Consider the following 144,179-nt stretch of genomic DNA (forward strand, 5'->3'; position numbering starts at 1 on the left):
ATATTTTTTTGTAACTTTCTCTTCTAGCTTTCAAGAAGAAAGTTTCTATCTAACTTTTTCCATCCTTCTCCATCCTCCATTTTGTTTTAGGCACTAATTAACTTAGACAACTAATTGTTTCTGTAGTAAGCTTAAGTGGCCCTGTTTAACTCAAGTTAACCTTCTCTAGCCTCTAAGAAAGAGAATTTCTGGATTAATTGGGGCTTAAAGATATTAGTTTTAACTTAAGCACCTTATTTAAGGTTTTCTAAGTCACCTAAGTGTTCAATTCTCAAGTGCAAAATGATGAATTTGAATTCCTTTTCATTTTCTTCCAATTTCTCTTCCTTTTATCTAACTTTCTCTTCCAGCTCTCATGAAGAATGTTTCTCTCTAACCTTCTCCGTCATTCTCCATCCTTCTCTATTTTGTACAAAGAACTAATTAACTTTGGTCACCAACTGATTCATTAGCTTAAGTGGGATGTTTAACTCAAACTAACCTTGAAAAGCCTCTCGGAAAGAGAATTTTCTATGTAATTGTAGCGTCACGATTTTAGTTTAACTTATGAACCAGATTCAAGGTTTCTTAATCACCTAAGTGTTGAATTCTTATTCACCCAAAAAAGTGTTAAATTCTTAAGTCCACAAGCATGAATTTGAATTCCCTCGATTTTATTCCTAATTCTCTTTTGTTTCTATAACTGTCTTTTTTAGCTCAGAAAACGAAAGTTTCTCTCTTACTTTCTTCGTCCTTCTACATCCTTCCCCATTTTATTCTGGGAACTAATTAGCATAGGCCACTAATGGTTTCATTAGCTTAAGTGGCCAAGTTTAGCTCAAACTAACCATCTTTTTTTTTTGGGTGAATAAACTAACCACCTTTACACTCTAAGAAGGAGAATTTTCAATGTAATATAAGCTTAACGATCTTAGTATAGCTTAAACACCTTATTTAAGGTTTTCGAAACCACCAAGTGTTCAATTCTCAAGTCCAAACGAATAAATATTATTTCCCTTTAATTTTCTTCGTATTTCTCTTTTGTTTCTCTAACTTTCTCTTGTTGCTGTCAAGAAGAACGTTTCTCTCTAACTTTCTTCGTCCTTCTTCATCATTCTCTATTTTGTTCTAGGAACTAATTAGCCTAGGCCACTAATTGTTTCATTAGCTTAAGTGGCAAAGTTTAACTGAAGCTAGCCTTGCAAAGCCACTAGGAATGAGAATTTTATGAGTAATCGTAGCTCAATGATATTAGCTTAACCTAAGCACCTTATTTAAGGTTTTCTTAAACACCCAAGTGTTCAATTCTAAATTCCAAAAGGATGAACTTCAGTTCCCTTTGATTTTTTTCCTATATCTCTTTCCTTTTCCCAAGTTTCTCTTCTTGCTCTCAAGAAGAATGTTAATCTCTAACTTTCTCCATACTTCTCCATCCATCCCTATTTTGTTCTAGGAACTAATTACGTAGGCCACTAATTGTTTCATTAGCTTAGGTGGCTAAGTTTAACTCAAAACAACCTTGCTTTTCCTCTAAGAACGAGAATTTTTGGATTAACTGGAGCTTAATGATATTAGTTTAACTTAAGCAGCTTGTTTAAGGTGTTCTAAATCACCAAAGTGTTCAATTCTCAAATCAAAAATGAGGAATTTGAATTCCCTTTGATTTTCTTCCTATTTCACTTTCTTTTCTCGAACTTTCTTTTCTAGCTCTCTTGAAGAATGTTTCACGATAACCTTCTCTGTCCTTGTCCATACTCCTCTATTTTGTTCTATGAAGTAATTAGCTTAGGCCACTAAATGATTCATTAGCATAAGTGGGAAGTTTGAGTCAAACTACCCTTGCTCAGCGTTTACGAAAAATAATTTTCTCAGCAACTGTAGCCTAACGATATTAGTTTAACATAAGCACCTCATTTAAGGTTTTCTCAATTACTTAAGTGTTCAAATATCAGGCACAAAAGGATGAATTTGAATTCCCTTTGATTTCTTTCCTATTTCTCCTTCTTTTCTCTAACTTTCTCTTCAAGATCTCAAGAAGAAAGTTTCTCTCTAGCTTTCTCTCTCCTTCTACATCTTTCTCTATTTAATATAACCACATCATTTAAGGTTTTCTAAATCACCAAAGTGTTCAATTCTCAGGTCCAAAAGGGAGAATTTGAATTCCCTTTGATTTTCTTCCTATTTCTCTTTCTTTTCTCTAACTTTCTCTTCTAGCTCTCATGAAGAATGTTTCTATCTAACCTTCTTCGTCTATGTCCGTACTTCTCTCTCTTGTTCTAGGAACTAACTAGACTAGGTCAGCAACTGATTCATTAGCTTAGTTGGGAAGTTTAACTCAAACTAACCTTGAATAGCTTCTAGGAAAGAGAATTTTCTGAGTAATTGTAGCTCAACGATATTAGTTTAACTTAAGCACCTCATTCACGGTTTCTCACTCACCTAAGTGTCGAACTCTCCAGTCTATAAGGATGAATTTGAATTCCATTTGATTTTCAACACTTTATTTATTTATTTTATAGTTTTTCGTAACTTTCTCTTCTAGCTCTCAAGAAGAAAATTTCTATCTAACTTTTTCCATCCTTCTCCATCCTCCATTTTGTTTTAGGCACTAATTTACTTAGACAACTAATTGTTTCTGTAGTAAACTTAAGTGGCCCGGTTTAACTCAAGCTAACCTTCTTCAGCCTCTAAGAACGAGAATTTCTGGATTAATTGGGGCTTAAAGATATTAGTTTTAACTTAAGCACCTTATTTAAGGTTTTCTAAGCCACCTAAGTGTTCAATTCTCAAGTGCAAAATGATGAATTTGACTTCCTTTTGATTTTCTTGCAATTTCTATTTCTTTTACCTAACTTTCTCTTCAGCTCTCATGAAGAATGTTTCTCTCTAACCTTCTCCGTCATTCTCCATCCTTCTCTATTTTGTACAAGGAACTAATTAACTTAGGTCACCAACTGATTCATTAGCTTAAGTGGGAAGTTTAACTCAAACTAACATTGAACAACCTCTAGGAAAGAGAATTTTCTGTGTAATTGTAGCTTAACGATTTTAGTTTAACTTATGAACCAGATTCAAGGTTTCTTAATCACCCAAGTGTTGAATTCTTATTCACCCAAAAAAATGTTGAATTCTTAAGTCCACAAGCATGAATTTGAATTCCCTTCGATTTTATTCCTAATTCTCTTTTATTTCTATAACTGTCTTTTTTAGCTCTGAAGAAGAATGTTTCTCTCTTACTTTCTTCGTCCTTCTACATCCTTCTCTATTTTATTCTAGGAACTAATTAACATAGGCCACTAACGGTTTCATTAGCTTAAGTGGCCAAGTTTAGCACAAACTAACCATCTTTTTTTTTTGGGTGAATAAATTAACCGTCTTTACACTCAAAGAAGGAGAATTTTCAATGTAATATAAGCTTAACGATCTTAGTTTAGCTTAAACACCTTATTTAAGGTTTTCGAAACCACCAAGTGTTCAATTCTCAAGTCCAAACGAATGAATTTGATTTCCCTTTAATTTTCTTCCTATTTCTCTTTTGTTTCTCTTTCTCTTGCTGCTCTCAAGAAGGATGTTTCTCTCTAACTTTCTTCGTGCTTCTTCATCATTCTCTATTTTGTTCTAGGAACTAATTAGCCTAGGCCACTAATTGTTTCATTAGCTTAAGTGGCAAAGTTTAACTGAAGCTAGCCTGGCATATCCACTAGGAACGAGAATTTTATGAGTAATCGTAGCTTAATGATATTAGTTTAACCTAAGCACCTTATTTAAGGTTTTCTTAAACACCCAAGTGTTCAATTCTAAATTCCAAAAGGATGAACTTCAATTCCCTTTGATTTTTTTCCTATATCTCTTTTCTGTCCCCAAGTTTCTCTTCTTGCTCTTAAGAAGAATGTTTCTCTCTAACTTTCTCCATACTTCTCCATCCTTCCCTATTTTGTTCTAGGAACTAATTAGCTTAGGCCACTAATTGTTTCATTAGCTTAGGTGGTCAAGTTTAACTCAAAACAACCCTGCTTTTCCTCTAAGAACGAGAATTTTTGGATTAACTGGAGCTTAATGTTATTAGTTTAACTTAAGCAGATTGTTTAAGGTGTTCTAAATCACCAAAGTGTTCAATTCTCAAGTCAAAAATGATGAATTTGAATTCCCTTTGATTTTCATCCTATTTTCTTCCTTTTCTCGAACTTGTTTTTCTAGCTCTTATGAAGAATGTTTCACGATAACCTTCTTTGTCCTTGTCCATCCTTCTCTGTTTTGTTCTATGAAGTAATTAGCTTAGGCCACTAAATGATTGATTAGCTTAAATGGGAAGTTTAAGTCAAACTACTCTTGCCCAACGTTTAGGAAAAAAAAAATTCTCAGTAACTGTAGCTTAACGATATTAGTTTAACATAAGCACCTCATTTATGGTTTTCTAAATTACTTAATTGTTCAAATCTCAGGCACAAAATGATGAATTTGAATTCCCTTTGATTTCCTTCCTATTTCTCCTTCTTTTCTCTAACTTTCTCTTCAAGATCTCAAGAAGAAATGTTCTCCCTAGCTTTCTCTGCCCTTCTACATCTTTCCCTATTTAATATAACCACATCATTTAAGGTTTTCTAATTCACCAAAGTGTTCAATTGTCAATTCCAAAAGGATGAATTTGAATTCCCTTTGATTTTCTTCCTATTTTGTTCTAGGAACTAACTAGATTAGCTCAGCAACTGAGTCATTAGCTTAGTTGGGAAGTTTAACTCAAACTAACCTTGAATAGATTCTAGGAAAGTGAATTTTCTGAGTAATTGTAGCTTAACGATATTAGTTTAACTTAAGCTCCTCGTTCACGGTTTCTCACTCACCTAAGTGTTGAACTCTCAAGTCCATAAGGATGAATTTGAATTCCATTTGATTTTATACTCTTTATTTATTTATTTATTTATTTTATATTTTTTTGTAACTTTCTCTTCTAGCTCTCAAGAAGAAAGTTTCTATCTAACTTTTTCCATCCTTCTCCATCCTCCATTTTGTTTTAGGCACTAATTAACTTAGACAACTAATTGTTTCTGTAGTAAGCTTAAGTGGCCTTGTTTAACTCAAGCTAACCTTCTTTAGCCTCTAAGAGCGAGAATTTCTTGATTAATTGGGGCTTAAAGATATTAGTTTTAACTTAAGCACCTTATTTAAGGTTTTCTAAGTCACCTAAGTTTCAATTCTCAAGTGCAAAAGGATGAATTTGAATTCCTTTTGATTTTCATCCAATTTCTCTTTCTTTTATCTAACTTTCTCTTCTAGCTCTCATGAAGAATGTTTCTCTCTAACCCTCTTCGTCATTCTCCATCCTTCTCTGTTTTGTACAAGGAACTAATTAACTTAGGTCACCAACTGATTCGTTAGCTTAAGTGGGAAGTTTAACTGAAACGAACCTTGAACAGCCTCTAGGAAGGAGAATTTTCTTTTTATGAACCAGAATTTTCTAATTAACTTATGAACCAGATTCAACGTTTCTGAATCACCCAAGTGTTGAATTCTTATTCACCCAAAAAAGTGTTGAATTCTTAAGTCCACAAGCATGAATTTCAATTCCCTTCGATTTTATTCCTAATTCCCTTTTATTTCTATAACTGTCTTTCTTAGCTCTGAAGAAGAAAGTTTCTCTCTTACTTTCTTCGTCCTTTTACATCCTTCTCTATTTTATTCTAGGAACTAGTTAGCATAGGCCACTAATGGTTTCATTAGTTTAAGTGGCCAAGTTTAGCTCAAACTACCCATCTTTTTTTTTTGGGTGAATAAACTAACCATCTGTACACTCTAAGAAGGAGAATTTTCAATGTAATATAAGCTTAACGATCTTAGTTTAGTTTAAACACCTTATTTAAGGTTTTCGAAACCACCAAGTGTTCAATTCTCAAGTCCAAACGAATGAATTTGATTTCCCTTTAATTTTCTTCCTATTTCTCTTTTGTTTCTCTATCTTTCTCCTGTTGCTCTCAAGAAGAATGTCTCTCTCTAACTTTCTTCGTCCTTCTTTATCATTCGCTATTTTGTTCTAGGAACTAATTAGCCTAGGCCACTAATTGTTTCATTAGCTTAGGTGGCCAAGTTTAACTGAAAACAACCTCGCTTTTCCTCTAAGAACGAGAATTTTCGGATTAACTGGAGCTTAATGATATTAGTTTAACTAAAGCACATTGTTTAAGGTGTTCTAAATTACCAAAGTGTTCGATTCTCAAGTAAAAAATGATGAATTTGAATTCCCTTTGATTTTAATCCTATTTCTCTTTCTTTTCTCGAACTTTCTTTTCTAGCTGTCATGAAGAATGTTTCACGATAACCTTTTCTGTCCTTGTCCATCCTTCTCTATTTTGTTCTATGAAGTAATTAGCTTTGGCCACTAAATGATTCATTAGCTTAAGTGAGAAGTTTAACTCAAACTACCCTTGCTCAGCGTTTAGGAAAAATAATTTTCTCAGTAACTGTAGCTTAACGATATTATTTTAACATAAGCACCTCATTTAAGGTTTTTTAAATTACTTAAGTGTTCAAATCTCAGGCACAAAAGGATGAATTTGAATTACCTTTAATTTCCTTCCTATTTCTCCTTCTTTTCTCGAACTTTCTCTTCAAGATCTCAAGAAGAAAGTTTCTCTCTAGCTTTCTCGGTCCTTCTACATCTTTCTCAATTTAATATAACCACATCATTTAAGGTTTTCTGAATCACCAAAGTGTTCAATTCTCAAGTCCAAAAGGATGAATTTGAATTTCCTTTGATTTTCTTCCTATTTCTCTTTCTTTTCTCTAACTTTCCCTTCTAGCTCTCATGAAGAATGTTTCTATCTAACCTTCTTTATCCATGTCCGTACTTCCTCATTTTGTTCTAGGAACTAACTAGATTAGGTTAGCAACTGATTCATTAGCTTAGTTGGGAAGTTTAACTCAAACTAACCTTGAATAGCTTCTAGGAAAGAGAATTGTCTGAGTAATTGTGGCTTAACGATATTAGTTTAACTTAAGCACCTCATTCACGGTTTCTCACTCACCTAAGTGTTGAACTCTCAAGTCCATAAGGATGAATTTGAATTCCATTTGATTTTCTACTCTTTATTTATTTATTTTATATTTTTTCGTAACTTTCTTTCCTAGCTCTCAAGAAGAAAGTTTCTATCTAACTTTTTCCATTCTCCATTTTGTTTTAGGCACTAATTAACTTAGACAACTAATTGTTTCTGTAGTAAACTTAAGTGGCCCTGTTTTACTCAAGCTAACCTTCTTTAGCCTCTAAGAACGAGAATTTCTAGATTAATTGGGGCTTAAAGATATTAGTTTTAACTTAAGCACCTTATTTAAGGTTTTCTAAGTCACCTAAGTGTTCAATTCTCAAGTGCAAAAGGATGAAGTTGAATTCCTTTTGATTTTCTTCCAATTTCTCTTTCTTTTATCTAACTTTCTCTTCTAGCTCTCATGAAGAATGTCTCTCTCTAACCTTCTCCGTCATTCTCCATCCTTCTCTATTTTGTACAAGGAACTAATTAACTTAGGTCACCAACTGATTCATTAGCTTAAGTGGGAAGTTTAACTCAAACGAACCTTGAACAACCTCTAGGAAGGAGAATTTTCTGTGTAATTGTAGCTTAACGATTTTAGTTTAACTTATGAACCAGATTCAAGGTTTCTTAATCACCCAAGTGTTGAATTCTTATTCACCCAAAAAAGTGTTGAATTCTTAAGTCCACAAGCATGAATTTGAATTCCCTTCGATTTTATTCATAATTCTCTTTTATTTCTATAACTGTCTTTTTTAGCTCTGAAGAAGAAAGTTTCTCTCTTACTTTCTTCGTCCTTCAACATCCTTCTCTATTTTATTCTAGGAACTAATTAACATAGGTCACTAATGGTTTCATTTGCTTAAGTGGCAAAGTTTAGCACAAACTAACCATCTTTTTTTTTTTTTTGGGTGAATAAATTAACCATCTTTACACTCTAAGAAGGAGAATTTTCAATGTAATATAAGCTTAACGTTCTTAGTTTAGTTTAAACACCTTATTTAAGGTTTTCGAAACCACCAAGTGTTCAATTCTCAAGTCCAAACGAATAAATTTGATCTCCCTTTAATTTTCTTCCTATTTCTCTTTTGTTTCTCTAACTTTCTCCTATTGCTCTCAAGAAGAATGTTTCTCTCTAACTTTCTTCTTCCTTCTTCATTATTCTCTATTTTGTTCTAGGAACTAATTAGCCTAGGCCACTAATTGTTTCATTAGCTTAAGTGGCAAAGTTTAACTCAAGCTAGCCTTGCATAGCCACTAGGAACGAGAATTTTATGAGTAATCGTAGCTTAATGATATTAGTTTAACCTAAGCACCTTATTTAAGGTTTTCTTAAACACCCAAGTGTTCAATTCTAAATTCCGAAAGGATGAACTTCAATTCCCTTTGATTTTTTTCCTATATCTCTTTCCTTTCCTCAAGTTTCTCTTCTTGCTCTCAAGAAGAATGTTTCTCTCTAACTTTCTCCATACTTCTCCATCCTTCCCTATTTTGTTCGAGGAACTAATTAGCTTAGGCTACTAATTGTTTCATTAGCTTAGGTGGCCAAGTTTAACTCAAAATAACCTTGCTTTTCCTCTAAGAACGAGAATTTTCGGATTAACTGAAGCTGAATGATATTAGTTTAACTAAAGCACATTGTTTCAGGTGTTCTAAATTACCAAAGTGTTCGATTCTGAAGTCAAAAATTATGAATTTGAATTCCCTTTGATTTTCATCCTATTTCTCTTTCTTTTCTCGAACTTTCTTTTCTAGCCCTCATGAAGAATGTTTCACGATAACCTTCTCTGTCCTTGTCCATCCTTCTCTATTTTGTTCTATGAAGTAATTAGCTTACGCCACTAAATGATTCATTAGCTTAAGTGGGAAGTTTAACTCAAACTACCCTTGCTCAGCGTTTAGGAAAAATAATTTTCTCAGTAACTGTAGCTTAAAGATATTAGTTTAACATAAGCACCTCATTTAAGGTTTTCAAAATTACTTAAGTGTTCAAATCTCTGGCACAAAAGGATGAATTTGAATTACCTTTAATTTTCTTCCTATTTCTCCTTCTTTTCTCTACCTTTCTCTTCAGGATCTCAAGAAGAAAGTTTCTCTCTAGCTTTCTCTGTCCTTGTCACGACCCCAAACCGCCCCTAGTAGTTTGATGCCGTGATGGCCAATAATCCGAGATTACTGAAGGCGAACTTACAAAATTCACACACAATCAGAGTATAAATATACGGGGCTCAAAAGTGCGGAAGCAAAAACAAGTACAAATACAAGTGGTCCATAAGAGCGGTGCATAAGTTAGATGGAATGGCATACAACTTTTCAGCCTTACAACTTGAATACAAATAAAACGAAGTACCAAAAATACATATTACAAGAGGGCTTCACAAGCCGACATAAACAACATACACGGAATACAACCGAAAGCATAATCTTCAGGATTGCCGACATCCTTACTGCCGACATAACAAACATACAAGCACACATCCTGATCAAAAGGCTTCTCGAGCCGACGTACGTAACATACAACTTTTACAAATCGAGAAGCATAATTTTTGAGGCTGTCGACGTAAGTACAGGTTAAGCCGACATGAAAAAATCCAAAATAAGCTCCAGAATCATATCTAGGCATCACCGCCTTCTTGTTCATCACCTACATATATATAGAGATGGTGAGCTTGGATACTCAGTGAATGATATAAATAATAAAGGGGTTTTGCATGAATATAAACAATACAAGTCAAAACTGTAGATAACAATGGATGGACCTCGTCCATCCAACAAATCTTCAAAGCTTCAAGGAATACTGCCTAGCATCACATATTACAATGGTAACATTCCGGAAAACATATCCACGAGGTAAACTGTCAGTGGCAAAACAAGACAAAGCAAGAGAGGCATCTCAACCAAGGGTGCTACAAAAGTTTAGAGTCCTCTAGCACAAGGGACCTATCTTACAAAGGCCCGTAGCCTTTTAACATGAGAGTGCTGCGAAAGTTTAGAGTCCTCTAGCACGAGGGACTTTCAAGACAAGATGTGCTGCGAAAGGTTAGAGTCCTCCAGCACAAGGGACTTTCAAGACGAGATGTGCTGCGAAAGTTTAGAGTCCTCCAGCACAAGGGACTTCCAAAACGAGATGTGCTGCGAAAGTTTAGAGTCCTCCAGCACAAGGGACTTCCAAAATGAGATGTGCTGAGAAAGTTTAGAGTCCTCCAGCACAAGGGACTTTCAAGACAAGATGTGCTGCGAAAGTTTAGAGTCCTCCAGCACAAGGGACTTCCAAAACTAGATGTGATGTGAAAGTTTAGAGTCCTCCAGCACAAGGGACTTTCCGAGAAGGTCATCAAAACAAGATCATGCTTAATATACAAAATAGGGACAATTATTCATGCTTATCAAATACTTTCAAAACAAAGCAAAACGAAGTCTTTATCAAAACGTATAACATAGCTTTATTAAAAATACCACTCACCTAGTTCGTCAAACGTCGGGGTCAAGCAAATCCCAGTCCTATGAACACATGGCAAGGTCTATTCAATGTACTACTCAAAACAAGTCTAGCATGCACGTAAATGACCTCGGCATTCTCCAAAAACTAAGCCAAATCAAATCAAAACACCGTTTCTCATTTCTGAAAAACAAGCTGGGCAACTACCAGGTCTAGGCTGAGGTCCCATGCCTCCTTGCCGAGTTGTGGCCCCGACGGCCACATTCAAAAGCGAAGTCGGGAAAATCTGGATTTCCCTCTTGATAAACATGAAGAACATGAATCATGAGGAAGACAAGGGCGAAGATCAAAACTGGCTATTACGAAAGCTGGGATTTCATGCTATGAATTCAAAAACATGGACCTGGGTACCCATATTCAAGGATCTTATCAAAACAAACACAAAAACACGGTTCTAGATGCAAACTTTCGGATCAAACGAGGCTTTTCCTCAAGAACACAAGAAAACCATTTTCTCTTTCCAAAACCAACTTTAAATCAATGCATGACGTGTAGAACGAGTTCGATCGTGCAATGCAGCTAGATGATCAGTAAGAACAACAAGAGCAGGTTAAGATTCTAACCTCAAAACTCGAATCTAACGGTTCAAGCTCCAACGATCAAGCTTGGAAGTTCACTCTCTCTAGCTTAAGCTTCCCTTCCTTCTTCCTAGAGTTTCTCTCTTTAAAAGGCAAGATTTGATACAAATGATATATTTCTCACGACAATCACTGACTTAATCCCTCTGTTGGGACACGTGGCATCGGCTGATTGGCTCTACATGAAAAGGTGACTGACTTGACAAGACAAGACCAAGACAAAGTGTATTCAGCAGGCTAAACAGCAAGAGTACTCCGGCAAGTGATGATCTCGGCTAAGGGAAAAGCATCGGCAAGCAGGGTAACAATGACATCGGCTTGGAAGGACAACACTTTGACTAAGCTGTGCCACACCTTGGCCTAGATGTGCCACACCTCGGTCTAGGTCATTTCGTTCTAGGAACAAAATCACTCATGCGAGGATCAAGGATCTAGAACGCCTAGGTATTAGCATCTCGGCCCAGATGATGCACCTCTCGGCCTAGGCGACGTGCACCTCAGCCTAGATGGTGACATCTCGGCCAATATGCCAGGGTGAAGGTGGAGGTCAATCAAGGGGTTCCAAGATAGTCCTAAGTGATAGAGGTCTCGAAGGTGTCTAGGCTTAAGATGACCTCGCCAACACACCTGACAAGAACAAAGCATGCAAGCAATCATTTAAGTAAAACAAGACAAGATTTGCAAATGCATATATTAAAACAAGATCATCCATAAATGTGTGCAAGTATGACTAATGTTAAAATGAGGGTTGTTACATCCTACCCCCCTTAAAGAAGTTTGGTCCCCAAACTTGAGTTACCTTGTTCCAAAAACAATTCTGGATGTCGGACTTTCATTTCGTCTTCCATTTCCCATGTAGCATCCTCTCTGTAGTGCTCCTTCCATTCAACTTTCACCATTGGTATCGACTTGCTTCTTAACTGTTTCACCTGCCTATCGACAATCCGTATCGGCTTCTCTTTGTAGCTTAAATCTTCATTAATTACGATTTCGAAATAGTCGATCACATGTAGCGGGTCTCGAATATACTTCCTCAACATCGAAACATGAAATACATTATGGACTTGGCTCAATACTGGCGACAAGGCAAGTCTGTATGCAGCGAGCTTAATCTTCTCAAGAATTTCAAAAGGCCCGATGTAACGGGGTGCTAACTTACCCTTCTTCCCAAACCTTGTAACTCCTTTCATCGGCGAAATCATTAGGAACACGTGGTCCCCAACTTCAAATTCCAACTCTCTTCTTCTTTGGTCGGCATAACTCTTCTGTCGACTTTGTGCGGTTTTGATTCTTTGCTGGACGAGCTTAATCTTCTCGATTGTTACTTGAATTAAGTCGGGACCAAGCAGAGCTTTGTCTCCTACCTCGGTCCAATATATCGGTGACCTGCACTTCCTTCCATACAGTGCCTCATATGGCGCCATGCCAATGCTAGCTTGATAGCTGTTATTGTAGGTAAATTCTACCAAAGGCAAATGTACTCCCCAACTTCCTTGGAGGTCCAATACACATAGTCTAAGCATGTCTTCAAGTGTCTGACAATCTCATTCACATACAACAAAGCAAGTTTATCGTCATTGAAGGTGGTCTTAACAGGCAAGAAGTGTGCTGACTTTGTTAGTCTATCCACAACAACCCAAATCGAATCCATACCCTTTTGTGTCTTCGGCAAACCAACCACAAAGTCTATGGAGATGTGCTCCCATTTCCACTCGGGAATTGGTAAAGGTTGAAGAAGTCCTGCTGGCCTTTGATGTTCTGCTTTCACTTGTTGACAGTACAGACACTGCGACACGAACTCGGCTATCTCTCCTTTCATGTTCGGCCACCAAAACGTCTGCTTCACATCCTGATACATCTTGGTGTTCCCGGGGTGAACAGCAAACTTGGAACCATGAGTTTCCTGCATAATTTTTCTTTTCAACTCTGGGATGTCGGCTACACACAACCTCCCTTCAAACTTGCGCACTTGATTCTCTATGGTGTACCCTGATCTCGGCTTTGTGATAAACTCATCGGCCACTTTCTTGAAGAATTCATCCTCCATTTGTCTCGTCTTTACTTCCTCAACAATAGTCGGCTCCACTGAGATCGCGGTTAGGCATGCCAAATTTCCAACCACCTTTCTGCTCAAAGCATCGGCTACGGTGTTAGCTTTTCCTAGGTGATATTGAATCCGCATATCGTAATCTTTCAACATCTCAAGCCATCTTCTCTGCCTCAAATTCAATTCCTTCTGAGTGAACAAGTACTTTATGCTTTTATGATATGTAAAAACCTAACAAGAAGCTCCATACAAGTAGTGGCGCCAAATCTTCAAAGCAAATACCATGGCTGCTAATTCTAAATCATGGGTGGGATAGTTCTTTTCATGTGGCTTCAACTGACGAGAGGCATATGCTATAACCCTACCTGTTTGCATTAATACACAACCCAGACCCTTATGCGAAGCATCACTGTAGACATGAAACTCTTCATTACCTGATGGTAGTACAAGAATTGGTGCTGCGACCAATCTCGTCTTCAACTCCTGGAAAGCTGCTTCTCTATCCTTAGTCCATTCATAAGCCACTCCCTTCTTAGTCAGTTGTGTCAATGGAATTGCAATCCTTGAGAAATCCTTTACGAATTTTCTGTAATAACCAGCCAATCCCAGAAAGCTACGAACCTCGGACACATTAACCGGCCTTGGCCAATTCACAACGGCTTCAATTTAACTAGGATCGACCGAAATACCCTTTTCATCAATTACATGACCCAAAAATGAAATAGTGGAAAGCCAAAACTCACACTTGTTAAATTTAGCATACAATTTCCGATCCCTCAAAGTCTGTAAGGTAAGTCTCAAATGCTCCTCGTGTTCGGCTTTACTTCTAGAGTAAATCAATATATCATCGATGAAGACAACCACAAACTCGTCTAGATATGGCTTAAAGACTCTGTTCATCAAATCCATAAATGCTGCAGGGGCATTGGTCACTCCAAAAGGCATTACTAAAAACTCGTAGTGGCCATACCTCGTCCGAAAAGCAGTCTTCTGAACATCCTCGGCTTTAACCTTAAGATGATGATAACCCGACCAAAGGTCAATTTTGGAAAAGATTCTTGCTCCTTGTGTGACGCTCCAAATTTTTTTTGAACAACAAAGGAAATTAAATAAACAGAATGACTTAATAAACTAAAAAGTTGACATCTTAATAGGGTAATCCAATTCTCGTACATAACCAAACGCCCAAATAACAATAGATAAAAACTTAGAATTATCCAAATACAACATCAAATGAAATTACAAAGTCCTTAATATCTATTATATAACATAATATAATTTACTCGGCTCTACTCGGGGTTTCAGGTCAGCCAAGGCTCTACGTTAGCGTCGACTCCATTTCAGCTTCAATTACTTTCTCGCCAAGACCTGGCATAAAACGCCAGGGCAACAAAAATATATGCCATGAGTTTTGCAACACAGTAAGAAAACATAACCAACCTACCATTCCTTTTAAGAGAAAAATTAATGAGATTATAAACATGAGATGACAATATAATTGTAAGCATAAATTACAACCATTAAAATAATTTCAATAATTTTAATAAATTAAGAGACACTCGAAATCTCACCAAAGAGATTTAACTTACCAACCACTAAGCATGGCAACGGTTAATTTGAAACCCTCCCTTGGTCAAATATTCAAGTGTTACCAACCGTAACTACCAGGGATGCCCACGTCCGGAGTTATATACCCAAGTAGTGGCATCCGTGGTCTGCCCCAAGGAAACGGTCTGCCAGGGGTACGTAACCTCCCTGTGTGCCACCAGCACATCCATCCTTATTCCAAAACCAAATACCGAAAAGGGTTCAAATAAGTCCCGCGCCATCTTAGAGTTTCGCAACACAATTTACATGAGAATTCTCAAAACCAGGGCTCACCCTGAACAACCGATGTTAACCGTCAACCCTTAATTCCGTACAGTCTTTAAACCAAGACTCACTCCGAACAACTGGTATTAACCGTCAATTGTTAACTTTGTATATGCCGTTAATCATTTCAGTTAATTTTGATATTACTCACAAATAATTCCAAATTTTAATCACAATTGATGTTATATCAACTGATTAAAATTCCTAACATAAAATATTGCACATGTCACACAATAATAAATAAATGTACAGCATTTAAATAAACAATTTATTTAAACCATGGTATGAATTAATAATTTAGATACAGAGAAAATAAACCAAAGTCACACACGTGCATGGATCTTTAATTTACAAGATTAGACTACCACAATATTAAATAAACCACAATACACCCATACATGGATTACTAATTTACTATATTTGATGAATTGGACCAACACAATAACTGATTTTTATCCAAATAAATAATTAAAGTCATGATCTTAAACCTGTCTAGAAGTTTTCAGGTTATACCGTAGGTAATAAAAATTATAAATAAATTATTTATACAGTTTTAAAATTCGTGAAAATGTACAGAATATTCAATAAATATGTTTGGGTCATTTTTCAGAAATAAATTCCCAAAAATAAGTTGTAAATAATTCTGTAAAATTCCCAGAAATTTTTATGACACCGATTTATCACATTTTCTTAAATTAATTCCATACTTAAATTTATAGATCAGATCCACAATCTAAAAATTTAGTATGAAATTAGACTTCTCAAATTTCATATTTTAGTTAGAAATTACCAGATTTGGCTTAATATAGAATTTTTAATAAGCTTTTAAACATATACTAAAATCTGTCTTACAGTAGCAGATTTAATTATAAATTTGTATAAATTCGTACCAGGCTCAATAATTGTTAAGAAAATTCCTGGATGAACTAGACATCATTCTCAACAATTTTGTAGAAGAAATCATTTCAAAATTTTGAGCATAAAATTGTCTAAAAATTCGTACAAGTTTCTAGCAGATTGAAGAGTTATATAATCAAACCAAATAAAATCTTTAATCATCTTTTTAATGGCACAAATTACACATGCAAGTCTAAATCCAAGATTATATCATGATTTTAAGGCTACTAATAAAGAAATGACCTTCAAATATTTAACATACCAATCACAAATTCACATACTACTATAAACAAAATTTTATCTAAAGTTTTAACTATGTTAACATATGAACACAAATCTAAATATTTAACAATTAAAAAGAATGAGACGGTTATGAGAGTTTTCTTACTATGTTAGGTTGTTAACGATTTATCGTCCGAATTTGATTTATGATTCTGATCATAAGATATGATTGTCCTGGCTCCATGATCGTCTTGCTAAAATTTCACATCAATCGGACGCGATCTCACCGTTGATCTGCCATTGGATTCTCTTAAAACTTTTAGTTGTTGATCATCGTCTTAGACTCAGAATTTGCAAGATCTAACCCCAAAAATGGATTCTACACGTCGAAAAACCTAAGGGTGGTCATCCCCAGAGTCATAGGACCACTCGATTAACCTAAAGGTACTAGGGTGCACCGTAGCAGCATGGGCCGAGAAACATAGGATAAAATTTAAGCTCATCTTCTCCAAAGCCGTAGCATGCACGAACAGAAGAGACCCAGAAATTTGGTTTCAATGTCCCCAGTTCAAATACTTGTATCTTCTTCATCGTAACTCCGTTTTATCTTATTTTTCTGTCATTGGATTCACCTCACGGCCTAGTTTTTGGTTCACTACTCACACGCCTCGTTCCGTCTCTTTTTGCATGCCGTCGGACCTCCAAAATTTGACCAAAAATAAGATTATTTTCCTACCGTCTCGGACATTTCTTCGAACCATCTTTCGGACTCCATAACTTTCTTAATTCTTAACGGTTTTACTTCATTCTTTCGCCAATCTCTTCAACTTACTCCGTACTTCATCTTACATGATCCATTTTTCTCAATTCTTCCCGGAATGGATGGTTTTGGCATGCCGAAAGTAAGCCGAAAACCAACTTTTGAAATTCAAAATAAATTTCTCTAACTTTGCTTCTTTCTCCTCCATCTTCTTTCTTCTTCTCTTTCTTCACCTACAACACTTTGTGGATGGTGGTTCTAGATGATAATAGAAATAGGTGATGGTGGTGGTGCCGGTCCGACGGTGCGCCAATGGTGGTGAAATTCGCGGGTTGGCGATAGTGTGGGTTGAGGCCATGGCTATGGAGGTTGGGGAAGGAGGAAAAACATAGATAAAGGAGAAAGAGAGTTTTGAGAATGAGAGGTAGAGGGAGAGGGAGAACCGAGAGAAAGAGAGATATCAAATTAGAAGAGAAGCAAAGTGAGGAAGATGAAAAGAAATAAAATAAAAAAAAAAGGAGAGAAATAGAACACTTGGTGGCATGGCATCAGCATGCTCACCACGTTGCAGGTGGAATGCAAGAAAACCTGGGGTAGCAACCCATGGTTTTTGATTGGGTTTTAGTACAGCAAATATATGGTTTCAGTGTAATTTGATTACCAAAAAAATATAGAGAAAAATATAATAAAATTATCATACGGTTCAGAAATTAATATTGAGTAATAATATAAAGTCAAAAATATTTTATTTTATTTTGTTTTGAATAAATTTTCAGTATAAAAATATACAGACTATTAAATTCAAAATATTGTGAATAATTATTTAAGAAAATTAAAAATATACATATTATTTTTATTATATAAAAATACGGGGTTTCACAATCTATCCCCCTTAAACAAATTTCGTCCTCGAAATTTAAGCCGTTCTTGGTTTTTGAAAAGTTGTGGATAATCAATTTGTGAACTTTATCATTATGTTATCAGTTTCCAGTCTTAACTCGTTCACATCCTCTCTCATCTTCCATTCAATGCTTTTGCCTCATGTTTAGGTCCTCTAACACACATGGTTGTACCAAGATCTTGTGATTCGCAAAACGTTCAAACTGCTCATCATAATGACCCCATTGCTTCAATGTGAAGCCCTCTGCTCGAGAAAACATTCGCATACTTGTTAAGGATTAGTCATGTTGACTGTCCTGTAGGTTGCTGGTGTCATTCGTCAACTCGTTGTGGTCAGAAGGCTAGTCTATCCTCCTTAAACAATTACAACGTTCCATCGAATGTATAAGTCATTTCCTTCTTCTGGTGGCCACTAATTACGACTTGGCGTATGGACAATCAATCTGTGTCCAAGATGATGTCGGTGTCGAACATTTTCATGTTTCGAGGTTCGAGAATTCAAGTACACACAATTCGTAAGGGTTTGCATACCAATTCTAGTGATCTAACACACTGCAAATGTGAAGGAATAAGATGAAAAACATATAACCAAGAGTTTTAAGACTGGTTTGATAGAAATTTTCGTCGTGTAGGCTTTGATTACAAACGAGTCACACCAAAAGAGTTTTAACTGGTAACTCTAAGCCCAAGGTTGGTACAAAAGTAATAAGGATAACAGAATACAAAGTGGCTATAACAACAATATCAATTAACATAAGGATCGGATGAATGACATTATAGTTTTGGACTTTCATGTAATCAAGATCATGGAGGAAGTGACTAAACTAGATATCTAACCTGAGACTATGTTGGCCCTACGTGTGTCAAAATAAATATCTAAGATTTGTTACTGAGTAAAGAAATTGCGACTGTTTACAAAATTCTAGTACTAGATAGGATAATCAAGGCAAAAAGGTTGTCAATTTTAACGATAGTGGAATTGAAAATAAGATGGTAATGACTTAATCTTGAATATGAACGACATCAACCAAAGGTTATACATATGAGATAGGAAAATGAAGATCAACACAAAACTCGTAAGAATAATAGTGACCCTCCCTTTTTATATATATATATATAAGTATATATATCTAATGCGCAATACTTCTCGTTCAGGATTAAACCCACTCCCCTACGTAGGTGATCGTTAAATCTTTTGGAGTTGAAACACTTGACGCGACGATTATAAATCTGAAATATGTTCTCCTGAGTCAATGTTATTATGCCAGAAATTCGAATAACGTCCTAAGGTTGGCGAAGAAAAGTTCATTTTTGATGTCTTTTAATTAGCAAAACAGATAGCATTATCATAATATAACCTAGTCAGGGCAAAGTTATTTCTAACCATAGGCCGAAACACGTGGGTAATGTAGATCACGTAAGTCTATTCTCTTAAGCGTGACGCTTAACTCAAATTCAGATTAATCCTCTTCAGATAATCCTTAAGGATTCTATACTAATGCTCTCGGGTGCGAAAAAGTTGGAGTGACTACACCAATCATCACTTTTACAACAGACTCCTCAAAACTTTTAATTTAATTTAATTTAATTTTATTATTATTATTATTATTTTTTTTTTTGGTAAGGGAAACTTGAACCAACAGTCTTAGATCATCTAGAGTCGTAGACAAGTTAAACGCAAACTTGAGACTCCTAGTTCACATGATTTGCATACGAGATCTACTCGAGTTTGACCTTCTAGCAATGAAGCTACACTCATAGGTATTTCTAATCGTTCAAGCTCTAATCCCAAGATTCACACTATCATAGTAGAGAAGAAAGAGTATGACGTGGCTACGGCAACTGCATAACTAGCATAAGAATTCAAATGGAATTTGAACAGACGGTACAATCGGATGACATGATGGTTTTGAACTTTTAATAGGGTTAAGATTATGGAGCTGGTGACCAAACTAGATATTTGAATTGAAATTGTGTTTGGCCATACACATTTCAAACCAAACACCTAAGATTCTTCACCCTGTAAGGATTGAAAGAGTGCAACCGGTTTTAAAGAGAACAACATACAAGATACAATAAACATAGGTCAAAAATTTCCAATTGATCATCTTAAGGCAATACTTTGTCGAATTAGAAAGGTTCAATGAAGATAGAGAAGTGATGATTTTACATCCGACAAATTTGGCGTCAAGCTAGTTAGGATCAAACAAGGATAGTCACTATGATTAGCATAAATCCCTCATAAACTATGAGTTACATAATTCTATTCCTTCTAACACATGACACTACTCCTCAATTGAGGTTAAACCTCTTCCCACCGTCCCTTGGTATTCTAACCTAGAGCTCTGATACCATGTTGTGACGCTCCAAATTTTTTTTGAACAACAAAGGAAATTAAATAAACAGAATGACTTAATAAACTAAAAAGTTGACATCTTAATAGGGTAATCCAATTCTCGTACATAACCAAACGCCCAAATAACAATAGATAAAAACTTAGAATTATCCAAATACAACATCAAATGAAATTACAAAGTCCTTAATATCTATTATATAACATAATATAATTTACTCGGCTCTACTCGGGGTTTCAGGTCAGCCAAGGCTCTACGTTAGCGTCGACTCCATTTCAGCTTCAATTATTTTCTCGCCAAGACCTGGCATAAAACGCCAGGGCAACAAAAATATATGCCATGAGTTTTGCAACACAGTAAGAAAACATAACCAACCTACCATTCCTTTTAAGAGAAAAATTAATGAGATTATAAACATGAGATGACAATATAATTGTAAGCATAAATTACAACCATTAAAATAATTTCAATAATTTTAATAAATTAAGAGACACTCGAAATCTCACCAAAGAGATTTAACTTACCAACCACTAAGCATGGCAACGGTTAATTTGAAACCCTCCCTTGGTCAAATATTCAAGTGTTACCAACCGTAACTACCAGGGATGCCCACGTCCGGAGTTATATACCCAAGTAGTGGCATCCGTGGTCTGCCCCAAGGAAACGGTCTGCCAGGGGTACGTAACCTCCCTGTGTGCCACCAGCACATCCATCCTTATTCCAAAACCAAATACCGAAAAGGGTTCAAATAAGTCCCGCGCCATCTTAGAGTTTCGCAACACAATTTACGTGAGAATTCTCAAAACCAGGGCTCACCCTGAACAACCGGTGTTAACCGTCAACCCTTAATTCCGTACAGTCTTTAAACCAAGACTCACTCCGAACAACTGGTATTAACCGTCAATTGTTAACTTTGTATATGCCGTTAATCATTTCAGTTAATTTTGATATTACTCACAAATAATTCCAAATTTTAATCACAATTGATGTTATATCAACTCATTAAAATTCCTAACATAAAATATTGCACATGTCACACAATAATAAATAAATGTACAGCATTTAAATAAACAATTTATTTAAACCATGGTATGAATTAATAATTTAGATACAGAGAAAATAAACCAAAGTCACACACGTGCATGGATCTTTAATTTACAAGATTAGACTACCACAATATTAAATAAACCACAATACACCCATACATGGATTACTAATTTACTATATTTGATGAATTGGACCAACACAATAACTGATTTTTATCCGAATAAATAATTAAAGTCATGATCTTAAACCTGTCTAGAAGTTTTCAGGTTATACCGTAGGTAATAAAAATTATAAATAAATTATTTATACAGTTCTAAAATTCGTGAAAATGTACAGAATATTCAATAAATATGTTTGGGTCATTTTTCAGAAATAAATTCCCAAAAATAAGTTGTAAATAATTCTGTAAAATTCCCAGAAATTTTTATGACACCGATTTATCACATTTTCTTAAATTAATTCCATACTTAAATTTATAGATCAGATCCACAATCTAAAAATTTAGTATGAAATTAGACTTCTCAAATTTCATATTTTAGTTAGAAATTACCAGATTTGGCTTAATATAGAATTTTTAATAAGCTTTTAAACATATACTAAAATCTGTCTTACAGTAGCAGATTTAATTATAAATTTGTATAAATTCGTACCAGGCTCAATAATTGTTAAGAAAATTCCTGGATGAACTAGACATCATTCTCAACAATTTTGTAGAAGAAATCATTTCAAAATTTTGAGCATAAAATTGTCTAAAAATTCGTACAAGTTTCTAGCAGATTGAAGAGTTATATAATCAAACCAAATAAAATCTTTAATCATCTTTTTAATGGCACAAATTACACATGCAAGTCTAAATCCAAGATTATATCATGATTTTAAGGCTACTAATAAAGAAATGACCTTCAAATATTTAACATACCAATCACAAATTCACATACTACTATAAACAAAATTTTATCTAAAGTTTTAACTATGTTAACATATGAACACAAATCTAAATATTTAACAATTAAAAAGAATGAGACGGTTATGAGAGTTTTCTTACTATGTTAGGTTGTTAACGATTTATCGTCCGAATTTGATTTATGATTCTGATCATAAGATATGATTGTCCTGGCTCCATGATCGTCTTGCTAAAATTTCACATCAATCGGACGCGATCTCACCGTTGATCTGCCATTGGATTCTCTTAAAACTTTTAGTTGTTGATCATCGTCTTAGACTCAGAATTTGCAAGATCTAACCCCAAAAATGGATTCTACACGTCGAAAAACCTAAGGGTGGTCATCCCCAGAGTCATAGGACCACTCGATTAACCTAAAGGTACTAGGGTGCACCGTAGCAGCATGGGCCGAGAAACATAGGATAAAATTTAAGCTCATCTTCTCCAAAGCCGTAGCATGCACGAACAGAAGAGACCCAGAAATTTGGTTTCAATGTCCCCAGTTCAAATACTTGTATCTTCTTCATCGTAACTCCGTTTTATCTTATTTTTCTGTCATTGGATTCACCTCACGGCCTAGTTTTTGGTTCACTACTCACACGCCTCGTTCCGTCTCTTTTTTCATGCCGTCGGACCTCCAAAATTTGACCAAAAATAAGATTATTTTCCTACCGTCTCGGACATTTCTTCGAACCATCTTTCGGACTCCATAACTTTCTTAATTCTTAACGGTTTTACTTCATTCTTTCGCCAATCTCTTCAACTTACTCCGTACTTCATCTTACATGATCCATTTTTCTCAATTCTTCCCGGAATGGATGGTTTTGGCATGCCGAAAGTAAGCCGAAAACCAACTTTTGAAATTCAAAATAAATTTCTCTAACTTTGCTTCTTTCTCCTCCATCTTCTTTCTTCTTCTCTTTCTTCACCTACAACACTTTGTGGATGGTGGTTCTAGATGATAATAGAAATAGGTGATGGTGGTGGTGCCGGTCCGACGGTGCGCCAATGGTGGTGAAATTCGCGGGTTGGCGATAGTGTGGGTTGAGGCCATGGCTATGGAGGTTGGGGAAGGAGGAAAAACATAGATAAAGGAGAAAGAGAGTTTTGAGAATGAGAGGTAGAGGGAGAGGGAGAACCGAGAGAAAGAGAGATATCAAATTAGAAGAGAAGCAAAGTGAGGAAGATGAAAAGAAATAAAATAAAAAAAAAAGGAGAGAAATAGAACACTTGGTGGCATGGCATCAGCATGCTCACCACGTTGCAGGTGGAATGCAAGAAAACCTGGGGTAGCAACCCATGGTTTTTGATTGGGTTTTAGTACAGCAAATATATGGTTTCAGTGTAATTTGATTACCAAAAAAATATAGAGAAAAATATAATAAAATTATCATACGGTTCAGAAATTAATATTGAGTAATAATATAAAGTCAAAAATATTTTATTTTATTTTGTTTTGAATAAATTTTCAGTATAAAAATATACAGACTATTAAATTCAAAATATTGTGAATAATTATTTAAGAAAATTAAAAATATACATATTATTTTTATTATATAAAAATACGGGGTTTCACACCTTGCAACTAGTCAAACAAATCGTCTATCCTCGGCAACGGGTACTTATTCCTGATGGTTACCTTATTCAGTTCCCGGTAATCAATACATAGACGAAGCGTACCATCCTTCTTCTTAACAAACAAGACGGGTGCTCCCCAGGGTGAAGTGCTCAGCCTAATAAAACCCTTATCTAGTAACTCTTGTAGTTGAAGTTTCAATTCCTTAAGCTCGGCGAGGGCCATCCTATAGGGTGCTTTAGAGATGGGCTGGGTTCCCGACATGATGTCAACAGTAAACTCTACCTCTCTATCAACTAAGTGACCAGGCAAATCATTTGGGAAGACGTCGGGGAATTCATTAACCACAGGGACGTCGGCTAACTCAACACTTCCATTCAAATTACTTAATATGCTACACAGGTAACCCTGACACCCTTTTTGGATTAACCTATAGGCCTTCATGGATGAAATTAAGTAAGGTGGGGATATCACACCTTTTCCCTGAAATGTGACCTCGGCTAGGTTCAGGGGTTTTAACGTGACACTCTTAGAAACACAATTTATGGACGCGTGATTTGCCACTAACCAATCCATCCCCAATATAACATCAAAATGAGTTATGTCCAATGGCATTAAATCAGCTAACAGTTCAACATTCCCAATCACAACAACACATGCTCGATAGATGGATGCAACATTCATAGATCTCCCAGATGGAGTAGATACAGATAATACATAATCAAGGGGTTCTAGTTTCCTATTAATCTTCTCGGCAAACTTAGCAGAAATGAATGAATGCGTAGAACCCGAATCAATCAATACATATGCACTTTGAGAGCAAATTGAAAGTATACCTGACACCACTGCCTCAGCATTTTGAGTGTCCCCTGGTACCAGTGCAAAAACTCTGCCTTGTCTCATCGGTCCTTTCCCAGTGTTACCTTTCTACACGGAGCCCGAAGTATTCTCATCTTTCTTACCTTCACCGGCCTTCATTTTGGGACAGTCCCTCACAAAATGACCTACTTCGCCACATTCGTAACAAGCTCCAGACGCCCGATGACAGACCCCGAAATGTGGCTTCCCACAACTGGAACTTGTCGGCTTAGTACCACTCTCTTGTCTTGGGTTGCTTGAACTGCCGACGTTCGATTTCTTCTTGGTACCAAACGATGCTCGGCGATTGTCATAACTCTGCCTCTTCCTCTGGCTCTCTCCCGAACCCTGGTATCTGTTCAAGTTAGCTTCGGCCAGAATAGCTTTGTCCAACACTCCGACATAAGTCGACATGTTGAGCATGTTAACCCGGTCTTGTATCGATCCACGGAGTCCACTTTCGAACTTCCTAGCCTTCATATATTCATCATTGACCATGTGGGGTGCGTACCTTGCCAACTCGGTAAAGGCACGGTCATATTCAGCTACTGGTCTACTGCCTTGCGTCAAAGTCTGAAACTCGGTAGCTTTGCGATTCCGAACACTTAAGGGAAAATGCTTAATGTAGAAAAATTCTAAAAATTGGGTCCAGGTCAAGTCTGGATTGCTTTCTCGAACCATCATCCACCATCTGCGGGCGTCGTCATCTAGTGTAAAAGCTGCTAAGGTCACCTTCTGGGTGTTGGTGATGGGAAAGATCTCGAACAGTTTTTCCATTTCCAAAACCCAAGCTTCGGCCTTCATTGGTTCTATACCCCCTTGGAATCTGGGTGGCTTCATTTTCTTGAACTCCCTGATCAGAGCTATCGTGTCGTCCCCATATAAAGCTGGCTGTGGGGGCACTTGTGGTACTGGAGGAGGTGGAGGTGGAACTACATTTCGACCGTTTGTCTTCTCAGCCTGAGTCGATGTATCACTAGCATACTGCTGTCTTGTCTGCCTTAACTCGCGGGCCAAACCTTCAACTAACCTCTCCAGTCTGTCCAATCTGTCCTCGGACTAATCTCAGCCAACTGGAGGTCTACATCTCCTCATGATGCTATGAGTATGCAAAATGTGACTTTTAAACAAGACGAACAAGTAATCACGTAGGCAAGTAGCAATTAAGCACGCCGAGATTATGCACACCTTGACCACATAGCAAGCAATATGATGCAATCCTAGCATCCTTCTAAGGGGAAATCATATACTCTTTAGGACTCAAAGTGTGTGAATAAGTATACCAAGGAACTTGTGCTCTGATACCATTCTGTTACGACCCCAAACCGCCCCTAGTAGCTTGATGCCGTGATGGCCAGTAATCCGAGATTACCGAAGGCCAACTTACAAAATTCACACACAATCAGAGTATAAATATACGGGGCTCAAAAGTGGGGAAGCAAAAACAAGTACAAATACAAGTGGTCCATAAGAGCGGTGTATAAGTTAGATGGAATGGCATACAACTTTACGGCCTTACAACTTAAATACAAATAAAACGAAGTACCAAAAATACATATTACAAGAGGGCTTCACAAGCCGACATAAACAAAATACACGAAATACAACCGAAAGCATAATCTTCAGGATTGCCGACATCCTCACTACCGACATAACAAACATACAAGCACACATCCTAATCAAAAGGCTTCTCGAGCCGACGTATGTAACATACAAGTTTTACAAATCGAGAAGCATAATTTTCGAGACTACCGACGTGAGTACAGGTTAAGCCGACATAAAAAAATCCACAATAAGCTCCAGAATCACATCTAGGCGTCACCGCCTTCTTGTTCATCACCTACATATATATAGAGCGGGTGAGCTTGGATACTCAGTGAATGATATAAATAATGAAGGGGTTTTGCATGAATAATAGCCGAAGTCCTTTAAAACAATACAAGTCAAAACTCTAGATAACAAGGGATGGACCTCGTCCATCCAACAAATCTTCAAAGCTTCAAGGAATACTGCCTAGCATCACATATTACAATGGTAACATTCCGAAAAACATATCCACGAGGTAAACCGTCAGGGGCAAAACAAGACAAAGCAAGAGAGGCATCTCAACCAAGGGTGCTACAAAAGTTTAGAGTCCTCTAGGACAAGGGACCTATGTTACAATGGCCCGTAGCCTTTTAACACGAGAGTGCTGCGAAAGTTTAGAGTCCTCTAGCACGAGGGACTTTCAAGACAAGATGTGCTGCGAAAGTTTAGAATCCTCCAACACAAGGGACTTTCAAAATGAGATGTGCTGCGAAAGTTTAGAGTCCTCCAGCACAAGGGACTTTCAAGACAAGATGTGCTGCGAAAGTTTAGAGTCCACCAGCACAAGGGACTTCCAAAACGAGATGTGCTACGAAAGTTTAGAGTCCTCCAGCACAAGGGACTTCCAAGACAAGATGTGCTGCGAAAGTTTAGAGTCCACCAGCACAAGGGACTTCTAAAACGAGATGTGCTACGAAAGTTTAGAGTCCTCCAGCACAAGGGACTTTCAAGACAAGATGTGCTGCGAAAGTTTAGAGTCCTCCAGCACAAGGGACTTCCAAAACGAGATGTGCTGCGAAAGTTTAGTGTCCTCCAGCACAAGGGACTTTTAATACCAGATGTGCTGCGAAAGTTTAGAGTCCTCCAACGCAAGGGACTTCCAAAACGAGATGTGCTACAAATGTTGAGAGTCCTCCAGCACAAGGGACTTTCAAGACAAGATGTGCTGCGAAAGTTTAGAGTCCTCCAGCACAAGGGACTTCCAAAACGAGATGTGCTGCGAAAGTTTAGAGTCCTCCAGCACAACGGACTTTCCGAGAAGGTCATCAAAACAAGATCATGCTTGATATACAAAATAGGGACAATTATTCATGCTTATCAAATACTTTCAAAACAAAGCAAAATGAAGTCTTTATCAAAACGTATAACATAGCTTTATTAAAAATACCACTCACCTAGTTCGTCAAACGTCGGGGTCAAGCAAATCCCAGTCCTACAAACACATGGCAAGGTCTATTCAATGTACTACTCAAAACAAGTCTAGCATGCACGTAAATGACCTCGGCATTCTCCAAAAACTAAGCCAAATCAAATCAAAACACCGTTTCTCATTTCTGAAAAACAAGCTGGGCAACTACCAGGTCTAGGCCGAGGTCCCATGACTCCTTGCCGAGGTGTGGCCCCGACGGCCACATTCAAAAGCGAAGTCGGGAAAATCTGGATTTCCCTCTTGATAAACATGAAGAACATGAAGAACATGATTCATGAGGAAGACAAGTGCGAAGATCAAAACTGGCTATTACGAAAGCTGGGATTTCATGCTATGAATTCAAAAACATGGACCTGGGTACCCATATTCAAGGATCTTATCAAAAAACACAAAAACATGGTTCTAGATGCACAATTTCGGATCAAACGAGGCTTTTCCTCAAAAACACAAGAAAACCATTTTCTCTTTCCAAAACCAACCTTAAATCAATGCATGACGTGTAGAACGAGTTCGATCGTGCAATGCAGCTAGATGATCAGTAAGAACAACAAGAGCAGGTTAAGATTCTAACCTCAAAACTCGAATCTAACGGTTCAAGCTCCAACGATCAAGCTTGGAAGTTCACTCTCTCTAGCTTAAGCTTCCCTTCCTTCTTCCTAGAGTTTCTCTCTTTAAAAGGCAAGATTTGATACAAATGATATATTTCTCACGACAATCACTGACTTAATCCCTCTGCTGGGACACGTGGCATCGGCTGATTGGCTCTACTCGAAAAGTTGACTGACTTGACAAGACAAGACCAAGACAAAGTGTATTCAGCAGGCTAAACAGCAAGAGTACTCCGGCAAGTGATGATCTCAGCTAAGGGCAAAGCTTCTGCAAGCAGGGTAACAATGACATCAGCTTGGAAGGACAACACTTTGACTAAGCTGTGTCGCACCTTGGCCTAGATGTGCCACACCTCGGTCTAGGTCATTTCATTCTAGGAACAAAATCACTAATGCGAGGATCAACGATCTACAACGCCTAGGTATTAACATCTCGGCCCAGATGATGCACATCTCGGCCTAGGCGACGCGCAGCTCGGCCTAGATGGTGACATCTCGGCCAATATGCCAGGGTGAAGGTGGAGGTCAATCAAGGGGTTCCAAGATAGTCCTAAGTGATAAAGGTCTCGAAGGCGTCTAGGTATAAGATGACCTCGGCAACACACCAGACAAGAACAAAGCATCCAAGCAATCATTCAAGCAAAACAAGACAAGATTTGCAAATGCATATATTAAAACAAGATCATCCATAAATGGGTGCAAGTATGACTAATGTTAAAATGAGGGTTGTTACAGTCCTTCTACATCTTTCTCTATTTAATATAACCACATCATTTAAGGTTTTCTGAATCTCCAAAGTGTTCAATTCTCAAGTCCAAAAGGATGAATTTGAATTCCCTTTGATTTTCTTCCTATTTCTCTTTCTTTTCTCTAACTTCCTCTTCTAGCTCTCATGAAGAATGTTTCTATCTAACCTTCTTCATCCATGTCCATACTTCTCTATTTTGTTCTAAGAACTAAGTAGATTAGGTCAGCAACTGATTCATTAACTTAGTTGGGAAGTTTAACTCAAACTAACCTTGAATAGCTTCTAGGAAAGAGAATTTTCTGAGTAATTGTAGCTTAAACATATTAGTTTAACTTAAACACCTCATTCACGGTTTCTCACTCACCTAAGTGTTGAACTCTCAAGTCCATAAGGATGAATTTGAATTCCATTTGATTTTTTACTCTTTTTTATTTATTTATTTATTTTATATTTTTTTGTAACTTTCTCTTCTAGCTCTCAAGAAGAAAGTTTCTATCTAACTTTTTCCATTCTCCATTTTGTTTTAGGCACTAATTAACTTAGACAACTAATTGTTTCTGTAGTAAGCTTAAGTGGCCCTGTTTAACTCAAGCTAACCTTCTTTAGCCTCTAAGAACGAGAATTGCTAGATTAATTGGGGCTTAAGGATATTAGTTTTAACTTAAGCACCTTATTTAAGGTTTTCTAAGTCACCTAAGTGTTCAATTCTCAAGTGCAAAAGGATGAATTTGAATTCCTTTTGATTTTCTTCCAATTTCTCTTTCTTTTATCTAACTTTCTCTTCTATCTCTCATGAAGAATGTTTCCCTCTAACCTTCTCTGTCATTCTCCATCCTTCTCTATTTTGTACAAGGAACTAATTAACTTAGGTCACCAACTGATTCATTTGCTTAAGTGGGAAGTTTAGCTCAAACGAACCTTGAACAGCCTCTAGGAAGGAGAATTTTCTGTGTAATTGTAGCTTAACGATTTTAGTTTAACTTATGAACCAGATTCAAGGTTTCTTAATCACCCAAGTGTTGAATTCTTATTCACCCAAAAAAGTGTTGAATTCTTAAGTCCACAAGCATGAATTTGAATTCCCTTCAATTTTATTCCTAATTCTCTTTTATTTCTATAACTGTATTTTTTTAGCTCTGAAGAAGAAGGTTTCTCTCTTACTTTCTTCGTCCTTCTACATCCTTCTCTATTTTATTCTAGGAACTAATTAGCACAGGCCACTAATGGTTTCAATAGCTTAAGTGGCCAAGTTTAGCTCAAACTAACCATCTTTTTTTTTTGGGTGAATAAACTAACCCTCTTTACACTCTAAGAAGGAGATTTTTCAATGTAATATAAGCTTAACGATCTTAGTTTAGCTTAAACACCTTATTTAAGGTTTTCGAAACCACCAAGTGTTCAATTCTCAAGTCCAAACGAATGAATTTGATTTCCCTTTAATTTTCTTCCTATTTCTCTTTTGTTTCTCTAACTTTCTCATGTTGCTCTCAAGAAGAATGTTTCTCTCTAACTTTCTTCGTCCTTCTTCATCATTCTCTATTTTGTTCTAGGAACTAATTAGCCTAGGCCACTAATTGTTTCATTAGCTTAAGTGGCAAAGTTTAACTCAAGCTAGCCTTGCATAGCCACTAGGAACGAGAATTTTATGAGTAATCGCAGCTTAATGATATTAGTTTAACCTAAGCACCTTATTTATGGTTTTCTTAAACACCCAAGTGTTCAATTCTAAATTCCAAAAGGATGAACTTCAATTCCCTTTGATTTTTTTCCTATATCTCTTTCCTTTCCCCAAGTTTCTCTTCTTGCTCTCAAGAAGAATGTTTCTCTATAACTTTCTCCATACTTCTCCATCCTTCCCTATTTTGTTCTAGGAACTAATTAGCTTAGGCCACTAATTGTTTCATTAGCTTAGGTGGCCAAGTTTAACTCAAAACAACCTTGCTTTTCCTCTAAGAACGAGAATTTTCGGATTAACTGGAGCTTAATGATATTAGTTTAACTAAAGCACATTGTTTAAGGTGTTCAAAATTACCAAAGTGTTCAATTCTCAAGTCAAAAATGATGAATTTGAATTCCCTTTGATTTTCATCCTATTTCTCTTTCTTTTCTCGAACTTTCTTTTCTAGCTGTAACGCCCCAATAAAAGTAAACATTTAAACCCATCAATTTAGACATGCATTGATATAGGAAACAGTCATCGTTCTATTCCACAAAGTAATTCTTTACCGGAAGCATTACATGTTAATAATAGAATCAAATGCCCTATGGGCTTACAAATTTCCAAGCTAACACTTGGTTGCAAAGAGGAGAGTACTAACTCAAATACACATTTAAGCCCTTGGCTTGAAATTACATATAATACAACAAAGATAACAAACCACAAACGTCTGCCTGCCTCTAGCCTCCCGAGCGATGTCCTTGGAGGTGGCATGCTTCATGTACCTGAAAATGGTATCCCATATAGGGTGAGCCACAGCCCAGTAGAAATATACTAAACCAACTATGAACAATGACTAAAAGATTAACAGTTGATAAATGGTCAACACTTATACTTCCATTTACATCTTATTACAGTTCCATGACGGTCAAGTCTAGGTTACAATTCACCTTCCATTTCTTATTCAACTTTGAGTTTGAAAACAAGGTTCAGTACTCTGGCCAAAACATTTGATGAGATTATAGTTCATCACGAGAACATCTTCGAAATTCAAGGTGGATACACATTTTGGTGTTGTATCAATAACACAAACTACTTCCATGCTTCACAAACGATGATGATATACATTTTAGTGCTACATCAAATCAAACAAACTTTTCAATAGATAAGCATATGAGCCATATCACTACTACAACAGATAAGCATATGAGCTACATCAACACTTCAACAGATAAGCATATGAGCTATATCACCACTGCAACAGATAAGCACATGAGCAGTATCAACACTTCAACAGATAAGCATATGAGTTGTATCAACACTTCAACAGATAAGCATATGAGCTGTATCATCACTACAATGGGCGAGCATATGAGCTGCATCCCTGGGTCCATCCCCCATCTTCCCTTAACAATTAACCAGTTTAGAGGTACATCCCCCATCTTCCCCTAAACCGTGGAGTACATCCCCCATCTCCTCCCATACACAAGTAATGCATATAAACACAGAATCACATACGCAATCAATCAATACATAAAGTTAATGTATTCTATCAACTGTCTACACATAATGCATATAAACACATTGGCCATATGCACAATCAACCAACACATAAAGTTAATGCGTTCTATCAACCGTCATGCTCTATGACACATCCAATTGATTAGTTTTAGTTTGCCTAATCATCATGCATTGTTTACAACAATCAACACTACCCTCCACCGGTAGCCCAAAGCAATTATTTCTAAGTAGGAAATAAATGCACAAGTGGATAATATATCAACATTTCAACTAGATGAGCAATAAAAGATTCGACTACACTCTTTAGTCCCATACATTTCCTATTCCAACATTCTTAATTCAATTCCTCGTTTTCTTCGATTAATTATGTGCATTAATTAATTAAACTAATTAGGGCAAATTACTATAATTCACAAAACAACCCTAAGGTTCCATTTCCATCAATGTCACAACATTGTTCTCATTTCTCTATGCCTAACATGCGTACAGGTTTATATATTTAAAACCCAACTTTTGTAAAATTACACAAAGGCCCAAACTTTCTCAAAATTACCCAACAACCCCCAACATATCAAAATCCTAAAATTCAAGGACAAAGTTCATAAGATGGAGTAGGTTATCCCTACCTCGAATGATGGGACCCAACGAAGGAGATGAAGAAACGGAAATGCCCCAAATCCCAAAATTTTCAGATTAAAAGATAGCCCTTGATGATCAACACAACTTTTGTAAAGGCCCAAGGTGAGAAAACAACTCCTACTAGATCAATCCTAAGAGAGAAGTTAGGGTTTTAGTGAGAGGAGCTCTCAAAATGGCTTTTTGGAAAAGTAAGAGAGAGAAAGGATGTAAAAAGTGAATTTAAAACGCCCAGCTGCTAACTGATATACGACATTCCCGCTCGAGCGGAGAACACAACACTCGAGCGTCAAGAACAAACACTAGGTCCGCTCGAGCACAAAAAGGCCCGCTCGAGCGCCAAGACACAAGAATAAAGCACATCCGCTCAAGCGTGAAAATCACACCTGCAGAAGTTTTGCAAGGACACAAAAATATTGGGAGTGCGCAATATCCGCTCGAGCGCTCAAAGACCCGCTCGAGCGGAACAACCAAAACACAGAAACAAGGTTTTAGACCAAGGCTCAACCCACCCGCTCGAAACAAGCCCAACACATCCTAAAATTCACGTAATGGAATCAAAGGATGACAATAAGATGAATACAACTACCAACTCCATGGAACCAAGGTCCGGAATACAACAAATACAGCAAGGGAATACCGGGATCGCCATACTAGCTCTCATGAAGAATGTTTCACGATAACCTTCTCTGTCCTTGTCCATCCTTCTCTATTTTGTTCTATGAATTAATTAGCTTAGGCCACTAAATGATTCATTAGCTTAAGTGGGAAGTTTAACTCAAACTACCCTTGCTCAGCATTTAGGAAAAATAATTTTCTCAGTAACTGTAGCTTAACGATATTAGTTTAACATAAGCACCTCATTTAAGGTTTTCTAAATTACTTAAGTGTTCAAATCTCAGGCACAAAAGGATGAATTTGAATTACCTTTAATTTCCTTCCTATTTCTCCTTCTTTTCTCTAACTTTCTCTTCATGATCCCAAGAAGAAAGTCTCTCTAGCTTTCTCTATTTAATATAACCATAACATTTAAGGTTTTCTGTATCACCAAAGTGTTCAATTCTCAACCCCAAAGGGATGAATTTGAATTCCCTTTGATTTTCTTCCTATTTCTCTTCTTTTCTCTAACTTTCTCTTCTAGCTCTCATGAAGAATGTTTCTATCTAACCTTGTTTGTCCATGTCTGTACTTCTCTATTTTGTTCTAGGAACTAACTAGATTAGGTCAGGAACTGATTCATTAGCTTAGTTGGGAAGTTTAACTCAAACTAACCTTGAATAGCTTCTTGGAAAGAGAATTTTCTGAGTAATTGTAGCTTAACGATATTAGTTTAACTTAAGCACCTCATTCACAGTTTCTCACTCACCTAAGTGTTGAACTCTCAAGTCCATAAGGATGAATTTGAATTCCATTTGATTTTCTACTCTTTTTTTATTTATTTATTTATTTTATATTTTTTTGTAACTTTCCCTTCTAGCTCTCAAGAAGAAAGTTTCTATCTAACTTTTTCCATCCTTCTCCATCCTCCATTTTGTTTTAGGCACTAATTAACTTAGACAACTAATTGTTTCTGTAGTAAGCTTAAGTGGCCCTGTTTAACTCAAGCTAACCTTCTTTAGCCTCTAAGAATGAGAATTTCTGGATTAATTGGGGCTTAAAGATATTAGTTTTAACCTAAGCACCTTATTTAAGGTTTTCTAAGTCACCTAAGTGTTCAATTCACAAGTGCAAAAGGATGAATTTGAATTCCTTTTGATTTTCTTCCAATTTCTCTCTTTTTTATCTAACTTTCTCTTCTATCTCTCATGAAGAATGTTTCTCTCTAACCTTCTCTGTCATTCTCCATCCTTCTCTATTTTGTACAAGAAACTAATTAACTTAGGTCACCAACTAATTCATTAGCTTAAGTGGGAAGTTTAGCTCAAACGAACCTTGAACAGCCTCTAGGAAGGAGAATTTTCTGTGTAATTGTAGCTTAACGATTTTAGTTTAACTTATGAACCAGATTCAAGGTTTCTTAATCACCCAAGTGTTGAATTCTTAATCACCCAAAAAAGCGTTGAATTCTTAAGTCCACAAGCATGAATTTGAATTCCCTTCGATTTTATTCCTAATTCTCTTTTATTTCTATAACTGTCTTTTTTAGCTCTGAAGAAGAAAGTTTCTCTCTCACTTTCTTCGTCCTTCTACATCCTTCTCTATTTTATTCTAGGAACTAATTAGCACAGGCCACTAATGATTTCATTAACTTAAGTGGCCAAGTTTAGCACAAACTAACCATCTTTTTTTTTTTGGGTGAATAAACTAACCATCTTTACACTCTAAGAAGGAGAATTTTCAATGTAATATAAACTTAACGATCTTAGTTTAGCTTAAACACCTTATTTAAGGTTTTCGAAACCACCAAGTGTTCAATTCTACAGTCCAAACGAATGAATTTGATTTCCTTTTAATTTTCTTCCTATTTCTCTTTTGTTTCTCTAACTTTCTCCTGTTGCTCTCAAGAAGGATGTTTCTCTCTAACTTTCTTCGTCCTTCATCATTCTCTATTCTGTTCTAGGAACTAATTAGCCTAGGCCACTAATTGTTTCATTAGCTTAAGTGGCAAAGTTTAACTCAAGCTAGCCTTGCCTAGCCACTAGGAACGAGAATGTTATGAGTAATCGTAGCTTAATGATATTAGTTTAACCTAAGCACCTTATTTAAGGTTTTCTTAAACACCCAAGTGTTCAATTCTAAATTCCAAAAGGATGAACTTCAATTCCCTTTGATTTTTTTCCTATATCTCTTTCCTTTCCCCAAGTTTCTTTTCTTGCTCTCAAGAAGAATGTTGCTCTCTAACTTTCTCCATACTTCTCCATCCTTCCGTATTTTGTTCTAGGAACTAATTAGCTTAGGCCACCAATTGTTTCATTAGCTTAGGTGGCCAAGTTTAACTCAAAACAACCTTGCTTTTCCTCTAAGAACGAGAATTTTCGGATTAACTGGAGCTTAATGATATTAGCTTAACTAAAGCACATTGTTTAAGGTGTTCAAAATTACCAAAGTGTTCGATTCTCAAGTCAAAAATGATGAATTTGAATTCCCTTTGATTTTCATCCTATTTCTCTTTCTTTTTCTTTTTTTTTTGGGTGAATAAGAAATAAATAAAACAAGAAAATTTACACGATTACAAGGGGCAAACCCCAGGACCTAACACAACTAAACATGATACCAAAAAAAAAAAAAAAACAAAACAAAACAAAAGCCCAAAACCTGTTCACCATCCATATGTTCTAGCAATAGGGAAAGTGAACAGGACATATAAACAACTGTAGCAGCCTAGATGAATTAGGAAAAAAATAAATCGAAACATTGATCCAAGAGGCTACGCCCATGACAAAAGAAGCCCCAGCTACTATAGCACCTACCAAGATAGATGAACCTGGATTCTGTATCCGCAGGTGCAGGAGCCAAACAAGTAAACCCAAAGAAAAGTATAGAATTCCCTACACAACCCATAGGGATAGGAGATAAGACCCAAAGAAAAACCAACCAGTTAACATCTGTGCAAACCGAAACATGGTTGCTCAAAAACCTATTAAATACACAAAGATGCACAAAAGTCCTCCTACACAACCCGTAGGGATAGGCGAAATACACAATAAAACTATGTAACTAATACAAAGAAAAACAACTGATTTTCTCTCTCATGTAGCACAGCAAGGCGCTTCAAGCAGCCATCACCACAGTACAAACACACCCTACCAACTGCCTCCTGAACCTGTGCAGCAAGCAGCAATCACCGCTCCACACCATAAAACAAATACACTAGCAGCAGCCTGCTGTAACTGCACCATAGAAAACACCACACGTCCGCACCATCAAGTAAGCCTATTGAAAATCATAAAGGAGAAGAAATAACAAACACACTGTATAGGACCTCCCCACACTCAGCCCACAGCACAGCATGTCCCTCCACTCCATATATAACCTCACATCACTTGGCCCACAACTCACATGATTCCTCAAAAGAACCAGAAAGACAGTATACTTGAAAGCTCCAAAAACCTGCACAAACCATATATAAAATATAATAAAAATTAGAGCAAAACATGTATACTGTCTCTCATCACTCAACCGCCAATGTCTAGATATACTTTGCTTGCTCACAACACTCAACCCTCCATTCGGCCACTTCAATTTGGGAGATGATTTAGGATTCATCATAACCTGCAAAAGAACACCCAATTAGTAAACCCCACAAGAGATACTCACCATCACTCGACCCTCAATGAAGGTAATCTCACACCACTCATTCTCCTGCCATCTGCAATAGCATGGTGCGGCTGCATGATTTTGTAAGGTAGATTCCATTCCTTCAAAAGCCAATTATCACCTGCAGAAATTTTAACATTTTCCATTGAAAGAAGCCTACCCCTAACCATTTGGATAATAGAGTTAGTAACAACCTCTTCAGGCTTAAGGGCCTTACTGAAGATTCTACTATTCCTCTCCATCCAAATGTGGTAGACAGTGCAAATAAATGTCAATTTCAGAATCACCACTTTCAAGGAAGTACCACTGGTGGATCTAACAGCAAAATCAACAGTTTCCAACCAAGGCAAAGTAGGCCAATTGGAATTGCACTTGGCAAGAATACCACCCCAAATCCTAGAAGAAAAAATACAGCTAAAAAAAAGATGGGTATGATTCTCCTCAGGATCTTGACAGAAAGGGCAGCAAAGAGTAGGAACAAGACCAAATGCTTGAAGTCTATCACCAGTATTAAGTCTCTCATTTGTGGCCAACCAAGCAATAAAGCTAACCCTAGGGATTGAAGGGGGACCCCAGATAAGTTTGGACCAAGAGACTTGAGGGCCCTTATCCCTCCAACAATCCCAGGCAGACTGGATAGAAAAGTTACCATCAGTAGTCAAACTCCACACTGGAGTATCAGAAGAGCCAGGGGAAGGTAGAAGAGATAAAGGGGTGGAAGAGATCCACTCCTTTATCTCCCAAGAGTTAGAAACAGGCCACTTCCAAGAACTATTAGAGACTATAGAGCTAACCTTGGTGCTATCAGGAAGATTAGTATCATATAGAATTCTAGGCCCAAACCTATGCCACAGCGAACCAAGAGGGTGCCAATTGTCATACCAAAGGAACACATTTTCCCCATTACCAATTTTGAATTAAATGTGAGGATAGATTAAATGCCTGAGTGACAGGATTTTCCTCCAAACCCATGAGGGATCACTAGGAATCTTAACGGACCAAAAGCTCCTACCTTTGAGCAAGTAAGACTTAATCCATTGGCACCACATAGAACAATCCCCACCAGAAAACAAGGACCAAACATGTTTGGCTATAGCAGCCTTGTTCCAGATTGCCAAGTCCTTAAAGCCAAGGCCACCCTCATTTTTTATGTCAGCAAATATATTTCCAAGCAATCTTAGCACTATGTTTTTTCAACTCAACCCCAAACCAAAGAAAAGATCTAAGGATACTCTCAATGTCACCAATGATTTTCTTAGGGAGGATAAAAAGAGAGGACCAATACACTAGCATTGAAAACAGGATAGACCGGATGAGTTGGGCTCTACCAGCATAAGAAAGCAGTTTATTGGTCCAACTTTTAATCCTCATGGTAATTCTCTCAACCAGAATATGGCAATCAGACACTTTAAGCTTGGTAGTGATTAGAGGCACACCAAGGTATTTCACCGGGAGGGAGCCCTCAGTAAAATTGGCAATCTGGAGAATATCCTCTTTAAGCTCTCTACTACACCCCGAGAAAAAAATATTACTCTTACTAGGATTAGGGGTAAGTCCCGATAGATCCCTAAACTCCTCCAATCCCTGCATGATAAGAGTAACAGCACCAGGATCCCCTTTGCTGAAGATCATCAAATCATCAGCAAAACAAAGGTTGACAATTTTAGTTTTCTCACACCTCCAGTGGAATTTGAACAAAGGGCTCCTAGATTTCTCAGCCAAAATCCTAGCAAGAATTTCCATAGCCAACACAAAGAGATACGGGGGCATAGGGTTCCCTTGTCTTAATCCCCTAGCCCCTTTAAAATACTCCTGAAGGCTCCCATTAATACAAATTGAGAAAGAAGGGCTCGTGATACAAGCCTTTATCCAGGTAATCATACAAGGAGGGAAAGCCATAGCTTTAAGAATATCAATGATAAAGTCCCATCTCACAGTATCATAAGCCTTCATAATATCCACTTTCATGGCACACTTAGGAGAATGAGAACTCCTATGGTAACCTCTCATAATCTCTTGGGACAGGAAAATGTTGTCCAAGATCCTTCTACCTTGGACAAAAGCAGACTGCACAGGATCAATCAGATCAGGAAGAGCCAATTTAAGTCTATTAGCTATGATCTTAGCAATGCATTGTAGATGGTATTACAACAAGAGATGGGTCTATAGTCACCAACATGAGTAGGATTAGGAACTTTAGGAATAAGAGCTATGATGGTACTATTGACCTCAAAAAGAAGTTTACCCGAGTCAAAGAATGATTTAATGGCTAAGGTGACATCCTTACCAACAATATCCCAAGAGCTTTTAAAGAAACCAGCGGAATACTGTAGACGTCCCCGAACGCCCCGGGAGGGTGAGTCCCATTCTGTTCATATTCGGGCTCACTACAGTTCAGGACTCTCAAATTGTCACGGTTCTTAATCTGAACCAAAGAGTCCAAATCCGGCAAATTGTTTTGAGAAACATATTTTTAGAAAAAAGTGCCAAACATGGACTGCTTTGCCAGATACAGAGTCGCCACCTAAATATTTTTATGGAGGGATTTAGGAAACCCTGACTCGGTGCCAATGGCCATGTGTCCGTCATCACCAAAGTAGCCTCGGCTCGGGAGCTTGGGTACAATTGGGGAAGGTCAGCTATGAGCACCCCCTCCCGCCCGATCTAAAGATCGGCCTCAACTAACCGTGATATCGAGTTTTGAAAACATTATGCGTTCTTATTCCGGTTATTAGCCTAGAATTACTATGTTATGCGCACAACAAACAAGTATAGACCAAATCGCCTAAATTGGAACAAAACATTTCATGTTTGTTTTGAAAATAGTTTGCTACACGCAAGTAGACTAAAATGCAGATTTTGCCACCCTCAAGTGGGCTTTAGAAAAGATGGTTTTGCCACTATCTAGTGGGCTTAAAACTCACAGTTTTAGTGCATTATTCCAATTTAGGTAATTAAACCTCCACCCATAGGCATTCAAGCAGTTATATCACATGAGCAAGTAGCCTCATGGTAAGCATGCTGTCATGGCAACACTCACACGCATGCAAGGATGCTAAAACATAAATGCTCACCGAGTACTCCAAGCCAAAACAGAAACTAGTTAGTAATCATATGCATGATCCTAGTTCATGTTAAGATGGCTAATGCAACACATGCAAAATGCAACTAAGATAGGCTCGGCTAATCTACAATGACATGTGAGATGCTACAACTAGCACGTATTCAACTTGGAATTGAAATACAATGCAGTTAGTATGATGCGCCGAGCCCGGTGCATGCAAGACAAATGTATGGATGCACGCATGCATAGCATAAGGTATGCTAATTTAAATATGCCCTAATACTAACCATCAAAAGCATGTAAGTAAAAGGGAGAAAGAAGTGGGGGTTGGAAGACATGCACACACGCACCCACACTTATTACAAATTCGCCCTCGCTTGGAGGGACCAAAAGAATATACAAATTAATTATTACAGACCACTTAATTAATTAACAAATTAAATAAACTATGGAAAGCAGTAAAGGCCTCGGGAAGAGGAACCAATGCGCGCGTGCTCGGGTTTGCTCGGAAATCCAACGCCATGCACAAGTTTGCCTCTGTTTTCCCTGCTCTGCTCCTCTGGAAATTGCACAAGTCCCAAGGAGCACTCTATGGACATTGTGGAACACCACCAGCCATGTCCGGATGGTCATCGACCATTTGTAAAGCCATCGGCCAACAACGGATAGCCGGTCGACAGTATAGATGGCTGGCCGGCCAAAGCTTCCTGCAGAACCTGTTTTGACAGCAACAGAAGGAAAAACAAGGCATGGCAATGCATTTCAAGGAAATGTATGCACCACCACATCCCTTATCATATGTATGACTCAAAGGGGTACCGTGCTCGATTCTCGGACCACCAATCGCGCATTTCAATGCGTGATGGCCCAAGATATCAAGTATGCATTTTCAATGTAGAATGAAATGCACATAAACAAACAATGAGCTCAACCTCTATCATACTCAATTCAAGAGGCAAAGCATGCATGCCAATGTAATGCAACCTAGGCATGTGAGCTAAGTGTACAACATGATCATGCAAACAACAAAACCATGTGCAATAGGCACATGAACTAAACAAGTAAGCATGCAAGGCATATAACATCAATGTTAATGACAGACATGCAATAACATGAAAGGCATAACACATGTAGATATGCAAAGCAACTCAATACAAGAAGCATGCCAAATGCGATGACACTTAAACATGCAACACGTAAATAGGCTAAGTACCTAAACATACAAACATGTATAGCATGCAACAACATGCCAAAGGGATGGTCTTAAACTAATTTGGATAGCTCTCTACTAGGTCGAAAACAGCGGCCAAATGTTATGGAAATGAGGGCCAAAACACATACAAGCATGCATGCACACCAGGTCCAACACTTAGGCACCAAAGAGCAACTTCGAAGCGCACTTAAAAGAGGATAAACATGGATACATGGCATGCATAGAAAGCTCTGAAATCATGTTATAGAAGGTGCAAAACCAAGTAAACATTTTAAGCTAAGCATGCAACAATGGTCTAAAACTCAAGGCAAGCCAAGAGGGGTTACATGGTAGCTATACAAAGCAAAGCATGGATGACCCGAATGACCCAAAACAGACCTCAAGCACACTAAAACTTGCATAAAATCTTCACAAAGCTAAGCCAAAACAAGTAAGCATAATGGTCTACATGCTACATACATGTTAAGGCAATTTCATGGCATTACAAGACAAGTATGCAAAGCAAGCATGGTGTGTCTAAACCAAGTAAAAACAGTGCTATATCATGGCAAAATAAGCACAAATAACACTTAATACATGGCCAACATGAACTTAAAAATGGTGCTCACACATGAGGCTAAAATGGCACTTTTTGAAGACAACAAGGAGAGGGGATGGCCCTCTCCTTCTTGGGATCTTAAACCACCATCCTCACCACTGAAATCCCTCAAGATTTCTGTGGTGAGGAGGCCCAAACAAGGTGGTCCCGAAGCTCACCAAAAATAGCACAAAATGGGGCCAAACAAGGCCTAGGAGGGGGTAAACGACCCCAAACACAAAAGTGACCTGAATTAAGTATCTTAAACAGAAAAAAACAAATTTTTTTTCTGTTATACACAAAGCCCAAATCCGCAAGCAAGACAGGCTAAAAGGGTGTGCAAAAACGGGGAATAAAGAGGGAAAAGGGGTTACCTTTGAAGACCAGCAAGAACCAGCAGCCTTTAGACCCAAAAATGCAACCCTCAACCTCTGAAAACAAGCTCCAAGAACCTCCAAGTGATGATGGAAGTGTGTGGCTATGAAGTGGTGTGCAATAGGTCAAGAACAAGACCCTTTTGGACCCTCTAACCCACCCAAATGTAGAGGGAGAGGGAGATATAGAGAGAGAGTGATATATATATCTTATATATCAGATTTTTTCAACCCTCTAAAGGGGAGGAGAGGCCCTCTTTTTATAGAGAAACCAATGGGGCAAAGCTTCTCTTAGAAGCTTTGAGCAAAAAGGCCAAGCTTCTCTTAGAAGCTTGGAGCAAAAGGGCCAAGCTTCTTGGAGAAGCTAGGCAAAGGGGTCAACGGGTTCAAGCTTCTTCAAGAAGCTAAAAAAGGGTCAAGCTTCTTGGAGAAGCTAAAAAGGTGAAAGCTTCTTGGAGAAGCTAAAAATGTTCAAGCTTCTTGGAGAAGCTAAAAAAGGGTCAAGCTTCTTGGAGAAGCTAAATAGGGTCAAAAGGTTCAAGCTTCTTGGAGAAGCTAAAAAAAGGGTCAAGCTTCTTGGAGAAGCTAAAAAGGGTCAAAAGGTTCAAGCTTCTTGGAGAAGCTAAAAAAAGGATCAAAAGGGTCAAGCTCCCTCAAGAAAAGGTCTCGGCCAGGAAAAGTGGCTGATTGATCAAAAACAGTGGCCGGCCGACCAAACACAATGCCGACCGACCATCAATAGTGCCGACCGGCCATCACCAATGGTCGGTGGCAAGGAAACAAGGCCGGTGGCCTCAAGCCATGGCCGGTGAGGTGTGGGGATGGCCTACAAGCTATTTCCCACCCTCAGAAGCAAAACAATAAGTGTTTGATGTAAAACCAAACACAAAACAAACAAGTCGAGAGGTCTTGAGGCAAGGCGCGTAGCCGAAACCTCCGAGAACTCAAGGCGAACACGAACAGGGATGATCATCGAGTGTTCAAACGATGACGTCCAAGTCTTGAGGACGGTCAAAAATGGGGTGTCTACAGTTGCCCCTCTTTGACAGAACTCGAAAGTCATAAAAGTGACGGGAGTCAGTGTCAAAGCCCAGAGACGACCCATTTCTGACAAGGCTGAAGACTCAGACAAAAGCATACAAGCTACAAATAAAGGGATGCGCTCGAGGGCAGGGGCAAAATGCAAGACAATGCACAAAGCCGAGCATAACTTATGATCATGCAAAGAAACATAGGGACCTATCCCGGTGTTTCGGAAAGGTATAAGCATTGGAACGTATTCCAAATGCTCTTAACCAAAGAGAGAGGAACATAGGAATGCATCCCTGTGTTCCGGAAGAGCGGAAGAAACATAGGGATGTATCCCAGTGTTTCGAAAAAGTGAAAGAAACATAGGGACGTATCCCGGCGTTTCGGAAAAAGAAGGAGAAACATAGGGACGTATCCCGAAGTTTCGGAAGGAAAGAGAAACATAGGGACGTATCCTGGAGTTTCAGAAGGAATGAGAAACATAGGGACGTATCCCGGAGTTTCGGAAGGAATGAGAAACATAGGGACGTATCTCGGAGTTTCGAAAAGAAAGAAAAGCATAGAGATGTATCCCAGTGTTCCAGAGTGGTTCAAGCACCAGAACGTATTCCAAATGCTCTTAACCAAAGAGGGAGAAATATAGGGACATATCCCGGTGTTTCGAAATGGTGTGAGCATTGGAACGTATTCCAAACGCTTTTAACCGAAGAGAGAGAAACATAGGGACGTATCCTGGTGTTTCGGAAAAGAAGAAGAAACATAGGGACATATCCCGGTGTTTCAGAAAAAGAAGGAGAAATATAGGGACGTATCCCGATGTTTCGGAAAGAAGAGAGAAACATAGGGACGTATCCCGGTGTCTCGGAAAGAAGAGAGAAACATAGGGACGTATCCCAGTGTCTCGGAAAGAAGAGAGAAACATAGGGACATATCCCAGAGTTTCGGAAGGAATAGAGAAACATAGGGACGTATCCCGGTGTCTCGGAAAGAAGAGGGAAACATAGGGACGTATCCCGGAGTTTCGGATGGAATGAGAAACATAGGGACGTATCCCGGTGTTTCCGAATAGGAAGGAGAAATATAGGGACGTATCCCGGTGTTTCGGAAAGAAGAGAGAAACATAGGGACGTATCCCAGTGTTTCTGAATAGGAAGGAGAAACATAGGGACGTATCCCGGTGTTTCGGAAAGAAGAGAGAAACATAGGGACGTATCCCAGTGTTTCGGAATGCAGGAGAAACGTAGGGACGTATCCCGGTGTTTCGAATGGAGAGAAACATAGGGACGTATCCCGGTGTTTCGAATGGAGAGAAACATAGGGACGTATCCCGGTGTTTCGGAAAGGTATAGAAACATAGGGACGTATCCTGGTGTTTCAAAAAAGGGATGGAAACATCGGGACGTATCCCAGTGTTTCGGAAAGAATGAGAAACATAGGGACATACCCTGGTGTTTGGGAGAGAGAGAAACGTAGGGACGTATCCCAGTGTTTCGCAAGGAATGAGAAACGTAGGGACGTATCCCAGTGTTTCGCAAGGAATGAGAAACGTAGGGACGTATCCCAGTGTTTCGCAAGGAATGAGAAACATAGGGACGTATCCCGGTGTTTCGGAAAGAAAGAGAAACATAGGGACGTATCACGGTGTTTCGAAGAAAGAGAAACGTAGGGACGTATCCCGGTGTTCCGCAAGCAATGAGAAACATGGGGACGTATCCCGGTGTTTCGAATTGAAGGAGAAACATAGGGACGTATCCCAGTGTTTCAGAACAAGGAGAAGAAACAGAGGGACGTATCCCGGTGTTTCAGAACAAGGAGAAGAAACATAGGGACGTATCCCAGTGTTTCAGAATGAGAAGGGGAAACATAAGGACGTATCCCCGTGTTTCCGAATAAGAGAGAGTGCATAACAATGCAAGCGAAATGGGTGCATAACAATGCAAGTAAAGAGTGTTCATGATAATGCAATACAGGTGCACAAGGCAGTGCGAGTGAGGTGCACAAGAGAAGTGCGATAAAATGCATTTTCTATGCAAGTATGGGGGCATTTTCTATGCAACAAACAGGAGCATATTCTATGCAATATTGAAAGCAAGCATATTCTATGCATGAATCATAATGATGCGCGGCACACATGTAACAGAAGTGTATATAAAAGTGCACATTCTATGCAATGGAAGGGCATCAAACATGTACTCTGGTGCCTCCAATTTACCTTTTGGAGGACTTGGCAATACGCTCAGCTCAAAAGGGGACACCCTGTTTATATTAGCGAGAGATAACATCTGCATATAAAACCCTCGGTTGCTGCTTGGACTGCCATTCTGACTTGAAGCAGGCTTACACTTGGGGTCGAGATACACTCATACTCCAGAGAAATGGTGAGGCCTGAGAAGGTGCACCTGGAGTGCAGTCTCAGAATTTGCCGGAGTTGAAACAGACTAAGATGCTCCAAATTTTCCCTCTTTTCTTTTGCTTTGTAGTCTGGAACCTATATGGCTTCAGATAGGTCCTTGTTCTACTGTTCTCACATGACTTGGGTTGAACCTTGCGGTTTATGAAAGAAAGAATCTTGTTTTGCATAAATGTGCAGAATGGCACAGCACTCTGAGCATAAAACAATTTTTTGAAAATGAGAAAAGGGTTCTCAACCGGGTATTGAGCCTACAACTGAACACAGCATACTATGACTCAACAAAAGGTACACGACCTAAACACATCGAGTAACGCTCAAAAAAGACTCAAAACAAAAGTTGAGGTAAACAAAACAAAAGACACGACACACAGACGTGTTACAAAGACAAGAGACCTTCTCAGTTCGCGAGGAGCCAGTTTCTCCGGGTAGTGTTTGCCACCCTTTTCTCATTTGTGATTCTCACATCACTCTACCACTCAATCTCTGTTTTTCTGAAAAAAGCCATTTTCTCACTTTTTCTCTCAGCTCACATTTCTCTATTCTTCAATCTCTCATTTTTTTCATCCCTCCCCTGGGTGGTTGATGGATAAGCTGGAAATTGTGGGCTCTTGCCCTTGGTATTTTACCAGATTCTCAATCTTGTTCACAACAGTGAGTTTCTTCCACAGAGGGGTTGCGCTACAATTGGGTGTGTAGCAAATCTGCTGCTGACATCGGTTGATGATGCTCTTCTGGGGAGTTTGGACGTGATCAGATCTGCCCAGATGAGGGAATGGGATATCTTGTCCCATTCCGGTTCGTGCTTCGCACTTGGCTTGATACCTCGTTGCTTGGAGGATGAGAGAACTTTCAGCTCTTTTGTGGTCAGCTTCAGTGGTGTCCATTTCTGGCGAATATGGTGCCCCTTTCAGCAAGTAGAGTGCCCTTTCTGGCAAGTATGTTGACAATGGAAGAAAGACAGAGCACCTGACTCAACTATGCCCCTATTTCATCATTTTGACCATTTTTTGTTTTTGCTTTCTGCTAAAACAATTTTGACCGATATGAAAGTTAGATTAACATACTTGTTCGATTTTTGATTTGAAAATCATGCAAGTCAAGCTATGAGTACTGAAAATTTTCCTTTTTTGGGTCCAAGAAATGGTCCAGTTTTTTGGAAAAATGGAATAATTTTCGAGAGAATAGTCAACCTCAGTAAAAATTCTCTAAAACTATTTTTTTGCAAATGGTCAATGCTCAACGAGCACGGAACCTACTCTTGAGATGCGCAACTTCCGATCCGAAGGAAAATTGCCCCTTGCTTGAAAAGAGCTGCACGGCAACAGAAAGTTGCCCCTTGTTTGAAAGGCACCACGGCACACTGTATGGCAACGGAAAGTTGCCCCTTGTTTGGATAGCATCGCATCGCAGCGCATTGTAATCAGTCCTCAGAGTGACGATGACAACCGAACTCTCGGATACAGAGAAGGCAAAGATGATCAAAACCATTGCGTGGACACAATCGAATTGGAGTGTTTTACGGCTGGACTTTAGAATGAAGTTGCCTACGTATCCCAAAGATGGGAATCAAGCCTCACGTAGTTCGGGGTTAAGGTACACTCGGGTATTAACCTCTCCTTTTACGCTCTAACTTTTGCCAAGGCCGCCCTTTCTGGGTTTTCAACCTTGCGAGCTTTGTTGTTCTTTTCTTTTCATTTCTTTTCTTCTTTTTTCTTTTTCATCTTTTCTTTTCATTTTCTTTATTTTCATTTTTTTTGTTTGTTGTTTGTTTTTTTTGTTCTTTTCTTCATTCTTTTTCTTGCTCTGACTTTTGCCTGGGTCGCCCTTCCGGGTTTTCGGCCCAGCGAGCCTCTCAAGAGTAAAAGTGTAGCTTTGTCCACGTCAAATGGTTTTGAGATCCCGAAGTCATCTGAATCCAAGAGAATGGATATTGTTCGCTGACGATGCAGGAGTCCATCCAATGGGGGGCTGAATTTGCCCCTAGTGTTGTGGATCGGAACTCAGTTTTTCTTCAGCAATACTTTCTTCTTTCCTCCTTCTGGGATTTGGCATTCTTGCCGACCTTCTTGGATTTGTTGAATGATCCATCTTCGGCTCTTCGAGCACATTTGAAATTTTTTTCCCCCAGTTCCAGGGGTGCTTCTGATCTAGCTTTGCAAGCTTCTTTTGATGACATTTGATCTTCTAGATCTGACTTTTCTTGCCGTTGATTCACGGGCTGCTTCGAATCTGGCCACACAGGCCTCACATTGTAGTTGACCTTTGAACTTTCTGAATTTAAGTCCAAGGTTTGAAAATGAGGGGTCGAGTCTTGAGGCTGAGAGCGATCCTAGGCTGCACAATCTCAAGAGCGATTCCACACAAGTCTTCGCAGGACCGCGCAAAACATTTTTTTTGAAATCTTTTAAGAAAATGACAAATCGCTCGCGCTGAAGACAATGTAGGACCAATCTGGATCAAGCCAGGATCCTTCCCAGTACTCACACTAACAAGCATGATCTCAATCATTAAGGGCTTAGCATGCCTCTCTTTCTCTCAATTGATCAAATTTTGCAAAACCCGAGGAATTCCTTCCTCTTCGTTTTTATCACAATGTTTCGAAAAAAGTTTTGGAAAACTTAGGTCGATGCAATGAATTCAAGGCACAGAAAAGACACAGCTTCTAGTCAAATACTGCCATCTCATTTAGAATTTCCGGCACCACTGGCACACGGCAGAAGCAAACACAAGAGTGTGAGAATTACTGTTTTTTTATTCAGATCTATTGGTGTAACTGGCTCCAAGGCAGAAACAGACTCAAAAGAAAGCAAAAAAAAAACAAACACAAAACAAGCAAGTGATGTCTGAGATAACACCCTCGAAATCACCCGACTCTAACAAAACAGGACTGACTCAATACAACAAGACAAACCCGGCTGACTCAGCATGAAAAGACTGACTCAATACAGAATGACAAGACTGACCCAATACCCAAGTCAGAAAGTACAAAACTAACATTCGCAAATACTCAAAACAATGCGTGCCAAACGCCACATCTTGGAATAAACTGAACGCCGCCCGCAGGTGGTTCATCCCTCGATCACATCACATTATCCCCCACAAGTTCACTGATCAAGTGCCGATAGACTTTGTAGGACCTGGTGCGGGGATGACCCTGTTGTCAATCAAATTTTGTATCTCGTGACGGAGACGGACGTAACTATCGGTGTTATGACTGGTCTGTTGATGAAAAGCACAGTACTTAGTCAGGTCATGCTTTCGAGGGAGAGGATCGGGTAGAGGCCGTTGTTCCAACGGTTTCAGATATCTTTTCCTGAGTAGGACCCCTAGGGCTTTAGACAAAGGCATATAGAGTGGGGTGAAACCCCTCTTGCCTCGGGGTAGATAGTCTGAAGTTCAGGGGTTTGAAGTGGATGTACAAACAAAGGGGGTGGCTACTCTTGGTGTGGTCGTAGTGACCATGCCCACTTCAGAAGATCTTGCAGCTGCATCACCGCTAATGGTCGCACTTGAATTGCGGGAAAATGCCCTCCTAGGCTGTTCCTTTTCTTGGTCAATAAGGCCCTGCTTCATAGCGTCCTCGATCTATACTCCCATCTCATGCAAATCTAAAAAGGTCGGGAAGGGGAGCACGATCATTTTTTGCATTAGTTTGGGCTGGAGGTTGCGCACAACCATCCGTATTTGATCCTTATCCGTTGGCCTAATGGTCATCATTGAGGTCGTGGCCCTCTAGCGGGCCACAAATTCCGAGAAGCTCTCCTTTGGCTCTTGGCGGGTGACTTCAAGATCGCGAGTTGTGACCTCAATCTGTGCGTTGTAGAAGTATTGATCACTGAAGGCCTCAGCCATCTCTTCCCAATTCTGTTTCACAGAGTTCTCCAATTTTGCATACCAGATTACGGCTATCCCAGACAGGGTCCGGCCAAACAATGATAGCTTCTGTAATCTGGTGAGGCCCATCGGCCTTGGTATGTCTGAAAACAGCCGCAAGTGCACCATGGGATCCCCGGACCCATCGAAACGGTCAATATGTGGCATCTTGAATCTGTCCGGCAGCATCACAGCCGAGTCTGTATACCCATCATCAATGTCAGGAATGGAGTGGGCCCCCTGAGACTTCTTGAACAATTTCTCAAGCTTGCTCACTTTGAATGCTGTGGGGTCTGTCTCGATATCAAAGTGGGGGTCTGGTAGGTTGGTGGGTGTTTTAGATAGCTGGGGTAGAACCGGGGGTGGAGCTGGCCCTGTCGGAATGTCCGTATCTTCCTAGACATTAGTTGTCTCCCCGAGTGTTGGAACTCTTGGTGGGGGAGGAGCCTGGTGTGGAGTAGATACTCCAGTTTGCTGCTCTAACCTGGCAATTGTCTCTGCCTGTTGGGTTATGACCACAGCCTGTTGCTTGGCGAATTCTGCTTGACGGACAGCGTCTTGCTGCATGGCTTTCATACTATCCTGGAGTTAGCGCACCATCTCTTCCAGACCCGACATACTGCCGTGATCTAACTGATCTATCGGTATATCTGTCTCTGTGGTAAAAGTAGATATCTCAACCCAACCGCACACAGGTGAGATGGATAATGACTGCTAATCCGAAGACTGTTGAACTGATGATCTCTGCCTGACTGGCCTTTTTACCCTGCCTCTGGCAAAGGAGCACTGATTGCTCTTGAACTGAATCTCTGACCTGACAAAGTCTATTAGCACATGTTCGATGAACCTCGGGGGATATTGGAGCCTTTTGAAGTTATGGTTCCAGGACTACCTAGCAAAAGAGAAAACAGACAGCACCTCAGCCTGATTTCACCAAAACAGATATGAGCATACTAGGATGACAGTGCCCTCTACTGAATTCTGTCCCAAAATTCTGCCTGTAAACTGATACCCTCAGGTAAAACTAATTCCCCAAATATTGATCCTGATGCCCATAGGCCTGATACTCAAACTTGCAAACTAATACATGCATTCCCTGTAGAGACGCACTCTAAAAGCACATAACAAGCAAGTGAGAGCCAAAACACCCCTATGTTGGGGTAGGATTTCCCTGTCCTATTTTGTCAAGAGCTAGGGTTTCACTACGCACGCAGCGGTTTCAAACAACCTAACATCGGGTAAGCAACTTGTCCTAGTTTGGAATAGTCACTATGGATTTCGATATGCACTAGGACGAATGGTCGAAAAGGGTGCCCCAGTAAAATCAGGGTTTGCGTTCCCATACTGTCAGAGCCCACAACCGGTTAGCCTTATGGCATGCTTTGACAAAGTCAAGCCTCCGGCAAACCGTTCAGGAATGGCAGATGGCAAACACGGTGTCCTAGGCGCACCAATGCACATGCAATGCAAAGAGACACATAAATGAAATCAAAACAGGATATCATGAATTCGAGTCAAGCTCTCAAAAATCCCCTGCAGAGCCGCCAGAAACTGTAGACGTCCCCGAACACCCCGGGAGGGTGAGTCCCGTTCTGTTCATATTCGGGCTCACTATAGTTCAGGACTCTCAAATTGTCACAGTTCTTAATCTGAACCAAAGAGTCCAAATCCGGCAAATTGTTTTGAGAAACAGATTTTTAGAAAAGAAGTGCTAAACATGGAATGCTTTGCCAAATACAGAGTCGCCACCTAAATATTTTTATGGGGGGATTTAGGAAACCCTGACTCGGTGCCAATGGCCACGTGTCCGTCATCACCAAAGTAGCCTCGGCTCGGGAGCTTGGGTAAGATTGGGGAAGGTCAGCTATGAGCACCCCCTCTCGCCCGATCCGAAGATCGGCCTCTACTAACCGTGATATCGAGTTTTGAAAACATTATGCGTTCTTATTCCGGTTATTAGCCTAGAATTACTATGTTATGTGCACAACAAACAAGTATAGACCAAATCGCCTAAATTGGAACAAAACATTTCATGTTTGTTTTGAAAATAGTTTGCTACATGCAAGTAGACTAAAATGCAGATTTTGCCACCCTCAAGTGGGCTTTAGAAAAGATGGTTTTGCCACTATCTAGTGGGCTTAAAACTCACAGTTTTAGTGTATTAATCCAATTTAGGTAATTCAACTTCTACCCACAGGCATTCAAGCAGTTATATCACATAAGCAAGTAGCCTCATGGTAAGCATGCTATCATGGCAACACTCACACGCATGCAAGGATGCTAAAACATAAATGCTCACCGAATACTCCAAGCCAAAACAGAAACTAGTTAGTAATCATATGCATGATCCTAGTTCATGTTAAGATGGCTAATGAAACACATGCAAAATGCAACTAAGATAGGCTCGGCTAATCTACAATGACATGTGAGATGCTACAACTAGCACGTATTTAACTTGGAATTGAAATACAATGCAGTTAGTATGATGCGCCGAGCCCGGTGCATGCAAGACAAATGTATGGATGCACGCATGCATAGCATAAGGTATGCTAATTTAAATATGCCCTAATACTAACCATCAAAAGCATGTAAGTAAAAGGGAGAAAGAAGTGGGGGTTGGAAGACATGCACACACGCACCCACACTTATTACAAATTCGCCCTCGCCTGGAGGGACCAAAAGAATATACAAATTAATTATTACAGACCACTTAATTAATTAACAAATTAACTAAACTATGGGAAGCAGTAAAGGCCTCGGGAAGAGGATCCAATGCGCGCGTGCTCGAGTTTGCTCGGAAATCCAACGACATGCACAAGTTTGCCTCTGTTTTCCCTGCTCTGCTTCTCTGAAAATTGCACAAGTCCCAGGGAGCACTCTATGGACACTGTGGAACACCACCGGCTAAGACAGAACACCACCGGCCATGTCCAGATGGTCATCGACCATTTGTAAAGCCATCGGCCAACAACGGATAGCCGGTCGGCAGTATAGATGGCCGGCCAACCAAAGCTTCCTGCAGAACCTGTTTTGACAGCAACAGAAGGAAAAACAAGGCATGGCAATGCATTTCAAGCAAATGTATGCACCACCACATCCCTTATCATATGTATGACTCAAAGGGGTACCGTGCTCGATTCTCGGACCACCAATCGCGCATTTCAATGCGTGATGGCGCAAGAGATCAAGTATGCATTTTCAATGTAGAATGAAATGCACATAAACAAACAATGAGCTCAACCTCTATCATATTCAATTCAAGAGGCAAAGCATGCATGCCAATGTAATGCAACCTAGGCATGTGAGCTAAGTGTGCAACATGATCATGCAAACAACAAAACCATGTGCAATAGGCACATGAACTAAACAAGTAAGCATGCAAGGCATATAACATCAATGTTAATGACACACATGCAATAACATGAAAGGCATAACACATGTAAATATGCAAAGCAACTCAATACAAGAAGCATGCCAAATGCGATGACACTTAAACCTGCAACATGTAAATAGGCTAAGTACCTAAACATACAAACATGTATAGCATGCAACAACATGCCAAAGGGATGGTCTTAAACTAATTTGGACAGCTCTCTACTAGGTCCAAAACAGCAGCCAAATGTCATGGAAATGAGGGCCAAAACACATACAAGCATGCATGCACACAAGGTCCAACACTTAGGCACCAAAGAGAAACTTTAAAGCACACTTAAAAGAGGATAAACATGGATACATGGCATGCATAGAAAGCTCTGAAATCATGTTATAGAAGGTGCAAAACCAAGTAAACATTTCAAGCTAAGCATGCAATAATGGTCTAAAACTCAAGGCAAGCCAAGGGGGGTTACATGGTAGCTATACAAAGCAAAGCATGGATGACCCGAATGACCCAAAACAGACCTCAAGCGCACTAAAACATGCATAAAAGCTTCACAAAGCTAAGCCAAAACAAGTAAGCATAGTGGTCTAAATGCTAGATACATGTTAAGGCAATTTCATGGCATTACAAGACAAGTATGCAAAGCAAGCATGGTGTGTCTAAACCAAGTAAAAACAGTGCTATATCATGGCAAAATAAGCACAAATAACACTTAAGACATGGCCAACATGAACTTAAAAATGGTGCTCATACATGAGGCTAAAATGGCACTTTTTGAAGACAACAAGGAGAGGGGATGGCCCTCTCCTTCTTGGGATCTTAAACCACCATCCTCACCACTAAAATCCATCAAGATTTCAATGGTGAGGAAGCCCAAACAAGGTGGTCCCGAAGCTCACCAAAAATAGCACAAAATGGGGCCAAACAAGGCCTAAGAGGGGGTAAACGACCCCAAACACAAAAGTGACCTTAATGAAGTATCTTAAACAGAAAAAAAAGAACTTTTTTATATTATACACAAAGCCCAAATCCGCAAGCAAGACAGGCTAAAAGGGTGTGCAAAAATGGGAAATAAAGAAGGAAAAGGGGTTACCTTTGAAGACCAGCAAGAACCAGCAGCCTTTAGACCCAAAAATACAACCCTCAACCTCTGAAAACAAGCTCCAAGAACCTCCAAGTGATGAGGGAAGTGTGTGGCTATGAAGTGGTGTGCAATAGGTCAAGAACAAGACCCTTTTGGACCCTCTAACCCACCCAAATGTAGAGAGAGAGGGAGATATAGAGAGAGAGTGATATATATATATATATATATATATATATATCTTATATATCAGATTTTTTCAACCCTCTAAAGGGGAGGAGAGGCCCTCTTTTTATAGAGAAATCAAGGGGGCAAAACTTCTCTTAGAAGCTTGGAGCAAAAGGGCCAAGCTTCTTGGAGAAGCTAGGCAAAGGGGTCAAGGGGTTCAAGCTTCTTTAAGAAGCTAAAAAAGGGTCAAGCTTCTTGGAGAAGCTAAAAAGGTGAAGCTTCTTGGAGAAGCTAAAATGGTTCAAGCTTCTTGAAGAAGCTAAAAAAGGGTCAAGCTTCTTGGAGAAGCTAAAAAGGGTGAAAAGGTTCAAGCTTCTTGGAGAAGCTAAAAAGGGTCAAAAGGTTCAAGCTTCTTGGAGAAGCTAAAAAAAGGATCAAAAGGGTCAAGCTCCCTCAAGAAAAGGTCTCGGCCAAGAAAAGTGGCCGATTGATCAAAAACAGTGGCCGGCCGACCAAACACAATGCCGACCGACCATCAATAGTGCTGACCGGCCATCACCAATGGCCGGTGGCAAGGAAACAAGGCCGGTGGCCTCAAGCCATGGCCGGTGAGGTGTGGGGATGGCCTACACGCTATTTCCCACCCTCAGAAGCAAAACAATAAGTGTTTGATGTAAAACCAAACACAAAACAAACAAGTCGAGAGGTCTTGAGGCAAGGCGCGTAGCCAAAACCTCCGAGAACTCAAGACGAATACGAACAGGGATGATCATCGAGTGTTTAAACGATGACGTCCAAGTCTTGAGGACGGTCAAAAATGGGGTGTCTACAAATACCCATCCGGACCAGGGGCTTTATTGGCCTTTAAAGACTAAAAAACCTCCTTGATTTCAGTTTCAGAAACAGGCTTGGACATCGAAACAGATTGAGAGAGAGAGACTTTTTTATGCACCAAAGATTGAATCCTCTCAAAACCCTTATATTGATCCATGGAGGGGGTACCAAATAAATTGGTATAAAAATTGATAAAAGAGGTGTGGACATTAGTACTATTGGTAGACCTAGTACCATCACCCATGTCAACACTCAAGATTTTCCCTCTATTGATATTACTCTTCACAGACCTAAAAAAGAATTTGCTATTCCTATCCCCAAGGCCAAGCCACTGCACTCTGGATTTTTGAAGAGCAAGGCTCTCTTCTAATTTACTAAGCTTAATGTACTTGTTCAAATCCTCTCTCTCCTGAGATTGCAAACCACTGTTCACAGGATCTTTGTCAAGTTTATATTGAATAAGATCCAGAGTGCAATTTGGACACGAGTAGACGAGTAGAAATGTCACTAAAATCCTTCTTATTCAAAAGCTTAAGGCTAACTTTAAGCTTCCTAAGTTTTTGACAGACCCTGAACATAGGAACACCCTGAATGTACTGCCCCCAAGTGTTAGAAACAATACTTAGAAAATCTGGATGTTGAGACCAGAAATCAAAGTATTTGAATGGTTTCTTGAAAGAGCACTTGGTGGCACTGATATTGACCACAGCAGGGGAGTGATCAGAAATACCAGAAGGGAGAAATTGGGCAGTAGCCTCAGGAAATTTGTCTAGCCAAGCCTCATTAACTAGGACTCTATCAATTTTAGTAGTTATATATGCCCCCTCACTCCTATTGTTAGCCCAGGTGAATTGGCAGCCACCATAAGATAAATCGGCCAACTCAGAAGCATTCACATAAGTATTAAATTCCTCATTTTCATTAGTCCAATTAGGAGTCCCCCCAATTTTTTCCTGCTGGTATCTAATAGCATTAAAATCACCCAGAAAAACACAAGGAACTTTGGATTTAACACGGGAGATATCAAGCATAGATTCAAAAAAAACCTTTCTCAATGTGTGCTTATTTTCAGTATAAACAAAAGTTGCATAAAATATTTCATTGGAAGCCAATTCAACAATTTTACACAAAATATGCCGAGTAGACATAGAAAGCATTTGAACATCACAAAAAACATTGTTCCAGCACACCCAGACTCTACCAGTTTCAGTTGGTTTTGAATTAGAGAGCACAGACCATTGATCAAAACATTTACCACAGATATTACTCTCATTTGACTGTTTTATTTTGGTTTCCAAAACCCCCATGACATGAATATTTTCTTTAAGCACAAACTTTTTAACTTCTTTTTGTTTAGAAGGATCATTCAATCCTCTAACATTCCATGAAGCAATTTTTACATTCATAGGGACATAAAAAGAGATAGTGACAAAACCCACAACCAACTGAAACTGTGTTACCTCTTTTTCTTCCTCTGGCTGCTACTACCTTTGCCAGAGGGCTTGTTCATCACCTGCTAGGATGGAGTAGCAGAGCTAGAGAGCAACTTTTCAGCCTTAGTTTCTTTAACCACATTGTCCAGCATTTCAGCAGCATTTGGAACCACCAGCTTTGCAATCTCGAACACCCTCTTTTGGAACCTACCCACGTCACTACTTTCAGAGCTCTGCTCTTCCGTGGATGAGCTCTTGTCAGCAGAAGTCTCATGAGTGTCAAAGGATTGATCAGGTGAGTCCACCACAGTAGTAGCAGGTTCAGAAACTGGAGCTGGGACTGGAATTTCAACTACTATAGAAACTGGAACTGGGATAGGATGTTCCACTACTTCTGGGATAGTTTCCAACTCAGGTTCACCCACCTTCCTCTTCCCCTTATCTTGAACAGTGGTCCAATCTTCTTCTTGAACATGGACATTTTCCTCAGATGTCTTATGCAGGGAAATCATCTTGGCCACCTGTTGAGACACACACTTTTGAGTGCTATGTCCAAATATTTGACAATGTTGACACCTTGATGGCAGCCCCTTGTAGACGCACCCGTGGGCCTCATGCTACTACAGTTCGGACTCGCGATTTTTGTTATCGCGGTTCTTAATCTGAACCAAAGAGTCCAAATCTGGCAAATCGTTTTGAGAAACAGATTTTTGAAAAAGTAGTGCCAAACATGGACTGCAGCAGAGGGCAAAATCTTGCATGGCAATACAGTTCAAGCAATTTATGCACCCATCACATTCCTTATCATGTTAATGACTCAAAGGAGGATGTGCCCCAATTCTCGGACCACCAATCACGCATTTCCATGCATGATGGCCCAAAGAATCAAGTGTGCAACTTCAATTTCAAAATGCATGCAAACCAAATAAACACACAAGGAGGCCTAACCTCTATCATACTTATCTCAAGAGGCAAGGTGATGCATGCAAGATGCAATGCAACTTAGGCGTACGAGCTAAGGATGCAACATGCCGATACAAGCAAACATGCAAGGTGAGCATGCAAATAAGCAAAGGATGGTCTTAAACATGAATTAGGAAGCTCTAGTTAGGCCCAAAACAGTGGCCAAAATGCTAAGTGCATGGAGGCAAATGACATGCAAACATGCATAGATACATGGTCCAAGACTTAAGCGTAATGAAGCAACTTTTCGACGCATTTGAAAGGCACAAACATGGACAATTTGCATGCAAATTTCTGAGGCGATAGGTGATGCAAAACAGCCCCGAAACATAACGAAACGACACTCAACGCATGGAATGAATCCCGAAGTGCAAGATTAGGCACATGAAATGGCTTACAGCTGTACAAAGCATGCACAATATGGACATGGAGCATGAAGACAGAAGCAAGACAGCTCTGAGACAAGCATTTTTACAGTTTATGACATGGGCAAACAGCAAGCAAAGATAGGGCTAAAATGGCATACAAAAACGGCCCTAAACATGAGATTATGAAGCAACTCACAGCTGCTGACCCCGAATAGGTTAGGGCCCTTCAACAACATTGAAGAGAGGCAAAAAATAAGCCACTTTACAGAACTGTAAAAACCCTAAAAACAAACATAGGTATGGCTAAGCTTTTGTGCAAGAAAAAGGGTCAAAAGGTGGCCAAAGAGGCAAGTGGTAGATACAAAGCCCAAAATGAAAAATTCCCTTCTACAACATTGAAGAGGGACCAAAAATAAGCATATTTACAGAACTGTAAAATGGCCAAAAACAGAAGCATGATAGGCTGCCAAAGCATGCAAAAAATGGGGACCAAAGAGAGGATATAAAGGCAAGTATAACATGGAGGTCCCAAACAGTGTTGAGCGCTTCTTTAATCTTGAAGAGGGGCTGAAAATAAGCCTATTTTCAGTTAACATCAGGCTCTAAAACAGATCACACGCAAGCCAAAAATTCTATGCAAGATTATGGCATTCAAGGAGGATATTGAAGCAAGTGCAAGCTACTCTCCTCAAACAGCAAGAGGTCCTCAATCAAACATGAAGAGGACCTCAAAATATGATGAGTTACAGTTTGGGTCGGAGCAGAAAGATGCAAGCAACTATGGCTTAGATATGATGCAAGAATAGGCTAGAAAAGGGAAGAAGAGGACTCACCTTTGTAGACCAATGAACCAGCACCTCTTGGACCAAGTTTAGGTGCTCCTAAGCTCTGGAGAACAGCCTCAAGCTACTGGAATGGGCGTTCGATGCCTTGTGCTATGAGTTGATGAAGAAATGGCCCAAGAACAAGGGTGTTTGATGGTTGAATGGGAGAGATATAGTGAGAGATGAAGGGATATATGTATGTATATATCAGATATATCTATATATCTCTGGTTTTTTGTTCCAAAAATCCAACCTCCACCAATGGAGGAGGAGAGGCCCCTTATATAGGCAATACTAAGCTTCTAAGACAAGCTTCAAAGGGTCAAAGGGGTTTAAAGGGGAGGTCAAGGCTTATTGGAGAAGCTTGGACAGCTGGTAGGCTTCTTGAGGAAGCCAAGATAAGGGGTCAAGGCTTCCTCAAGAAGCCTTGAGCAAAGGGTGCAAAAGAGGGGTCCAAAGGTGGTCAAGGGTTCAAAATAGCAACATATATGCACGGGGGAGTGTGCTGGTGCATTCCAACTGGCACAGCTGGGATGCACCAGGCTTGGAGAGTGCAAATGGTGCAAACCGGCCATAAAATTTGGTCGTCGGCCAAAATAAAGTGCCAGTCGGCATAATATTTTTCCGGTCGGCAAAATAGATTGTCGATAGATGATTCCAATGTCAAAAACGGCTGGTGGGTATGCATATTGAAGCCGCGGAAGTTAGCTTTCCAATGGCGCAAACCTTGCATCAAAATTCCTCCTGTGCAAAAAGTTATGCCCTTTTTCGTGAAGCCGCGCAGATTCGATCCAACCGGGATGATGCCCGACTTCAACTGATCATATCTCCCCCACCTGGACTTGGCTCTAGGAGATTCTTGAGTGCAAAATGAAGCCCCGGAAGTAAGCTTTCCGATGGTGGTGGCCCCATAGCTAAACTCCAAGTGTACAGACAGATAAGCCCGATTCAGCGAGGGCTGCTCGACTCGCTTCTACCCGGATTCATGCCGAACTTCTCCCATACTAGTTTTCTCCTCTCCTTTCCTCTTTTCTTCAACTCCAAAACCCTAAACAAAGTGTTTTGAAGGATTTGCCTCTCTTCTAGCCGAAGAAACTGATTCTTTTCCCTGCACATCTCTCAACACCGAGCAAACCATCAGTAGTGCCCAAGTCTTAAGGGCGGTCAAAAATGGGGTGTCTACAGTTGCCCCTCTTTGACAGAACTCCAAAGTCATAACAATGACGGGAGTGAATGTCAAAGCCCAGAGACGACCCATTTTTGACAAGGCCGAAGACTTGGACAAACAAACAAAATACCGATAAATAAATGGTTGTGCCCACAGGCTGCCTACGTATCCCTTTGCAAGGAATCAAACCAGCGTAGTTCAGGGGCAGGATGCAAATGATATGCAGGAAGACTTTGATAATTGGACTTATACCCCACGCGAAGCCAGTTTGTACTCAAAACAATGCAATGTACTAACAAGTACAAGTGAGGTGCGCAAAATAGCGTGAATGTAAACTGCACAAAACAGTGCGATGCGCAAAATAGCGCGAATGTAGCTGTGATGAAGCAATTATGCAAAATAAATGCAACATTTTAAGCGAATGCTATGCTAGCAAGTAGACATGAACCAAACTACATCTCATGCAGAAAGGATGTAAGAGAACTATGCAATTCTCACGAACATGTGCGATAGATACACACAAAGTGAACAAAGTGTGATAGATACACTAAGTGGACAAGCATGTGTGATAGATACACATAGTGAAGAGAGTGTGATGGACATGCTTACACGAATAAAGTGTGATTGATACACTAAGCAAAGCAAAGTGTGATAGATACACAAAGCGAAACAAGTGTGATGGATACACTGAGCAAATATGTGATAGATACACTAAGCAACCGTGTGTGGTGGATGCACAAAGGGAGCGTGTGATGGATACACAAAGTGAACGTGTGATAGATACATAAAGTGAGCATAGTGTGATAGATACATAAAAGGTGAAGCGAGTGTGATGGATACACTATATGAAGCAAAGTGTGAGCGTGTGATAGATACACAAAGTGAGAGTGTGTGATTGATACACAAAGCGAACGTGTGTGATTGATACACAAAGCGAGCTTGTGATAGACACACTATATGAAGCAACATGTGATACATACAGTAGTTGAGTGTGTGATAGATACACTAAGCGAGTATGGTGAGCATAGTGTGATAGATACACAAAGGGTGAACACAAAGTGTGATAGATGCACTAAGTGAACAAGGTATGATAGATATACTAAAGGTGAACACAAAGTGTGATAGATGCACTAAGTGAACAAAGTATGATAGATATACTGAAAGCGAACACGAAGTGTGATAGATGCACTTAGTGAGCAAGTATGATAGATATACGGAAAGCGAACACGAAGTGTGATAGATGCACAGTGCGAACAAAGTATGATTGATATACTGAAAATGAACACAAAGTGTGATAGATGCACTATGTGAACAAGTATGATAGATATACTAAAAGGGAACACAAAGTGTGATAGATGCACTATGTGAACAGAGTGTGATTGATACACTAAAAGCGAACACAAAGTGTGATAGATGCACAGTGTGAACAAAGTATGATTGATATACTGAAAATGAACACAAAGTGTGATAGATGCACTATGTGAACAAGTATGATAGATATACTAAAAGGGAACACAAAGTGTGATAGATGCACTATGTGAACAGAGTGTGATTGATACACTAAAGGTGAACACGAAGTGTGATAGATGCACTTAGTGAACAAGTATGATCGATATACTAAAAGCGAACACGAAGTGTGATAGATGCACTTAGTGAGCAAGTATGATAGATATACTAAAAGGGAACACAAAGTGTGATAGATGCACTATGTGAATAGAGTGTGATTGATACACTAAAAGCGAACACAAAGTGTGATAGTGCACAGTGTGAACAAAGTATGATTGATATACTGAAAATGAACACAAAGTGTGATAGATGCACTATGTGAACAGAGTGTGATTGATACACTAAAAGTGAACACAAAGTGTGATAGATGCACTATGTGAACAGAGTGTGATTGATACACTAAAAGTAAACACAAAGTGTGATAGATGCACTTAGTGAACAAAGTGTGATTGATACACTAAATCAATGAAGTGTGATTGATACACTAAAAGTGTGATACAGAAAACGAGAATGTGTGTGATAGATACACAAAAGCGAATATGTGCGTGATAGATACACAAAATGAGAATGTGTGTGATAGATGCACAAAATGAAAGAAATGTGATTGATACACTAAGTGAAGAGAGTGTGATTGATACACTAAATGAGAATGTGGGTGATAGATACTCAAAGCGAGTAAAGTGTGATTGATACACTAAGGCAAATGAAGTGTGATTGATACACTAAGTGAATGAAGTGTGATTGATACACTAAGCGAATGAAGTGTGATTGATACACTAAAGTGAGTGTGTGTGATTGATACACGAAAGTGAATGACCTTAAAACGGAATTTCTTTGAATGAACCATGCATACAATATCATGCATGACTGAGGAAGAAACTTGATAGGTATAATGCATTACAATGCAAGTGAAGTGGGTGCATAACAATGTAAGTGGAAGAGTGCATAACCTTGAAGCAGGATTGATCTTGCGCTTGAGGTAGAGGTACACTCATATTTCAGAGCATTGGCAAGGCCCTGAAGGGGTACGTCCGGAGTACAATCACGGAATTTTCTGAAGTTGACACAAACTCAGATACTTCGATTTTCGCTCTTTTGCTTTTGCTTTGCAGTCTGGAACCATCATAGCTTCAGATAGGTCCTGGTTTCACCGTTCACACTTATCGGGGGTGGACCCTGCAGTTTTATGGAAAAAAGAGTCTTGTTTTACACAAACGTGAAGGATGGCACGGCACTCTGAGCACAAAACGATTTATTTTTGAAATTGAGAGATGAGTTTTCGAACAGGTATTGAGCCTACGACTGAACACAGCGAGAAAGACTCAACAACGGAAAACAAAAGGTAAACAACCTAAACACTTCGAGACACGCTCGGAACGACTCAAAGCAAGAATCGAGACAAACAAAACAAAAGACACGACACACAGACGTGCACAGGGAGCCTGTTTCACCGGGTATTATTCCCACCCTTTCTTATTTGTGATTCTCACATCACTCGGCTCTCAAGCTCGGTTTTTCTCTCAAAACCCTTTTCTCGCTTTTTCTCTCAGCGCACATCTCTCTATTCTTTAATCTCTCATTTTTCATCCCTCCCCTGGGTGGTTGATGGATAAGCTGGAAATTGTGGGCTCTTGCCCTCAAGGATTCTGCTAGATTCTCTTCTTCTGCTCACAATAGTGAGCTTTCTCCCACAGAGGGGTTGCGATGCGGCTGGATGTGCAGCAAATCTGCAATCGACATTGGTTGACGATGCTCTTACTGGGGAGTTTGGACGTGATTAGATCTGTCCAAACAAAGGAGTGGAATATCTTGATCCGTTCCCGTTCGTGCTTCGCACTTGGCTTGATACCTCGCTGCGTGGAGGATGTGAGAGCCTTCTGCCCTTTGTTGTTGACTTCAGTTGTACCCTTTCTGGCAAGTAGAGTGCCCTTTCTGGCAAATGCATTGACAACAGGGAAAAGACAGGAAGCCTGACTCAACTGTGCCCCTAGTTCATTATTTTGACCATTTTTTTGTTTTGGTTTTCTACTAAAACAATTTTGACCAATATGAGAGTTAGATTAACATACTTGTTCGATTTTTTATTTGAAAATCATGCAAGTCAGGGTATGAGCACTGAAAATTTTCCTTTTTTGGGTCCAAGAAACGGTCCAGTTTTTGGAAAAGGTGGAAAAAATTTCGAGAAAAGTAGTCAGCTTCAGTAAAAATTCTCAAAAACTATTTTTGCAAACGGCCAATGCTTAACAAGCACGGAACCCACTCTTGAGATGCACAACCTCGGATTTGGAGGAAAATTGCCCCTTTGCTCGAAGAGAGCTACATGGCAACGGAAAGTTGCCCCTTGTTTGCACGGCACCGCAGCGCATTGAATGGCAACGGAAAGTTGCCCCTTGTCTGAATGGCACCGTAGTGTATTGTAATCAGTCCTCAGAACGATGATTGAACCCGAACTCTCGGATACAGAAAAGACAAAGATGACTAGAACCATCACATGGACACAGTTGAATTTGAAGTGTTTCAAGGCTGGACTTCAGAATGAAGTTGCCTACGTATCCCAAAGATGGGAATCAAGCCTTACGTAGTTCGGGGTTAAGGTACACTCGGGTATTTAACCTCTCCTTTTTAGGCTCTAACTTTTGCCAAGGCGCCCGATGCGGGTTTTCGACCTTGCGAGCTTTGTTTTTCTTTTCTTTTCAATTCTTTTCATTCTTTTTCATTCTTTTTTCTTTATTTTTCTTTTTTTTCTTTTTTTTTGTCTTCTCTTTTTTTTCTTTTATTCTTGTTGTTATTTTCTTTTCCTTTTTTCTTTGTTCTTTTCTCTTGCTCTAACTTTTGCCTGGGTCGCCCTTCCGGGTTTTCGGCCCAGCGAGCCTCTCAAAGGGTAAAAGTGTAACAAATCCATGCCAAATGGTTTTAGGGTTTTGAAGCCATCCGTATCCAGGAGAGTGGCTGTTGTATTGATTTACTGAATGATCCATCTTCGGCTCTTCGAGCATATCTGACATTTTTGCCCCTAGTTTGAGGGGGGGGGCTTCTGATCTAGCTTTACAAGCTTCCTTTGATCTGATCTTCTTGATCTGACTTTGGTGCCTCTTGTCCGAGGGCTGCTTCGAATCTGGCCACACAGGCCTCACGTTGTGGTTGACCGTTGAACGTTCTGAACTCAGGTTCAAGGTTTGAAAACAAATGGACAGAATCTTGAGGCTGAGAGCGATCCTAGGCTGCACAATCTCAAGAGCGATTCCACACAAGTCTTCACAGGACTGCGCAAAACATTTTTCGAAAGTTTTTAAGAAAGCGACAAATCGCTCACGCTGAAGACAGTGTGGGACCAATCTGGATCAAGCCAGGATCCTTCTCAGTACTCACATTAACAAACATGATCTCATTCATTAAGGGCTTAGCACGCCTCTCTTTCCCTCAGTTTGATCAAATTTTGCAAAATCTGAAGAATTCCTTCCTCTTCATTTTTATCACCGCAGTGTTCAAAAAGGTTTTGAAAAGCTTAGGTCATTACAATGACTTCAAGGCACAGAAAAGGCACAGCTTCTAGTCAAATATTGCCATCTCGTTTAGAATTTCTAGCGCAACTGGCACACGGTAGAAGCAAACACAAGAGTGTGAAAATCACTGCTGTTCATTCAAATCTGTTGGCACAACTGGCTCCCTGGCAGAAACAGACTCAAAAGGACAAACACAAAGCAAAATAGTGATATCCGAAGTAACACCCCCGGAATCACCCGACTTCTGTACAATAGGACTGACTCGATACAAAGAGACAGACCCTTAATCAAAAAGACTGACTCAAAACAAAGAGACAGACTCAAAACAAAACCACAAAACTGACTCAACGCCTAAGTCAGAAGCTACAAAAACCAGCATTCGTAAATGCTCAAAACAGTGCGTGCCACACGCCACATCTGGAGTAAACTGAGTGCCGTCCACAGGTGGTTCATCTCCTGATCACATATTCGTACTATCCCTCGAGTTCACTGATCCAGTGGTGATAGACTTTACTGAGCTGTCGCGGCAATGACCTTGTTGTCAAACAAATCTTGTACATCATGGCGCAGACGAAAGCAGCTATCGGTCTCATGACCGGTTTGTTGGTGGTAGGCACAGTATTTAGTCTGGTCATGTTTTGCAGGGATAGGATCGGGTAGGGGCCGTTGTTCCAACGGTTTCAGATGTCCTTTCCGAAGTAAGACCTCCAGAGCCTTTGACAAAGGCATATGGAGTGGGGTGAAAACCCTCTTGACTCGAGGTGGATATTTGGTTTTTTGTGAGCTACTTCCGGATGCACCGGTGAATGGGATAGCTGTTTTTGATGCAGTGGTGGTAACCATGTCTACTTCAGAAGATCTTGCACCTGCATCACCACTGGTGGTCGCATTCGAACTGCGGGTAAACGCCCTCCTGGGCTGCTCCTTCTCCTGGTCAATGAGGCCCTGCTTCATAGCATCCTCGATCTGTACTCCCATCTCATGCAAATCTGAAAAGGTAGGGAAGGGGAGCACGATCATTTTCTGCATTAGTTTGGGCTGGAGGTTGCGCACAACCATCCGTATCTGATCCTTATATGTTGGCCTAATGGTCATCATTGAGGCCTTGGCCCTCCACCGGGCCACGAATTCTGAGAAGCTCTCCTTAGGCTCCTGCCTCGTCGTCTCAAGATCACGGGTCGTAATCTCGATTTGTGTATTGTATCAATATTGTGCGACGAAGGCCTTAGCCATCTCGTCCCAACTTCTCTTGACGTCATCCTCCAATTTGGCATACCATGCGGCCGCTACACCTGACAGGGTCCGGCCAAATAAAGATAGCTTCTGCAGTCTAGTGAGGCCCATTGGCCTTAGGACGTCTGAAAATAGTCGTAGGTGCACCATAGGATCCCCAGACCCGTCAAAACGATCAATTTGTGGCATCTTAAACTGGTCTGGTAGCGTCACGGCTGCGTTAGTGTATCCGTCTCCAATGTCCGGGATGGACTTCACGCCTTGAGATTTCTTAAACAGCTTTTCAAGCTTGCTCATTTTTAATGCCATGGGGTCCACCTCGGACTCGAAGGGAGAATCTGATTGATTGATAGGAGTGGGTGCTTTGGATAGTTGAGGCAGGATCGGGGGCGGAGCTGGCCCCGTTGGAAGGTCGGTATCCTCCTGGACGTGGGTTGCCTCCCCGAGTATGGGAACTCTTGGTGGGGGAGGAGTCTGGTGCGAAGTAGATACTCCAGTTTGCTGCTCCAATCTGGCAATTGTCTCTGCCTGTTGGGTTATGGCCATAGCCTGTTGTTTGGCGAATTCCGCTTGACGGACAGCGTCTTGCTGCATGGCTTTCATACTATCCTGGAGTTGGCGCACCATCTCTTCCAGACTCGACATATTGTTCTAATCTAACTGAACAACCGGTATATCTGTGTCGGTAGCAGGCTTGGAAATCTCAGCCTGACTGCTCAAAGATCACTGATCTGGTAGCTATTGTACTGGTGGTCTGTGCCTGACTAGCCTTCTCTAGCCCTGATTACCCTTGAACTGAATCTCTGACCTGACAAAGTCTATCAGCACAAGTCCGATGAACCTCGGGGGATATCGGAGCCTTCTAAAGCTATGGTTCCAGGACTACCTTGCAAAAGGGAAAACAGAGAGCATCTCAGCCTAATTTCACTGGAACGGATTTGAGCATACTAGGATGAATGTACTCAATACTGATCACTGTTTCCCAAATATCTGCCCGTAAACTGATAGCCTCGGGTAAAACTGATTCCCCAAATACTGATGCTGATGCCCACAGGCCTGATGCCCAGACTTGCAAACTGGTATATGCATTCCTATAGAGATACACTCTAAAAACACATAGCAAGTAAGAGAGAGCCAAAACACCCCTATGTTGGGGTAGGGTTTCCCTGTCCTATTTTGTCAGGAACTAGGGTTTCACTATGCACACAGCGGTTTCAAACAACTTAGCATCGGGTAAGCAACTTGTCCTAGTTTGGAATGGTCACTATGGATTCCGAATATGCACTAGGTCGAATGGTCAAAAAGGGTGCCCCGGTAAAAACCGGGGTTTGTGTTCCCATGCTGTCAGAGCCCATAACCGGTCAGCCTTACGGACATGCCTTGACAAGGCAAGCCTCCAGCAAACCGTTCAGGAATGGCAGACGGCAAACACTGTGTTCCTAGGCGCACCAATACACATGCAATGCAAAGAAACACATAAGCGAAATCAAAACAGGATATCACGAGTTCGAGTCAAGCTCTCTAAAATCCCCAGTAGAGTCGCCAGAAACTGTAGACACGCCCGTGGGCCTCATGCTACTACAGTTCGGACTCGCGATTTTTGTTGTCCCGGTTCTTAATCTGAACCAAAGAGTCCAAATCTGGCAAATCGTTTTGAGAAACAGATTTTTGAAAAAGTAGTGCCAAACATGGACTGCTTTGCCAGATACAGAGTCGCTACCTAAATATTTTTAAAATGTGGAAATTTAGGAAACCCTGACTCGGTGCCGAAGGCCACATGTCCGTCATCACCGGAGTTGTCTCGGCTCGGGAGCTTGGGTACGATCGGGGAAGGTCAGCTATGAGCACCCCCTTTCGCCCGGTCGGAAGACCGGCCTCTACTAACCATGATATCCGATTTTGAAAACGTTATGCGTTCTTATTCCAATTATTAGCCTAGAATTACTATGTTATGCGCGCAGCAAACAAGTATAGACCAAATCGCCCAAATTGGAACAAAACATTTCATGTTTGTTTTGAAAATGGTTTGCTACTCGCAAGTAGACTAAAATGCAGATTTTGCCACTCTCAAGTGGGCTTTTAGAGAAGATGATTTTGCCACTATCTAGTGGGCTTAAAACTCACAGTTTTAATACATTATTCCAATTTAGGTAATTCAACCTCCATCCACAGGCATTCAAGCAGTTATATCACATAAGCAGCTAGCCTCATGGTAATCATACTGTCATGGCAACACTCACATGCATGCGATATGCTAAAGCATAAAAGCTTACCTAGTACTCCGAGCCAAAACAGAAACTAGTCAGTAATCATATGCATGATCCTAGTTCATGTTAAAAATGGCTAATGCAACACATGCAAAGATGCAATCTAAACAGGCTCGGCTAACCCTAAAATGGCATATGAAATGCTACAAGTAACATGTATTCAATTTGGAATTGAAAAGTACAATGTAGTTTGTATGATGTACCGAGCCCGGTGCATGTCAACAAATGCATGAATGCACGCATGCATAGCGTAAGGTATGCTAAAATAAATGTGCCCTAATCTACCATCATAAGCAGGTAAATAAAATGGAAGAAAGAAGTGGAGGTTGGAAGACATGCACACCACGCACACACACTTATTACAGACACGCCCTCACTCGGAGGGACCAAAATAATAATACAAATTAATTAACTGCGCAAGCTAATTAAATATTACAAATTGCTTGATTAATTAACAAATTAACTAAACTAAAGAAAAACGGTAAACCGCCTCGGGGCGAGGGCCAGATGCAACACATGCTCAGGACTGGCTCGGAATTGCACCGCCATGCATAGTTTGCCCCTGTTTTCCCTGCTCTGCTCCTCTGAAAACTGCCAAAGTCTCAGGGATGCCTCTCAGAACACTGGGGGATATCATCGGCTGAGCAGAATTTCCACCGGCAGTAGAATTTAGTCACCGGCACAAAATAGATCCACTGGCCATCGATTGACTGCCGGTGGGCAATAAATACTGCCGGCCGGCAATAAATTCCTGCAGAACCTGCAACTCACCGCAGCAGAGGGCAAAATCTTGCATGGCAATACAGTTCAAGCAATTTATGCACCCATCACATTCCTTATCATGTTAATGACTCAAAGGAGGATGTGCCCCAATTCTCGGACCACCAATCACGCATTGCGATGCATGATGGCCCAAAGAATCAAGTGTGCAACTTCAATTTCAAAATGCATGCAAACCAAATAAACACACAAGGAGGCCTAACCTCTATCATACTCATCTCATGAGGCAAGGTGATGCATGCAAGATGCAATGCAACTTAGGCATACGAGCTAAGGATGCAACATGCCGATACAAGCAAACATGCAAGGTGAGCATGCAAATAAGAAAAGGATGGTCTTAAACATGAATTAGGCAGCTCTAGTTAGGCCCAAAACAGTGGCCAAAATGCTAAGTGCATGGAGGCAAATGACATGCAAACATGCATAGATACATGGTCCAAGACTTAAGCGTAATGAAGCAACTTTTCGACGCATTTGAAAGGCACAAACATGGACAATTTGCATGCAAATTTCAGAGGCGATAGGTGATGCAAAACAGCCCCGAAACATAACGAAACGACACTCAACGCATGGAATGAATCCCGAAGTGCAAGATTAGGCACATGAAATGGCTTACAGCTATACAAAGCATGCACAATATGGACATGGAGCATGAAGACAGAAGCAAGACAGCTCTGAGATAAGCATTTTTACAGTTTATGACATGGCCAAACAGCAAGCAAAGATAGGGCTAAAATGGCATACAAAAACGGCCCTAAACATGAGATTATGAAGCAACTCACAGCTGCTGACCCCGAATAGGTTAGGGCCCTTCAACAACATTGAAGAGGGGCAAAAAATAAGCCACTTTACAGAACTGTAAAAACCCTAAAAACAAACATAGGTATGGCTAAGCTTTTGTGCAAGAAAAAGGGCCAAAAGGTGGCCAAAGAGGCAAGTGGTAGATACAAAGCCCAAACTGAAAAATTCCCTTCTACAACATTGAAGAGGGACCAAAAATAAGCATATTTACAGAACCGTAAAAAGGCCAAAAACAGAAGCATGATAGGCTGCCAGAGCATGCAAAAAATGGGGACCAAAGAGAGGATATAAAGGCAAGTATAACATGGAGGTCCCAAACAGTGTTGAGCCCTTCTTCAATGTTGAAGAGGGGCTCAAAATAAGCCTATTTTCAGTTTACATCAGGCTCTAAAACAGATCACACGCAAGCCAAAAATTCTATGCAAGATTATGGCATTCAAGGAGGATATTGAAGCAAGTGCAAGCTACTGTCCTCAAACAGCAAGAGGTCCTCAATCAAACATGAAGAGGACCTCAAAATATGATGAGTTACAGTTTGGGTCGGAGCCCAAAGATGCAAGCAACTATGGCTTAGATATGATGCAAGAATAGGCTAGAAAAGGGAAGAAGAGGACTCACCTTTGTAGACCAATGAACCAGCACCTCTTGGACCAAGTTTAGGTGCTCCTATGCTCTGGAGAACAGCCTCAAGCTGCTAGAATGGGCGTTGGATGCCTTGTGCTATGAGTTGATGAAGAAATGGCCCAAGAACAAGGGTGTTTGATGGTTGAATGGGAGAGATATAGTGAGAGATGAAGGGATATATGTATGTATATATCAGATATATCTATATATCTCTGGTTTTTTGTTCCAAAAATCCAACCTCCACCAATGGAGGAGGAGAAGCCCCTTATATAGGCAATACTAAGCTTCTAAGACAAGCTTCAAAGGGTCAAAGGGGTTTAAAGGGGAGGTCAAGGCTTATTGGAGAAGCTTGGACAGCTGGTAGGCTTCTTGAGGAAGCCAAGATAAGGGGTCAAGGCTTCCTCGAGAAGCCTTGAGCAAAGGGTGCAAAAGAGGGGTCCAAAGGTGGTCAAGGGTTCAAAATAGCAACATATATGCACGGGGGAGTGTGCTGGTGCATTCCAACTGGCACAGCTGGGATGCACCAGGCTTGGAGAGTGCAAATGGTGCAAACCGGCCAGAACATTTGGTCGTCGGCCAAAATAAAGTGCCGGTCGGCATAATATTTTGCCGGTCAGCAAAATAGATTTCCGATAGATAATTCCAATGTCAAAAAACGGCTGATGGCTATGCAAATTGAAGCCCCAGAAGTTAGCTTTCCAATGGCGCAAACCTTGCATCAAAATTCCTCCTGTGCAAAAAGTTATGCCCTTTTTCGTGAAGCCGTGCAGATTCGATCCAACCGGGATGATGCCCGACTTCAACTGATCATATCTCCCCCACCCGGACTTGGCTCTAGGAGATTCTTGAGTGAAAAATGAATCCCCGGAAGTAAGCTTTCCGATGGTGGTAGCCCCATAGCTAAACTCCAAGTGTACAGATAGATAAGCCTGATTCAGCGAGGCCTGCTCGACTTGCTTCTACCCGGATTCATGCCGAACTTCTCCCAAACTAGTTTTCTCCTCTCCTTTCCTCTTTTCTTCAACTCCAAAACCCTAAACAAAGTGTTTTGAAAAATTTGCCTCTCTTCTAGCCGAAGAAACTGATTCTTTGCCCGGCACATCTCTCAACACCGAGCAAACCATCAGTAGTGCCCAAGTCTTAAGGGCGGTCAAAAATGGGGTGTCTACAGTTGCCCCTCTTTGACAGAACTCCAAAGTCATAACAATGACGGGAGTGAATGTCAAAGCCCAGAGACGACCCATTTTTGACAAGGCCGAAGACTTGGACAAACAAACAAAATACCGATAAATAAATGGTTGTGCCCACAAGCTGCCTACGTATCCCTTTCCAAGGAATCAAACCAGCGTAGTTCAGGGGCAGGATGCAAATGATATGCAGGAAGACTTTGATAATTGGACTTATACGCCACGCGAAGCCAGTTTGTACTCAAAACAATGCAATGTACTAACAAGTACAAGTGAGGTGCGCAAAATAGCGTGAATGTAAACTGCACAAAATAGTGCGATGCGCAAAATAGCGCGAATGTAGCTGTGATGAAGCAATTATGCAAAATAAATGCAACATTTTAAGCGAATGCTATGCCAGCAAGTAGACATGAACCAAACTACATCTCATGCAGAAAGGATGTAAGAGAATTATGCAATTCTCACGAACATGTGCGATAGATACACACAAAGTGAACAAAGTGTGATAGATACACTAAGTGGACAAGCATGTGTGATAGATACACATAGTGAAGAGAGTGTGATGGACATGCTTACACGAATAAAGTGTGATTGATACACTAAGCAAAGCAAAGTGTGATAGATACCCAAAGCGAAACAAGTGTGATGGATACACTGAGCAAATATGTGATAGATACACTAAGCAACCGTGTGTGGTGGATGCACAAAGGGAGCGTGTGATGGATACACAAAGTGAACGTGTGATAGATACATAAAGTGAGCATAGTGTGATAGATACATAAAAGGTGAAGCGAGTGTGATGGATACACTATATGAAGCAAAGTGTGAGCGTGTGATAGATACACAAAGTGAGAGTGTGTGATTAATACACAAAGCGAACGTGTGTGATTGATACACAAAGCGAGCATGTGATAGACACACTATATGAAGCAACATGTGATACATACAGTAGTTGAGCGTGTGATAGATACACTAAGCGAGTATGGTGAGCATAGTGTGATAGATACACAAAGGGTGAACACAAAGTGTGATAGATGCACTAAGTGAACAAGGTATGATAGATATACTAAAGGTGAACACAAAGTGTGATAGATGCACTAAGTGAACAAAGTATGATAGATATACTGAAAGCGAACACGAAGTGTGATAGATGCACTTAGTGAGCAAGTATGATAGATATACTGAAAGCGAACACGAAGTGTGATAGATGCACAGTGCGAACAAAGTATGATTGATATACTGAAAATGAACACAAAGTGTGATAGATGCACTATGTGAACAAGTATGATAGATATACTAAAAGGGAACACAAAGTGTGATAGATGCACTATGTGAACAGAGTGTGATTGATACACTAAAAGCGAACACAAAGTGTGATAGATGCACAGTGTGAACAAAGTATGATTGATATACTGAAAATGAACACAAAGTGTGATAGATGCACTATGTGAACAAGTATGATAGATATACTAAAAGGGAACACAAAGTGTGATAGATGCACTATGTGAACAGAGTGTGATTGATACACTAAAGGTGAACACGAAGTGTGATAGATGCACTTAGTGAACAAGTATGATCGATATACTAAAAGCGAACACGAAGTGTGATAGATGCACTTATTGAGCAAGTATGATAGATATACTAAAAGGGAACACAAAGTGTGATAGATGCACTATGTGAACAGAGTGTGATTGATACACTAAAGGCGAACACAAAGTGTGATTGTGCACAGTGTGAACAAAGTATGATTGATATACTGAAAATGAACACAAAGTGTGATAGATGCACTATGTGAACAGAGTGTGATTGATACACTAAAAGTGAACACAAAGTGTGATAGATGCACTATGTGAACAGAGTGTGATTGATACACTAAAAGTAAACACAAAGTGTGGTAGATGCACTTAGTGAACAAAGTGTGATTGATACACTAAATCAATGAAGTGTGATTGATACACTGAAAGTGTGATACAGAAAACGAGAATGTGTGTGATAGATACACAAAAGCGAATATGTGCGTGATAGATACACAAAATGAGAATGTGTGTGATAGATGCACAAAATGAAAGAAATGTGATTGATACACTAAGTGAAGAGAGTGTGATTGATACACTAAATGAGAATGTGGGTGATAGATACTCAAAGCGAGTAAAATGTGATTGATACACTAAGGCAAATGAAGTGTGATTGATACACTAAGTGAATGAAGTGTGATTGATACACTAAGCGAATGAAGTGTGATTGATACACTAAAGTGAGTGTGTGTGATTGATACACGAAAGTGAATGACCTTAAAACGGAATTTCTTTGAATGAACCGTGCATACAATATTGTGCATGACTGAGGAAGAAACTTGATAGGTATAATGCATTACAATGCAAGTGAAGTGGGTGCATAACAATGTAAGTGGAAGAGTGCATAACCTTGAAGCAGGATTGATCTTGCGCTTGAGGTAGAGGTACACTCATATTTCAGAGCATTGGCAAGGCCCTGAAGGGGTACGTCCGGAGTACAATCACGGAATTTTCTGGAGTTGACATAAACTCAGATACTTCGATTTTCGCTCTTTTGCTTTTGCTTTGCAGTCTGGAACCATCATAGCTTCAGATAGGTCCTGGTTTCACCGTTCACACTTATCGGGGGTGGACCCTGCAGTTTTATGGAAAAAAGAATCTTGTTTTGCACAAACGTGAAGGATGGCACAGCACTCTGAGCACAAAACGATTTATTTTTGAAATTGAGAGATGAGTTTTCGAACCGGTATTGAGCCTACGACTGAACACAGCGAGAAAGACTCAACAACGGAAAACAAAAGGTAAACAACCTAAACACTTCGAGACACGCTCGGAACGACTCAAAGCAAGAATCGAGACAAACAAAACAAAAGACACGACACACAGACGTGCATAGGGAGCCTGTTTCACCGGGTATTATTCCCACCCTTTCTTATTTGTGATTCTCACATCACTCGGCTCTCAAGCTTGGTATTTCTCTCAAAACCCTTTTCTCGCTTTTTCTCTCAGCGCACATCTCTCTATTCTTTAATCTCTCGTTTTTCATCCCTCCCCTGGGTGGTTGATGGATAAGCTGGAAATTGTGGGCTCTTGCCCCCAAGGATTCTGCTAGATTCTCTTCTTCTGCTCACAATAGTGAGCTTTCTCCCACAGAGGGGTTGCGATGCGGCTGGATGTGCAGCAAATCTGCAATAGACATTGGTTGACGATGCTCTTACTGGGGAGTTTGAACGTGATTAGATCTGTCCAAACAAAGGAGTGGAATATCTTGATCCGTTCCCATTCGTGCTTCGCACTTGGCTTGATACCTCGTTGCGTGGAGGATGTGAGAGCCTTCTGCCCTTTGTTGTTGACTTTAGTTGTGCCCTTTCTGGCAAGTAGAGTGCCCTTTCTGGCAAATGCATTGACAACAGGGAAAAGACAGGAAGCCTGACTCAACTGTGCCCCTAGTTCATTATTTTGACCATTTTTTTGTTTTGGTTTTCTACTAAAACAATTTTGACCAATATGAGAGTTAGATTAACATACTTGTTCGATTTTTTATTTGAAAATCATGCAAGTCAGGCTATGAGCACTGAAAATTTTCCTTTTTTGGGTGCAAGAAATGGTCCAGTTTTTGGAAAAGATGGAACAATTTTCGAGAAAAGTAGTCAGCTTCAGTAAAAATTCTCAAAAACTATTTTTGCAAACGGCCAATGCTTAACAAGCACGGAACCCACTCTTGAGATGCACAACCTCGGATTTGGAGGAAAATTGCCCCCTTGCTCGAAGAGAGCTACATGGCAACGGAAAGTTGCCCCTTGTTTGCACGGCACCGCAGCGCATTGAATGGCAACGGAAAGTTGCTCCTTGTCTGAATGGCACCGTAGTGTATTGTAATCAGTCCTCAGAGCGATGATTCCAACCGAACTCCCGGATAGAGAAAAGACAAAGATGACTAGAACCATCACATGGACACAGTTGAATTTGAAGTGTTTCACGGCTGGACTTCAGAATGAAGTTGCCTACGTATCCCAAAGATGGGAATCAAGCCTTACGTAGTTCGGGGTTAAGGTACACTCGGGTATTTAACCTCTCCTTTTTAGGCTCTAACTTTTGCCAAGGCGCCCGATGCGGGTTTTCGACCTTGCGAGCTTTGTTTTTCTTTTCTTTTCAATTCTTTTCATTCTTTTTCATTCTTTTTTCTTTATTTTTCTTTTTTTTCTTTTTTTTTCTCTTCTCTTTTTTTTCTTTTATTCTTGTTGTTATTTTCTTTTCCTTTTTTTTTTGTTCTTTTCTCTTGCTCTAACTTTTGCCTGGGTCGCCCTTCCGGGTTTTCGGCCCAGCGAGCCTCTCAAAGGGTAAAAGTGTAACAAATCCATGCCAAATGGTTTTAGGGTTATGAAGCCATCCGTATCCAGGAGAGTGGCTATTGTATTGATTTACTGAAGGATCCATCTTCGGCTCTTCGAGCATATCTGACATTTTTGCCCCTAGTTTGAGGGGGGGCTTCTGATCTAGCTTTACAAGCTTCCTTTGATCTGATCTTCTTGATCTGACTTTGGTGCCTCTTGTCCGAGGGCTGCTTCGAATCTGGCCACACAGGCCTCACGTTGTGGTTGACCGTTGAACGTTCTGAACTCAGGTTCAAGGTTTGAAAACAAATGGACAGAATCTTGAGGCTGAGAGCGATCCTAGGCTGCACAATCTCAAGAGCGATTCCACACAAGTCTTCACAGGACTGCGCAAAATATTTTTCGAAAGTTTTTAAGAAAGCGACAAATCGCTCGCGCTGAAGACAGTGTGGGACCAATCTGGATCAAGCCAGGATCCTTCTCAGTACTCACATTAACAAACATGATCTCATTCATTAAGGGCTTATCACGTCTCTCTTTCCCTCAGTTTGATCAAATTTTGCAAAATCTGAAGAATTCCTTCCTCTTCATTTTTATCACCGCAGTGTTCAAAAAGGTTTTGAAAAGCTTAGGTCATTACAATGACTTCAAGGCACAGAAAAGGCACAGCTTCTAGTCAAATATTGACATCTCGTTTAGAATTTCTAGCGCAACTGGCACACGGTAGAAGTAAACACAAGAGTGTGAAAATCACTGCTGTTCATTCAAATCTGTTGGCACAACTGGCTCCCTGGCAGAAACAGACTCAAAAGGACAAACACAAAGCAAAATAGTGATATCCGAAGTAACACCCCCGGAATCACCCGACTTCTGTACAATAGGATTGACTCGATACAAAGAGACAGACCCTTAATCAAAAAGACTGACTCAAAACAAAGAGACAGACTCAAAACAAAACCACAAAACTGACTCAACGCCTAAGTCAGAAGCTACAAAAACCAGCATTCGTAAATGCTCAAAACAGTGCGTGCCACACGCCACATCTGGAGTAAACTGAGTGCCGTCCACAGGTGGTTCATCCCCTGATCACATATTCGTACTATCCCTCGAGTTCACTGATCCAGTGGTGATAGACTTTACTGAGCTGGCGCGGCAATGACCTTGTTGTCAAACAAATCCTGTACATCATGGCACAGACGAAAGCATCTATCGGTCTCATGACCGGTTTGTTGGTGGTAGGCACAGTATTTAGTCTAGTCATGTTTTGCAGGGATAGGATCGGGTAGGGGCCGTTGTTCCAACGGTTTCAGATGTCCTTTCCGAAGTAAGACCTCCAGAGCCTTTGACAAAGGCATATGGAGTGGGGTGAAAACCCTCTTGACTCGAGGTGGATATTTGATTTTTTGTGAGCTACTTCCGGATGCACCGGTGAATGGGATAGCTGTTTTTGATGCAGTGGTGGTAACCATGTCTACTTCAGAAGATCTTGCACCTGCATCACCACTGGTGGTCGCATTCGAACTGCGGGTAAACGCCCTCCTGGGCTGCTCCTTCTCCTGGTCAATGAGGCCCTGCTTCATAGCATCCTCGATCTGTACTCCCATCTCATGCAAATCTGAAAAGGTAGGGAAGGGGAGCACGATCATTTTCTGCATTAGTTTGGGCTGGAGGTTGCGCACAACCATCCGTATCTGATCCTTATCTGTTGGCCTAATGGTCATCATTGAGGCCTTGGCCCTCCACCGGGCCACGAATTCTGAGAAGCTCTCCTTAGGCTCCTGCCTCATCGTCTCAAGATCACGGGTCGTAATCTCGATTTGTGTATTGTATGAATATTGTGCGACGAAGGCCTCAGCCATCTCATCCCAACTTCTCTTGACGTCATCCTCCAATTTGGCATACCATGCGGCCGCTACACCTGACAGGGTCCGGCCAAATAAAGATAGCTTCTACAGTCTAGTGAGGCCCATTGGCCTTAGGACGTCTGAAAAGAGTCGTAGGTGCACCATGGGATCCCCAGACCCGTCAAAACGATCAATTTGTGGCATCTTAAACCGGTCTGGCAGCGTCACGGCTGCGTTAGTGTATCCGTCTCCAATGTCCGGGATGGACTTCACGCCTTGAGATTTCTTAAACAGTTTTTCAAGCTTGCTCATTTTTAATGCCATGGGGTCCACCTCGGACTCGAAGGGAGAATCCGATTGATTGATAGGAGTGGGTGCTTTGGATAGTTGAGGCGGGATCGGGGGCGGAGCTGGCCCCGTTGGAAGGTCAGTATCCTCCTGGACGTGGGTTGCCTCCCCGAGTATGGGAACTCTTGGTGGGGGAGGAGTCTGGTGCGAAGTAGATACTCCAGTTTGCTGCTCCAATCTGGCAATTGTCTCTGCCTGTTGGGTTATGGCCATAGCCTGTTGTTTGGCGAATTCCGCTTGACGGACAGCGTCTTGCTGCATGGCTTTCATACTATCCTGGAGTTGGCGCACCATCTCTTCCAGACTCGACATATTGTTCTAATCTAACTGAACAACCGGTATATCTGTGTCGGTAGCAGGCTTGGAAATCTCAGCCTGACTGCTCAAAGATCACTGATCTGGTAGCTGTTGTACTGGTGGTCTGTGCCTGACTAGCCTTCTCTAGCCCTGATTACCCTTGAACTGAATCTCTGACCTGACAAAGTCTATCAGCACAAGTCCGATGAACCTCGGGGGATATCGGAGCCTTCTGAAGCTATGGTTCCAGGACTACCTTGCAAAAGGGAAAACAGAGAGCATCTCAGCCTAATTTCACTGGAACGGATTTGAGCATACTAGGATGAATGTACTCAATACTGATCACTGTTTCCCAAATATCTGCCTGTAAACTGATACCCTCGGGTAAAACTGATTCCCCAAATACTGATGCTGATGCCCACAGGCCTGATGCCCAGACTTGCAAACTGGTATATGCATTCCTATAGAGATACACTCTAAAAACACATAGCAAGTAAGAGAGAGCCAAAACACCCCTATGTTGGGGTAGGGTTTCCCTGTCCTATTTTGTCAGGAACTAGGGTTTCACTATGCACACAGCGGTTTCAAACAACTTAGCATCGGGTAAGCAACTTGTCCTAGTTTGGAATGGTCACTATGGATTCCAAATATGCACTAGGTCGAATGGTCAAAAAGGGTGCCCGGTAAAAACCGGGGTTTGTGTTCCCATGCTGTCAGAGCCCATAACCGGTCAGCCTTATGGACATGCCTTGACAAGGCAAGCCTCCAGCAAACCGTTCAGGAATGGCAGACGGCAAACACTGTGTTCCTAGGCGCACCAATGCACATGCAATGCAAAGAAACACATAAGCGAAATCAAAACAGGATATCACGAGTTCGAGTCAAGCTCTCTAAAATCCCCAGCAGAGTCGCCAGAAACTGTAGACGCGCCCGTGGGCCTCATGCTACTACAGTTCGGACTCGCGATTTTTGTTGTCACGGTTCTTAATCTGAACCAAAGAGTCCAAATCTGGCAAATCGTTTTGAGAAACAGATTTTTGAAAAAGTAGTGCCAAACATGGACTGCTTTGCCAGATACAGAGTCGCCACCTAAATATTTTTAAAATGGGAAAATTTAGGAAACCCTGACTCGGTGCCGAAGGCCACATGTCCGTCATCACCGGAGTTGTCTCGGCTCGGGAGCTTGGGTACGATCGGGGAAGGTCAGCTATGAGCACCCCCTTTCACCCGGTCCGAAGACCGGCCTCTACTAACCATGATATCCGATTTTGAAAACGTTATGCGTTCTTATTCCAATTATTAGCCTAGAATTACTATGTTATGCGCGCAGCAAACAAGTATAGACCAAATCGCCCAAATTGGAACAAAACATTTCATGTTTGTTTTGAAAATGGTTTGCTACTCGCAAGTAGACTAAAATGCAGATTTTGCCACTCTCAAGTGGGCTTTTAGAGAAGATGATTTTGCCACTATCTAGTGGGCTTAAAACTCACAGTTTTAATACATTATTCCAATTTAGGTAATTCAACCTCCATCCACAGGCATTCAAGCAGTTATATCACATAAGCAGCTAGCCTCATGGTAATCATACTGTCATGGCAACACTCACATGTATGCGATATGCTAAAGCATAAAAGCTTACCTAGTACTCCGAGCCAAAACAGAAACTAGTCAGTAATCATATGCATGATCCTAGTTCATGTTAAAAATGGCTAATGCAACACATGCAAAGATGCAATCTAAACAGGCTCGGCTAACCCTAAAATGGCATATGAAATGCTACAAGTAACATGTATTCAATTTGGAATTGAAAAGTACAATGTAGTTTGTATGATGTACCGAGCCCGGTGCATGTCAACAAATGCATGAATGCACGCATGCATAGCATAAGGTATGCTAAAATAAATGTGCCCTAATCTACCATCATAAGCAGGTAAATAAAAGGGAAGAAAGAAGTGGAGGTTGGAAGACATGCACACCACGCACACACACTTATTACAGACACGCCCTCACTCGGAGGGACCAAAATAATAATACAAATTAATTAACTACGCAAGCTAATTAAATATTACAAATTGCTTGATTAATTAACAAATTAACTAAACTAAAGAAAAACGGTAAACCGCCTCGGGGCGAGGGCCAGATGCAACACATGCTCAGGACTGGCTCGGAATTGCACTGCCATGCATAGTTTGCCTCTGTTTTCCCTGCTCTGCTCCTCTGAAAACTGCCAAAGTCTCAGGGATGCCTCTCAGGACACTGGGGGATATCATCGGCTGAGCAGAATTTCCACCGGCAGTAGAATTTAGTCACCGGCACAAAATAGATCCACCGGCCATCGATTGACTGCCGGTCGGCAATAAATACTGCCGGCCGGCAATAAATTCCTGCAGAACCTGCAACTCACAGCAGCAGAGGGCAAAATCTTGCATGGCAATACAGTTCAAGCAATTTATGCACCCATCACATTCCTTATCATGTTAATGACTCAAAGGAGGATGTGTCCCAATTCTCGGACCACCAATCACGCATTTCCATGCATGATGGCCCAAAGAATCAAGTGTGCAACTTCAATTTCAAAATGCATGCAAACCAAATAAACACACAAGGAGGCCTAACCTCTATCATACTCATCTCAAGAGGCAAGGTGATGCATGCAAGATGTAATGCAACTTAGGCATACGAGCTAAGGATGCAACATGCCGATACAAGCAAACATGCAAGGTGAGCATGCAAATAAGCAATGGATGGTCTTAAACATGAATTAGGCAGCTCTAGTTAGGCCCAAAACAGTGGCGAAAATGCTAAGTGCATGGAGGCAAATGACATGCAAACATGCATAGATACATGGTCCAAGACTTAAGCGTAATGAAGCAACTTTTCGACGCATTTGAAAGGCACAAACATGGACAATTTGCATGCAAATTTCAGAGGCGATAGGTGATGCAAAACAGCCCCGAAACATAACGAAACGACACTCAACGCATGGAATGAATCCCGAAGTGCAAGATTAGGCACATGAAATGGCTTACAGCTATACAAAGCATGCACAATATGGACATGGAGCATGAAGACAGAAGCAAGACAGCTCTGAGACAAGCATTTTTATTGTTTATGACATGGCCAAACAGCAAGCAAAGATAGGGCTAAAATGGCATACAAAAACGGCCCTAAACATGAGATTATGAAGCAACTCACAGCTGCTGACCCCGAATAGGTTAGGGCCCTTCAACAACATTGAAGAGGGGCCAAAAATAAGCCACTTTACAGAACTGTAAAAACCCTAAAAACAAACATAGGTATGGCTAAGCTTTTGTGCAAGAAAAAGGGCCAAAAGGTGGCCAAAGAGGCAAGTGGTAGATACAAAGCCCAAACTGAAAAATTCCCTTCTACAACATTGAAGAGGGACCAAAAATAAGCATATTTACAGAACTGTAAAAAGGCCAAAAACAGAAGCATGATAGGCTGCCAAAGCATGCAAAAAATGGGGACCAAAGAGAGGATATAAAGGCAAGTATAACATGGAGGTCCCAAACAGTGTTGAGCCCTTCTTCAATGTTGAAGAGGTGCTCAAAATAAGCCTATTTTCAGTTTACATCAGGCTCTAAAATAGATCACACGCAAGCCAAAAATTCTATGCAAGATTATGGCATTCAAGGAGGATATTGAAGCAAGTGCAAGCTACTGTCCTCAAACAGCAAGAGGTCCTCAATCAAACGTGAAGAGGACCTCAAAATATGATGAGTTACAGTTTGGGTCGGAGCCCAAAGATGCAAGAAACTATGGCTTAGATATGATGCAAGAATAGGCTAGAAAAGGGAAGAAGAGGACTCACCTTTGTAAACCAATGAACCAGCACCTCTTGGACCAAGTTTAGGTGCTCCTAAGCTCTGGAGAACAGCCTCAAGCTGCTGGAATGGGCGTTGGATGCGTTGTGCTATGAGTTGATGAAGAAATGGCCCAAGAACAAAGGTGTTTGATGGTTGAATGGGAGAGATATAGTGAGAGATGAAGGGATATATGTATGTATATATCAGATATATCTATATATCTCTGGTTTTTTGTTCCAAAAATTCAACCTCCACCAATGGAGGAGGAGAGGCCCCTTATATAGGCAATACTAAGCTTCTAAGACAAGCTTCAAAGGGTCAAAGGGGTTTAAAGGGGAGGTCAAGGCTTATTGGAGAAGCTTAGACAGCTGGTAGGCTTCTTGAGGAAGCCAAGATAAGGGGTCAAGGCTTCCTCAAGAAGCCTTGAGCAAAGGGTGCAAAAGAGGGGTCCAAAGGTGGTCAAGGGTTCAAAATAGCAACATATATGCACGGGGGAGTGTGCTGGTGCATTCCAACTGGCACAGCTGGGATGCACTAGGCTTGGAGAGTGCAAATGGTGCAAATCGGCCAGAACATTTGGTCGTCGGCCAAAATAAAGTGCCGGTCGGCATAATATTTTTCCGGTCGGCAAAATAGATTTCCGATAGATGATTCCAATGTCAAAAAACGGCCGGTGGGTATGCAAATTGAAGCCCCGGACGTTAGCTTTCCAATGGCGCAAACCTTGCATCAAAATTCCTCCTGTGCAAAACGTTATGCCCTCTTTCGTGAAGCCGCGCAAATTCGATCCAACCGGGATGATGCCCGACTTCAACTGATCATATCTCCCCCACCCGGACTTGGCTCTAGGAGATTCGTGAGTGCAAAATGAAGCCCCGGATGTAAGCTTTCCGATGGTGGTGGCCCCATAGCTAAACTCCAAGTGTACAGACAGATAAGCCCGATTCAGCGAGGGCTGCTCGACTCGCTTCTACCCGGATTCATGCCGAACTTCTCCCAAACTAGTTTTCTCCTCTCCTTTCCTCTTTTCTTCAACTCCAAAACCCTAAACAAAGTGTTTTGAAATATTTGCCTCTCTTCTAGCCGAAGAAACTGATTCTTTGCCCTGCACATCTCTCAACACTGAGCAAACCATCAGTAGTGCCCAAGTCTTAAGGGCAGTCAAAAATGGGGTGTCTACACCCCTGATATTCGACTCTGATTAGAACAGCATCATCATCATGCCTAATTTGGAAATAAGTGGGCAGTTTTGAGGTGGCCTTAATTTCCACGCAGACTCTAGCAAACGCCACCCTACTACCCCGAGCCATAAGCTGGTCCATGAAAAGGGGATGTCCAATTGCATTGGCAATCCTACTCAAACCTTCAGGATCCCAATATTCCAAAGGGATGTTAAAAAACTTCACCCAGACAGGAATTTTTGTTGATTTATCTTTAGATAGCTTCATCATCCTTTTCCATTGTTTCAGAATAAGGAGATAGCCACCTATATACCATGGGCCTCCTTCAAGGACTTCTCTGCAACTATCAGGGGTATAAAAAATAAAGAACATGAACCCATCCCCATTAGTGAGAACCTCCTTGAGGCCCTGAGTTTTCCACATCCCAAAAGCACTGTTACGCAAATAGTTGTATCCCACTCCCTTATCAACAAAGTAACCCACAAGGCAAGAGTCCCATTTCTCTAGTGGGTCAGTCCTCGGAGGCATATTTAAAACAACAATATCCTCAAAAGTAGTAGGAGGGATATACCTGAGTTTGATGTTTGAACGGTTTGATGCAACAGTAATATTTGCCCATGAGCGACGTTCTTGGCCCACCTGCTCGTTAGATCTCCTACCACCTACATCACTGCGACCTCCTCTCCCCCCACGATAACTTCCACCCCCCCTGACGCCTCCTCTTTGGGAGGATGAAGAATCCCTAATCGGCATTTGTATGTCAGAAACAAAAGCCATTTCTGGATCTGCAAATTCGACGATATGCTTGTGTTCCCCTCTATTACGCGCTAAAACTACACTATCTGGTAGATTTAGGAAGCTATTATACTCTTCCTCCGCAATATCAGACCAACTCGTGCTGATAGCATTATCAATCGGCGTCGAAGGCTCGCAACTCGTATTTGGAAACATCGGATCTTTCAGTTTCTCCGAGTTTGGCACAAGAGCCTTGCCCACATCGTTCTTTGGAACGATTGATGACTCTAAACCAACACCCTCTGCTACCGAATCAACCTCAAGTCCCAGGCGATCTGCCTCAGTAACGGCAACTTGCGATTGAATCTCCACACCGGAAGCATCCGCTATCTGAATCCCCACACTTCGATTAACCTCCATACGGGAGGGGTTAACCATCGGACTTCCTCCACTGCTAATAGCGGCTGAAAGACCCTCGCCACTAGGTTTTGTAACTTCTGTTTCAGAAGCCATCGAACTCTCACACAAAATCGCAAAACTATTTTTGGGGAACCCTAAGTCTCCAACGACGAGATCTAATGACTTTACTTCCTCACCCTTAGCATTCACCTTCTCAATACGTTCAATAATGGTAGCATTAACTCCAGACATCGGCAATCAACGAGATATTGAACCCTAGAAAACATAAGTTTTCTAGAGAGATGTCAGAGCTTCTCTCACTAACCCATTCCAAAGCTCAATTAATCTTGTTTGCTATTTCGCTTTCTTTTCTCGAACTTTCTTTTCTAGCTCTCATGAAGAATGTTTCACGATAACTTTCTCCGTCCTCGTCCATCCTTCTCTATTTTGTTCTATGAAGTAATTAGCTTAGGCCACTAAATGATTCATTAGCTTAAGTGGGAAGTTTAACTCAAACTACCCTTGCTCAGCATTTAGGAAAAATAATTTTCTCAGTAACTGTAGCTTAACAAAATTAGTTTAACATAAGCACCTCATTTAAGGTTTTCTAACTTACATAAGTGTTCAAATCTCAGGCACAAAAGGATGAATTTGAATTCCCTTTGATTTCCTTCCTATTTCTCCTTCTTTTCTCTAACTTTCCCTTCAAGATCACAAGAAGAAAGTTTCTCTCTAGCTTTCTCTGTCCTTCTACATCTTTCTCTATTTAATATAACCACATCATTTAAGGTTTTCTAAATCACCAAAGTGTTCAATTCTCAAGTCCAAAAGGATGAATTTGAATTCCTTTTGATTTTCTTCCTATTTCTCTTTCTTTTCTCTAACTTTCTCTTCTAGCTCTCATGAAGAATGTTTCTATCTAACCTTCTTCGTCCATGTCCGTACTTCTCTATTTTGTTCTGGGAACAAACTAGATTAGGTCAGCAACTGATTCATTAGCTTAGTTGGGAAGTCTAACTGAAACTAACCTTGAATAGCTTCTAGGAAAGAGAATTTTCTGAGTGATTGTAGCTTAACGATATTAGTTTAACTTAAGCACCTCATTCACGGTTTCTTACTCACCTAAGTGTTGAACTCTCAAGTCCATAAGGATGAATTTGAATTCCATTTGATTTTCTACTCTTTATTTATTTATTTTATATTTTTTTGTAACTTTCGCTTCTAGCTCTCAAGAAGAAAGTTTCTATCTAACTTTTTCCATCCTTCTCCATCCTCCATTTTGTTTTAGGCACTAATTAACTTAGACAACTAAATGTTTCTGTAGTAACCTTAAGTGGCCCTGTTTCACTCAAGCTAACCTTCTTTAGCCTCTAAGAACGAGAATTTCTGGATTAATTGGGGCTCAAAGATATTAGTTTTAACTTAAGCACCTTATTTGAGGTTTTCTAAGTCACCTAAGTGTTCAATTCTCAAGTGCAAAAGGATGAATTTGAATTCCTTTTGATTTTCTTCCAATTTCTCTTTCTTTTATCTAACTTTCTCTTCTAGCTCACATGAAGAATGTTTCTCTCTAACCTTCTCCGTCATTCTCCATCCTTCTCTATTTTGTACAAGGAACTAATTAACTTAGGTCACCAACTGATTCATTAGCTTAAGAGGGAAGTTTAACTCAAACTAACCTTGAACAGCCTCTAGGAAAGAGAATTTTCTGTGTAATTGTAGCTTAACGATTTTAGTTTAACTTATGAACCAGATTCAAGGTTTCTTAATCACCTAAGTGTTGAATTCTAATTCACCCAAAAAAGTGTTGAATTCTTAAGTCCACAAGCATGAATTTGAATTCCCTTAGATTTTATTCCTAATTCTCTTTTATTTCTGTAACTGTCTTCTTCTTTTTTTTTTTTTTTTTTTTTTTTTGGGCGAATAAGAAATAAAATAAAACAAGGAAAATTTACACAAATACAAGGGGCATACCCCAGGCCCTACCACAAACTACCAACAACGACAAAGAAACAAGAAACAACCAAGCAAAGTTGTAACTGTCTTCTTTAGCTCTAAAGAAGAAAGTTTCACTCTTACTTTCTTCTTCCTTCTACATCCTTCTCTATTTTATTCTAAAAACTAATTAGCATAGGCCACTAATGGTTTCATTAGCTTAAGTCGCCAAGTTTAGCTCAAACTAACCATTTTTTTTTTTGGGTGAATAAACTAACCACCTTTACACTCTAAGAAGGAGAATTTTCAATGAAATATAAGCTTAACGATCTTAGTTTAGCTTAAACACCTTATTTAAGGTTTTCAAAACAAGCAAGTGTTCAATTCTCAAGTCCAAACGAATGAATTTGATTTCCCTTTAATTTTCTTCCTATTTCTCTTTTGTTTCTCTAACTTTCTCCTGTTGCTCTCAAGAAGAATGTTTCTCTCTAACTTTCTTCGTCCTTCTTCATCATTTTTTATTTTGTTCTAGGAACTAATTAGCCTTGGCCACTAATTGTTTCATTAGCTTAAGTGGCAAAGTTTAACTCAAGCTAGCCTTGCATAGCCACTAGGAATGAGAATTTTATGAATAATCGTAGCTTAATGATATTAGTTTAACCTAAGCACCTTATTTAGGGTTTTCTTAAACACCCAAGTGTTCAATTCTAAATTCCAAAAGGATGAACTTCAATTCCCTTTGATTTTTTTCCTATATCTCTTTCCTTTCCCTAAGTTTCTCTTCTTGCACTCAAGAAGAATGTTTCTCTCTAACTTTCTCCATACTTCTCCATCCTTCCCTATTTTGTTCTAGGAACTAATTAGCTTAGGCCAATAATTGTTTCATTAGCTTAGGTGGCCAAGTTTAACTCAAAACAACCTTGCTTTTCCTCTAAGAACGAGAATTTTCGGATTAACTGGAGCTTAATGATATTAGTTTAACTTAAGCACATTGTTTAAGGTGTTCTAAATCACCAAAGTGTTCAATTCTCAAGTCAAAAATGATGAATTTGAATTCCCATTGATTGTCATCCTATTTCTCTTTCTTTTCCCGAACTTTCTTTTCTAGCTCTCATGAAGAATGTTTCACGATAACCTTCTTTGTCCTTGTCCATCTTTCTCTATTTTGTTCTATGAAGTAATTAGCTTAGGCCACTAAATGATTCATTAGCTTAAGTGGGAAGTTTAACTCAAACTACCCTTGCTCAGCGTTTAGGAAAAATAATTTTCTCAGTAACTGTAGCTTAACGATATTAGTTTAGGATAAGCACCTCATTTAAGGTTTTCTAAATTACTTAAGTGTTCAAATCTCAGGCACAAAAGGATGAATTTGAATTCCCTTTGATTTCCTTCCTATTTCTCCTTCTTTTCTCTAACTTTCTCTTCAAGATCTCAAGAAGAAAGTTTCTCTTTAGCTTTCTCTGTCCTTCTACATCTTTCTCTATGTAATATGACCACATCATTTAAGGTTTTCTAAATCACCAAAGTGTTCAATTCTCAAGTCCAAAAGGATGAATTTGAATTCCCTTTGATTTTCTTCCTATCTCTCTTTCTTTTCTCTAAGTTTCTCTTCTAGCTCTCATGAAGAATGTTTCTATCTAACCTTCTTCGTCCATGTCCGTAATTCTCTATTTTGTTCTAGGAGCTAACTAGATTAGGTCAGCAACTGATTCATTAGCTTAGTTAGGAAGTTTAACTCAAACTAACCTTGAATAGCTTCTAGGAAAGAGAATTTTTTGAGTAATTGTAGCTTAACGATATTAGTTTAACTTGAGCACCTCATTCACGGTTTCTCACTCACCTAAGTGTTGAACTCTCAAGTCCATAAGGATGAATTTGAATTCCATTTGATTTTCTACTCTTTTTTTATTTAGTTATTTATTTCATATTTTTTTGTAACTTTCTCTTCTAGCTCTCAACAAGAAAGTTTCTATCTAACTTTTTCCATCCTTCTCCATCCTCCATTTTGTTTTAGGCACTAATTAACTTAGACAACTAATTGTTTCTGTAGTAAGCTTAAGTGGCCCTGTTTAACTCAAGCTAACCTTCTTTAGCCTCTAAGAACGAGAATTTATGGATTAATTGGGGCTTAAAGATATTAGTTTTAACTTAAGCACCTTATTTAAGGTTTTCTAAGTCACCTAAGTGTTCAATTCTCAAGTGCAAAAGGATGAATTTGAATTCCTTTTGATTTTCTTCTAATTTCTCTTTCTTCAATCTAACTTTCTCTTCTAGCTCTCATGAAGAATGTTTCTCTCTAACCTTCTCCGTCATTCTCCATCCTTCTCTATTTTGTACAAGGAACGAATTAACTTAGGTCACCAACTGATTCATTAGCTTAAGTGGGAAGTTTAACTCAAACTAACCTTGAACAGCCTCCAGGAAAGAGAATTTTATATGTAATTGTGGCTTGACGATTTTAGTTTAACTTATGAACTAGATTCAAGGTTTCTTAATCACCTAAGTGTTGAATTCTTATTCACCCAAAAAAGTGTTGAATTCTTAAGCCCACAAGCATGAATTTGAATTCCCTTCGATTTTATTCCTAATTCTCTTTTATTTCTATACTGTCTTTTTTAGCTCTGAAGAAGAAAGTTTATCTCTTACTTTCTTCGTCCTTCTACATCATTCTCTATTTTATTCTAGGAACTAATTTGCATAGGCCACTAATGGTTTGATTAGCTTAAGTCGCCAAGTTTAGCTCAAACTAACCATCTTTTTTTTTTTTGGGTGAATAAACTAACCACCTTTACACTCTAAGAAGGAGAATTTTCAATGTAATATAAGCTTAACGATCTTAGTTTAGCTTAAACACCTTATTTAAGGTTTTCGAAACCACAATGTGTTCAATTCTCAAGTCCAAACGAATGAATTTAATTTCCCTTTAATTTTCTTCCAATTTCTCTTTTGTTTCTCTAACTTTCTCTTGTTGCTCTCAAGAACAATGTTTCTCTCTAACTTTCTTCGTCCTTCTTCATCATTCTCTATTTTGTTCTAGGAACTAATTAGCCTACGCCACTAATTGTTTCACTAGCTTAAGTGGCAAAGTTTAACTCAAGCTAGCCTTGTATAGCCACTAGGAACGAGAATTTTATGAGTAATCATAGCTTAATGATATTAGTTTAACCTAAGCACCTTATTTAAAGTTTTCTTAAACACCCAAGTGTTCAATTCTAAATTCCAAAAGGATGAACTTCAGTTCCCTTTGATTTTTTTCCTATATCTCTTTCCTTTCCCCAAGTTTCTCTTCTTGCTCTCAAGAAGAATGTTTCTCTCTAACTTTCTCCATACTTCTCCATCCTTCCCTATTTTGCTCTAGGAACTAATTAGCTTAGGCCACTAATTGTTTCATTAGCTTAGGTGGCCAAGTTTAACTCAAAACAACCTTGCTTTTCCTCTAAGAATGAGAATTTTCGGATTAACTGGAGCTTAATAATATTAGTTTAACTTAAGCACATTGTTTAAGGTGTTCTAAATCACTAAAGCATTCAATTCTCAAGTCAAAAATGATGAATTTGAATTCCCTTTGATTTTCATCCTATTTCTCTTTCTTTTCTCGAACTTTCTTTTCTAGCTCTCATGAAGAATGTTTCACGATAACCTTCTCTATCCTTGTCCATCCTTCTCTATTTTGTTCTATGAAGTAATTAGCTTAGGCCACTAAATGATTCATTAGCTTAAGTGGGAAGTTTTTTTTTTTTTTTGGGTGAATAAGAAATAAATAAAACAGAAGGGTTTACAAGAATACAAGGGGCATACCCCTGGCCCTAACAACAAAACAACAGCACGAACCCCGGCACAAAGTCACCGAAGCCCAAGAAACACAAGACAAATAAACACTATACCAAGCCTAGGGAGCTACATCTGGAGATCAAGGGAGCAAATTGATTACTAGCCAATCGGTCTGTACAAAAGCCATATCCTATGATTGATAGGGGCTTTGTACAAATGACAATGCCAGCAGCCAATATAGCACCACCACAACAACAAAACCTCCCTACACAACCCGTAGGGATAGGTACCTGTAACAAAATAAATAACATACAAAAATAGCATCCCAAAAAGGACCGTAGGGAGGAGCCAAGAGAGGCCTATCCTACCGAAGTTGCTCAAAAACCTATTACACGATACACCAAAATGCACCCAAAACCTCCTACACAGCCCGTAGGGGTAGGCAAAAAGCACACTAAAACTATGTAATAATAACAAGAAAGACCACTGATTATCCCTCTCATGTAGCATAGCAAGGCGCTTGAAGCAGCCATCGCCATGGTACATACACACTCTGCCAACTGCCACCCGAACCTGTGCAGCAATCAGCCACCATCCCTCCACTGCATGATATAAATACACTGGCAACAACCTCATGTAACTGCGAATTAAGGAGTCACCACACCTCCGCACCATAACGTAAACCACTACTAGCCATGGATTGGAAGTACCACCACCGTAACGAAGATCATAAAGGAGCAGAAATAACAAGCACACTGTATAGGACCTCCCCACACTCGGCCCACAATAAAGTATGTCATTCCACTCCATATAGAACCTCACATCACTTGACTCACACCTCACATGATTTCTCAAGAGAACAAGATAGACAGTATACTTGAAAGCTCTATAAACCTGCACAAAACATATATAATATATAATAAATGTTAGGACAAAACATGTATACTGTCTCTCATCACTCAACCCACAATGGCAGAGTATATTTTGCTTGCTCACATCACTCAACCCTCCATTCGGCCACTTCAATTTGGGAGATGATATAGGATTCATCATAACCTGATAAGAGAGGGAAGAACCTACAAAAGAACACCCAATTAGTAAAACCCCACAGTATATGCTCACCATCACTTGACCCTAATTGTAGGTAAGCTCACACCACTCATTCTCCTGCCATCTGCAACAGCATGGGTTTGCTGCATGATTTTGTAAGGTAGATTCCATTTCTCCAAAAGCCAATTATCACCTGCAGAAGATTTGATATTTTCCATAGAAAGAAGCCTACCCCCAACCATTTGGATAATAGAGTTAGTAACAACCTCTTCAGGTTTGTGGACCTTACTAAAAATTCTACTATTCCTCTCCATCCAAATGTGGTAGACAGTGCAGAGAAAAGACAACTTCAGAATCACCACTTTCAAAGAATTACCACTAGTAGATCTAATAGCAAACTCAACAGTATCCAACCACGACAAAGAAGGCCAGATAGCATTACATTTGGCAAGCATGCCTCCCCAAATCCTAGAAGAAAATATACACCTAAAAAAGAGATGGGAGTAATTCTCCTCAGGTGCTTGATAGAAAGGGCAACAAGGATTAGGGACAAGACCAAAAGTTTGAAGTCTATCACTAGTATTAAGTCTCTCATTAATGGCCAACCAAACAATAAAGCTAACCCTAGGGATTAAAGGGGGTCCCCAGATAAATTTGGACCAAGTGACTTTTGGCCCCTTTTCCCTCCACCAATCCCAAGCTGACTGGATAGAAAAGGTACCATCAGCAGTCAAGCTCCACACCGGAGTATCAGAAGAGCCAGGGGAAGGTAAAAGAGATGAAGGAGTGGAAGAGATCCACTCCTTTATCTCCCAAGAGTTAGAAATAGGCCACTTCCAAGAACAATTAGAGACTATAGAGCTAACCTTGGAACTGTCAGGAAGATTAGTATCATAAAGGATCCTAGGCCCAAACCTATGCCAAAGCGAGCCAAGAGGGTGCCAATTGTCATGCCAAAGGAACACATTTTCCCCATTACCAATCTTGAATTTGATGAGAGGATAAATTAAGTTCCTAAGTGACAAGATTTTCCTCCAAACCCAAGAAGGATCACTAGCAGTCTTAACGGACCAAAAACTCCTACCTTTGAGCAAATAAGACTTAACCCATTGGCACCACATAGAGCAATCCCCACCCGAAAACAAATACCAAACATGTTAGGCTATAGCAACCTTGTTCCAAATTTCCAAGTCCTTAAAGCCAAGGCCACCTTCATTTTTATGTCTGCAGATATACTTCCAAGCAATCTTAGCACTATGTTTTTCAACTCAACCCCAGACCAAAGAAAAGATCTAAGAATACTCTCAATGTCGCTAATGATCTTCTTAGGAAGGATAAAAAGAGAGGACCAATATACCTGCATTGAAAATAGGATAGACTTGATGAGTTGGGCTCTACCAGCATAAGAGAGCAGTTGATTGGTCCAACTTTTAATCCTCATGGTAATTCTCTCAACCAGAATATGGCAATCAGACACTTTAAGCTTAGTAGTGATTAACGGCACACCCAGGTATCTCACCGGGAGGGAGCCCTCAGTAAAATTTGCAATCTGAAGGATTTCCTCTCTAAGCTCTATACTACACCCCGAGAAAAAAATGTTACTCTTACTAGGATTAGGAGTGAGGCCCGACAGATTCCTAAATTCCTCCAAACCCTGCATGATAAGAGTAACAGTACCGGGGTCCCCTTTGCTAAAGATCATCAGATCATCAGCAAAACATAAATTGACAATTTTAGTTTTCTCACATCTCCAGTGGAATTTGAACAAAGGACTCCTAGATTTCTCAGCCAATATCCTAGCAAGGATCTCCATAGCCACCACAAAAAGATACGGGGACAAGGGGTCCCCTTGTCTTAACCCCCGAGCCCCTTTAAAATACCCCTAAAGGCTCCCATTAATACAGATCGAAAAAGAAGGGCTCGTGATACAAGCCTTTATCCAGGTGATCATGCATGGAGGGAAAGCCATAGCTGTAAGAATATCAAAGATAAAATCCCACCTCACAGTATCATAAGCCTTCATAATGTCCACTTTCATGGCACACTTAGGAGTAGGAGAACTTCTATGGTAACCTCTCACAATCTCTTGGGACAGGAAAATATTGTCCGAGATCCTTCTACCTTGGACAAAAGCAGATTGCACAGGATCAATCAGATCAGGGAGAGCCAATTTAAGTCTATTAGCTATAATCTTAGCAATACATTTGTAGATGGTATTACAACAAGAGATGGGTCTATAGTCACCAACATGCGTCGGATTGGGAACTTTAGGAATGAGAGCTATGATGGTACTATTGGCCTCAGAAAGAAGTTTAACAGTGTCAAAGAATGACTTAATGGCTAAGATGACATCCTTCCCAACTATATCCCAAGAACTTTTAAAGAACCTAGCTGAATACCCATCAGGACCAGGGGCTTTGTTGGCCTTTAAAGACCAAAAAACCTCCTTGATTTCAGTCTCAGAAACAGGTTGGGACATCAAATCATATTGAGAAAGAAAGACTTTTTTATGCACCAAAGATTGGATTCTCTCAAAACCATTATACTGATCCACAGAGGGCGTACCAAATAAATTGGTATAAAAATTGATAAAAGAGGTATGGATATCAGTACTAATGGTAGACCTAGTACCATCACCCATGTCAACACTCAAAATTTTCCCTCTATTGATATTACTTTTCACAGACCTAAAAAAGAATTTGCTATTTCTGTCCCCAAGGCCAAGCCATTACACTCTGGATTTCTGAAGAGCAAGACTTTCTTCTAATTTACTGAGCTCAATGTATTTTTTCAAATCCTCTCTCTCCTGAACTTGCAACCCACTACTCATAGGATCTTTATCCAGCTTATATTGAATAAGATCCAAATTAGCCTTAGCAATTTGAACACGAGTAGATATGTCACTAAAATCCTTCTTGTTCAAAAGCTTAAGGCTAACTTTAAGTTGCCTAAGTTTTTGACAGACCAAAAACATAGGAACGCCCCGAATATACTGGCCCCAAGTGTTAGAGACAGTACTCAGAAAATCTGGATGTTGAGACCAGAAATCAAAATATTTGAATGGTTTCTTGAAGGAACTCTTGGTAGCACTGATATTGACCACAGCAGGGGAATGATAAAAAATGCCAGAAGGAAGAAAGTTGGCAGTAGCCTCAGGAAATTTGTCCAGCCAAGCCTCATTAACCAGGACTCTATCAATTTTAGTAGCAATATAAGCCCCCTCACTCCTTTTGTTAGCCCAGGTGAATTGGCAACCACCATATGATAGGTCAGCCAACTCAGAGGCATTCACATAAGAATTAAATTCCTTATTTTCATTTGTCCAATTAGAAGTCCCCCCAATTTTTTCCTGCTGGTATCTAATAGCATTAAAATCACCCAAAAAAACACAAGGAGCTTTGGATTTAACACGGGAAATATCATACATAGATTCAAAAAAGACCTTTCTCAGAGTGTGCTTATTTTCAGCATAGACAAAAGTTGCATAAAATATTTCATTGGAAGCCAATTCAACAACTTTACACAAAATATGCTGATTAGACATAGAAAGCATTTGAACATCACAAAAAACATTCTTCCAGTACACCCAGACTCTACCAGTTTTAGTTGGTTGTGAATTAGAGAGCATAGACCATTGACCAAAACATTTAACGTAGATACTACTCTCATTTAACTGTTTTATTTTAGTTTCCAAAACCCCCATGACATGAATATTTTCTTTAAGCACAAAGTTTTTAACTTCTTTTTGTTTAGAAGGATCATTCAATCCTCTAACATTCCAGGAAGTAATTTTTACATGCATCAGGACACAAAAAGAGAGAGTGACAAAATCCACAACCAACTAAAACTGAGTTACCTCTTCTTCTTCCTCTGGCTGCTACTACCTTTGCCAGAGGATTTATTCTTCAGCTGCTAGGATGGTGTAGCAGAACTAGAGTGCACCTTTTCAGCCTTAGTTTCCTTTATTACTGTGTCCAACACTTTAGCAGAACCTGGAGCCACCAGGTTTGCAATCTCAAAAATCCTCTTTTGAAAACTATCCACATCGCTGCTTTCAGAACTATGCTCTTCCCCGGATGAGCTCTTGTCAGCCGAAGTCTCCTGACTGTCAAGAGATTGATCGGATGAGTCCACCACTGTAGTTACAGGTTCAGGAGTTGGAGCTGCTTGATTTTCCACCACTGCAGACAGAGGGACAAAAACTGGAACTGGGTCTGCCTCCACTTCTGGAATAGTTTCCAACTCAGGTTCACCTACCTTCCTCTTACCCTTAGCTTGAATAGTGGTCCAGCCTTCTTCCTGAGCATTGACATTTTCCTCAGATGTTTTCTGCAGGGAAATCAACTGAGCCACTTGTTTAGACACACACTTTTCAGTGCTATGTCCAAATATTTGACAGTGTTGACACCTGGATGGCAGTCCCTGATATTCAGCTCGGATTAGAACAGCATCATCATCATGCCTAATTTGAAAGTAGGTAGGCAATTTTGAGGTGGCCTCAATTTCCACACAGACTCTAGCAAACGCCACCCTACTACCCCGAGCCGTAAGCCGGTCCATGAAAAGGGGGTTACCAATTGCACTGACAATCCTACTCAAACCATCAGGATCCCAATATTCCAAAGGAATGTTAAAGAATTTCACCCAGACAGGAATTTTGGTTGATTTATCTTTAGTTAGTTTCATCATCCTTTTCCATTGTTTCAGAATAAGGAGATAACCACCTATATACCACGGGCCTCCTTCAAGGATTTCTCTGCAACAATCAGGGTTATCGATGTGGGAAGTTTAACTCAAACTACCCTCGCTCAGCGTTTAGGAAAAATAATTTTCTTAGTAACTGTAGCTTAATGATAATAGTTTAACATAAGCACCCCATTTAAGGTTTTCTAAATTACTTAAGTGTTCGAATCTCAGGCACAAAAGAATGAATTTGAATTCCCTTTGATTTCCTTCATATTTCTCCTTCTTTTCTCTAACTTTCTCTTCAAGATCTCAAGAAGAAAGTTTCTCTCTAGCTTTCTCTGTCCTTCTACATCTTTCTCTACTTTATATAACCAAATCATTTAAGGTTTTCTAAATCACCAAAGTGTTCAATTCTCAAGTCCAAAAGAATGAATTCGAATTCCCTTTGATTTTCTTCCTATTTCTCTTTCTTATCTCTAAGTTTCTCTTCTAGCTCTCATGAACAACGTTTCTATCTAACCTTCTTCGTCCATGTCCGTACTTCTCTATTTTGTTCTAGGAACTAACTAGATTAGGTCAGCAACTGATTCATTAGCTTAGTCGGGAAGTCTAACTCAAACTAACCTTGAATAGCTTCTAGGAAAGAGAATTTTCTGAGTGATTGTAGCTTAATGATATTAGTTTAACTTAAGCACCTCATTCATGGTTTCTCACTCATCTAAGTGTTGAACTCTCAAGTCCATAAGGATGAATTTGAATTCCATTTGATTTTCTACTCTTTTTTTATTTATTTATTTATTTGATATTTTTTTGTAACTTTCTCTTCTAGCTCTCAAGAAGAAAGTTTCTGTCTAACTTTTTCCATCCTTATCCATCCTCCATTTTGTTTTAGGCACTAATTAACTTAGACAACTAATTGTTTCTGTAGTAAGCTTAAGTGGCCCTGTTTAACTCAAGCTAACCTTCTTTAGCCTCTAAGAACGAGAATTTCTGGATTAATTGGGGCTCAAAGACATTAGTTTTAACTTAAGCACCTTATTTAAGGTTTTCTAAGTCACCTAAGTGTTCAATTCTCATGTGCAAAAGGATGAATTTGAATTCCTTTTGATTTTCTTCCAATTTCCCTTTCTTTTACCTAACTATCTCTTCTAGCTCTCATGAAGAATGTTTCTCTCTAACCTTCTCCGTCATTCTCCATCCTTCTCTATTTTGTACAAGGAACTAATTAACTTTGGTCACCAACTGATTCATTAGCTTAAGTGGGAAGTTTAACTCAAACTAACCTTGAACAGCCTCTAGGAAAGAGAATTTTCTGTGTAATTGTAGCTTAACGATTTTAGTTTAACTTATGAACCAGATTCAAGGTTGCTTAATCACCTAAGTGTTGAATTCTTATTCACCCAAAAAAGTGTTGAATTCTTAAGTCCACAAGCATGAATTTGAATTCCCTTCGATTTTATTCCTAATTCTCTTTTATTTCTATAACTGTCTTTTTTAGCTCTGAAGAAAAAAGTTTCTCTCTTACTTTCTTCATCCTTCTACATCCTTCTCTATTTTATTCTAGGAACTAATTAGCATAGGCCACTAATGGTTTCGTTAGCTTAAGTGGACAAGTTTTTTTTTTGGGGTAAGTAAGTTATAAAATAAAGACAATGGAATATACAAGTTTACAAGGGGCATACCCCAGATATGTCGAATAGCAAATAAATCAAAGATTACATAACCAACATAAACTACTAAAGCACCCCTAAAGATGGGCGAGAAACACAAGAACAACAGAAAACAAAATAACCCAACTTTGCCCATAAACCCTTTTGTCCCCAAGTAACCCCTACCATCAGAGATATATGATGGAAACTTGGGGTGGATATATGGGCAAATATACAAATAAACACCACAAAGCTAAATAAACAAAACAAACAACCACACAAAGCTGCAACCCACAAGCCTGACCCAAAAAGGATAGCCACCCCCACAAGCCGCCAGTCTCTACCGAAGATGAGCACATGGAATCCAGTAAGCCTTCCACTCCTCACAGTCGTGACATCCTAGCCACTTAACCAAAGCCATGACAGAGGAAAAAAATCTACCCCACGACACATCCTGACAGAGTCACATGAAGCTTACATGACCAGTAACCATAATCAGCGCTCTTGGGAGTTGTAGCGAAAAAGCAATAGCCCCACAGCAACAGCTCAATACATAGTCAAAAAATCACATAAGATCAAACATCACATCCCCCAGTCCTTTCCTTGGTAGATCACAAGCCTTAAACCCCACGATAGTGTGCCCTTCACTCCATGTCAGGCGTGGCAATACAATCAATTAGAATGGGTCACATGAAGACAAGAAGCCACCATAAACCGGTAGCTATCCTCCCGCTCATCTCCCAGTCTCTAACTCAGCAAGTCATCGAACCACTATTCCCCATAGCAGTGACCCCTCAATCACTCTTGGCGGAGATGGCTCAAAACTCACCTCGTATCGAGTCACATGAGGATCACACGATCAATCAAAATGAAAAAATCAACTATAAATGGTAACCGCTGCAATGTGGCTAAACAGATATAAATTAGCACAAAAACCCACTTAATCAAACCCAAGCAGAGCCCAAACTGCTGAGAATACAATAAAAATGGGCCACACATAAGACACAAAAATAGTGAGCCCAAAAGTCATCCCACTATCCTCACCAATGAACTAGCCCACGGAAAGCCTCACGTGGGTCAAACAAATCATATTTTGAACCAAAGTATAAAAATGCCTGGATATTGCACAACCTCAAATGCACATACCGCAATGGGTATTGAGAAAACCGTGGACCAACAAACCCTCAGTGGCCAAGTTTAGCTCGAACTAACCATCTTTTTTTTTTTTGGGGCGAACAAACTAACCATCTTTACACTCTAAGAAGGAGAATTTTCAATGTAATATAAGCTAAACGATCTTAGTTTAGCTTAAACACCTTATTTAAGGTTTTCGAAACCACCAAGTGTTCAATTCTCAAGTCCAAACGAATGAATTTGATTTCCCTTTAATTTTCTTCCTATTTCTCTTTTGTTTCTCTAACTTTCTCCTGTTGCTCTCAAGAAGAATGTTTCTCTCTAAATTTCTTCGTCTTTCTTCGTCATTCTCTATTTTGTTCTAGGAACTAATTAGCCTAGGCCACTAATTATTTCATTAGCTTAAGTGGCAAAGTTTAACTCAAGCTAGCCCTGCATTGCCACTAGGAACGAGAATTTTATGAGTAATCGTAGCTTAATGATATTAGTTTAACCTAAGCACCTTATTTAAGGTTTTCTTAAACACCCAAGTGTTCAATTCTAAATTCCAAAAGGATGAACTTCAATTCCCTTTGATTTTTTTCCGATATCTCTTTCCTTTCCCCAAGTTTCTCTTCTTGCTCTCAAGAAGAATGTTCCTCTCTAACTTTGCCCTTACTTCTTCATCCTCCCCTATTTTGTTCTAGGAACTAATTAGCTTAGGCCACTAATTGTTCCAGGAACTAATTAGCTTAGGAACTAAATAGCTTAGGCCATTAGCTTAGGTGGCCAAGTTTAACTCAAAACAACCTTGCTTTTCCTCTAAGAACGAGAATTTTCTGATTAACTGGAGCTTAATGATATTAGTTTAACTTAAGCACATTGTTTAAGGTGTTCTAAATCACCAAAGTGTTCAATTCTCAAGCAAAAAATGATGAATTTGAATTCCCTTTGATTTTCATCCTATTTTCCTTTCTTTTCTCGAACTTTCTTTTCTAGCTCTCATGAAGAATGTTTCACGATAACCTTCTCTATCCTTGTCCATCCTTCTCTATTTTGTTCTATGAAGTAATTAGCTTAGACCACTAAATGATTCATTAGCTTAAGTGGGAAGTTTAACTCGAACTACCCTTGCTCAGCGTTTAGGAAAAATAATTTTCTCAGTAACTGTAGCTTAACGATATTAGTTTAACATAAGCACCTCATTTAAGGTTTTCTAAATTGCTGAAGTGTTCAAATCTCAGGAACAAAAGGATGAATTTGAACTCCCTTTGATTTCCTTCCTATTTCTCCTTCTTTTCTCTAACTTTCTCTTCAAGATCACAAGAAGAAAGTTTGTCTCCAGCTTTCTCTGTCGTTCTACATCTTTCTCTATTTAATATAACCACATCATTTAAGGTTTTCAAAATCACCAAAGTGTGTAATTCTCAAGTCCAAAAGAATGAATTTGAATTCCATTTGATTTTCTTCCTATTTCTCTTTCTATTCTCTAACTTTCTCTTCTAGCTCTCATGAAGAATGTTTTTATCTAACCTTCTTCGTCCATGTCCGTACTTCTCTATTTTGTTCTAGGAACTAACTAGATTAGGTCAACAACTGATCCATTAGCTTAGTTGGGAAGTTTAAATCAAACTAACCTTGAATAGCTTCTAGGAAAGAGAATTTTCTGAGTAACTGTAGCTTAACGATATTAGTTTAACTTAAGCACCTCATTCACGGTTTCTCACTCACCTAAGTGTTGAACTCTCAAGTCCATAAGGATGAATTTGAATTCCATTTGATTTTCTACTCTTTTTTTTATTAATTTATTTATTTTATATTTTTTTGTAACTTTCTCTTCTAGCTCTCAAGAAGAAAGTTTCTATCTAACGTTTTCCATCCTTATCCATCCTCCATTTTGTTTTAGGCACTAATTAACTTAGACAACTAATTGTTTCTGTAGTAAGCTTAAGTGGCCCTGTTTAACTCAAGCTAACCTTCTTTAGCCTCTAAGAACAAGAATTTCTGGATTAATTGGGGCTTAAAGATATTAGTTTTAACTTAAGCACCTTATTTAAGGTTTTATAAGTCACCTAACTGTTTAATTCTCAAGTGCAAAAGGATTAATTTCAATTCCTTTTGATTGTCTTCCAATTTCTCTTTCTTTTATCAAACTTTCCCTTCTAGCTCTCATGAAGAATGTTTCTCTGTAACCTTCTCCGTCATTCTCCATCCTTCTCTATCTTGTACAAGGAACTAATTAACTTTGGTCACCAACTGATTCATTAGCTTAAGTGGGAAGCTTATCACAAACGAGCCTTGAACAGCCTCTAGGAAAGAGAATTTTCTGTGTAATTGTAGCTTAACGATTATGGTTTTTGACTACGCAGGCTTCATGTGACTCAGCCAGCATCTTTCATGGGATAGATATTTTCCTTCGTCATGGCTTTGGTTGAGTGGCTAGGATGTCACTGCTATGAGAAGCGAGATGTTTACTGATTCCATGCTTTCATCCGAGGTAGGGACTGGGAGCAAGTGGGAGCAGTTATCATTTTTTGATTGGTCTTGTTGCGTGTTTACTTTGTTACACTTGTATTGTGTGTTTTCTGTTATGTTTTATGTATCTGTGGTGTTTTTTGTTTATTTGCCTATATATCCCACCCCAAGTTTCCATCTATTATCTTTGATGATAGGGGTTATTTGCGAACAAAAAGGATATATGGGCAAAGTGGGGTTCTGTTTTCTGTTGTTCTTTCGCTTCTGCGAGTGTGGCTTAATGTTGTAGGTTGTCTAGTGGTAGTTTGTGGTGTTTTGTTCGTCTATTATTTGTTGTTGGGTGTACCTGGGGTATGCCCCTTGTAAACTTGTACATTTTACTGTCTTTAATTTATTTGTTTTGTAACTTTCTTTTCTAGCTCTCAAGAAGAAAGTTTCTATGTAACTTTTTCCATCCTTCTCCATCCTCCATTTTGTTTTAGGCACTAATTAACTTAGACAACTAATTGTTTCTGTAGTAAGCTTAAGTGGCCCTGTTTAGCTCAAGCTAACCTTCTTTAGCCTCTAAGAACGAGAATTTTTGGATTAATTAGGGCTTAAAGATATTAGTTTTAACTTAAGCACCTTATTTAAGGTTTTCTACGTCACCTAAGTGTTCAATTCTCAAGTGCAAAAGGATGAATTTGAATTCCTTTTGATTTTCTTCCAATTTCTCTTTCTTTTATCTAACTTTCTCTTCTAGCTCTCATGAAGAATGTTTCTCTCTAACCTTCTCCGTCATTCTCCATCCTTCTCTATCTTGTACAAGGAACTAATTAACTTAGGTCACCAACTGATTCATTAGCTTAAGTGGGAAGTTTAACTCAAACAAACCTTGAACAGCCTCTAGGAAAGAGAATTTTCTGTGTAATTGTAGCTTAACGATTTTATTTTAACTTATGAACTAGATTCAAGGTTTCTTAATCACCTAAGTGTTGAATACTTATTCACCCAAAAAAGTGTGGAATTCTTCAGTCCACAAGCACGAATTTGAATTCCCTTCGATTTTATTCCTAATTCTCTTTTATTTCTATAACTGTCTTTTTTAGCTTTTAAGAAGAAAGTTTCTCTCTTACTTTCTTCATCCTTCTACATCCTTCTCTATTTTATTCTAGGAACTAATTAGCATAGGCCACTAAGGGTTTCATTAGCTTAAGTGGCCAAGTTTAGCTCAAACTAACCATCTTTTTTTTTTTGGGAATAAACTAACCATCTTTACACTCTAAGAAGGAGAATTTTCAATGTAATATAAGCTGACTGATCTTAGTTTAGCTTAAAAACCTTATTTAAGGTTTTCGAAACCAGCAAGTGTTCAATTCTCAAGTCCAAACGAATGAATTTGATTTCCCTTTAATTTTCTTCCTATTTCTATTTTGTTTCTCTAACTTTCTCCTGTTGCTCTCAAGAAGAATGTTTCTCTCTAACTTTCTTCGTCCTTCTTCATCATTCTCTATTTTGTTCTAGGAACTAATTAGCCTAGGCCACTAATTTTTTCATTAGCTTAAGTGGCAAAGTTTAACTCAAGCTAGCCTTGCATAGCCACTAGGAACGAGAATTTTATGAATAATCGTAGCTTAATGATATTAGTTTAACCTAAGCACCTTATTTAAGGTTTTCTTAAACACCCAAGTGTTCAATTCTAAATTCCAAAAGGATGAACTTCAATTCCCTAAGATTTTTTTCCTATATCTCTTTCCTTTCCCCAAGTTTCTCTTCTTGCTCTCAAGAAGAATGTTTCTCTCTAACTTTCTCCATACTTCTCCATCCTTCCCTATTTTGTTCTAGGAACTAATTAGCTTAGGCCACTAACTGTTTCATTAGCTTAGGTGGCCAAGTTTAACTCAAAACAACCTTGCTTTTCCTCTAAGAACGAGAATTTTCGGATTAACTGGAGCTTAATGATATTAGTTTAACTTAAGCACATTGTTTAAGGTGTTCTAAATCACCAAAGCGTTCAATTCTCAAGTCAAAATTGATGAATTTGAATTCCCTTTGATTTTCATCCTATTTCTCTTTCTTTTCTAGCTCTCATGAAGAATGTTTCACGATAACCTTCTCTGTCCTTATCCATCCTTCTCTATTTTGTTCTATGAAGTGATTAGCTTAGGCCACTAAATGATTCATTAGCTTAAGTGGGAAGTTTAACTCAAACTACCCTTGCTCAGCGTTTAGGAAAAATAATTTTCTCAGTAACTGTAGCTTAACGATATTAGTTTAACATAAGCACCTCATTTAAGGTTTTCTAAATTACTTAAGTGTTCAAATCTCAGGAACAAAAGGATGAATTTGAACTCCCTTTGATTTCCTTCCTATTTCTCCTTCTTTTCTCTAACTTTCTCTTCAAGATCTCAAGAAGAAAGTTTGTCTCCATCTTTCTCTGTCCTTCTACATCTTTCTCTATTTAATATAACCACATCATTTAAGGTTTTCTAAATCACTAAAGTGTTTAATTCTCAAGTCCAAAAGGATGAATTTGAATTCCATTTGATTTTCTTCCTATTTCACTTTCTTTTCTCTAACTTTCTCTTCTAGCTCTCATGAAGAATGTTTTTATCGAACCTTTTTTGTCCATGTCCGTACTTCTCTATTTTGTTCTAGGAACTAACTAGATTAGGTCAGCAACTGATTCATTAGCTTAGTTGGGAAGTTTAACTCAAACTAACCTTGAATAGCTGCTAGTTGTGGGATAGATTTTTTCCTCTGTCATGGCTTTGGTTAAGTGGCTAGGATGTCACAGCTGTGAGGAGTGGAAGGCTTACTGGATTCCATGTGCTCATCTTCGGTAGAGACTGGCGGCTTGTGGGGTGGCTATCATTTTGGTTCGGGCTTGTGGGTTGCAGCTTTGTGTGTTTGTTTGTTATGTTGAAATAGCTTTGTGGTGTTTATTTGTACCTTAGCCTATATATCCATCCCAAGTTTCTGTCTATTATCTCTGATGGTAGGGGTTACTTGGGGACAAAAGGATATATGGGCAAAGTTGGGTTATTTTGTATTCTGTTGTTCTCATGTATCCCCCCTATCTTAGGGGGTGCTTTAGTAGTTTATGTAATCTTTTATTTACTTGTGGTTGGGCGTACCTGGGATATGCCCCTTGTAAACTTGTATATTTCATTGTCTTTATTTTATGACTTACTTACCCCAAAAAACAAAAAAGAAAATAGCTTCTAGAAAAGAGAATTTTCTGAGTAATTGTAACTTAACGATATTAGTTTAACTTAAACACCTCATTCAAGGTTTCTCACTCACCTAAGTGTTGAACTCTCAAGTCCATAAGGATGAATTTGAATTCCAATTGATTTTCTACTCTTTTTTTATTTAATTATTTAATTTATATTTTTTTGTAACTTTCTCTTCTAGCTCTCAAGAAGAAAGTTTCTATCTAACTTTTTCCATCCTTCTCCATCCTCCATTTTGTTTTAGGCACTAATTAACTTAGACAACTAATTGTTTCTGCAGTAAGCTTAAGTGGCCCTGTTTAACTCAAGCTAACCTTCTTTGGCCTCTAAGAACGAGAATTTCTGGATTAATTGGGGCTTAAAGATATTAGTTTTAACTTAAGCACCTTATTTAAGGTTTTCTAAGTCACCTAAGTGTTCAATTCTCATGTGCAAAAGGATGAATTTGAATTCCTTTTGATTTTCTTCCAATTTCTCTTTCTTTTATCAATCTTTCTCTTCTAGCTCTCATGAAGAATGTTTCTCTCTAACCTTCCCCGTCATTCTCCATCCTTCTCTATCTTGTACAAGGAACTAATTAACTTTGGTCACCAACTAATTCATTAGCTTAAGTGGGAAGTTTAACTCAAACGAGCCTTGAACAGCCTCTAGGAAAGAGAATTTTCTGTGTAATTGTAGCTTAACGATTATGGTTTTTGACTACGCAGGCTTCATGTGACTCAGCCAGGATCTTTCATGTGATAGATATTTTCCTTCGTCATGGCTTTGGTTGAGTGGCTAGGATGTCACGGCTATGAGAAGCGAGATGCTTATTGGATTCCATGCTTTCATCCGAGGTAGAGACTGGGCGCAAGCAGGGGCAGTTATCATTTTTCGATTGGTCTTGTTGCGTGTTTAGTTTGTTACATTTGTATTGTGTGTTTTCTGTTATGTTTTATGTATCTGTGGTGTTTTTTGTTTATTTGCCTATATATCCCACCCCAAGTTTCCATCTATTATCTCTGATGATAGGAGTTACTTGGGGACAAAAAGGATATATCGGCAAAGTGGGGTTCTGTTTTCTGTTGTTCTTTTGCTTCTGTGAGTGTAGCTTTATGTTGTAGGTTGTCTAGTGGTAGTTTGTGGTGTTTTGTTCGTCTATTATTTGTTGTTGGGTGTACCTGGGGTATGCTCCTTGTAAACTTGTACATTTTACTGTCTTCATTTTATATTTTTTTGTAACTTTCTCTTCTAGCTCTCAAGAAGAAAGTTTTTATCTAACTTTTTCCATCCTTCTCCATCCTCCATTTTGTTTTAGGCACTAATTAACTTAGACCGCTAATTGTTTCTGTAGTAAGCTTAAGTGGCCCTGTTTAACTCAAGCTAACCTTCTTTAGCCTCTAAGAACGAGAATTTCTAGATTAATTGGGGCTTAAAGATATTAGTTTTAACTTAAGCACCTTATTTAAGGTTTTCTAAGTCACCTAAGTATTCAATTCTCAAGTGCAAAGGATGAATTTGAATTCCTTTTGATTTTCTTCCAATTTCTCTTTCTTTTATCTAACTTTCTCTTCTAGCTCTCATGAAGAATGTTTCTCTCTAACCTTCTCCGTCATTCTCCATCCTTCTCTATCTTGTACAAGGAACTAATTAACTTAGGTCACCAACTGATTCATTAGCTTAAGTGGGAAGTTTAACTCAAACGAACCTTGAACAGCCTCTAAGAAAGAGAATTTTCTGTGTAATTGTAGCTTAACGATTTTAGTTTAACTTATGAACCAGATTCAAGGTTTCTTAATCACCTAAGTGTTGAATTCTTATTCACCCAAAAAAGTGTTGAATTCTTAGGTCGACAAGCATGAATTTGAATTCCCTTCGATTTTATTCCTAATTCTCTTTTATTTCTATAACTGTCTTTTTTAGCTCTGAAGAAGAAAGTTTCTCTCTTACTTTCTTCGTCCTTCTACATCCTTCTCTATTTTATTCTAGGAACTAATTAGCATAGGCCACTAATGGTTTCATTAGCTTAAGTGGCCCAGTTTAGCCCAAACTAACCATCTTTTTTTTTTTGGTGAATAAACTAACCATCTTTACACTCTAAGAAGGAGAATTTTCAATGTAATATAAGCTTAACGATCTTAGTTTAGCTTAAACACCTTATTTATGGTTTTTGAAACCACCAAGTGTTCAATTCTCAAGTCCAAACGAATGAATTTGATTTCCCTTTAATTTTCTTCCTATTTCTCTTTTGTTTCTCTAACTTTCTCCTGTTGCTCTCAAAAAGAATGTTTCTCTCTAACTTTCTTCGTTCTTCTTCATCATCTTTTATTTTGTTCTAGGAACTAATTAGCCTTGGCCACTAATTGTTTCATTTGCTTAAGTGGCAAAGTTTAACTCAAGCTAGCCTTGCATAGCCACTTGGAATGAGAATTTTATGAATAATCGTAGCTTAATGATATTAGTTTAACCTAAGCACCTTATTTAGGGTTTTCTTAAACACCCAAGTGTTCAATTCTAAATACCAAAAGGATGAACTTCAATTCCCTTTGATTTTTTTCCTATATCTCTTTCCTTTCCCTAAATTTCTCCTCTTGCACTCAAGAAGAATGTTTCTCTCTAACTTTCTCCATACTTCTCCATCCTTCCCTATTTTGTTCTAGGAACTAATTAGCTTAGGCCACTAATTGTTTCATTAGCTTAGGTGGCCAAGTTTAACTCAAAACAACCTTGTTTTTCCTCTAAGAACGAGAATTTTCGGATTAACTGGAGCTTAATGATATTAGTTTAACTTAAGCACATTGTTTAAGGTGTTCTAAATCACCAAAGTGTTCAATTCTCAAGTCAAAAATGATTAATTTGAATTCCCTTTGATTTTCATCCTATTTCTCTTTCTTTTCTAGCTCTCATGAAGAATGCTTCACGATAACCTTCTCTGTCCTTGTCCATCCTTCTCTATTTTGTTCTATGAAGTAATTAGCTTAGGCCAATAAATGATTCATTAGCTTAAGTGGGAAGTTTAACTCAAACTACCCTTGCTCAGCGTTTAGGAAAAATAATTTTCTCAGTAACTGTAGCTTAACGCTACTAGTTTAACATAAGCACCTCATTTAAGGTTTTCTAAATTACTTAAGTGTTCAAATCTCAAGCACAAAAGGATGAATTTGAACTCCCTTTGATTTCCTTCCTATTTCTCCTTCTTTTCTCTAACTTTCTCTTCAAGATCTCAAGAAGAAAGTTTCTCTCCAGCTTTCTCTGTCCTTCTACATCTTTCTCTATTTAATATAACCACATCATTTCAGGTTTTCTAAATCACCAAAGTGTTTAATTCTCAAGTCCAAAAGGATGAATTTGAATTCCCTTTGATTTTCTTCCTATTCTCTAACTTTCTATTCTATCTCTCATGAAGAATGTTTTTATCTAACCTTCTTCGTCCATGTCCGTACTTCTCTATTTTGTTCTAGGAACTAACTAGATTAGGTCAGCAACTGATTCATTAGCTTAGTTAGGGAAGTTTAACTCAAACTAACCTTGAATAGCTTCTAGGAAAGAGAATTTTCTGGGTAATTGTAGTTTAACGATATTAGTTTAACTTAAGCACCTCATTCAGTGTTTCTCACTCACCTAAGTGTTGAACTCTCAAGTCCATAAGGATGAATTTGAATTCCATTTGATTTTCTACTCTTTTTTTATTAATTTATTTATTTTATATTTTTTTGTAACTTTCTCTTCTAGCTCTCAAGAAGAAAGTTTATGTCTAACTTTTTCCATCATTTTCCATCCTCCATTTTGTTTTAGGCACTAATTAACTTAGACAACTAATTGTTTCTGTAGTAAGCTTAAGTGGCTCTATTTAACTTAAGCTAACCTTCTTTACCCTCTAAGAACGAGAATTTCTGGATTAATTGGTGCTTAAAGATATTAGTTTTAACTTAAGCACCTTATTTAAGATTTTCTAAGTCACCTAAGTGTTCAGTTCTCAAGTGCAAAAGGTTGAATTTGAATTCCTTTTGATTTTCTTCCAATATCTCTTTCTTTTATCAAACTTTCGCTTCTAGCTCTCATGAAGAATGTTTCTCTCTAACCTTCTCCGTCATTCTCCATCCTTCTCTATCTTGTACAAGGAACTAATTAACTTTGGTCACCAACTGATTCATTAGCTTAAGGGGGAAGTTTAACTCAAACGAGCCTTGAACAGCCTCTAGGAAAGAGAATTTTCTGTGTAATTGTAGCTTAACGATTATGGTTTTTGACTACGCAGCCTTCATGTGACTCAGCCAGGATCTTTCATGGGATAGATATGTTCCTTCGTCATGGCTTTGGTTGAGTGGCTAGGATGTCACGGCTATGAGAAGCGAGATGCTTATTGGATTCCATGCTTTCTTTTTTTGGATTCCATGCTTTCATCCGAGGTAGAGACTGGGAGCAAGCAGGGGCAGTTATCATTTTTCGATTGGTCTTGTTGCGTGTTTAGTTTGTTACATTTGTATTGTGTGTTTTCTGTTATGTTTTATGTATCTGTGGTGTTTTTTGTTTATTTTCCCATATATCCCACCCCAAGTTTCCATCTATTATCTCTTATGATAGGGGTTACTTGGGGACAAAGAGGATATATGGGCAAAGTGGGGTTCTGTTTTCTGTTGTTCTTTCGCTTCTACGAGTGTGGCTTTATGTTGTAGGTTGTCTAGTGGTAGTTTGTGGTGTTTTGTTCGTCTATTATTTGTTGTTGAGTGTACCTGGGGTATGCTCCTTGTAAACTTGTACATTTTACTGTCTTCATTTTATATTTTTTTGTAACTTTCTCTTCTAGCTCTCACGAAGAAAGTTTTTATCTAACTTTTTCCATCCTTCTCCATCCTGCATTTTGTTTTAGGCACTAATTAACTTAGACAACTAATTGTTTCTGTAGTAAGCTTAAGTGGCCCGGTTTAACTCAAGCTAACCTTCTTTAGCCTCTAAGAACGAGAATTTCTAGATTAATTGGGGCTTAAAGATATTAGTTTTAACTTAAGCACCATGTTTAAGGTTTTCTAAGTCACCTAAGTATTCAATTCTCAAGTGCAAAAGGATGAATTTGAATTCCTTTTGATTTTCTTCCAATTTCTCTTTCTTTTATCTGACTTTCTCTTCTAGCTCTCATGAAGAATGTTTCTCTCTAACCTTCTCCGTCATTCTCCATCCTTCTCTATCTTGTACAAGAAACTAATTAACTTAGGTCACCAACTGATTCATTAGCTTAAGTGGGAAGTTTTACTCAAACGAACCTTGAACAGCATCTAGGAAAGAGAATTTTCTGTGTAGTTGTAGCTTAATGATTTTAGTTTAACTTATGAACCAGATTCAAAGTTTCTTAATCACTTAAGTGTTGAATTCTTATTCACCCAAAAATGTGTTGAATTCTTAAGTCCACAAGCATGAATTTGAATTCCCTTCGATTTTATTCCTAATTCTCTTTTATTTCTATAACTGTCTTTTTTAGCTCTGAAGAAGAAAGTTTCTCTCTTTACTTTCTTCGTCCTTCTACATCCTTCTCTATATTATTCTAGGAACTAATTAGCATAGGCCACTAATGGTTTCTTTAGCTTAAGTGGCCAAGTTTTGCTCAAACTAACCATTTTTTTTTTTTGGTGAATAAACTAACCATCTTTACACTCTAAGAAGGAGAATTTTCAATGTAATATAAGCTTAACGATCTTAGTTTAGCTTAAACACCTTATTTAAGGTTTTCAAAACCAGCAAGTGTTCAATTCTCAAGTCCAAACGAATGAATTTGATTTCCCTTTAATTTTCTTCCTATTTCTCTTTTGTTTCTCTAACTTTCTCCTGTTGCTCTCAAGAAGAATGTTTCTCTCTAACTTTCTTCGTCCTTCTTCATCATTCTCTATTTTGTTCTAGGAACTAATTCGCCTAGGCCACTAATTGTTTCATTAGCTTAAGTGGCAAAGTTTAACTCAAGCTAGCCTTGCATAGCCACTAGGAACGAGAATTTTATGAGTAATCGTAGCTTAATGATATTAGTTTAACCTAAGCACCTTATTTAAGGTTTTCTTAAACACCCAAGTGTTCAATTCTAAATTCCAAAAGGATGAACTTCAATTCCCTTTGATTTGTTCCCTATATCTCTTTCCTTTCCCTAAGTTTCTCTTCTTCCTCTCAAGAAGAATGTTTCTCTCTAACTTTCTCCGTACTTCTCCATCCTTCCCTATTTTGTTCTAGGAACTAATTAGCTTAGGCCACTAATTGTTTCATTAGCTTAGGTGGCCAAGTTTAACTCAAAACAACCTTGCTTTTCCTCTAAGAACGAGAATTTTCGGATTAACTGGAGCTTAATGATATTAGTTTAACTTAAGCACATTGTTTTAAGGTGTTCTAAATCACCAAAGCATTCAATTCTCAAGTCAAAAATGATGAATTTGAATTCCCTTTGATTTTCATCCTATTTCTCTTTCTTTTCTCGAACTTTCTTTTCTAGCTCTCATGAAGAATGTTTCACGATAACCTTCTCTATCCTTGTCCATCCTTCTCTATTTTGTTCTATGAAGTAATTAGCTTAGGCCACTAAATAATTCATTAGCTTATGTGGGAAGTTTAACTCAAACTACCCTTGCTCAACGTTTAGGAAAAATAATTTTCTCAGTAACTGTAGCTTAACGATATTAGTTTAACATAAGCACCTCATTTAAGGTTTTCTAAATTACTTAAGTGTTCAAATCTCAAGCACAAAAGGATGAATTTGAATTCCCTTTGATTTCCCTTTGAGCTTTGGAATGGGTTAGTTAGAGAAGCTCTGACATCTCTCTAGTAAACTTCTGTTTTCTAGGGTTCAATATCTCATTGATTGTCGATGTCTGGAGTTAATGCTACCATTAATGAGCGTATTGAGGAGGTGAATGCTAGGAGTGAAGAAGTAAAGTCATTAGATCTCGTTGTAGGAGAGTTAGGGTTCACCAAAAATAGTTTTGCGATTTTGTGTAAGAGTTCGATGGCTTCTGAAGCAGAAGTTACAAAACCTAGTGGCGAGGGTCTTTCAGCCGCGATTAGCAGTGGAGGAAGTCCGATGGTTAACCCCTCCCATATGGAGATTAATCGAAGTGTGGGGATTCAGATAGCGGATTCTTCCAGTGTGGAGATTCAATCGCAGGTTGCCGTTACTGAGGCAGATCGCCTGGGACTTGAGGTTGATTCGGTAGCAGAGGGTGTTGGTTTAGAGTCATCAATCGTTCCAAACAACAATGTGGGCAAGGCTCTTGTGCCAAACTCAGAGAAACTGAAAGATCCGATGTTTCCAGATACGAGTTGCGAGCCTTCGACGCCGATTGATAATGCTATCAGCACGAGTTGGTCTGATATTGTGGAGGAAGAGTATAATAGCTTACTAAATCTACCAGATAGTGTAGTTTTAGCGCGTAATAGAGGGGAACACAAGAATATCGTCAGATTTGCAGATCCAGAAATGGCTTTTGTTTCTGACATACAAATGCCGATTAGGGATTCTTCATCCTCCCAAGGAGGAGGCGTCAAGGGGGGTGGAAGTTATCGTGGGGGGAGAGGAGGTCACGGTGATGCAGGTGGTAGGAGATCTAACGAGCAGGTGGGGCAAGAACATCGCTTATGGGCAAATATTACTGTTGCATCAACCTGTTCAAACATCAAACTCAGGTATATCCCTCCTACTACTTTTGAGGATAGTGTTGTCGTAAATATGCCTATGAGGACTGACCCGCTAGAGAAATGGGACTTTTGCCTTGTGGGTTACTTTGTTGATAAAGGAGTGGCATACAACTATTTATGTAACAGTGCTTTTGGGATGTGGAAAACTCAGGGCCTCAAGGAGGTTCTCACTAATGGGGATGGGTTCATGTTCTTTATTTTTGATACCCCTGATAGTTGCAGAGAAGTCCTTGAAGGAGGCCCATGGTATATAGGTGGCTATCTCCTTATTCTGAAACAATGGAAAAGGATGATAAAGCTATCTAAAGATAAATCAACAAAAATTCTTGTCTGGGTGAAGTTTTTTAACATCCCTTTGGAATATTAGGATCTTGATGGTTTGAGTAGGATTGCCAGTGCAATTGGACATCCCCTTTTCATGGACCAGCTTACGGCTCGGGGTAGTAGGGTGGCGTTTGCTAGAGTCTGTGTGGAAATTGAGGCCACCTCAAAACTGCCCACTTATTTCCAAATTAGGCATGATGATGATGCTGTTCTAATCTGAGTCGAATATCAGGGGCTGCCATCAAGGTGTCAACATTGTCAACTATTTGGACATAGCACTCAAAAGTGTGTGTCTCAACAGGTGGCCAAGCTGATTTCCCTGCCGAAGACATCTGAGGAAAATGTCCATGTTCTGGAAGAAGATTGGACCACTGTTCAAGCTAAGGGGAAGAGGAAGGTGGGTGAACCTGAGTTGGAAACTATCCCAGAAGTAGTGGAACATTGTATCCCAGTTCCAGTTTCTGTAGTAGTTGAAATTCCAGTCCCAGCTCCAGTTTCTGAACCTGCTACTACTGTGGTGGACTCACCTGATCAATCCTTTGACACTCATGAGACTTCTGCTGACAAGAGCTCATCCGGGGAAGAGCAGAGCTCTGAAAGTAGTGATGTGGGTAGGTTCCAAAAGAGGGTGTTCGAGATTGCAAAGCTGGTGGTTCCAAATGCTGCTGAAATGCTGGACAATGTGGTTAAAGAAACTAAGGCTGAAAACTTGCTCTCTAGCTCTGCTACTCCATCCCAGCAGGTGAAGAACAAGCCCTCTGGCAAAGGTAGTAGCAGCTAAAGGAAGAAAAAGAGGTAACACAATTTCAGTTGGTTGTGGGTTTTGTCACTATCTCTTTTTGTGTCCCTATGAATGTAAAAATTGCTTCATGGAATGTTAGAGGATTGAATGATCCTTCTAAACAAAAAGAAGTTAAAAAGTTTGTGCTTAAAGAAAATTTCATGTCATGGGGGTTTTGGAAACCAAAATAAAACAGTCAAATGAGAGTAGCATCTGTGGTAAATATTTTGATCAATGGTCTATGCTCTCTAATTCACAACCAACTGAAACTGGTAGAGTCTGGGTGTGCTGGAACAATGTTTTTTGTGATGTTCAAATGCTTTCTATGTCTACTCAGCATATTTTGTGTAAAATTGTCATTACCGTCTATTCTAGTAATCACTATTTGGTGTGAGTGGTGTGAGTAGACGTGGCCGGATCCTGTCCACCCACGTGTCACGATCGTGGTGGTTTTGCTTGGAGATAAAGCAAAGGTGCACAGAATTCCGCGTGAATGAACAGTAATGGGCGGGAATTCAAATTTTAAATTTCGAATCTCCGTATTTACAGCTGTCTATATATCTGGGTCCAGACTCAGATATTTGTCGGTGGAGAGAGATATGCGAGATATGCTTTTGCAGTTGGAGAGTTATTACACTGAGGTGATTTTCTGGTACCTTGTTTCGTCCCTCCTTTTCTTTCTGCCATTTTTGTCGATTTATTTGGTATACAATGTTGTACTCCTTAGAAGAGTATCCCGAGAATTACGGGCAGTTCACTCAAATGTGTGTAGATCGCTTTTTGACGTGGCAACTAGGGCTGTGGGAAGAGAGCCGGCGGAGAGCTCCGGTGAAGTTTGTTCCGGTGTACGAAGATCAGAGGGCAAAAATATCAAAGCTAAGGTGTCTGAACAGAAGGGTTAGCAGAGGTAACAGATCCTGTAGAAGTGTTCGTATAAAAGATTTGGAGTTATTTATAAAAAATGGAAGGAATACGAAGCAGCCATTACCGGACCCCCCTTGCGTACCGGAGGTCAAGGACACCGGCGGCCAGTGGATATAGGCGTAGTTACCGTAGTCGTGCACCTTTTAAGACCCAGTATGTTCGCAGACGGTACGTTCAGAATATTCCCCGATTTATTAAGAAGACAAAGAGGGGAGTAAGGAAATTACAGCTATACGATGAACAATTAAGGGACGTTAAGTTTGATAATAAAGGCGTGGCGAGATTACTTAATGGTATTGAGTTGGGTAATAAGAGATCTGACCGTCAATCAGACAAGATCGTGGTTAAGGGTATCAAATTCATTGGTAATGTCCAATTGGGACAGGATGCTAAGGACGAAGCTGTGGTCCACCACGTGTTGTTTTTTGTCATCAGTGATAATAATCCGTCAGACTCCGTCCCTACACCTGACAAGATATTTATTGGAGTTGGCGAGGGTAATCCTGAGACCTGGATTGTTGATCCTGACCAGTCTGACCGTTTTCGGATGCTAAAGAAAATGAGATTCAAGCTCGTTGCTGGCAAGGACAAAGAGTACGTTCGTCACGGGATAGAAGTTGTAGACCGGTTCTTCCCAGTTGATGTTTGGACGGACTACAAAGATACGCTGTTGGGAAATGTTGGAAGCATTCAAAAGGGTGCCATATATTTAGTGGCTGCTACTGTTAGTGGAAAGGAATGCAAAATTACTTTAAGGAGTCAAATGTACTTTAAAACTGTTTAGAATTGTAATTTGATGTATTTTTATTTTTAATGTTCAGGTTAATGGAGGTGGACGATATAAAAACTGGGGTTGTTGAAGGTGTTTCGGCAAGTGATTTCAGTTGTATTGAACTTGCGTTGCCTAATTTATTTTCTCAATTGAGGTTAAGATACAAACAAAAAAGTATTAAGGTTGATAAAATATTGATAAAATATTCCCCCCTTTGCGCACCCAATGCTAGTGGGTTGGTCAGAGTAAATGTTTACGATCGGAGGTTAGACGGTAATGACAGTTTGCAGGCATGGTTTATTTTCCCAGTAGATTGTCAATGCGAGTTAGTCTATTATGGGAATGGTTATTGTTCAATTAACGACAAACAGGTGCCATGGATGGTGAAGTATCGACTTGAAAATTCCAATATTAAAAGGGGGGTTACGTATTGTAAAATGAAGGGGTATCTGAAGTATTCTACAAGTGACATGCCAGAAGATTCGCAAATGAGGGCCCCCTCTATTGTTGTGTTATCTAAAAAATATACTAATGATAATGTTGATGTCTGGCATTGTCCTCCAACGAAGGCCATTCCGATTCTGACACGGACTAAGTCTGTTGGTTTACCGGAGAGGCGAAGAGATTTGTTGTTAGGAGGTTTTGGGGAAAGTGGTTCAGTCATTCATGAACGCAGAGGTCGTCTGAGTTTGTCAGAGATTGATGTACGCAGAGGTGGTGATGAATCTAGTGATGTTGATCCTGGTCCGTCGATTTCAAAGGTTGGTGAACGCAAAGAGGAAGTTGATCGTAGAGGATCAGTTGTTATGGATGCAGCAGAATTTTCTAATGTTTTACGAAATGTAATCATCAGTGTAAAAAATAGTGATGTGACTCAAGATGTAATAGTGGATGATAAGGGAAATGTAGTAAGTAAATAAAACTTTGAGCGGTTTCATAAATAAAATTAATAAAATTTTTCATTAATCATAACAGTGGTCACATTAACATCAAACCATTCTCTCATTAATGGGGACATTGCATCTAACCAACTACTGTCCCCATTTGTTAATAAAATACAAGGAATTCCTCCTCTAATAGTGAGATCTGGTTGGAACTTAACAAATACATGGAAATCTCTCTGGCAGCCTACTAAATTCTTCATTAATTCGGTAGGGACTGTCGAGTATTTGATGTCGTCTATGACGTTGTAGACGGCGTCTTGGTCGTAGTCCTTGAAGCTTATTCTGCCGGAGAAGTAATTGTGTCGTCCGAGGCTTCTGGCCCAGGCGGTTTTGCCTGTTCTTGAGGGTCCTTGTTGAATTGGCTTCCAATGAAATATTTTATGCAACTTTTGTTTATGCTGAAAATAAGCACACATTGAGAAAGGTTTTTTTTTAATCTATGCTTGATATCTCCCATGTTAAATCCAAAGTTCCTTGTGTTTTTCTGGGTGATTTTAATGCTATTAGATACCAGCAAGAAAAAATCGGGGGGACTCCTAATTGGACTAATGAAAATGAGGAATTTAATACTTATGTGAATGCTTCTAAGTTGGCTGATTTATCTTATGGTGGCTGCCAATTCACCTGGGCTAACAATAGGAGTGAGGGGGCTTATATAACTACTAAAATTGATAGAGTCCTGGTTAATGAGGCTTGGTTGGACAAATTTCCTGAGGCTACTGCCCAGTTTCTCCCTTCTGGTATTTCTGATCACTCCCCTGATGTGGTCAATATCAGTGCCACCAAGTGCTCTTTCAAGAAACCATTCAAATACTTTGATTTCTGGTCTAAACATCCAGATTTTCTAAGTATTGTTTCTAACACATGGGGGCAGTACATTCAGGGTGTTCCTATGTTCAGGGTCTGTCAAAAACTTAGGAAGCTTAAAGTTAGCCTTAAGCTTTTGAATAAAAAGGATTTTGGTGACATTTCTACTCGTGTCCAAATTGCTAAGGCTAATCTGGATCTTATTCAATATAAACTTGACAAAGATCCTGTGAACAGTGGTTTGCAATCTCAGGAGAGAGAGGATTTGAACAAGTACATTGAGCTTAGTAAATTAGAAGAGAGCCTTGCTTTTCAAAAATCCAGAGTGCAGTGGCTTGGCCTTGGGGATAGGAATAACAAATTCTTTTTTAGGTCTGTGAAGAGTAATATCAATAGAGGGAAAATCTTGAGTGTTGACATGGGTGATGGTACTAGGTCTACCAATAGTACTGATGTCCACACCTCTTTTATCAATTTTTATACCAATTTATTTGGTACCCCCTCCATGGATCAGTATAAGGGTTTTGAGAGGATTCAATCTTTGGTGCATAAAAAACTCTCTCGCTCTCAATCTGTTTCGATGTCCAAGCCTGTTTCTGAAACTGAAATCAATGAGGTTTTTTGGTCTTTAAAGGCCAATAAAGCCCTTGGTCCGGATGGGTATTCCGCTGGTTTCTTTAAAAGCTCTTGGGATATTGTTGGTAAGGATGTCACCTTAGCTATTAAGTCATTCTTTGACTCTGGTAAACTTCTTTCTGAGGTCAATAGTACCATCATAGCTCTTATTCCTAAAGTTCCTAATCCTACTCATGTTGGTGACTATAGACCCATCTCTTGTTGTAATACCATCTACAAATGCATTGCTAAGATCATAGCTAATAGACTTAAATTGGCTTTTCCTGATCTGATTGATCCTGTGCAATCTGCTTTTGTCCAAGGTAGAAGGATCTCGGACAACATTTTCCTGTCCCAAGAGATTATGAGAGGTTACCATAAGAGTTCTCATTCTCCTAAGTGTGCCATGAAAGTGGATATTATGAAGGCTTATGATACTGTGAGATGGAACTTTATCATTGATATTCATAAAGCTATGGCTTTCCCTCCTTGTATGATTACCTGGATAAAGGCTTGTATCACGAGCCCTTCTTTCTCAATTTGTATTAATGGGAGCCTTCAGGGGTATTTTAAAGGGGCTAGGGGATTAACACAACGGGACCCTATGTCCCCATATCTCTTTGTGTTGGCTATGGAAATTCTTGCTAGGATTTTGGCTGAGAAATCTAGGAGCCCTTTGTTCAAATTCCACTGGAGGTGTGAGAAAACTAAAATTGTCAACCTTTGTTTTGCTGATGATTTGATGATCTTCAGCAAAGGGGATCCTGGTACTGTTACTCTTATCATGCAGGGATTGGAGGAGTTTAGGGATCTGTCGGGCCTCACCCCTAATCCTAGTAAGAGTAATATTTTTTTCTCGGGGTGTAGTAGAGAGCTTAAAGAGGATATTCTCCAGATTGCCAATTTTACTAAGGGCTCCCTCCCGGTGAAATACCTTGGTGTGCCTCTAATCACTACCAAGCTTAAAGTGTCTGATTTCCATATTCTGGTTGAGAGAATTACCATGAGGATTAAAAGTTGGACCAATAAACTGCTTTCTTATGCTGGTAGAGCCCAACTCATCTAGTCTATCCTGTTTTCAATGCAAGTGTATTGGTCCTCTCTTTTTATCCTCCCTAAGAAAATCATTGGTGACATTGAGAGTATCCTTAGATCTTTTCTTTGGTCTGGGGTTGAGTTGAAAAAACATAGTGCTAAGATTGCTTGGAAATATATTTGCAGACATAAAAATGAGGGTGGCCTTGGCTTTAAGGACTTGGCAATCTGGAACAAGGTTGCTATAGCCAAACATGTTTGGTCCTTGTTTTCTGGTGGGGATTGTTCTATGTGGTGCCAATGGATTAAGTCTTACTTGCTCAAAGGTAGGAGCTTTTGGTCCGTTAAGATTCCTAGTGATCCCTCATGGGTTTGGAGGAAAATCCTGTCACTCAGGCATTTAATCTATTCTCACATCAAATTCAAAATTGGTAATGGGGAAAATGTGTTCCTTTGGTATGACAATTGGCACCCTCTTGGTTCGCTGTGGCATAGGTTTGGGCCTAGAATTCTATATGATACTAATCTTCCTGACAGCACCAAGGTTAGCTCTATAGTCTCTAATAGTTCTTGGAAGTGGCCTGTTTCTAACTCTTGAGAGATAAAGGAGTGGATCTCTTCCACCCCTTTTATCTCTTCTACCTTCCCTTGGCTCTTCTGATACTCCAGTGTGGATTTTGACTGCTGATGGTAACTTTTCTATCCAATCGACTTGGGATTGTTGGACGGATAAGGGCCCTAAAGTCTCTTGGTCCAAACTTATCTGGGGTCCCCCTTCAATCCCTAGGGTTAGCTTTATTGCTTGGTTGGCCACAAATGAGAGACTTAATACTGGTGATAGACTTCAAGCATTTGGTCTTGTTCCTACTCCTTGTTGCCCTTTCTGTCAAGATCCTGAGGAGAATCATTCCCATCTTTTTTTTAGGTGTATTTTTTCTTCTAGGATTTGGGGTGGTATTCTTGCCAAGTGCAATTCTAATTGGCCTTCGTTGCCTTGGTTGGAAACTGTTGATTTTGCTGTTAGATCCACCAGTGGTACTTCCTTGAAAGTGGTGATTCTGAAATTGTCATTTCTTTGCACTGTCAACCACATTTGGATGGAGAGGAATAGTAGAATCTTCAGTAAGGCCCTTAAGCCTGAAGAGGTTGTTATTAACTCTATTATCCGAATGGTTAGGGGTAGGCTTCTTTCAATGGAAAATGTTAAAATTTCTACAAGTGATAATTGGTTTTTAGAGGAATGGAATCTACCTTACAAAATCATGCAGCAACACCATGCTATTGCAAATGGCAGGAGAATGAGTGGTGTGAGATTACCTTCATTGAGGGTCGAGTGATGGTGAGCATCTCTTGTGGGGTTTACTAATTGGGTGTTCTTTTGCAGGTTATGATGAATCCTAAATCATCTCCCAAATTGAAGTGGCCGAATGGAGGGTTGAGTGTTGTGAGCAAGCAAAGTATATCTAGACATTGTGGGTTGAGTGATGAGAGACAGTATACATGTTTTGCTCTAATTTTTATTATATTTTATATATGGTTTGTGCAGGTTTTTGGAGCTTTCAAGTATACTGTCTTTCTGGTTCTTTTGAGGAATCATGTGAGTTGTGGGCCAAGTGATGTGAGGTTATATATGGAGTGGAGGGACATGCTATGCTGTGGGCCGAGTGTGGGGAGGTCGTATACAGTGTGTTTGTTATTTCTTCTCCTTTATGATTTTCAACAGGCTTACTTGATGGTGCGGAGGTGTGGTGTTTTCTACAGTGCAGTTACAGGAGACTGCTGCCAGTGTATTTGTTTTATGGTGTGGAGGGGTGATGGCTGCTTGCTGCACAGGTTCAGGAGGCAGTTAGTAGGGTGCGTTTGTACCGTGGTGATGGCTGCTTCAAGCACCTTGCTGTGCTACATGAGAAAGAAAATCAGTTATTTTTCTTTGTATTATTTACATAGTTTTATTGTGTATTTCGCCTATCCCTACGGGCTGTGTAGGAGGACTTTTGTGTATCTTTGGGTATTTAATAGGTTTTTGAGCAACCATGTTTCGGTTTGCACAGATGTTAACTGGTTGGTTTTTCTTTGGGTCTTATCTCCTATCCCTACAGGTTGTGTAGGGAATTATATACTTTTCTTTAGGTTTATTTGTTTGGCTCCTGCACCTGTGGATACAGAATCCAGGTTCATCTATCTTAGTAGGTGCTATAGTAGCTGGGGCTTCTTCTGTCATGGGCGTAGCCTCCTAGATCAATGTTTCGATTTATTTTTTTCCTAATTCATCTAGGCTGCTACAGTTGTTTATATATCCTATTCACTTTCCCTATTGCTAGAACATATGGATGGTGAACAGGTTGTTGGGCTTTTGTTTTTTTTTTTTTTTTTTTTTGGTATCATGTTTAGCTGTGTTAGGTCCTGGGGTTTGCCTCTTGTAATCATGTAAATTTTCTTGTTTTATTTATTTCTTATTCACCCCAAAAAAAAAAGATCTCAAGAAGAAAGTTTCTCTCTTGCTTTCTTTGTCCTTCTACATCTTTCTCTATTTAATATAACCACATCATATAAGGTTTTCTAAATCACCAAAGTGTTCAATTCTCAAGTCCAAAAGAACGAATTTGAATTCCCTTTGATTTTCTTCCTATTTCTGTTTCTTTTCTCTAACTTTCTCTTCTAGCTCTCATGAAGAATGTTTCTATCTAACCTTCTTCGTCCATGTCCGTACTTCTCTATTTTGTTCTAGGAACTAACCAGATTAGGTCACCAACTGATTCATTAGCTTAGTTGGGAAGTTTAACTCAAACTAACCTTGAATAGCTTCTAGGAAAGAGAATTTTCTGAGTAATTGTAGCTTAACAATACTAGTTTAACTTAAGCACCTCATTCACGGTTTCTCACTCACCCAAGTGTTGAACTCTCAAGTCCATAAGGATGAATTTGAATTCCATTTGATTTTCTACTCTTTTTTATTTATTTATTTATTTTATATTTTTTCGAAACTTTCTCTTTTAGCTCTCAAGAAGAAAGTTTCTATCTAACTTTTTCCATCCTTCTCCATCCTCCATTTTGTTTTAGCCACTAATTAACTTAGACAACTAATTGTTTCTATAGTAAGCTTAAGTGGCCCTATTCAACTCAAGCTAACCTTCTTAAGCCTCTAAGAACGAGAATTTCTGGATTAATTGGGGCTTAAAGATATTAGTTTTAACCTAAGCACCTTATTTAAGGTTTTCTAAGTCACCTAAGTGTTCAATTCTCAAGTGCAAAAGGATGAATTTGAATTCCTTTTGATTTTCTTCCAATTTCTCTTTCTTGTATCTAACTTTCTCTTCTAGCTCTCATGAAGAATGTTTCTCTCTAACCTTCTCTGTCATTCTCCATCCTTCTCTATTTTTTACAAGGAACTAATTAACTTTGGTCACCAACTGATTCATTAGCTTAAGTGGGAAGTTTAACTCAAAGATCTCAAGAAGAAAGTTTCTCTCTAGCTTTCTCTGTCTGTAACGCCCTCAAAATAATACATAAAACCCATCACTATAGACATGCATTGATATAAAAGAAACCAATCATTTCTATTCATCAGAGTAGTTCTTACAACAGTATTACATGTTAACAACAAAAGCAAGTGCCCTATGGGCTTACAGCTTTCCAAGTCAACACCTGGTTACACAAAAGAAGAGTACTAACTCTATACAAAATAAGCCCTTGGCTTGATATACATGTAATACAGACAAAATAAACAAAAAAAGTCTTCAACTCTCATCATCATCCAAGCTATGTCCTTGGAGGCGGCATACTACCTGTACCTTAAAATAATGTCCCATATAGGGTGAGCCAACGCCTAGTAGAGATATGCTAAACACAGTATGAGCAATAACTAAGACATTAGCAAATGATAAATGTTTAATTCCCATAACTCAATTCATAACCCATTTCCATTACATGACCACTATGTCCATATTTCATTTCATTTTCCATTCCTATCCAGTTTCCCATTTACAACAACGGCTCAGAACCTGGCCAACAATTTTCATGAGACGGTGACTCATATTAAACGTTTCTCATTACACAATAGATAAGCCTACTAGCTATATCAACATCTCAACAGATAAGCATACAAGCTATATCCACACTTCAACAGATAAGCATATGAGCTATATCAACACTTCCATAGATAAGCATATGAGTTGTATCACCACATTATCTGACAAGCATATGAGCTATATCAGTGGAGTCCATCCCCTATCTCCTCCCAAACAACATCCGGTTTAGAGGTCCATCCCCTATCTTCCCCTAAACCATGGAGTACATCCCCTATCTCCTCCCCCACACGCAACGTATATACACATAGGTCATATACACAATCAATCAATACAGAACGTTAATATATTCTATCAACCGTCATACTCTGACATATCCAATTGATTAGTTTTAGTTTGCCTAATCATCATGCATTGTCTACAACAATCAAAACTACCCTCCACCGGTAGCCCAAGCAATTATTTCTAAACAGATAATAAAAGCTCCAACAGATATAATATCTATGTTTCCAAAAGTGAGCGATTCCAAAAATTTGAGAGCAAGGGGAAGAAAGTAGAGCTCCTCTCTCTAGAATCTAGAGAGAGAAAGCTCCCCTCGGGTGTAACAATGGTGAATCTGTTAGCTCATCTTTGAGTATGAGTGTGTGAGTGTTTAGTGAGTGATGTATGGGGGAAACCGAGTCTGTTGGGATCCTGTGTTGTTGAGTTGAGACTATTGTTCAGATTGTAATCAAAAGCTCCACTTTTCTCGGATGGAGTTCTAACTTGGGCCCAAGGATGTGGAGTTTCAGTGTTGATAAGGTGGTTGGGTCGCCGTAGGCTTCTGGTGCATACACGCTTCCAGCGCGTTTGCTGGTTTAGTCTACTCCGGATTTGGTCTCGTGCGCTCAGTTCATGGTGTGCTTTATTTCCGATGCTGTCAGAGAGTCTACGTGACGACGGTTTGTTTGGGTGCTACGCAGGAGTTGGTCTGGCATCACCTTTGTGGTTATTGTTCCAGGACGGTTTGAAGGGTAGTGGTCACTGCCCCTGTTTTCCGGTTGTCTTTTGTTCAGATGACTTGGTGGTTTACTAGTTTGTCAGAGGTGGTATTTATATCACCGGTGATAACTGGTTTTGTGTTACCCGGATCTGGGGTGCTTTCCGGCGTCGTTGCGTCTGTGTTAAGGTGGATGTAGTTCATCGCTGAGGTTTTGGGACTAGCATCGTGATCGTAGCTGTGTCTAGGGGTGAGCATGGTCCGGATTGGACCGGATTGAGGTAAAACCAGGACCAATCCGTTATCTACGGTTCCTGAAAAATTGGAACCAATCCAATCCGTTTAAATCGTGGAACCAATCCGAACCAATCCATTTAAACACGGATTGGATCGGTTTAGGACCACAGATTTACATAATTAAATAACAAAAAAAAATATTTAACACTTTAATTTCATAAAAATATAAATATAGCACCATATTAGTTTCACAATAACATGTCTTTTCATAATAGTGACATACTGTTCTAGAATTTAAACAACCATAAGAAAACTGGTTCCACCATAAGTATTTAGATCATTACAAATTAATATTAAAAACTAGCAAACAAAAGTAATAAAAGGAGATACTATGCGAGTTTAGGTTTGGATTTAAATTTTATATAAAATAAGAGAAGATACTATACAGGAGGGTGTATATTAAAATATAGATTATTTGTATACGGTCCGGATCGGTTCCAATCCGGAACTGTGGGGTTCAATCCGCAACCAATCCGTGAATTACGGATTTTTAATTTTTTAATCCGGAACCGAACCACGGATTCAAAAAATCAATCCAAACCTACTGGATTGGACTGGACTGGATCGGATTACGGATTTCACGGATTCCTTGCTCAGCCCTAGCTGTGTCATCCACGGGTGTCGTTTCTGCCTAGTTTTGTGGATTGCTGCGGCCATCTAGTGTACTGTGGAGGTGGGTGTTTTCAAGCTCTCCTTCCCCAGCATTCATGGTAGTCGTGACTGGTTTGTGGGAGGTGCGTGGGCCACATGCACTGTCTTGCATGTTGATTAAATAGACTGATGGAGCACATATCTTTATTCACGGGATGCATTTCTCCGGCGTTGGTAAGTTAAGTTTCGTGCCGTTTGACTGTGGGCTTGTGTTTGTGAAGATGATGTATGTTTCACGCACTATTGGCGCGTGAAGGGCCTGGGTATTCCTACCCTTGTTGGGCAGTGCAATTCTAGATGTGATTGATGTTTTTCCATTTTGTCTACTGCTGCTGCCGTGTTATCACACGGGAAGTGGGTTGGATGAAATTTTAAATTCATTAAATTTGTTCCACGTGGGCTATCCAGCTGCAAGTGCATCACGTGGAGAGGTAAGGGGTGAAATTCAAATTTGGGCATAAGTTAGTGGGCCTGACCCACGGGTATTATTTTTTGGGTCCACGGTGGATTGTTGAACTTCATATATGTATATTTTTGCGTGGGCCCGCTATAAATTTTGGGTTCGTTTTGGAAAATTCTCGTTGTTTAGTCTCTCTGCAACGGATCATTTATAGTTGATTATTTTTTGAGATTTGATCATGTGATCCTCATGTGACTCGATATGAGGGTGGTTTTGAACCATCTCCACCAAGAGTGATTGAGGAGTCACTGCTATGGGGAATAGTGGTTCATTTACTAGCCGAGTTCGAGACTGGGAGATGAGCGGGAGGATAGCTACTGATTTTCTAGTCGCTTCTTGTCTTCATGTGACCCATCCTAATTGATCGTATTGCCACGCCTGACATGGAGTGGAGGGCACACTGCCATGGGGTTTAAGGCTTGTGATCTACCAAGGAAGGGACTAGGAGATGGGATGATTGCTCTCATGATTTTGTTGGCTATATTTTGGTTTGTTGCTGTGGGGCTATTGTTTTTCACTACAACTCCCAAGTACGTGGCTTATGGTTTCTGATCGTGCTAGCTTCATGTGACTTTGTTGCGATTCCTCATGGGGTAGACTTTTTCCTCCGTCACGGCTTTGGTTAAGTGGCTTGGATGTCACGGCTGTGAGGAGTGGGATGCTTATTAGATTCCATGTGTTTATCTGCAGCAGAGACTGGGGCATGTGGGGTTGGTTATCATGTTAGATTCGCTTGAGGGTTGTTGTTTTGTTGCAATGTGTTTGTATCTGTTGTGTTTTTAAGCTTTGTGGTATCTTTGTATCTTTGCCCATATATTCACCTCAAGTTTCCATCTATTATCTCTTATGGTAGTGGTTACTTGGGGGCAAACAGGATATATAGGCAGAGTTGGGTTTTTTGTGTTTTTGTGTTTTTTGTTGTTTTGGTGTACCCTTTTTAGGGGTGTAGTGGTAGTTCAAGTTGGTTTCGCTTTTTTTTCTTCTTTGTTGTTGGGCGTGCCTGGGGTATGCCCCTTGTAAACTTGTATACTTTCATTGTCTATATTTTATGACTTACTTACCCAAAAAAAAAAAAATATGAGCGATTTATAAATCCAACTCCACCATTTCACAACGTAATGAGCCAATTTCATTATTTCCAACTCAATTCCATAAGTCCACAATTTTCCCAAATTAATTATACCAATTAATTTATACAACAAATTAGGGTTTTCTACCCCATTTCCCAATGACCCAATGGCCTATATATCAACAACCAACAACAATATCATTACTTTGAAACCCAAAATACATATTTTTGAATCAAAATAACCAAAACCCCCTTTTAACATTTTCAAACCCTAACTTCCCAAAATCAACCATTTAACAAAATACCCAAATATCTAGGTCAAAGCCCATAGTAGTAAGTAGGAATCCGTACCTCAAAAGATGACACCCAACGAAGAAGATGACGAAAACGAAGTTGCTCCAAATCACAAGTTTCTTGGATCAAAATGTAGCCCTCGACGATCAACCCAACTTTTACAAAGGCCAAAGGTGAGGAAACAACTCCTACTAGATCAATACTTAGAGAGAAGTTTGAGTTTTAGAGTGAGGTGCTCTCTAATGGCTTTTTTGGAAAAGTAAGAGAGAGAAGAAATGAGAAAAAGTGATTTAAAAATGCCCCACAACCAACTGATATACGACATTCCCGCTCGAGCGGAAAACACAACGCTCGAGCGTCAAGAACAAAAACTAGATCCGCTCGAGCGCCAAGACACAAGAATAAAGTACATCCGCTCGAGCGAGAAAACCAGTCCGCTCGAGCTAGAAAACCAGTCCGCTCGAGCGTAAATTTCCCTCTCCCAGAACTTTCACTAAGACAGTACTACCCGCTCGAGCGCCAGAGTACCCGCTCGGGCGCGACCGCTCGAGCGTGAAAAACATGCTTGCAGAAGTTTTGCAGAGCACCAAAATACAGGGAGTGTGCAATCTCCGCTCGAGCGCAAGAAGACCCGCTCGAGTGGACCTCCTAAAAACTGGGCAACAAGGAATTGAAACCAAAGCCTAACCAACCTGTAACAACTCTACCCAATACATCCTAAAACTCAATCAAGCGGAATTAAAGGATGACAACAAGGTATACAACCACCAACATCACAGAACCAAAGTCAGGAAAACAATAAACACAGAAAGGTAAAATCAGAATCGCTATACTGTACTTCTACATCTTTCTCTATTTAATATAACCACATCATTTAAGGTTTTCTAAATCACCAAAGTGTTCAATTCTGAAGTCCAAAAGGATGAATTTGAATTCCCTTTGATTTTCTTCCTATTTCTCTTTCTTTTCTCTAACTTTCTCTTCTAGCTCTCATGAAGAATGTTTCCATCTAACCTTCTTCGTCTATGTCCATACTTCTCTATTTTGTTCTAGGAACTAACCAGATTAGGTCACCAACTGATTCATTAGTTAGTTGGGAAGTTTAACTCAAACTAACCTTGAATAGCTTCTAGGAAAGAGAATTTTCTTAGTAATTGCAGCTTAACGATATTAGTTTAACTTAAGCACCTCGTTCACGGTTTCTCACTCACCTAAGTGTTAAACTCTCAAGTCCATAAGGATGAATTTGAATTCCATTTGATTTTCTACTATTTATTTATTTATTTTATATTTTTTTGTAACTTTCTCTTCTAGCTCTCAAGAAGAAAGTTTCTATCTAACTTTTTCCATCCTTCTTCATCCTCCATTTTGTTTTAGGCACTAATTAACTTAGACAACTAATTGTTTCTGTAGTAAGCTTAAGTGGCCCTGTTTAACTCAAGCTAATCTTCTTAAGCCTCTAAGAACGAGAATTTCTGGATTAATTGGGGCTTAAAGATATTAGTTCTAGGAACTAATTAGCCCTGGCCACTAATTGTTTCATTAGCTTAAGTGGCAAAGTTTAACTCATGCTAGCCTTGCATAGCCACTGGGAACGAGAATTTTATGAGTAATCGTAGCTTAATGATATTAATTTAACCTAAGCACCTTATTTAAGGTTTTCTTAAACACCCAAGTGTTCAATTCTAAATTCCAAAAGGATGAACATCAATTCCCTTTGATTTTTTTCTTATATCTCTTTCCTTTCCCCAAGTTTCTCTTCTTGCTCTCAAGAAGAATGTTTCTCTATAATGATCCTGATTATCCCTTTACTGTTCTGTTGTATTCCGGACTCGGATCCGTGAAGTTGGTAGTTGTATCCATCTTGTTGTCATCCTTTAATTCCATTTGTTCGGGTTTTAGGATGTATTGGGCAGCGTTGTTACAAGTTGGTTAGGCTTTGGTTTCAATTCCTTGTTGCCCAGTTTTTAGGAGGTCCGCTCAAGCGGGTCTTCTTGCGCTCGAGCGGAGATTGCACGCTCCCAGTATTTTGGTGCTCTGCCGAACTTCTGCAAGCATGTTTTTCACGCTCGAGCGGGTTTCCTTGTGCTCGAGCGGTGGCGCTCGAGCGGGTACTCTGGTGCTCGAGCGGGTAGTACCTTTTGGTGTAAGTTCTGGGAGGGAGAAATCTACGCTCGAGCGGACTGGTTTTCGCGCTCAAGCGGATATACTTTATTCTTGTGTCTTGGCGCTCGAGCGGGCCTTCTTGTGCTCGAGCGTACCTGGTTTTTTGTTCGTGACGCTCGAGCGTTGTGTTTTTCGCTTGAACGGGAATGTCGTATATCAGTTGGCAGCTGGGCATTTTAAAATCACTTTTTACATTCTCTCTCTCTCTCTCTCTTACTTTCTAAAAAGATATTTTGAGAGCTCCTCTCTCTAGAAACTCCCTTCTCTCTAGGGTTTGATCTAGCTAGAGTGTCTCTCTATCCTTCGGCCTTTGTAAAAGTTGGGTTGATCATCGAGGGCTACATTTTGATCCGAGAATATTGAGTTTTGGAGCACGTTGAGTTTCTTCACCTTCTTTCCTTGAGCTCCGATTTTTGAGGTAGGGATTCCTACTCACTCTTATGGTCTTTGACATAGATTTTTGGTTAATTTGATAAAGTGTTGAATTTGGGAAATTTTGGGACTTAGGGTTTCAAAATGATAAAAGAGGGTTTTGTTATTTTGATTCTAAAATGTGTAATTTGGGTTTCAAAATAATGGTATTGATGTTGGTTGTTGATATTTGGACCACTAGGTCATTATTGGAAAGAGGGGTAGAAAACCCTAATTTGTTGTATAAGTTAATTGGTATAATTAATTTGGGAAAATCGTGGTTATATGGAATTGAGTTGGAAATAATGAAATTGGCCCATTATATGGTAGAATGGTGGAGTTGGATTTGTTAATCGCCCACTTTTGAAAACATTGATATTTTACCTGTTGAACCTTTTATTATCTGTTTAGAAATAATTGCTTGGACTACCGGTGGAGGGTAGTTTTGATTGCTATAGACAATGCATGATAATTAGGCAAACTAAAACTAATCAATTGGATATGTCATAGAGTATGACGGTTGATAGAATACATTAACGTTATGTATTGATTGATTGTGTATATGACCTTTGTGTAGATACGTTGTATGTGTGAGAGGAAATAGGGGATGTACTCCACGGTTTAGGGGAAGATAGGGGATGGACCTCTAAACCGGATGTTGTTTGGGAGGAGATAGGAGATGGACTCCATTGATACAGCTCATATGCTTGTCAGATAATGTGTTGATATAGCTCATATGTTTATCTTTGGAAGTGTTGATACAGCTCATATGCATATCTGTTGAAATGTGGATACAGCTTGTATGCTTATTTGTTGAGATGTTGATACAACTAGTATGTTTATCTATTGTAAAATGGGAAATGTTTAATATGAGTCACTGTCTCATATAAGTGGTTGGCCAGGTTCTGAGCCGTTGATGTAAATTATGAAATTGATAAGAAATGGAAACTGGAATGAAACATGAACATAGTGGTCATGAAATGGAAATGGATTATGAATTGATTTATGGAAATTGAATATTTATCAATTGCTAATGTCTTAGTTATTACTCATACTGTGTTTAGCATATTTCTACTGGGTTGTGGCTCACCCTATATGGGACATTATTTTCAGGTACAGGTAGCATGCCACCTCCAAGGACATAGCTTGGATGGTTATGGGAGTTGAAGACTCTTTTGATTATTTTTGTTTGTATTACATGTATATCAAGCCAAGGGCTTATTTTGTATAGAGTTAGTACTCTTCTTTGTGTAACCAAGTGTTAACTTGCAAAGCTGTAAGCCCATAGGGCATTTGCTTTTGTCGTTAACATGTAATACTGTTGTAAGAACTACTCTGATAAATGGAAAGGCGTTGATTTTATTATATTTCTGCATGTCTGAATGATGGGTATTGTGCATTATTTTGAGGGCGTTACATCCTCTCTAACTTTCTCCATACTTCTCCATCCTTCCCTATTTTGTTCTAGGAACTAATTAGCTTTGGCCACTAATTGTTTCATTAGCTTAGGTGGCCAAGTTTAACTCAAAACAACCTTGCTTTTTCTCTAAGAACGAGAATTTTCAGATTAACTGGAGCTTAATGATATTAGTTTAACTTAAGCACATTGTTTAAGGTGTTCTAAATCACCAAAGTGTTCAATTCTCAAGTCAAAAATGATGAATTTGAATTCCCTTTGATTTTCATCCTATTTCTCTTTCTTTTCTCGAACTTTCTTTTCTAGCTCTCATGAAGAATGTTTCACGATAACCTTCTCTGTCCTTGTCCATCCTTCTCTATTTTGTTCTATGAAGTAATTAGCTTAGGCCACTAAATGATTCATTAGCTTAAGTGGGAAGTTTAACTCAAACTACACTTGCTCAGCGTTTAGGAAAAATAATTTTCTCAGTAACTGTAGCTTAACGCTATTAGTTTAACATAAGCATCTCATTTAAGGTTTTCTAAATTACTTAAGTGTTCAAATCTCAGGCACAAAAGGATGAATTTGAATTCCCTTTGATTTCCTTCCTATTTCTCCTTCTTTTCTCTAACTTTCTCTTCAAGATCTCAAGAAGAACGTTTCTCTCTAGCTTTCTCTGTCCTTCTACTTCTTTCTCTATTTAATACAACCACATCATTTAAGGTTTTCTAAATCACCAAAGTGTTCAATTCTCAAGTCCAAAATGATGAATTTGAATTCCCTTTGATTTTCTTCCTATTTCTCTTTCTTTTCTCTAACTTTCTCTTCTAGCTCTCATGAAGAATGTTTCTATCTAACCTTCTTCGTCCATGTCCGTACTTCTCTATTTTGTTCTTTTTTTGGGTGGATAAGTCATAAAATAAAAGACAAAAAACTTACACCACGACAAGGGACATACCCCAGGCCCTAACCAAAGCACTATACAAGAACCAAAGAAAAAACAAAAAAACTAAGCCATTCCAGAATTACCCAGAAAAACTAACGAACAAACCATAACTATCTGGACAAAATAAATAAAATAAACCCTAACCTAAATAAACCATACATAATAGGAAATAACCAAAGTGTGTTCATGTGCTGCATGAAACTGTAATGAGGAGCATGAACACACCCGATATCAAATAGCAAAGGTCAGATGCAAAACAAGAAGATCATGGACACCTGTGTACATCCCACACGGGTAGGCAAAAATACCAACACACTCTAAGGAATACAAACATAATAGAAAGTCAGACTTCACACACGAGGCGCATATAGTAGCCATCAACACAGTCAGATCCAGCTTCGAGCTTCGAGTCAATCCGAACTGAAGAACAAACCAACACATGTAACCCAAATAGATTCTACACATTATAGTAGACCCTGTAATCCAGCAAAGACCAAACAGAATTAAATAGTCAGCAACAGAATACTTTGCAAAACTCAGAAACCTGAAACAATTAACATCACACATATAATTGCTCACTACACTCAACCCACAAGTATCTATGCTCACATCACTCGGAAAAAACCAGCTCCATACAACTGCAAAAGAAAATATACAGAGAATATATAAAAGCATGTTAGTTCCTCTCAATGTGGCTAGTAAGTTGGGGGTTGTGGAGTGTTTATTCCTCACACGAAACTCAACCCTCTGATTGATTGGCATACACTCATCCATCGGTATTCCAGGACTCCAAGCACCTATATGAATAACAAACATTAAGAAACCCCACAATGTAGTTTCTAACCTTCACTCAACCCACATTTTGTGAACCCTCAATCCTCACATCAGCAGCAGCACGCTTCAGCATAGTATGAGGCGATTTCCATGAGCTAAGATACCATCTGTCATTATGGTTAGTCTTCTAATTGGTAATATGCATTACCCTGAATCTAACCATATCCATAATACACTTAATAACAACCTCTTCAGGGACCATATCTTTACTAAACACTCTATTATTCCTAGCAACCCATAACTGGTACACAGTACAAGTAAATGCAAGCTTGGAAATAATAGCCCCCAGGGATTTCCCTTTCACAGATTTAGCAATGAGCTGGACCAAATCATCCCAAAGGAGGGATGGCCAATCAACATTGATTTTACCTTTAATACAAGACCACACCCTTTCCGAGAATGGACATTCAAAGAAAAGGTGGTTACGGTCTTCATTATGGTACTGACAAAAGGCACACACAGCAGATTGCATCACACCAAAAAGGTGCAACCTATCCCCAGTGTTCAGACGGCCAAGAATGGCCATCCAAACCACAAAACTCACTTTTGGGATATTGTGGGGGCCCCAAATTAAATGAGACCAATTCACATGATCAAAGTGAGTCCTTAACGCATTCCAAGTGGATTGAATGGTGAATTTCCCATCATGAGCAGGACACCAACTAACACTATCATGGCCACTAGTAGGGAGGAAATTTGAAGGAGTTTTGTTAATGAGGTCCATAATCTCCCAAGATGAAGGAAATGGCCATCTCCAAGCATTACCCTCCACAATCTGACTAACCTTAGCATCTATGCTTAAGGCGGTGTCGTACATAATACGAATCCCAAACTTATCCCAAACAGAACCCATAGGGTGCCAATTATCAAACCATAAGAAAACTGCAGATCCATCTCCCACCTTATATTTGATTAAGGGGTAAATTATAGGCCTGAGGGAGAGAACTTTCCTCCAGACCCAAGAGGGGCCATTTGGCACCCTAACTCTCCAAAAACTCCTACCTTTGAGGAGATAAGACTTTACCCAGCTACACCACATAGACTGCTCACCCCTAGAAAGAAGGAACCAAACATGCTTAGCAATAGCAGCTTTATTCCATACAGAAAGAGACTTAAACCCCAGACCCCCTTCCTTCCTGGGAGAGCAAATTCTATCCCAAGAAACCTTAGCCCCATGAGTTTTCAACTCACAACCCGACCAAAAAAAAGCCCTAAAAAGACTCTCAATAGACCGAATGACCTTCTTTGGGAGAATGAACAAAGAGGTCCAATACACTTGCATCGAGAACAAAACAGATTGGATCAATTGAGCTCGGCCAGCATAAGTAAGACACTTATTTGTCCAGCTCTTAATCCTTTTAGTTATCCGATCCACAAGTTGATCACAGTCAGTGGCTTTAAGTTTCGTGGAGACTAATGGAACCCCCAAGTATCTCATAGGCAACTTGCCTTCACTGAATTGACAAACCCCAAGAATCTCATCTCTCAACTCATTATCACAGCCCGAAAAGAAAATATGACTCTTAGCGGGGCTAGGTGACAACCCAGACAAGCTCTTAAATTCTTGTAACCCTAGCTTAATGGACTGAATAGTGAACACATCCCCCTTACAGAAGATCATTAAGTCATCTGCAAAGCACAAGTTAACAATTTTAGGTTGATCACATCTCCAGTGGAATTTGAAGGTAGGTTGCGAAGCCTTCTCAGCCAAAATTCTTGAGAGAATTTCCATGACTAAAACAAATAGGTAAGGGGACATAGGATCACCTTGTCTCAAACCTCTCTCCCCCCTAAAATAACCATGCAGACTCCCATTAATGCAAATGGAATAGGTGGGACTAGTCATGCAAGCTTTGACCCAAAAGACCATGTTAGGGGGGAAACCCATAGCATTAAGGACATCAAGAACAAACTCCCATCTTACATTATCATATGCTTTCATAATGTCCACTTTCATGGCACACCTGGGAGAATGAGAGAATTTATGATACCCCCTCATAAGTTCCTGTGAAAGGAAAATATTGTCAGCAATTCTCCTACCGGGGACAAAAGCTGATTGCACAGGGTCAATAAGATCATTCAGAACAGATTTGATCCTATCAGCAATGATCATAGAAATACACTTGTACAAAGTATTACAGCAAGAAATGGGTCTAAAATCCCCCACTTTTTCAGCATTGGGGATCTTCGGGATAAGAGCAATGGAGGTGCTATTTATTTCCTGAAGAAGCTCTCCCGATGAGAAAAATGATTTGATAGCTTTGACAACCTCTCTCCCCACAATGTCCCAGGCTTTCAGGAAAAAAACCCGCAGAATAACCATCAGGGCCGAGGGCTTTGTTGGTTTTTAGAGACCTAAAAGCATCAATGATCTCTTTTTCAGTAACATCCCTAGGAAGACAATGATACTGAGTTTCAGAGACTCTCTTGGTGATAAGACCATTAATCCTCTCAGACCCATGATAATTGTCAACAAACGGCTTACCGAACAAATTAGTGAAGTAATCCACAAAAGAGTTATGGACCTCAGCACTGTTAGTCACCCTCTATTTTGTTCTCGGAACTAACTAGATTAGGTCACGAACTGATTCATTAGTTTAGTTGGCAAGTTTAACTCAAACTAACCTTGAATAGCTTCTAGGAAATAGAATTTTCTGAGTAATTGTAGCTTAATGATATTAGTTTGACTTAAGCGCCTCATTCACGGTTTCTCACTCACCTAAGTGTTGAACTCTCAAGTCCATAAGGATGAATTTGAATTCCATTTGATTTTCTACTCTTTATTTATTTATTTTATATTTTTTTGTAACTTTCTCTTTTAGCTCTCAAGAACAAAGTTTCTATCTAACGTTTTCCATCCTTCTCCATCCTCCATTTTGTTTTAGCCACTAATTAACTTAGACAACTAATTGTTTCTGTAGTAAGCTTAAGTGGCCCTGTTTAACTCAAACTAACCTTCTTTAGCCTCTAAGAACGAGAATTTCTTGATTAATTGGGGCTTAAAGATATTAGTTTTAACTTAAGCACCTTATTTAAGGTTTTCTAAGTCACCTAAGTGTTCAATTCTCAAGTGCAAAAGGATGAATTTGAATTCCTTTTGATTTTCTTCCAATTTCTCTTTCTTTTATCTAACTTTCTCTTCTACCTCTCATGAAGAATGTTTCCCTCTAACCTTCTCCGTCATTCTCCATCCTTCTCTATTTTGTACAAGGAACAAATTAACTTAGGTCACCAACTGATTCATTAGCTTAAGTGGGAAGTTTAACTCAAACTAACCTTGAACAGCCTCTAGGAAAGAAAATTTTCTGTGTAATTGTAGCTTAACGATTTGAGTTTAAGTGATGAACCAGATTCAAAGTTTCTTAATCACCTAAGTGTTGAATTCTTATTCACCCAAAAAAGTGTTGAATACTTAAGTCCACAAGCATGAATTTGAATTCCCTTCGATTTTATTCCTAATTCTCTTTTATTTCCTATAACTGTCTTTTTTAGCTCTGAAGAAGAAAGTTTCTCTCTTACTTTCTTCGTCCTTCTACATCCTTCTTTATTTTATTCTAGGAACTAATTAGCATACGCCACTAATGGTTTCATTAGCTTAAGTGGCCAAGTTTAGCTCAAACTAACCATCTTTACACTCTAAGAAGGAGAATTTTCAATGTAATATAAGCTTAACGATCTTAGTTTAGCTTAAACACCTTATTTAAGGTTTTCGAAACCACCAAGTGTTCAATTCTCAAGTCCAAACGAATGAATTTGATTTCCCTTTAATTTTCTTCCTATTTTTCTTTTGTTTCTCTAACTTTCTCTTGTTGCTCTCAAGAAGAATGTTTCTCTCTAACTTTCTTCATCCTTCTTAATCATTCTCTATTTTGCTCTACGACCTAATTAGCCTAGGCCAATAATTGTTTCATTAGCTTCAGTGGCAAAGTTTAACTCAAGCTAGCCTTGCATAGCCACTAGGAACGAGAATTTTATGAGTAATCGTAGCTTAATGATATTAGTTTAACCTAAGCACCTTATTTAAGGTCTTCTTAAACACCCAAGGGTTCAATTCTAAATTCCAAAAGGATGAACATCAATTCCCTTTGATTTTTTTCCTATATCTCTTTCCTTTCACCAAGTTTCTCTTCTTGCCTTAAGAAGAATGTTTCTCTCTAACTTTCTCCATACTTCTCCATCCTTCCCTATTTTGTTCTAGGAACTAATTAGCTTAGGCCACTAATTGTTTCATTAGCTTAGGTGGCCAAGTTTAACTCAAAACAACCTTGTTTTTCCTCTGAGAACGAGAATTTTCGGATTAACTGGAGCTTAATTATATTAGTTTAACTTAAGCACATTGTTTAAGGTGTTCTAAATCACCAAAGCGTTCAATTCTCAAGTCAAAAATGATGAATTTGAATTCCAATTGATTTTCATCATATTTCTCTTTCTTTTCTCGAACTTTCTTTTCTAGCTCTCATGAAGAATGTTTCACGATAACCTTCTATGTCCTTGTCCATCCTTCTCTATTTTGTTCTATGAAGTAATTAGCTTAGGCCACTAAATGATTAATTAGCTTAAGTGGGAAGTTTAACTCAAACTACCCTTGCTCAGCGTTTAGGAAAAATAATTTTCTTAGAAACTGTAGCTTAACGCTATTAGTTTAACATAAGCACCTCATTTAAGGTTTTCTAAATTACTTAAGTATTCAAATCTCAGGCACAAAAGGATGAATTTGAATTCCTTTTGATTTCCTTCCTATTTCTCCTTTTTTTCTCTAACTTTCTCTTCAAGATCTCAAGAAGAACGTTTCTCTCTAGCTTTCTCTGTCCTTCTACTTCTTTCTCTATTTAATACAACCACATCATTTAAGGTTTTCTAATCACCAAAGTGTTCAATTCTCAAGTCCAAAAGGATGAATTTGAATTCCATTTGATTTTCTTCATGTTTGTCTTTCTTTTCTCTAACTTTCTCTTCTAGCTCTCATCAAGAATGTTTCTATCTCACCTTCTTCGTCCATGTCCGTACTTCTCTATTTTGTTCTAGGAACTAACTAGATTAGGTCACCAATTGATTCATTAGCTTAGTTGGAAAGTTTAACTCAAACTAACCTTGAATAGCTTCTAGGAAATAGAATTTTCTGAGTAATTGTAGCTTAACGATATTAGTTTAACTTAAACACCTCATTCAAGGTTTCTCACTCACCTAAGTGTTGAACTCTCAAGTCCATAAGGATGAATTTCAATCCCATTTAATTTTCTACTCTTTATTTATTTATTTTATATTTTTTTGTAACTTTCTCTTCTAGCTCTCAAGAAGAAAGTTTCTATCTAACTTTTTCCATCCTTCTCCATCCTCCATTTTGTTTTAGGCCCTAATTAACTTAGACAACTAATTGTTTCCGTAGTAAGCTTAAGTGGCCCTGTTTGACTCAAACTGACCTTCTTTTAGCCTCTAAGAACGCGAATTTCTGGATTAATTGGGGCTTAAAGATATTAGTTTTAACTTAAGCACCTTATTTAATGTTTTCTAAGCCGCCTAAGTGTTCAATTCTCAAGTGCAAAAGGATGAATTTGAATTCCTTTTGATTTTCTTCCAATTTCTCTTTCTTTTATCTAACTTTCCCTTCTGGCTCTCATGAAGAATGTTTCTCTCTAACCTTCTTCGTCATTCTCCATCCTTCTCTATTTTGTATAAGGAACTAATTAACTTAGGTCACCAACTGATTCATTAGCTTAAGTGGGAAGTTTAACTCAAACTAACCTTGAACTGCCTCTAGGAAAGAGAATTTTTTGTGTAATTGTAGCTTAACGTTTTGAGTTTAACTTATGAACCAGATTCAAGGTTTCTTAATCACCTAAGTGTTGAATTCTTATTCACCCAAAAAAGTGTTGAATTCTTAAGTCCACAAGCATGAATTTGAATTCCCTTCGATTTTATTCCTAATTCTCTTTTATTTCCTATAACTGTCTTTTTTAGCTCTGAAGAAGAAAGTTTCTCTCTTACTTTCTTCGTCCTTCTACATCCTTCTCTATTTTATTCTAGGAACTAATTAGCATACGCCACTAATGGTTTCATTAGCTTAAGTGGCCAAGTTTAGCTCAAACTAACCATCTTTACACTCTAAGAAGGAGAATTTTCAATGTAATATTAGCTTAGCGATCTTAGTTTAGCTTAAACACCTTATTTAAGGTTTTCGAAACCACCAAGTGTTCAATTCTCAAGTCCAAACGAATGAATTTGATTTCCCTTTAATTTTCTTCCTATTTCTCTTTTCTTTCTCTTACTTTCTCTTGTTGCTCTCAAGAAGAATGTTTCTCTCTAACTTTCTTCGTCCTTCTTCATCATTCTCTATTTTGTTCTAGGAACTAATTAGCCTAGGCCACTAATTGTTTCATTAGCTTAAGTGGCAAAGTTCAACTCAAGCTAGCCTTGCATAGCCACTAGGAACGAGAATTTTATGAGTAATCGTAGCTTAATGATATTAGTTTAACCTAAGCACCTTATTTAAGGTCTTCTTAAATACCCAAGTGTTCAATTCTAAATTCCAAAAGGATGAACTTCAATTCCCTTTGATTTTTTTCCTATATCTCTTTCCTTTCCCCAAGTTTCTCTTCCTGCTCTTAAGAAGAATGTTTCTCTCTAACTTTCTCAATACTTCTCCATCCATCCCTATTTTGTTCTAGGAACTAATTAGCTTAGGCCACTAATTGTTTCATTAGCTTTGGTGGCCAAGTTTAACTCAAAACAACCTTGCTTTTCCTCTAAGAACGAGAATTTTCGGATTAACTGGAGCTTAATGATATTAGTTTAACTTAAGCACATTGTTTAATGTGTTCTAAATCACCAAAGTGTTCAATTCTCAAGTCAAAAATGATGAATTTGAATTCCCTTTGATTTTCATCCTATTTCCCTTTCTTTTCTCGAACTTTCTTTTCTAGCTCTCATGAAGAATGTTTCACGATAACCTTCTCTGTCCTTGTCCATCCTTCTCTATTTTGTTCTATGAAGTAATTAGCTTAGGTCACTAAATGATTAATTAGCTTAAGTGGGAAGTTTAACTCAAACTACCCTTGCTCAGCGTTTAGGAAAAATAATTTTCTCAGTAACTGTAGCTTAACGATATTAGTTTAACATAAGCACCTCACTTAAGGTTTTCTAAATTACTTAAGTGTTCAAATCTCAGGCACAAAAGGATGAATTTGAACTCCCTTTGATTTCCTTCCTATTTCTCCTTCTTTTCTCTAACTTTCTCTTCAAGATCTCAAGAAGAACATTTCTCTCTAGCTTTCTCTGTACTTCTACATCTTTCTCTATTTAATATAACCACATCATTTAAGGTTTTCCAAATCACCAAAGTGTTCAATTCTCGAGTCCAAAAGGATGAATTTGAATTCCCTTTGATTTTCTTCCTATTTCTCTTTCTTTTCTCTACCTTTCTCTTCTAGCTCCCAAGAAGAATATTTCTATCTAACCTTCTTCGTCCATGTCCATACTTCTCTATGTTGTTCTAGGAACTAACTAGATTAGGTCACCAACTGATACATTAGCTTAGTTGGGAAGTTTAACTCAAACTAACCTTGAATAGCTTGTTAGAAAGAGAATTTTCTGAGTAATTGTAGCTTAACGATATTAGTTTAACTTAAGCACCTCATTCAAGGTTTCTCACTCACCTAAGTGTTGAACTCTCAAGTCCATAAGAATGAATTTCAATTCCATTTTATTTTCTACTCTTTATTTATTTATTTTTTATTTTTTTCTAACTTTCTCTTCTAGCTCTCAAGAAGAAAGTTTCTATCTAACTTTTTCCATCCTTCTCCATCCTCCATTTTGTTTTAGGCCCTAATTAACTTAGACAACTAATTGTTTCCGTAGTAAGCTTAAGTGGCCCTGTTTGACTCAAACTAACCTTCTTTTAGCCTCTAAGAACTCGAATTTCTGGATTAATTGGGGCATAAAGATATTAGTTTTAACTTAAGCACCATATTTAAGGTTTTCTAAGCCGCCTAAGTGTTCAATTCTCAAGTGCAAAAGGATGAATTTGAATTCCTTTTGATTTTCTTCCAATTTCTCTTTCATTTATCTAGCTTTCTCTTCTAGCTCTCATGAAGAATGTTTCTCTCTAACCTTCTCCGTCATTCTCCATCCTTCTCTATTTTGTACAAGGATCTAATTAACTTAGGTCACCAACTGATTCATTAGCGTAAGTGGGAAGTTTAACTCAAACTAACCTTGAACAGCCTCTAGGAAAGAGAATTTTCTGTGTAATTGTAGTTTAACGATTTGAGTTTAACTTATGAACCAGATTCAAGGTTTCTTAATCACCTAAGTGTTGAATTCTTATTCACCCAAAAAAGTGTTGAATTCTTAAGTCCACAAGCATGAATTTGAATTCTCTTCGATTTTATTCCTAATTCTCTTTTATTTACTATAACTATCTTTTTTAGCTCTGAAGAAGAAAGTTTCTCTCTTACTTTCTTCGTCCTTCTACATCCTTCTCTGTTTTATTCTAGAAACTAATTAGCATCACCAAAGTGTTCAATTCTCAAGTCAAAAATGATGAATTTGATCCGCGAGGGCGGAGTGAGCTTAGTGGTCTGCTTGCTAGCTTTTTGAGTGGTGAGTGTGATGAAACCCAGATTGTATTACCGAGGGTGGTTTGTGAGTATTCGGACGTTTTTCCCGAGGATCTCGTTAGTTTGCCACCTCACCGAGAGATAGAGTTCTCTATTGATTTAGTGCCCGGCACAGCGCCGATTTCTATGGCACCTTATCGTTTTGCCCCAGCCGAGTTGAGTGAGTTGAAGATTCAGCTCCAGGAATTGCTAGATAAGGGTTTTGTTCGCCCTAGTGTTTCGCCGTGGGGAGCACCGGCCCTCTTTGCTAAAAAGAAAGATGGTGCCTTGAGATTGTGTATAGACTACAGGAAGTTGAATCAGGCTATGGTCAAGAATAAGTACCCTCTGCCCCGTATTGATGATCTGTTTGACCAATTGAAGGGTTCCCGTTGTTTCTCTAAGATAGACTTGAGATCGGGTTACCACCAGTTGAGGGTCAAGGAGGAGGATATTCCTAAGACGGCATTCCGTACGCGGTATGGCCATTATGAGTTTCTGGTGATGCCATTCGGGCTTACCAATGCACCGGCAATCTTTATGGACTTGATGAACCGGATCTTCCGAGAATTTTTGGATCAATTTGTAGTCATTTTCGTGGACGACATTCTTATCTATTCGCCTTCTGAGGATGAGCACGAGGAACACTTGAGAGTGGTGCTTGAGTTGCTTAGAGCCCATAGGCTATATGCCAAGTTTGGGAAGTGTGAGTTCTGGCTAGGAGAGGTGAAATTCTTAGGCCATGTGGTATCCGGGGAAGGGGTGTCTGTTAATACATCCAAGGTAGAGGCAGTGCAAGATTGGGCACAGCCTAAGAGTGTGTTTGAGATCCGCAGTTTTCTAGGATTAGCTGGGTATTACCGTCGGTTTGTGAAGGATTTCTCCAAGCTAGCTTCGCCGTTGACTAGATTGACGCGGAAAGGGGTTAAGTTTGTGTGGAGTGGGACTTGCGAAAATTCGTTCCAAGAGTTGAAGGTTAGATTGACCACTGCTCCGGTTTTGATTATTCCGGAGAGAGGGTTGGGTTATGCGGTTTATTGTGATGCCTCACGAGAGGGTTTGGGTTGTGTGTTGATGCAAGAGGGGAAAGTGGTAGCTTATGGCTCACGTCAATTGAAAATACACGAGAAGAATTACCCTACACACGACCTAGAGTTAGCAGCAGTGATTTTTGCCTTGAAGATTTGGAGGCACTACCTTTATGGTGAGAGGTTCGAGGTGTTCTCGGACCACAAGAGTTTGAAGTACCTGTTTACACAGAGAGACTTGAATTTGAGGCAGAGGAGATGGATGGAGTTCATTGAGGACTATGATTTTGAGTTGCACTATCACCCGGGAAAGGCCAATGTTGTGGCCGATGCCCTTAGTAAGAAATCCATTAGTGATGTAGCTTGTATAGCCATCCGGGAATGGGAGATGTTGGGTGCGCTTGGCGAGTTTGATTTGCTTCTGGACGAATCTGTTGAGGCTGCGGCCTTGTTTTCTGTTACCGCGCAGCCTACACTTGTGACCCGAGTGTTAGAGGCACAGAGAGGTGACCTTGAGGTAGAATCCCTCTGAGAGAAGATCTCAAATGGGAAAGTTGAGAAGGGTTTGACGGTGTATCCCGACCTGAGTGTGAGATACCGAGACCGTTTGTTTGTGCCGGAGTCTTGCCGAGAGGAAGTACTCCGAGAGTTCCATCATTCACGCCTTGCGGTGCATCCGGGAGGCACTAAGATGTATCGAGATTTGGGTCGCCAGTTTTGGTGGCGAGGTATGAAGAGAGATGTGGCTGTTTTCGTATCGAAGTGCCTTACTTGCCAGCAAGTGAAGGCCGAGCATCAGAGGCCAGCGGGTTTGTTGCAACCCTTGCCTATTGCCGAGTGGAAGTGGGAGCATGTCACTATGGACTTCGTTGTACGTCTTTCGAGGACTCAGCCGGGTAGTGATGCTATTTGGGTGGTTGTAGACCGGTTGACTAAGTCAGCGCACTTCATTCCTATGCGCGTGAGAGATTCGGTAGATCATCTCGCCGACTTGTATATTCGAGACATAGTGAGATTGCACGGGGTCCCGGTAACGATCGTCTCCGATAGAGATCCTCGTTTTATCGTTAGGTTGTGGCAGAGTTTGCAGAGTGCCTTGGGCACTAAGTTGACCTTTAGTACGACTTATCATCCTCAGACTGACAGGCAGTCCGAGCGTACTATTCAGATCCTTGAGGATATGCTTCGAGGTTGTGTCCTTGACTTTAGTGGGACGTGGGAAAGGCACTTGCCCTTGGTGGAGTTTGCCTACAACAATAGTTTTCAGTCTAGCATCGGTATGGCACCGTTTGAGGCCTTGTACGGCCGCCCGTGTAGGTCTCCAATGTGTTGGGCCGAGGTGGGTGATGCACCTTTGTTGGGTCCGGAGTTGGTTAGGGAGACGATGGAGAAAGTTGAACTTATCCGTAGGAGGCTTGTTACAGCCCAGAGTCGCCAAAAGTGTTATGCCGGCCGTAGGAGGAGGCCTTTGGTGTTTGAGATAGGTGATCATGTCTTCTTGAAAATATCACCTAGGCGAGGTTTGATGAGGTTCGGGAAGAGTGGGAAGTTATCCCCTCGGTTTATTGGTCCCTTTGAGATCCTCGAGAGGATTGGGGAAGTGGCTTATCGTTTGGCGTTGCCGCCGCAGTTGTCCGGAGTGCATGACGTGTTTCGTGTGAGTATGCTTTGGAAGTATGAGCCGAATCCATCCCACGTATTGGATTGGACCGACTTGGAGGTAGACGAGGATGCCTCGTACGAGGAGAGACCGGTTTGGGTCTTGGATAGGCGGGATCAAGTCCTGCGTGGCAAGACCATTCCTTTGGTGAAAGTTTTGTGGAAGCATCATGGAGTGGAGGAAGCCACTTGGCAACGTGAGTTGGAAGTCCGCGAGAAATATCCGGACTTGTTTGTTGATGTGTGACCATGTAACGGAATTTTTGTATTATTGTTGAACGTTAAGAGCATTGTATGTGTCTTACATTGTAAAACATTGTGAGTGTTTTGGTTAATGGAAGTTTGTTTTAACATTGTGTATGTTAAGTATATTGTGGAAATGCAAGCATGATGATAATGTTGCATGTGTTATGGAATTGTGGAAAATGAGTGTAGACGCGCCCGCGGGGGCCTCGTGCTACTACAGTTTGGACTCGCGATTTTTGTTGTCGCGGTTCTTAATCTGAACCAAAGAGTCCAAATCTGGCAAATCGTTTTGAGAAACAGATTTTTGAAAAAGTAGTGCCAAACATGGACTGCTTTGCCAGATACAGAGTCGCCACCTAAATATTTTAAACTGGGGAAATTTAGGAAACCCTGACTCGGTGCCGAAGGCCACATGTCCGTCATCACCGGAGTTGTCTCGGCTCGGGAGCTTGGGTACGATCGGGGAAGGTCAGCTATGAGCACCCCCTTTCGCCCGGTCCGAAGACCGGCCTCTACTAACCATGATATCCGTATTTGAAAACTTTATGTGTTCTTAAACCAATTATTAGCCTAGAATTACTATGTTATGTACGCAGCAAACAAGTATAGACTAGATTGTCTAATTGGGAAATAAACATTGCATATCCGTTTGGTTTGAAAATGCTTTGGAATTTGCTACTCGTAAGTAGGCTAAAATACGGATTTCAACGAGTTTTTCCAACTCAAACAATCCAACC

At 39.4% G+C, this 144,179-nt stretch overlaps 3 protein-coding genes and 1 long non-coding RNA gene across 4 annotated transcripts; all 4 read right to left on the minus strand.

The window, feature by feature from the left end:
- Positions 1-20,188: 20,188 nt before the first annotated feature.
- Positions 20,189-23,370, minus strand: LOC145792675 (uncharacterized). The gene is made up of 2 exons (XR_014332416.1): positions 22,223-23,370; positions 20,189-20,433 (listed from the first exon to the last, which is right to left on the minus strand). It is a non-coding gene; the product is annotated as an uncharacterized LOC145792675 (long non-coding RNA).
- A 13,113-nt stretch (positions 23,371-36,483) lies between these two features.
- Positions 36,484-56,408, minus strand: LOC145793335 (uncharacterized). Its single transcript, XM_082876140.1, has 9 exons — positions 55,572-56,408; positions 55,049-55,411; positions 39,175-39,279; positions 38,326-39,064; positions 37,940-38,180; positions 37,030-37,840; positions 36,893-36,952; positions 36,740-36,790; positions 36,484-36,570 (listed from the first exon to the last, which is right to left on the minus strand). Exons 1-9 carry the CDS (start codon positions 56,406-56,408, stop codon positions 36,484-36,486), a joined length of 3,294 nt encoding a protein of 1,097 aa, XP_082732266.1.
- A 34,303-nt stretch (positions 56,409-90,711) lies between these two features.
- On the minus strand, positions 90,712-93,210 carry LOC145793336 (uncharacterized). Its single transcript, XM_082876141.1, has 5 exons — positions 92,634-93,210; positions 91,504-92,481; positions 91,344-91,423; positions 90,921-91,241; positions 90,712-90,732 (listed from the first exon to the last, which is right to left on the minus strand). Exons 1-5 carry the CDS (start codon positions 93,208-93,210, stop codon positions 90,712-90,714), a joined length of 1,977 nt encoding a protein of 658 aa, XP_082732267.1.
- A 915-nt stretch (positions 93,211-94,125) lies between these two features.
- Positions 94,126-96,086, minus strand: LOC145793337 (uncharacterized). The gene is made up of 2 exons (XM_082876142.1): positions 95,340-96,086; positions 94,126-94,929 (listed from the first exon to the last, which is right to left on the minus strand). The coding sequence occupies exons 1-2, from the start codon at positions 96,084-96,086 to the stop codon at positions 94,126-94,128; spliced, it is 1,551 nt and encodes a 516-aa protein (XP_082732268.1).
- Between the last annotated feature and the right edge of the window lie 48,093 nt (positions 96,087-144,179).

The sequence above is a fragment of the Camellia sinensis genome, chromosome 6 (genome assembly GCF_055761805.1).
Source record: "Camellia sinensis isolate YWXY chromosome 6, ASM5576180v1, whole genome shotgun sequence".
NCBI classification, from domain to species: domain Eukaryota; kingdom Viridiplantae; phylum Streptophyta; class Magnoliopsida; order Ericales; family Theaceae; genus Camellia; species Camellia sinensis.

Bases quoted from the DNA above. Each gene is read 5' to 3' on its own strand.
- LOC145793335 (XM_082876140.1), bottom strand. From the start codon at position 56,408: ATGAATGTAAAAATTGCTTCATGGAATGTTAGAGGATTGAATGATCCT. The intron at 39,280-55,048 runs GTTTTTTAGTCT...ATTGTTGGTAAG, and splicing joins CTGAAACTGAAATCAAGGAG to GATGTCACCTTAGCCATTAA. The intron at 37,841-37,939 runs GCATTTAATCTA...GCTGTGGCATAG, and splicing joins AGGAAAATCCTGTCACTCAG to GTTTGGGCCTAGAATTCTAT.
- LOC145793336 (XM_082876141.1), bottom strand. From the start codon at position 93,210: ATGGAGATCCTTGCTAGGATATTGGCTGAGAAATCTAGGAGTCCTTTG. The intron at 91,424-91,503 runs GTGTGAGCTTAC...GTTCTTTTGTAG, and splicing joins AGATGGCAGGAGAATGAGTG to GTTCTTCCCTCTCTTATCAG. The intron at 91,242-91,343 runs GTGAGCAAGCAA...TGTTTTGTGCAG, and splicing joins CGAATGGAGGGTTGAGTGAT to GTTTATAGAGCTTTCAAGTA.
- LOC145793337 (XM_082876142.1), bottom strand. From the start codon at position 96,086: ATGATGAAACTAACTAAAGATAAATCAACCAAAATTCCTGTCTGGGTG. The intron at 94,930-95,339 runs GTGCACTCTAGT...ATGTCTAATCAG, and splicing joins AGGAAACTAAGGCTGAAAAG to CATATTTTGTGTAAAGTTGT.